The following is a 143,121-nucleotide window of genomic DNA, read 5'->3' as shown; positions in this document are numbered from 1 at the left end:
GCAAGAAAGAGGCAGCGAATGGTAACAAGACAGGAGTCACTTGGTCTTTCACAACCTAATCTTGGAAGTGACGTCCGATATCTATCGCCATAATTCTATTCATTACAAACAAGTCACTAAGTCTCGCCCACACTCAAGATAGGGGTATTACATGAGGGCATCAGTGCAGGAGGTGATCACTGGGGACCACCTCAAAAAACTGCCTATATACTTATCCTGTGAATTTCTCTATGAACAGTGTTTGCAACACTATCCTCACATTGGCCCAAACCAGAAATGCAAGACTTGCCCTTTACTCCTTTACCCCAGGGAATCCACCATGATGCCTTGCCAGTTCCATTCCGCCTCCTAAATCTCTCACAAGGTCGTACTATCAAGAGGCTCATTCTCTCCATTCCTATTGCCACCACCTTGGTTCAGGCTCTCATCACCTCTTGCCTGGATCTAGGATGGAGACAAAAACCTCAGTGTTTTGCCTGGCTCCAGTCTGGGTTCCTACAGCCATTCTGCATACAGGGCTGGTACCGTCCTTCTGAGGCACAAATCTGGGTAGGCCAGTCCAGCTTTAAGTCCTTCAGTGCTCCCACAGTCTCCAGAATAAAGGCAGCAGTCCCCAGCATGGGGAACAAGGCCCCTCATTTGGTCCTGCTGACTTCTCTGAGCTCTCCTCCCCCTGCACCCCAGCTTCTTGGAACAATTGGCAGCTACCAAACTGGCCGTGTATCCCCTGAGTCCTTGGGATGGCAGCTCCTTTCTCTTCCTCCGAATAATTCTCGCTCAGGGCACTGCTCAGAGAGGGTGTTCTCAGAGAAGCCCCCTCTGTCCTCCTGGAAGCAGGTGGAGGCCCCTCGCAGGGCTCCCATGGTCCCCAGGCTGACCTCTCATGACGTTCGCCACTCTGCACTGCGGCGACCTGCTCAGCCCTCTCCAGTCTCCAAGCTCATGGACATCCCCAACTTTATGTGTTCATCCCCAGGGTCTGTTAGGTGCTTGATAACTAGTAGTTGGAGGAAGAGTGATGAAAACGCTGAGAAATCCTGGGAAACTCTGCTTCTCGGTTCTCTCTGCTTTTTTTGTTCCAGTCATAGGGACAGCTGCATGATTTGTGGGCCTGATGCAAAATGAAAATAAGGGGCCCCTTGTTGAAAAACCATGAGAAAGCCATTTCCTTTCTTCTTCTCTCTCTCTTGATCCATTAAGGTATTTTTTATTTATTACTTAACGTTGCACACCCTCATGCATGGGGATAGTAGCAGGGAGAGTGCAGACCCTCAGGGCACCTGAGGGTGTCTATCCACCCCTCCCCCACCTGTGCCCATGCCCTCACTCCCTCCCTCTGGGCAGGGCAGCACTTTCTGGATGGAGGTAACAGGAAGGTGTCAAGAGCCTGTTGTGGGGAGGCAGTGGGAGGCAGGACAGCATTTGAACCAAGACTCCGAGCCCTTGGTGTCTTCTCCACTGTCCCATCTAACTTCACTTAACAAGACAGAAAGCCAAAGATAAAATTTTTGACAGTTTTAAGACTGTGCCCACAGAGCATTAAGCCCCAAGGACAGGATCCCCCTTCTGAGCACAGGCTCTGGGCACAGGGTGTTGTGTGACTGCATGGGTCGCCCACCCGTGAAACCAGCTGGGCCAGTTACCCATATGCTATTGAACACCTTTCCTATGGAATTTGGGTCGTTCCCACTGCTTTTGTTTCTGAATCCATCAGCTTTTGTGGGACCAGGCTTTGGAAACTTCCTAAGGGAAGTTTGGGAGGAAGTAGTAGTACCTTTTCAGGGAGTAACATAGAAAACCGGAAGCCTTCCTGAGCTGGTGCTCCCATCATATCCCTGAACACATCCAGGAGGCCCAGAGTTCTCCTCCACATTAATGAATTATTAGCATATATTATTCTCAAAGTATAATAAGATAAGATTAAGGCCGAATGGAATGGAAAACCTATTCCCTCTGAAAGTCACTTTCCATTAATTTCTTCTGCTTTCCTCCTCATGTCTAAGCCAATCCCCCCACCCTGGGCTCCGGACCCTGTCCCCTGCTCCCTTCTCAGTAACACTCCCCTGATGTTACCCTCCACCTTCAGTCTCAACCCTCTGTGGGCTCCTCTCAATGCTCAAGTCCCTTCCATCTTAAGCCTCCAACCCCGCCCCCCACCCGCCACCCAAAGTCTCCCTACAGCTATCCATATGTTTCCCTCTTCTTTCCTAACCAACATCTAAGAATTTCTGCTTTAGCATCTTCTGCAGTCTGCCTCTGCCCCCCAACCCCAGCAGCTCCAGGTCACCTTGGCTCCTCTCTTTCCTCTCCAGTGCCTCCCTCCCTCTTTGCCCACCCTGTAGGCCTCTTTACCTCTGCCAATATTTAAGAACATGGTTTCCCCAGGGTTCTTGCTGGGCCTAATCTCTTCTGGCTCACTCTCTGGGCCAACAGCCTATATCCTGGTTCCCATTTTGCCCTAATGTTCTTAGTGATCTTGTGAATTACTTCAATTCTCCAAGCCTTCATTTCTGTATCTTTAAAAGAGGATTTCCGAATCTTGGCAATATTGACATTTTGAGCAGGATAATTCTTCGCTGGGGGAGGCTGTTCTGTGCATCGCAGGATGTTTAACAACATTCCTAGCCTCTATCCCCTGGATGCCAGTAGCACCTGCTGGCTGTGACAACCAGAAGAAATGTCTTCAAACATTGCTAAGTGCTCCCCGTTAGGGGGCAAAATTCCCCCGTTGAAAGCTACTGTTCTAGAACGAAGGGTTGAACAAGGCCATCTACGTTTGTTTGCTACAGCTCCCGTAGCAAAGTGACACAAATTGGGGGGCCTTGATGACAGAAATTTATTGTCTCTCAGTTTTGGAGGCTAGAAGTCCAAGATCAAGGTGTCAGCAGGGCTGGTTCTTCAGGGCTCGAGGGAAAATCTCATCCATGTTTTTCTTCTACTTTCTGGAGGCTTGCTGGCTATCTTTGACATTCCTTGGCTGATCTCTGACTACCTGTTCGTGTGGTGTTCTCCTGTGGGCATGTCTATGTCCAAATTTCCCCTTTTTATCAAAACACGAGTCATATAGGATTAGAGGAGCACCCTATTTCACTGTGACCTCAGTTTAAGCAATTATATCTGCAATGACCCTATTTACAAATAAACTCACAATCTGAAATACTAGGGATATTTTTGGTGGCACACAATTCAGCCCAGAACATCATCCTGTATGCTCCTTGTGAGCTCTAATGTTCTATAATCTAATGAAAAGAAAGGAAATACTGGTCTTTGTGGACCTCAGTGGAAATTCTGATTCTTCTGCTGAGTTTCTTCTTGCACCAACTATATCTGGATCCTTCTCTTTGGGCAAACCATTCCTTTTGACTTCAGATAAACTTCAAAGGAAGCGATGAGGAAGTGGGAATTTCAACTGCAGCCAGTCTACACAGTCCTGGTAGGTGAGACCGACAAAGACCTCAAAGAATATGATGGGTCACCATTACAAGGTTCATCTCCTGTCCTCATGTTACTGTAAACACACATCACGGAACTCATAATACGAATTAGTCTGTATAGTTATAGAGACTATATTATTTTGGAATTACTCAATGACTTCCCTCCACCCCCCTAACCCGCATCCTCTCTCTCCATCACCAAAAGGATGCAGCTACGGGTCTACTCAATCTATCCAAACGGACACGGTTTCTAGAGTAGAATGATAAACAACTTGGTCGAAGCATCAACATTTAGGGGCTAGTTATGCTTATGTACTAATCTCCTCTCTGCTTAGTCTCATAGGGACTCACCCAGCAGGTCAGGACCTTCGGGGGTACCGACAGCCCTTAAGGCATCGTGAGCCTCAGAGAGACTGCAATTAGTTATTGTGGGAGGAAGCATAGCATCTCAAGCCAGGAGGCCTTTTCCAGGGCATCTTCACTGTGATAGGGTCCAGCAGTTCCTCCTCAGATGCAAAGGCATCAGCACGTCAGATCCGCAACCATGTCTCAGACACTCTTTGTGAACATAGGATTTCCCTGAAAGAACAGTAGCTCTTTCCCTCAACCCTAATCAGTTCAGCTTGCTACTCCTATTTGGCAAATAGCACGTATTTTGAAGGAGGACTTTGAGTCACTATGATCTCATAGCCATGTCTTGAAGGCCGTAAGACAAAATATTTCTGCTTTTATATTCTGAAGTAGGCAGTTGAGCAATTATTTGAGTAAAGTCAGAAATCTTCCTTCTCAATAATGGTGCTTTTGCCCTGAGTTGTCTGGAGAGTGCCCCCAGGCCTCAGGTCTCCTCCCTCTGCTGCCATCTGAAAAAACAGAACACAAGTAGCATTACAGGGGAGTGGAGAAGCAGGTGTCCAAAAGGGTGGCCCGGATATGAGGTGCTGGCACTGTTCATAAAAATAGCATCGACTGAGGTTCCAGCAGTTCCTGAGAACGTGAGGAAAGAAGTAGGGCTTGCAGAATCTTGCTGGAGGAGATAACCGAATAGGAAACGGTAAAAGGGCTCTTTCTAGGCTAGGTCAGAAGGAGGGAAGGAAATGAAGAAGATCATATAAGGGAAGCTGGGCACACTGGCAGTCTCCAGAGTCCACTGGTCCTCCCCCAAAGGACCCTACCCACTTTAGAGTTACAGGAACTGAGGTCTACACAAGGTCATTAGCCCAAGGTTTGACAGCTAGTTAGCAACAGAGCTCAGCCTAGAATCCTGCCTGTCTGGCCTGTATGCTTAGGCACATCTTCAAAAACAAGGAGGGCAAAGCCAAGAGAAAAAAGAGAATTACAGGCAGGCATGGAGTGGAGAGGGCCATTGACAAGGATTTCTGTTATTACCTCCCACTCTCGTCTACGACAGACTTTCTTGAGAACCTATGACACATGTTCCCAGCCCTGCGCTAGGCACCGTAGAGGACACTGAAGATGGTTTTGATTCCTCAGGTGCATACACTATAGTTGAGGAGGTAAAAAAAAGATTGAACCAGTTAGGGAATAACATAAAAAAAAAAACAATCAGTGCAGCAGTGAACCAGACAGTGCAGCTTTTAAAGTCCTCATATCCCAGAGCCACTCCAGGAACACATAAATAGTACACATCAACAAGATAACCCCACATACAGAGGAGCCCTATGAGGAAGACAAACAAGGGTAATGTAGTAGAACGTAACTGGGGCAGTGGGGCTGGGGGAGTGGATCTCTCGGTGAAGGTGACATCCAGTTGAGGCCTGAATGGTAAGAAGGAGGGAGCCATGTGAGGATCTGAGAAAAGAGCAATCAAAGCAGGAGGAAGAGCAGGTGCCAAGGCCCTGGGGTGTGTACAGGCATATCTGCGAGCAGTGAATGTCTAAAGATCGACAGTAAGTGGGTGAGCATAGGGACAGGGAGCATCAAGGGCCAAAGCATGTAGAATCTTGTAGAATGTTGGTATATGTGCTGTCGCAGTGAGCCCGAGATGTTTGGATTTATAGGAGTGGCATGAGAAGCTATGGGAGGGTGTGGGTTTTAAGATTTATTTGAAAGAGAAAGAGAGAGACACCTGTATCACTCAGAGAAGTAGAGCCACAGGAACACGTCTATTCTGGGGTAGGTACCCCGCAGAAGCTGGGGGCCCTTTGTCACGGAGCCAGACACCTGACTCAGGATCCAGAGACGCGCAAGGAAGGTCCAGAGCAAGGCGGAGCAGTTGCAGGCCTCAGTGCTGCCTCAGGCCAAAAAAGCGAGCCAGCAGATCAGCAACAACCCCTGGGAACTCCGAGGGGCTTGCTGCTTTCCTTCCGCTCTCTAAAATCTTCCACAAATCTCCTCCTAGCCCAGCCGACCTAGCGGCGCAGGAGAAAGGGGACCCTGGGAACCGTAGCTCAGTCTAGTCAACGCGACGCATCACAAAGCCACCACCATATCCGTGCAGAGCTGTTGAGTGAGTGGCTGGAAATATGAGTCTGGAACTCAGGGAAGAGGTCCAGTGGGAGGGAGACACTTGGCAGTCATCCTAAGGCCAGGGTTCATAAAGCCATGGAACTGGAGAAGGTTCTCTAGGGAGAAAAGGTGGACGGAGAATAACAAGAACAAAAGACAGAGCCCTGAGGCACTTCAACGTTCAGCGGTTAGGAAAGGAGGAAACATCAAAGGAGAATGAAAAGAAGCCAGTGAGGTGTAAGGCAAAACTGGGCAGGTAAGGTGGCACAGAGGTCTGGGCAAGAGAGGAGGAGGGTGAGCACATCACACACCTCCGGAAACAGAAGTCGGACGAAGACTGTGTCGACATGACTCTGCAAAGGTAACACCCAAGGGTGACTGAGGATGTCATCGGCTACGGTCTATATATTTATGTCTTCCCACCCCAAACCTATATGATGAAATCCTAACCCCCAAAGATGATGGTATTAGGACCTTTTGGAGGTGCTTAAGTCATGAGGTGGAGTTAACTCACGAATTAATAGCCTCTAAGTGAGGCCCCAGAACGATCTTTAGCCCTCTTCCCCACAAGGGGACAGCGAGGAGGCGCAAGCTATGAACCAGGAAGAGAGCCCGTGGCAGTGTGGGACCACGCTGGCACCTTGATCCCAGACTCCTCAGCCTCCAGAACTGGTAGGAGTAGATCTCTGTTGTTTATCCGCTACCCAGTCTGTGGTATTTTGTTATAGCAGCCCAATGGGCCAAGACACGATCCAAGTACAGTACTGACTAATGGGATCATGGGTGGTCAGCAGTGGGAAGGATCCATCCTCGCTGACCTCTGAGTTACTGGGGAAAACCTCAAAAACTAGTTCATGTTTAAGAAGGGCTCAGAAGGTCAGGTGAAATTGGAGCATCTGTGACGAATAGGATCTGCAGGGGCTTGTTCATCTCCAAACATTTTCAAGAGCCACTTAAAAGTCACAAATCCCTAACCATTTCCCAACAACCCACACAGAGACCTCTCAGCCTCCTATGCACATCTAAGAATAGCCTACTTGGCTGCAGTTGGCCTGAAATTCTTGCTTTTTGCGTCAAAACACTTGGCCACTATTTTCAGGCTGACGCTCCCGTCTACAAATGAGAAGAGGTGCCATTGCTCATTGGAAGTGTTCTCACTTATTTGTTGTTGGCAAAGGAATGTGTCAGAACCTGGACAGTAAGTCAAAGAGTTTGCTGAAAGGAATCACTTTGGTTCTCTGCCTATGGGAGAATCTTGATTTCAGTAGCTCAAGAACAAGCAGAAGCAGGATTTAGGGATTAAAAACAACAACAACAACAACAACAACAACAACAAAAACCCCTCTTAGTTTATTTAGCTTCCAAGTAATTCAGAAATCTCCAACACGGCCTTTCAAACAAAAGGAATCCTCACTCATAAACGTGGAGACACCACTAATTTTTCGGGAAGCCCATTTTTGCCCAATGAAAGACCGTATGAGGAAGGAGGAAGAATCAGCCTCCCTTATTATAAATAAATCACTTGGATGTGTTTTGGTGAATAGATTTAGCACATTTTTAAATTCTATTTAGAAATATTGCTTTCTGATGGATTTATAACAAGCAGTCGGAATGGCTGTTTCAAGACCGGTGGTCAAATAGATTGTTTAGTTGCCCTTCGGATTGAGCTCTCTTATTAGTCATAGAATTGCTAAAGGAGACAGGGGGTCCTCATAACCGGTGCTACTTGAATCAGGGTTGCTTGTGACTTTTGTGAGCCCCTGGCACTTTTGTCTTTGTCAACCCCTTCCCCCATTAAAAAAAAAAATCTATTTTATAACTGCATTGGTATACAGACGACTGTGTTAGGATTATATGTTAAAATATTTTCTTTAACCTAAAGAAATTCATTCTTTTTGTTCTCCTAAAAAGAAATTAGAACATTTTTTTGTGGACCCCGTGCTAGTTTCTTATTGCTGCTGTAACAAATTATCAAATTTAGCAACTGAAAACAATACAAGTTTATTATCTTACAATTCTGGTTGTCAGAAGTCCAAAATCCACTTCACTGGGCTGAAGTGAAGGTGTTAGCAGGTCTGGTTGCTCCTGGAGACAATCAGGGGAAAATGTGTGTCAGCCTGGTTGAGCGCCTGGAGGCCGTCCACATTCCTTTGCTTGTGGCCTCTTCCCCCGTCTTCAGAGCCAGCAGATTAACATCTTGAAACCTGGCTCTGAACTCTCTTTCCATCAGCACGTCCCCCTCTCAGACCCTTCCCCTCCTGCCTCCGGCTTATAAGGAGCTGTGCGATTATCTCGGGTCCGCCCAGATAATCCGGGGTAATTTCCCCACCTCAAAATCCTTAATGTAATCACATCCACGGGGTTTCTTTTGCTCTGTAATCTTCGCTGTGGAAATCGGGATGTGGACAGCTGGGTGGGAGGGCATTATTCGGGGCCTCCCGGGCCCTGACATCACTGTGGGGCCGAGGCCGTGTGCCTGCGGCGGCTAAGGGATGGACTGGTCCTGACCCAACGTGCCCACCCAGGAACTGTTTGCAGCAGAATGTAAAATGCCCTGCTTCCTTCACTGAGAAAGTCTTGCTATGAAAAAAAACCGCTTAGTGACACAGTCTATTTACAGTCTGGTGCCAGCAAGCTCCTCATCTCCTAGCAGACCAGTACCGAACAATCAGGAAGCTGGCAGACTGACGTAGGTGGATGAGGTCTGTGTTAAATAGCTACAGGAATCTTCCCGTTACTTTACTCCTCCTCTTTCTTTATGGCCGTGTGGGCTATCCTTGGGTGCACCTGTGGGCACCCTGGGTGTTCTCCCCCGCAGACTGCCCTGGTGACCACTCGGACTGTCCGGGGACCAGGCCTCTGTTAGGTGCTGGGCCCTGGCTGGGGGTTCCACGGAGGCTCGTTGTCCGAGGGATGCGTGAATGTATCCAGGTGAAGGGAATTCAGGTCTCCAGCCCCCCGGGGCCCCCCGCAGGTAGTGGGTGCCCCATGCTCTTGAGAGGCAGAGGGTAAAGGTCCGTGCAAACGCCCCAGAGGGCGAGCTTCTTGGTGGCCTGGATGGGAGGCTTGCGAGTGGCGGTGCCAGCAGGCCCCACGGCCTCGGGCTCCGCCTGGGGCTGGGCGCGTGCAAGGCGGTGGGGGCCCGAACCACGCTAATTTCCTTCTCACTTCACGCGTCCCTCTCCATCCGACGTGGCAGGTGCGCTGAGAAGGAACGGCGTGTGAATCGATTCCGAGAGGGTCAGGGACACGGCAGCGGCCCGGGCCGCGCCCCGGGCCATCGATCGCCTCCAAATCAATTTGCACACCGCTCCCACTTAGGTCACCTGCCATCTCAGACAGGGACGCAACCGTGAAGTGAGAAGGAAATTATGCCGGGGAGCCCGGGGACCCTCTCCCAAGGACGCGGGGGGTCAGCCTGCAGCTGCCCTGGCACCTGCAGCCTTGGAGGGGCCCAGGGCCCCGCCGCTCCGCCCCGCCCCGCCCTGGAGGGAGGGGAGGCTGGAAGGCTGCGGCGAAACGGGGCCACTCCGAAAATCCATCAGCCTTGAGCTCACCTCTGGGGTTTGGGCTGCCACAGTCATAATCCTAAGAGCTATTTCAGAAAACCCAAATTGCCAACAGTAATAATCTCTCCGCCACGGGACTGGTTTTCATTTGTGCCTCTCAATGCACTTTACAATTAATTCTCACCAACCTCTGCCTCCCACGAGCCAGGAGCCCAAGGGGAGCCCAAGGCAAGGCTGGGAAGCTTCATGACTCCCCCATGGAGAGGGCAAAGGGCTTCCCCACCGGGAAGACAGGCACCGAGGCCCAAGTCTTCCTCAAGGAGCCAAAGACAGCAAGCTTTTTTGCGAGCCGAGAAGGCAAGGCAGTATGGGAGGTGGATTAGGGGCGGGAGGCCGGGTCTGGCTCCTGGGGTGTCCAATCAGCCTCCAATCAGTTGAGGCAAGAGGCATCTGAGCCACTGACCGAGGCCAAAGGCTCGGCCCGTGAGCGATTTCCAAGGACGCTGTCTATCCAAAGCCTGACTGTGCCGTGGAAACGCTGTCTTCTCCAGAGCTCTGGAGACTGGGGTCCACTGCCACCCTGTCAGGTCACAGGAATCCCAAGAAGCAAAATGGAAGAGGATCCCCTGCCTGCAAGTGCTCAGCAGCGTGCAGGACACCGAGTGGGTCCTCAAGAAATGGACACTGACTCTCCATCTGCTTCGTGTCCACTTGGTCCCCTTTCCCAGGTGGATGGTTTCGATTATAAACACATTCCAGTCGCTGGGCAGATTTTCCCTGCGGTGGGCTCCTTCCCCTTACTAATTCCTTTTGTCCGCCCCACCAGGAGCGGGGCCAAGGCAGGTCCACGAGAGACCTTGCGGCAGGAGCAGAGGAAGTGGAAGGTCGCAGGCGCCTTGAATTCCAAGAAGCAAACGGAAAACCAAGGAACCTACCTGGGCCTCCTGCAGTGCTCAGGGTCCCCCGCGGTGCCTTCCCTCACCGTGAGGCGGACGCCCATCCGTTCTCGCCATCCTGCCAAGCCCCTCCTGCCCTTGCTTCGGCTTTGCCGGAGCTCCTGGAGAGGGACGGGGGTCAGGTGTTGCATTTTTGGAACTTGTATCCGGGAAATGGAAATAAAGCAGGAGAGACTGACTCAAGAACGGCTCACTCACCTGCTCCCCACATCAGGCCTGTTTGCTCCGGGCAGGTTGGGTTGATGAAGCAGAGTTCCTGGTGCTCACCGCCCAGACCCAGCCACACTGGCATGCTTTTATGCATGCGCATGCACACGCATGCACACGTGCACACAGGCACACACACACCCCTCTGCGGCAGGAGCAGAGGCCAAGGTCATGCTTTCCCAGCCCAGCTGGATTCCCTCCTGGGTGAGGCCTTCTTTTTTTTTTTTTTTTTTTAAGATTTTATTTATTTATGAGAGACACAGAGAGAAAGAGAGAGAAGCAGAGACACAGAGGGAGAAGCAGGCTCTATGCAGGGAGCCCAGAGGGAGAAGCAGGCTCCATGCAGGGAGCCCGACACGGATCCAGGATCTCCAGGATCACACCCTGGACTGAAGGCAGCACCAAGCCGCTGAGCCACCTGGGCTGCCCCGAGGCCTTCTGTCTGCAATCCCTGCTCCCAGGACTCTAGCTGTTTCCACTTTGCTGGGAGATTAAGTCCTCTTTACAATCCTGAGAGGCTCTTTCAGACCCTCAGGCCAGGCCCGCTGCCCAGCATACTCCCTCCAGCCCAAGTGCAGGGAAGCTGACCTTCCTGTCCCATCACTTTGACCTCACGGAGTAAGTACTTCAAAGGTAAATAAAGAACAAATTCAGAGTTTAGTTCATTGAAGTTAGACTGGGCCCTGGGATCACCAAGAAGTTGATGGTGCGTCCCCGCCTGGAAGAGCTCTACTGCTCTGGTGCATACACCTTGACTCATTAGCCAGATTTAGTGCCCTCGGGGGCCAGGCTTGTCTGTGTCCATGTCACAAGGCCTAAACTCAGCAAATATGTGACAGAGTCAAGGCTATGGGGATTGGTAGCTTAAGCAACCAATTCCAACTTGCTAAATGACCTCATGGATTAAATTTGTTCTAATCCATGCCAGAAGATGGAGATGGATGTCTAGGAGAGAAGATTGAGCTGGAAGGAGACAGAGCATCATTTCTAAGAGCTTCAACTCTCTTCCCACATTCTAAAGTCAGCTGGGGGTAAATACTCCTTTTCTGCTTATCTTCCCCAGGGAGCATTTTTCCCAGGCAAAAAAACCACGGTTGAGGGCAGCCCCAGTGGCGCAGCGGTTTATCGCGGCCTGCAGCCTAGGGTGTGATCCTGGAGACCCTAGATTGAGTTCCAACATCAGGCTCTCTGCATGGTGCCTGCTTCTCCCTCTGCCTGTGTCTCTGCCTCTCTCTCTCTCTCTCTCTCTTTCTCTCTCTCTGTCTCTATGAATAAATAAATAAATAAATAATCCTAAAAAAACAAAACACACAGACAAGGAGTTTGGTCAACAAAGTGAAGACAACAGGTACATTTTGCATCCTCACCAAAGAAGACTGCAGGAGCCTCTCCTGCTGAACACGGGTCATTCAACCCAGGAAAACCTCTACTTGACCAAGGGTCGTGGGAAACGTGGGTTGATTCCCTTTTTGTGACTGTTGGGTTGTCTGTGTAGACTCAGGGTCCTCAGAGGGCAGGAAGCGGGCAGGCTTACCTATTGACTTAGTCTTTGGCCCCAGCAACATTTGCACGTGGCACGTACCCCAGACACATTTAGTCAACATATCTTTATATTATTAAAGGCTTTAGTTTGGAACGGGAAGTATGTGCACTTGGCACTGAAGTGCAGAGACTCAGGAGCCCCCCACCCCACCCCATCACATTTGGGCAGCTCTCTTAGGTCACCGGGCAGGCCCTATAACCAGTTCTCCCGCCACGTTTCAGAAACATTGCCCACGTCTGCAAGCAACTGCATCAACAGGTCTTCTGGCCCTGGCGGGATTATCTATTCGTTGTGCGTAGACGGGTATGTCCAGCTCCTGCTGCTGCTTCTGTCGGGCGTGACCTCGGGTGCCGTTATCAGAAGTGCAATCTGGTGGCCAGGCGCACAGCCTACCTCACGGAACGGCAGCGGAGCCGGGGAAGCGGTCGCCGTCGCGACGACCCCGCGTCCCCGCGAGGACCCCCCCTGCTCCCCCTGCTCCCCCCCTGCTCCCCCCTGCTCCCCCGCCCCCCAGGCCGAGCTCGGCCGCCCAGGCCCCGCGGAGGTGGCGCCGCGCCTCCGGGGCTGCAGTGCCCGGCTCCGGCCGCACGATGGCGCGCGCTTCCTGCGGACCCGGTCCTCCGCGGCCGCGCAGACAAAGGCGGGCGCCGGGCCCCCCCCGCCGGGCCGCGGAGGCGGCGGGCGCTCCGGGTGGCCGCGGCCGCCCCTGCGCGCGGAGCCGGGCAGCTGCCGCCGGAGCCTTTGTCCTGCGCTGCCCGCCCTCGTGCTGAAGGACGGGCGAGGGGACCCCCCCAGCCCCGACCCGGCTCCCGCGCTCGGGTGCAGGGCACGCAGCCGGCAGCCCGGGAAGCTTCCCTGCCCTTGCACCCCGCGGCAAAGATCTGCCCCAGAGCCGCGCTGGGGAGCTGCGGGGGCGGGGGGAGGGTGCTCCCACGCAGGGAAGGCTCCTGCATTTAAAGGGGGACCCACCAAGCCCCCGGGCCTGGCTCCCAAGCTCTTGCCTTGCAGGGCCCAGGAAAACTGCGCTCCCCTCTTGTCCTCTTGTCCGCAAACCGCCCCCCCCCCCCCCAGAACTTTCTGGGATGATGGAAATGGGCTGCATCTTCATGGGCCAGTGTTTGGTAGCCACTAGCCCCGTGCGACTATTGGGTGCTTGAAGTGGGGCTAAAGGGGGACTGATTTTTTTAATTGTATTTCATTCTGATGAGCTTAGAGCAGCCTCATGCGCTTGCATGTGTGCAGGTACCGGGCTACCCCCACCCCGTCGTGCAGGGGGTCATGCAGCTTTCAGGACTCAAGTTCACCCAGAAGGCTGACCATGAAGTTATGCCGTTAACAGCAAATTTTATAAAGATTCACATAAAGGATGGAACCTGTGTCGGTTGCACCTGGAGGCCTGCAAGTAGCTGGCCTGGGAGAAAGAAAAAGTGGTGCCGATGGAGTTTATTTGAGCTGTTTGGGGAGATGAGGAGAGGGTGAGCTCTGTGCAGGGGTAAGGTGGCATGGGAAGGAAGGTGGAGAGGAAACGAATCTTTAAACTACCTTGCTCCTATTGCAAGTGGGACTGGTCCAACTGGGATCTGTATTTAGAGAAAATTTTGGGGGGAGCATAATCACCCTCCGGTGACTGAGCATACACCTCTTACTTGCTGGGCTTCCTGGGACTAGTTAATCAAACGCAAACAACTTTGACAGAACGTGGGTTCTTCATCAGTCCTGTGTGCTTGTAACCAGGCGCAGAGGAGGGCCTGTGCCTGCATCGCTGGCCAGCGGAGGTTGGGGTTACCTTGCTGTTGTTCTCCCTGGATATGTGATAAATACTGAACAAAGGCAGTAGGACAGTACCATTGTAGGTTAGGAGAGTGTGTATCTGTGGGATGGAAGACAATCCCCGATGGGGAAACCGGAGGATTAGATAAGTCGACTTCTTACTCATCATCATCCTCTTTATGTTCAAGGCGATAGTTTAAATGTAAAGTTCACAAGGTACCTGCAGCCCAAGACTGCCTAATCACCTGTCTCCTCCAAGGGTATAAATCAATTGTCAGCTTCTATTTGTTTTTACTGAAAATAAACATGTACATCTCTAGAGGTTCCCTGGTCTAGTTTTGTTTTTGTTTTTGTTTTGACATTTCCAGTAGCAATCCAATGATGTGGATTCTAAACTCTGAGGTGGATGCTCCTCTTTGATCTTTTAAATAACATTGGTGTGGGAATACTACTCAGCCATCAAAAAAATGAAATCTTGTCATTTGCAATGATGTGGATGGAACTAGAGGGTATTATGCTACGTGAAATAAATCAATCAGAGAAAGACAATTATCCTATGATCTTACTCATATGTGGAATTTGAGAAACAAAACAGAGGATCATAGGGGGAGGGAGGAAAAAATAAAACAAGATGAAATCAGAGAGGGCCAAGACAAGCCATAAGAGACTCTTAATCACAGGAAACAAACAGTGTCACTGGAGGGGAAAGGGGTGGAGTGACTGAATGATGGACATTACAGAGCATGTGATATAATGCGTACCGGATGGTATATAAGGCTGACGAATCACTGAACTCTACCTCTGAAATCAGTAATACATTACGTGTTTAAAAAAATAAGATTGTGTGTGTGTGTGTGTTGGAGGTAAATGGAGGGAAGGGGAAAAGATGGACCAAGAAATCTTGTATTATCTTTGCTGATTCAGCATGCCCTCCAACCTATTCTAAAGGATCCAGAAATCTACCTGTGCACACTGACATCTTGGTAGAGTGAAAGCAGGCGGAGCTGTCCTGGCAGGGCTCCTTGCCCATAGTAGGCATTCAATAAATATTTGGTGAATTTTTACGAGAAGGGAAAATGGGCTGTGATACCATATCCAAACCCTCTTTGTGGATTGTCCATCCCTTTTTGTTTTGTTTTGTTTTTCCCCTGGAGATGTTCCCGACCACAAATAAAGGACAAGGGGGGAAATAGTTAAGCACACCTAGAGCTGCGTCCAAACAAAAGAGGCAAGAGACTAAACAAACCCAAGGTTTTCTATTTCTCCCTGAGCCACGTAATCCCTTTGATTACATCTAATACCTGCCAAAACCCAGATGGTGTGCCCACCCATCTCCCGTGTGATAATGCCACATTGTGAAATCTACCCATTAATATTAATTGTCAGCTAGAGAATCTGTCTGAACTACTAAAGCTTGAGATTGCCTTGAGAAAGCAGGCCCTGCTTTAGCAGGGATTTTAAGATAATTCTCATTCTTTCATTCTGTATCTCACATATGTAGAATGTTAAATAATAGCCGGAGAATGCTTTTCTAATTTTGGCACATGTCTGCCTCTCACAATCCAGGTCTTAAACCACTGTTCATTTGGGGTCTACACCTGCTGACCAAAATATTACCTTAAACTGCTGTGGGCTTGCCAGCGACATGTAGGCACCCACTGTTCGCCATATAGAGAGAATTTTAACTCCCTGGGAGCTGTTTGAATTGAATGTGCCCTAGCATGCGATGCTCAACTAGTTCCCCTTTATTTTTCTCCCTCTCAGTAATTGACTTGGTAATCCTTGAAAAGTATTACAAAATCTCAGGTTTTTTTCAATTATTGCCGGGCCTTCCTGAGGAAGGAAGGCAGGGGCACGAGAGAAGACCTGGGAAGAGAAGTTAAGGTCCAGGTACCTTCGGGGTGCCGCTCCTGGCTGATAATCCCACCTGTGGTGCGGGATTTGGACTATGACCATGAACATGCCTGGGTAGGCTCCGTGACCCGATCTGGGCTTCCAGTTCACTAGGGTGAACTGTCTCAGCGTTGCAGTTTCTGCTGTGTTCACTGAACTCTTTTTTTTTTCAAGCCACAAAATTTTAGAATCCATTTATGCCTGAAATAGATATGAAAATTTAGTAGGTGTGAGATTGAGTTTTTCCTCTGGAGCCTCCCGCACCCCCTTTAATTCTCATGGGTTACGGTACAAACGCCTTTTGACAGTCGTTCTTATAGCCAACACCTTAAACTTTATGAGTAAATGCAGAATTCAGCCCACACACTGTCTTTGTTTTTGCCAGGAGCATACAGGGCTGGTAAAATGAATTAATTCAATATTCTGTGTCCCTTGTTCAAGGAGGCAGCTCCCCGTCATCTTGAGCTCGATGTCCAGCTCTGGCCAGAGCAGCAGCCCCGCTGATTGCTGACTCACTGGGGCAGAGGGACAGGGCACAGACGAAAACTGGTGATGTTCTGTTCTTCTGGGTACATAGATGAATGTTTACTTCAAAGCCCTGACAGTTCTTTTATTAGCAAATATTAATTTCAACTGAAAAAAACAGAAGACCTTCCTGGAGCAGCATGTCTAAATAGACATTGAGATAATTTTAAAAACACCTATTGGTATGTAAAGCAACTTTCCTCATGAAAAGAAGTAACGGCACAAGTGGCAGAAGCCAGTTAACACAGCTAAATATTTTGATTATTTAATTTATTGCTATTATTTTACAAAATGTAAAAAAGCAATTGAATTGCAATTTTGTTCCCATTCCTGGCCAACTTCGCAATTCTATTTTGTGTGAATGCACATTTTGGAAACGAGATGAGGGATGAGGGAGCAAATGGCTCTCTGTAGAGAGAGGTGAGTCCTCTTGGCCACTCAGTCTCCTGTTTCTATGGGACTGGTGAAGGCGAGTTAGAGTCCTCCCGGGAGGAGACACAGTCACTGGGTGTTCATCAGAAGACCTCGTGAAGTGGTGGGGTCCCTCCACTTTTGCCCTGCCTGTGGAGAGTTTGCAAATGGTTCTCTGCCTCCTTGGGGATAGTGTTAGATGGGAGGCACGTGTACAGGGTGAGGGGGATGGCTCTCTCTCTGTCTCCTCCCCTCTCACTGGAAAGTGGCTTTCTGATGCCAAAGATTGGGACAAGTTGTTCTAAAGGCACCCAGAAGGCAGAAATTAGCGCTTTTAAAACTGAAGGTGAATCAGAGGGCCTATTTCTGCCTCAAGTGCTTCTGTTCAGCCATTTAAAAGGACCAAAATTAACTTCTGAACACATCCATTCTTTGCACAAATAATAGTGGGAGGTGGACCAAATCGCTTTGTGAAATAGAAATCCTCTCCAAGGGTTTGTTTCCAGTGTATATGTTTTCAAATGATCAAAATTCAGGTTCTTAGGGTGTTTGCAAGAATTCACCCGCAGGAGCAGACCCTAACATTTCAAGCTTAGCTCTGAGCAAATTTTTATGGCTGGCTTAGAGACCTTTGAAAAATACACTTAATTATAACAAGGCAGCATTGTGCAAACATGCGAGGGTGATGTTTACACTACTCCATTCTTATCAGTTAGAAGAAACACAACAAAAATATTAAAGAGCAAACAAGCCAAAATCAATGTGAAAAGAGATGAAAGTATACTTAATTGAAAAAGGGAGTGCATGTGAAAAATACTGTAAAAACTGTAAAGTACCACCGCACATAAGGTAATATCCTATTATCATAATTATCTCTAAGCCTTAAGAGAGAGCACACGGTGCCAGTACAATGTGGTTCCTAACGTGCTGGGGCTGTCTGCTGCTTGGTGCATTTATATATATTTCAGTTGCTGGACATTGAGCCATTTTAAACCTCTTGGTAAACCGGTCTGTACCTTCGTTTTATGCTGTGCCTTCTCAAAGGAATTTCCTGAAACCTGCAAACATTTCCGATGCTCCTCACGAGAATTCTGGATGGCAAAGTCCAAACAGAAGCATCAGTGGTTCTAACCAAACATTCTTTTTTAGGGAATAGCATATCTTGAGATGAGAAGGTCAATCTGAAAAACAGTGTGAAGATGTATTAGACGTGCATTGTGGCTGAGTCTATGGATGTCATTTCACACAACCCTCCCCCACCCCCAGGCCAGTTTATTTGATTTCAACTGTAGAGGTCACCTACTGAGGTACAAGGCTAACCCCTACCTGTGCACACCCACCATCCTGAAGCCAAAGCTGAAGATGCAAAATTCAAATGTCCTGGAGGCCTTGGGTCTTTAAAATATTTGTTTGCAGTTCCTACTCTGGTTGGGGCAGAACCCAGACCCCTCTGAGCTGACACCCAAGGAGTTCTAGGGGCGCCCCACTCCTGCAACAGAACAGAGCAGCTGATAGGTTCTTATACACCCAAATGGAAAGAAATCTCTTCGGTGTCTAATCTGTAGTATCTGAATCCAGGTTTTCTTTCTCATGACTAAATCGAGGGGTCAAAACTTTGAAAAAAACCCTACTTCCTCCCAAATCAGAAAAACAAACAGACACGAAACAGACTTCTATACTTCATTGCCTAGGATCTTGACATTTTTAATTGGCTAGCAGAAAGTTATCTAATTATAATGGGCAGGGCAAAATAAATATGTAATTTGATAGTCTGTTAGCAACTCCTTTTACTTACCACATGCAGAACATTTTCTAATTTTCCCTCTGATTGTAAATAGAAATCTAGTTTATTAAGCAGAAACATAGATTATTAATAAATAAACCACTTGATGCCTGTAAAGCACTTTGAGGGTGAAAAGCCCCTACTAAATGGCAAATATTATTTTTATTGCAAGCTAACGGGAGGAAAGTAAGCTAATGAATGCTTACAGAGCCCAGAAGTAGTCATCACACTTAAATTGCCATATACTGTAAACTATTAAACTTGTTTCTTAGATAGAGAGGCGTTTAAACTTTAAGTTGATACCTTTTCATTTTTGCCAAGGATGAAAAGCAACACTATGGGTCTGTAAATTGAATAGGGATAACTCAAGGGATTAATCAGCTCTTACATTTAAACAGAAGTTGCCTAAAACATATACCACTTTTGAAAGTACAGCTAGCAAAAAAAAAAAAAAAAAGAAAGAAAGAAAAAGAAAAGACCAGGACTAATTTTCTGAGTTGGAGTATTACCAAGGGATATAGCTTTTTTTATAAGTATCACTTCTTTTGAATAATATCATATCCACACACCAATCTACATTAAAATAATACCCTAAACAGAGAAAGTGAAACCTGATGTTCTAGGGTTCAGGCTCAATGCTTTCTCAGGCTATCCTCTTTTGCATTTGGCCTTGACACTGTGGTATATATGATATGTAAGATGAATGAAATCTTCTACTATCTGATATTTGAAGTAGGGAACCATATAAAAATAATACCAAGTCACAATGGAATAGTCGAAAAATGGAATTATGGATGTAAGTCTGATTTTCCTCCTAGCATTTTTCAAAAGTCAGACCATAATTATTCACCTTTGATGTTAGTTAAAGTGGACACACTGTATATTTTAATGTATTATGTTAAATTTGCTAATACACATATGAATGTGTGTTTACATAACTGGAATCCACACTTTTTTTGCTCATTCTTATTGGCAGTAGATTTAATTTAAACCAAAACACATAATTTAACAGAGAAACCGATAATAATTGTAAATGTTACAATAGAAACGACTTTGTTTAAATCTCATATAAATATATATTTTGGCTAAATCCTGCATGAGAAATCCATATGGGTTACTTGAGATTTTCCTCACTGAAAATGTCAAAGCAAGTCTTCATTCTCAAGAGAACTAGGTTCTGATCTGGGATCACAGCGAAGGTGTGCTGAAAGGAAAGCATTTAAAGACAATTTTCTTGTCTCTCCCCCACCTCCACACACACACACACACACACACACACACACACACACACACACACATTCCAGGCATTTTAAAATGACACCATTATGCTCCATGTCCAGGACTGGAAAACAAAGTCTCCTCCTGTTTGACAAGATTCAGCCTGCAGTGATTTTAGCAGCCAAGATACAAGATTTCTAAATTAGGGCCTTCAGAATGGAATATTAGCAGACCCGTATTAAAACAATCCTGGCAGCCCTTATGATGAGACAGGGTAATTTGCTAATTAGCAGAAGGCTATTTGAAATGCGGCATGGTGTCCCATTTTTCATACTGGTATTTTCTGCTGGGTAGAACTAGAGAAGTAAAACAAAAGCCATGAAACCTCACAGTCAAAGTTCTATAAATTGGTCTCTCCAGCCCTGTAAAGACAGAATCTAATTTTAAAGGGTTTTTAATTTACAGAACTCAGCATTGCTGCACTAGGAATGTTGTGCTAACAACCAGAGCACTGGCCAACCAGTGAACAGATCACAATAGCTACTCTCCGGTTATTTGATTTTAGGGTTTTAAAAAAATGTGTAGTGGCCTGTATTCTTCATCCTTGTTTCCTTTTTTAAAGAGGGTTTACAGCAAAGGGCTGTGCCTGTAGTGGATGCTGAATAAATACGACTGGGTGGCTTGAAGGCTTAGATACCTTCCGCTCTTTATTCTTCTGAGGTAGAAAGGAGGGGTTTCCTTCGTGAGTTTGGGTCTTACTCTTTGGCAGATTGGGTCAGGGGAAGGAGTAAGGGTTGGAGGTAAAAACTTTTGGGACTCACACGGGGAAAGGCAAATTAGATTCTTGACATTAAGATTTCAAATATAGAAGCATTCAAAGAACAGATTTTTATATGTGAAGATTTCGAAAGTCAGTCATCCTGTGCATGTAAATAGAAATCACTGTCGAGAGCATCATCTTCAATTATGAAGGAGAAAGCCACGGTAATGTTCCATCCAAGTTGCGTCATTTGCATATGGACCTCTTCTTCTGCAGATTGGCGAACAGGAAAATAGGTTCAATGGCAGAGAACAACTTGCTTCAAGCCATCCTCCAAATTGCCTCCAGGTTTTATTTCTCCAAAGAGCAAGTCACCCCCACCCTTCTCAAAAGCCTCAAATGGTTTTCCACTGCTCATAGAATTTGGTCAAGCCTGTGAAGCCGGACACCCGAGGCTCCTCCCGAACCTACCACAACCTCTCTTTCCAGACATCTTCCTGCCACTCCGCTCTATGCTCCAGCTACACCAGGTGAACTGCAGCCCCCAACTCCCCACCTCTGTGTGCCTGGTCCAGCCTCAGGCCAGTCCTTTCCTCCCTGAGTGCTCTTCCCAGGTCTTTCCACCAAGCAAAGCCCTACTCACCCTTCCCCAGGAGCCAAGAAATCCTCTGCTTTGGGGTGTCTCCTTGGTCTCTTCTTTATTTCCTACCCTCAGTCTGACTTGCTTTGTAGCCAGATGTGTGTACATTTCGCCCCTGGACTGTGAAGCATTTGAGGACCTGGAGACATGACTCTTTTTTTTTTTTTTTTAATTTGTCTTCAGTCCCCTGCACATTTGGTACAGGAGCCTGGGTGTGGTAGAAAAAAGACCTGGTATCACATTGACTCTAAATATGAGGGGCCTGCCTACTTCACATCTTACACAGTATTCAATATTCTATAAATTAGAGAGATCAGTTGTTCATTAAAAGCAAAACAAAACAAAAGCAACAGCTGCCATGTTCCAGGAATCACATTTTAAGTAGAAAGAGAGAGAAAGCAGCTAATGTGTAGGGTTCTCTGGAGCCAGTTCTTCATTCCCTACCACCTCATTCCAGCGTGATGAAGGCAACCTCTACATCCTTCCCAGGGCCTGGGATTCACAGGATGACTTCGACCTGCACTGAAACTGGACAGATTTGGCCCACTCCTTCCTCTGCCTGACACAGCCTGACCAATGCAGACACAACTTCCGAAGTTTTCTGGCTTTTGGATCATGATGCACGTACATGTCTCTCGACAATAAAATGGGGCACTTCCCCTCCTCACCCCCTGCCCCAGAACAGTCAGGTCTTAAAAAGAAGAAAGAACAAAAAGGAAAGAAAAAAATACATCATATTATTCTACAATTAACTGAATAAAACTGGAATTCTTTATTCTTAGGATGATTAAAAATCAGCCAGCTTATCTGTCATATCTGAGCCTGGGACATGTTTTAAAGAGCAGTACGTTCAACTCTGTATTGGATCTCCTGTTCGACTCCTTGCCCTGATGATTCCTGCTTCTCCTCTTCCTTGCCTGAACTCCAACAACCTGGTCCATCCTAGACGATTTTTCACTGTTTCTGCCGGTGGAATAGTAAATTCCATTGGATCGTGTTTGCCAGGCCATCAACAACTGCTTTCAATAGTTATGGATGACAGGTCTACCTACCTGCTTTCTTTCCCAAAAGTCATAAGCTAAATTGTTTATGAAACTGTTTTTGTATCTATGTTCTATTTGATGGGTTACCCTTTTTCCTCCAGGTCTGGGTTCATGGAAATTTATTTTCTCCCCACCCTCAGAGGATACTGTGAGTATTGTCACAGGTCTCTGACATAGTTGACACGACGACCAAGTTGGGGTTACTGCACATTGCAGTCTACTTCACCGCGTCAACCCAGGGGCTTGCTTATAATCTAATAGATAGGGCTAAACAGATTTGTACGATATGCAGGAAAAGCACTAGAACCTGCATCTTCTGATAGAACATATGTAAGTAATTAAGAAAAAAAAATAATTGCACGTTTGAGAAGGTGGACTCACCAAGCAGTTGTTGAACTATAAAAATGCATTAAGTGTAGTCAGTTTCTTTTTTTAATTATTCAGGAATGTTGTTTATGTTATCATGAAAAAAAGAGGTGAGAAAATATATTCGGCAATTTTTGGTTTTCCCCCATTTGAGCAGATGGCGATTTGTAGTTCAAAATTTGTAACTCAAATTATTTCACATTTTTATTAATCAGTACAATATGTTTTTAAAACAACAAACTGCACTTAGAAATATCAGTGTAAGTTCCCCAATTTGCCTAGTTCCAACAGAGAGCAGTTTAAGAATTGGAGAATTTGTTAGCAATACTGGGAAGCAGGACATTCTAGTTCAGTATTTCAATTGTAATTATTTTTATTCCAGTGTTCAGAGTATCTCATATGGGGGAGGGGGCAGTTGAAAATAGTACAGAAAATTGCAATGGGGAGCTGTAAAAAGCTGGGAGAATCTGTTTCAAGATGTTTGCTTTTTTGGTAGAACAAAAAGTGCATTTTGTTAGAGACAAATATTTTTGTGATAAAAAAACATTTTATGTGAAGTGTAGATTGGACTTTTAATATAAAAAAGAAATGTTAAGCCATTCTATTTTAGGAAGGTTTGCCGTCTTAGAATGAAAGCTGTTAGAACTGCATATATTGGAATGTTCTCACAACTGTTGTCATCCTATGTTCCTCTGCAAACCTGTTAAATTACATGAGTGTAGGAATAAGGGATCTTTTTTATTATTATTAATTGACACTCATTTTTAGCTGGCATGTGCTGGCAGGTCTTTCCAGACAAACCTCAGACCGTATAAGGCAGAGCTTCAATCTGAAAGTTTGGGAGTATTCTAAAGCTCTGTAATATGGAAGCTAGGAAGTGTAATATTAAAGTGATAAACATCTTATATTCAGTGTAATTCACAGTTTCTTTCATTCTTTTTACTATCTATAGATCTAAATCAAAACAAATTCCATAAAAGAGGGGGTTATTTTCAAGCACATTTTCCTTCAGAGAGCTCTTGAATATTTTATCATATCTATTTCTATACATATGCTATACATTTCTAGATCCCTGTTGAACAAAATCCAAGGTGATGATTAAAAAAAAAAAACAACTATGACATTAGAATTCCCAGGAGACATAAAGTTAGCCTTTGTAAATGAAATAAACTTTGTTTGGGCAATTAAGGCATTCACAGGGATATTAAGTCAAAGAACAATATGTCTGAACTATTAAATTGTTTTTTTTTTTTCCAGGAGGTTATTAAAAATGTATTTCAAATTACCAGAGTGGCAGGGAAAAATAAAAACTTAAAACGGTTGCATTTTCCATTGCTCTTGAGAAGGCATATTGGATTTCATACGATTTGATTTCCAAGTCGAATATTTCCAAATATCCACTTTAGGTCGCGGTGAGAGGTTCAGCCTCCACATTCCCAATAGTGAGACCTTTTGAGCTGTCACTGCAGCAAACTGTGCATGGGTGGGCACTTCAACTGTCGTCTGGCAATGGGAATCCATGGATTCTCTGGGAGTCCCTGGAAGTGTGCAGAACCCCGGGTTTAGACAGGCTCTTCCCAAGGTCAAACAAAAAACCAGACCCGGATCACGGTGCCGCCCAGCATCAAATGGGGCAGGAAGGCTAAGCTGATGATGTGAGGAGGAAATCTCTGGTGTCTGAACAGCGTCTGCGTCCTCAAATGGTTAATTCCCCCAGGCTGTCATATTGCATAAACAGATCCTCCTTTAATAAAATTAATTAGGTTCTGAGCTTTATAGGGTGATGCCCACTGACCCTTTACATGCCTATTGTTCCCAGATCCAAGCGAAAGAAAAAAGAGAGGCTGCCCAGTCGACAAGAGACAGTCCCAAGTTGAAAGATTAGAAATCTCAAGTAGGAGCTGCGAGAGGGGGTGGAGGAAGCTAGGGAAGGGGTTGCTTCTGCACCGAACTTCAAAACAACACAGCACAACACAACACAACACAACACGACACAACACCCAGCGCGGTGATGGGGTTTTGCTAATTTCGCTTTGGCAAGTGCCACGAAATTCAGGCTGTGTTGAGCTCCTGAGAAACATCCAGAGTAATTGCAGATTGCAGGGATGCGCAGCTTTAGTTCAAAAAAAAAAAAAAAAAAAAGACCCGGGGCATAGGGGCAGGGTTAGGTGGAGGGCACCACAGGATCTGCAAAAAGAAAAGCAGTAACCTGCAAACCCACTTAGATTCCCACTACATCCCTCCCTTTTCTTCTGGCGACCCCCCAGCGCTCCCCCGGGCGCCTCATGGCACAAGTTGCTTCTGATATTCTTTTAAGTTTGCTAAGGGAACTCCTAGAGGGTGGGAGCGGGCGCTGGGACGGGGAAAGGTGAACCGAGGACCGTGTCTTTCTTTTTTCTCCATCACAAGGGGCTAGAGGTCCCGGTCCCCAGGACTGAGTGAGCGCATCCCAGGCGCCTGTGGTCGCAGAAAATCTGAGGCTCCTGCTGCAAACACTGCCCGATGTTGTTGGGGGGGGGGGGGGGGGGGGGGGGAGAGAAAAATTTAAAGGGAAAGAAAACAATCGTCGTCGACCGGATGTTTCCAATTACAGGGGAGCCAGAGAACAGAAAGTGGGGGGTGGGGGGGTGGCGTCTGGCCAGGATGGGCCAATATTTGGAGAGGGTGGGGGAGGGATGGAGGTGAGAAGAGACGCAGCGGGGTAAGATATAAGCAATGAGGCTTCTGCGAGAAGAAGAGGAAAATAGGAAAATGAAGCAGAACTAGAAAAATGACAAAGTGTTGAGGGCTGATTTATTGCAGAAGCCTCTGGTCATTTCCATATATTGAAATGCGCCCAAGCGGCCAGTCAGTCAATTTCTTTGGAGCTGCTGCAGCCGCTGCCCACGGGCTGCCCACGTGACGCCCCCCAGTCAGCCTCCCGCCACCCAGCCCCTGGAACGGACGGAGGAAGAGGGAAGAAAGGGAGTGAGAGGCAGGGGAGGCATCTGTGCACTGTAGTGGGTGATGTGAGGAGGAGCCACTGGGGTGGGTTTTGGGGAAAGGAGGAATGTGGCCTGGGGAGGGGAGAGGTGGGTCTGGAGCTCCATGCAAGTGTGACATCCAGTTACCTCTCTGTTTGGCATCTTTCCATCTCTCTCTTTACTCTCTCTTTCTCTTTTTCCCTGTCTCCTCTTTTCATCTTTATCTCTGCCCTCTTAAGCAGTTAAAGGGGACGGAATACACAGATAGAAAAAAAAAATCTATTTATCTACAAATACAGCATGGGGATGGGTGTGGAGACGTAGGATATTCCAGTCGGATTTGATTTTGGTGTCTTTGATACTGTGCGTTGCTTTGGTAGATTTTTCCTTAAGGAAAGGCGCATGCACGGGTGTGTGTGTGTGTGTGTGTGTGTGTGTATACACGCACACGCACACACACACACACAAATCCTAGATAAAAGCCAGTGAGTTGTTAAAAATGAATTTGCAGCATTAGAGCTGTTAGCATCATTCAGCAAGCAGCAAGCTTGATAATTTCCAGGTGTTGGGGAAAGCCGTTGTCCGGGAGCTCTTACAGAGCTTATAAATCCCTGTTGGGAGGGAGAAAAAAAATCTTTAGAGGTGAATGAAATATCAAATCACAAGACTCCTATGTAGATTTATGATTGCATAAGAAGCTTGATCATTTCCATATACTGAAATGTGCTGTCCTCCTGAGCCTGCCCAGCCCTTCCAGGAGACGAGGCGCTCCGTTCTGCCTTGATCAATGTTGACTATGAAGCAAGAAAGGAGGGGGGGGCGGTGGAAAGCAGGCTGGCACCAGATGGAGCGGGGTCTCGGGAAAGGTCAAGGTTAGCCCAGGCTGCTATTGAGTCGGTAGCAGCCTCACAGATAGATCTCTGCCTCGAAGGCACCCACTGGGGCTTCTCAAAATCAAATCTAATAGAAAAGGCAGTCACAGAATGAAATCGCTTCATCTGAATGCTAAAATTGTTATTAGGCTACATTAGAGAGATATCAGGCACGTGGTTACCAAAAAAGGGAGCATGCCTAGCAGTTTGTGTCTGAAAGAAAAGCTATGAATATGTTGATAACATCAGTAATGGGCAAGTAGAAGAGATGGATATCTTTTTTTTTTTTTTGTCTGAAGACCAGATTAACATATTAAATGAACATTTTTTTCTCTCTTTTCAGCAGAACTACTTTATATTTTGAGTTCTTTGGAATTCTTCTCTGGGAGGGCTGTGGTGAAAAAAAGCTGTTCAGTCCAGAAATAGGTGATCCTCACTGATCAAGAAGTTTGACTCACTTAAGGAATTTGGTTAGCATCTTTCGCCAGGTGTGGGTGCCTTTGGAAATTTACTCCTTAGGCATCATGTTAGGGGTTGACCCCACCTTGGAAATCAGTCTTTCTGGCTTCGGATCCCTGGAAATCTGTCAGAGGCCTTCCTCTTCTTCCCACTTCTTCCCCGCACTCTTTTTCCCTTTTGCATTCTTTTTAGAGACAGAACTGTTTCTGGAGCAAATCCCATCTCACAGGCAAACCCAGCCTTGGAGAGTGCTCGGGACCAGACATACATAGCCTGTTAGGGTAGCCGCACTAGCATTTTTCAGACAGTCTCTCCCCCCAATTATCATAATGAAACCCACATTAGCTGTTTTTAACCTACAGCACAGCCATATCTTAAAGAAGGATTTAGTCTTGTAAAATAAATGTGGGCTACACTAGATTAAACATGATGACTGCACTCCAAGGGTTAATAAATTTAGAATTAACAGATCATCCCAGCTTGATACAGCTACTATAGATGATTTAATATGCAGCCTAAGTAGGTTGACAGTCAGCTCACAGATGCAGATAAGATCAAACAGTCTCTCGATTCAATAGATTGAATGGTTGTACTGAGTGTCTAGAAGGTGAGTGACAGTGAACATATATGGCAGGGGTTCTGGTAAAGAGGAGCTTCGATTCCCAACTGCTGTTTTGTGCACTGGTTTTCTTTTTTTCACAGTTCACCTTCTGTAGCAATAAAGCCCAGAGCAGGGGCTTAAAAATTCTCCCCATCATATAGAATAATGGGAGCTTGTTTAAGTTTTGAGTAAGAAAAAGATGGATACCTTTAATATCAAGATCTATTTCTAATTAGTCCTGCCCGGTAACTAATATCCACCAGTTCCTCTCCCTCTCTCTCCTCACGGGCTCTCAGGTCAGGGCTCCACAGACAGGATACAAGATTCCTGGACGGTGCAGATAAAGGCAGTCTCATTGCTAAAATGATATAGGTAATTTCCTTAGCCCTCTACTGTGCTCTGGCTGCGAAGATCTGAATATGGAAATGAAGCGCGAAGCTAAGGTGAAATTCAAACACTAGTACATAGCCACAGTGTAAGATGTTTACACTAGGAGAGAGCTTCAGGTCTGGAACTGGTGGGAAAAAATAGCAAAGCTGGGGGCGGGGTGGTGGTGGTGGTGGTGGTGGTGGTGGTGGAGGAGGACTTTGGGGCACTGGGGAAGATTGGGGAAAATTGGGGGGTGTCCAACAGAAACAGTATCTGTGTCATCAAGGCTTGCCCTGGTGGCTCTATCTAGAGATTCTCATTCCTAACTGAGGTGGGTTTTTGGGTCTTTTTTTATGTTTAATTTCCTTTATGTTATACTGATTCTAGTATTTAAACAAGACAAAAACAGTTTTAGAAGAAGTGTGTGTGACCTGATGTGATAGACAAGTTTATAACAGTTTTTATGATTTGATCAAGAGCGAGGGCTCCTCCTAAACCCATTAGGTTCTGTCGTGTGAATATATATTCAGGCAATTTAAAAATGCATATTATGTATTCAATAGACCGGCACAGGTCTGAATTGTATCGTGTTATTCTGTTCTATCACCCACCCCCCCCCCAAAGTCTTAATATGAAAATCTGTAACAGAGTGACTGTAGAGCCACGGCAATCAGTTTTCCAATGTTCCTGACTTGGTTGTTTCATTTATTTATTTTATTTCATTTTATTTTTGAGCATCAAAATGTCCAGTCCACACTACGAGCTAATGGCCCACAAAATTTTCCTTCAATAAATAAAGCCATTTAAAACTGAATAATAGCTCTACACACTGTTAACACTTTAACTTTTCCCTTCCTACTCTAATGTCCTAGTGGGTAGCATGATATTCTTCTAATTCAGAATTTATTATCATTAGGTAACCTCTAGAAGATTCGTAAAATATCCCATTCTTTAAAAGAGGCGGTTTCAGATCGCAGCATGGTGGTGGTTTTTTTTTTTTTTTTTTAGAAATAAAACCCGTTTCTATGTCACCTGCATATTTAAAGGTTTTGAAATAAAAGCAAATCTTCCCAATTTTAGGCTGAGGAAAGTGTTTAAAGTATATTTGTGACTGGCAGGAGGAACTCTGAACGTGGGTATGGCTGTTTCTGGAGCAGGGGTGGTGGGCATTTATTTCACATATTAAGCAGATCTAAATGCTTCTGCATTTCATTCTCCCTTTCTTGGACAACCTGTGATTGCAGCAGGGGGCACTACCAACATACGAATTACTTGGAAGTAGGAAGCTCCAGCTCTCCTGTTTCCCCGACTACTTGGAGGCATAGCCACTGAAAACAGTTATCTCTCAGAAATTTGCATATTTATGGTGCCTCCTGCAGGTTCCTGTGATTGCTTTACAGTCAGGAAAGGTAACAGAAAAATATATATCCTCCTTTAAAACATGAAAAAGGATCATATAGGAACAGTGACTCTAATAGGAGACTAATCCTTGCAAAGCCTGTAGCATGAAATTTGTTTCTGGAACATTTTTGTTGTGGTTTTGTTTCAGGATTTGAAGGGAATATTTTGGAAGTTATTGGACTAAGTCCCTGATTCCTTGAAAATAGATATAGGAAAATACTTAACATCTTGAGAAAAAAAAATTAGCATAGACTTACTTATTCATTGAATGAATACCTCTAAAGAACAGAAAATTCCTTACAGACACAGAAAAGCCACCCAATAGATCATTTCAAAGCCTGGTTCCATGGCACATATATATATATTTTTTGTCCTAGTCATAAGCAATGAACAAATGTGCAGTGTAGCTTTGGATATAAAAGTTAATTAGGTCTCAGAAGAGAATAGTCTCATTTTTATTGGCTCGGAGTTCCAAGGATACCTTTGATACACCTTTTCTTTGCAGCCCTTTTTTGACCTTCGTTGTGGAAACTGTCCATGGGCCACTCAGGTGCGTTTGGTTCTGGATGCCAGATTTCTGTTGCTCTGTCCACCTCTGAAAAGCATTCCGCCAAAGGAAGCATCACAATTGAAATTGCACCCAGAAAGATCTAATGTTATCTCCACCTCAGGACCAAGATGCAGTTCGTGTGATATTTGATTAGGGGTTTTAGTTCAGTGAGAGATTTCATACAATCTTCGGTTGGCAAAGCCTGAACGCAGGAATATGGGGGCTGAGACTTTAATCCCAAGTCGTTCAGTTTCCATGTATCTTCATCAGGAAGTAATCCTGATTTTATCACAAGTCTATTGTACTTAATTTCCTTCCCTCTTAAAAGGCCAGTGAACAGGGCTGGAGAACTGTTATCCCAATCATCAGCAAAACTCCTTGGCCACGGTGGGACTCTAGGATACACAGCCTTCTCTCTGTAGCCAGGCCTTTCCTATGGAAATTGCTATCAAAATCTAGGGGATGAAAATAATTTTTCCTGCAATTAGACTTTACAAAATAAAGACACCATGTAGTAAAAATAATATGTGCTATCAATAATATGCGATGACATAAACGCTCAAAATGCGAGCGGAGGGATTCTCTTATCGCACATTAGTCACCACAGCAGTATCTGTAGTTAGGTACTACCTTTCAGTGCAACATTAGGCGATAGATCTGTTTGTTATTCTGGCTAGGGAAATTCTCATTAAAATAATTACTGCTATCATCTTATTATTTCAGTGCCAGTATATCTACAATGTTTAGGCATTTGGTATTATGTTGAAAAAAATATATAGACCTCAGAATTTTCATATTTATTTACTTGCTGCTGGTCAATCCTTTGTCTCTAAAAAGGGAAGAAAAGATGCTACCTGAAATCAGGGCTCTTTGGCCTCTATTGGCTCCCGTAGTGAAAAGTGTCTTCCTTCTAGAATATTTAAAAATTCGAAGTAATGAATCACAACTTCTTAGTGTTGTCAGAAGTATATTAACTTTGAACGTTTCTACAAATGAGATATCATATTAGTCTCACTGAGGGTAAATTAGTTAAAAACACAAGCCTGGACTCAGCTTAAATTTTTTCTCTTTGTTACATTAGCTTTAAAGAGATTGAAAGCCTTAACTGTGAAGACCAGTGGGAAAAAAAACCGATTCAGCTTGGAATTCTAAAGATGTTAGTGGAACTAAAGTTGTATCTTTTTTTTTTTTTTTAAAGAGTAGTTACTTTTTGGTTTGCAGCTTCTTTTCAGTGTGATTTACTTATGCTAAAATAAAAGAAAAAATAAAAAGTTGCAGGTTCCCATGAAGAAGAGTTGATTACCCTACCACCCAGCAACTGCACTACTGGGTATTTACCCCACAGATACAAGTGCAGTGATCTGAAGGGGCACCTGCACCCCAGTGTTTACAGCAGCAATGTCCACAATAGCCAAACTATGGGAAGAGCCCAGATGCCCATTGACAGATGAACGGATAAAGAAGTTGTGGTACACACACACACACACACACACACAGGAATACTACTCAGCCATCAGAAAAAGAAATCTTGCCATTTGCAATGACGTGGATGGAACTAGAGAGTATTATGCTAAGTGAAATAAGTCAATCAGAGAAAGACAATTATCATATGATCTCGTATGTGGAGTTTAAGAAACAAAACAGAGGATCATAAGGGAAGAGAGAAAAAATAAAACAAGATGAAATCAGAGAGAGAGAGAGAGAGAGAGAGAGAAACCATAAGAGACTCTTAATCATAGGAAACAAACTGAAGGTTGCTGAAGGGGAAGGGGGATGCAGGGTGGGGTAACTGGGTGATGGGCATTAAGGAGGGCACATGATATAATGAGCACTGGGTATTTTACAGGACTGATGGATCACTGACCTCTACTTTTGAAACCAATAATACACTCTATGTTAATTAATTGAACTTAAAAAAAGATAAAATGAGCAGATTTTAAATTTTCTAGAATATTTTTTTAGAATCTTTAAATCAACACATGCAAGAGATCTATAATCTTTAGCAAATCTCCTTTAAGTGCTTAATATTCAAATAATCAATATGTAGGTTCCCCGCCCCCTCATGTTTACAAGTCCCAGATGGAACTTGTGTTGAAAATCCACTTGTGTGTTTTTACCTACTAATTAAGCTTGAAGTTCAGGATACAAGATTTTGAGGAGAGGGTCATGATTCTTTTTCCATCTTATGTGAAGAGCACATGCTATTATTTCCCTTGCTTTCTGAGCAAGAGCATAGAAATCACAGGAGGGTGGGTGCCAACATAAGGCTCTAGGAGCCTTGCTTCCTTCAAATAAGAACCAGCTAGAACAGGCCTTGATATTTGAAAAAAGTAGTATCTGAAGACTCTGGCTCCAGAATTAATCTCTCAGAGCTACTCTGTGTTACAATGCACTTGGATTTGAGCTGTTTGACTATTTCATTGCGTTTCAAAATCTGAGAACTGAGAACAATAAAGAGGACATTTTAATCCATAGTAGATAGGATTTTGGAGTTCCTGAAAATCTAAGTGGTCTACTTCGTAAGTCTTTATTATGTATCAGACATTTCCCTAAGGTCCTACTCTGTGCTGAGTGTATGTGTGTGTGTGTGTGGGGGGGGGACATGATGAAAATGACAGAGGCTCTGCCCTATAAGCACTGACAACCCAGGACCTGAGTCAGGCAGTGGCAGCGGTTTTTATGACATAAGTTATTATATGAAATACACACAGAGAGACATGCAATTGTTTCCACCTGACGCAAATGGGCTTGCAGTTTATAATGTGTCAGTTAGTGCAAATGGCCTATCCTTCTTAACTATTTAAAAAGTGAAATAATATAATTTTCCACTGTATGCATATTTAATTTATTAGTGAGCAGACACAAATACTTATATCTTTCTCACCTGCAGCAGCACCTGAAAATGCATTTGTGCAATTCATTCCCTGATTCAAGAGATGTATTAAATGCTCACTCTGCGTTAGGGAAGTGAAACAGTGTCATTTAAAAAAAGGATACATTCACAAATGCATGCTAGAAATAGCCTATAATATTGCCTACAAAACAAATATAGTACTCATTTCTCAAAAGTAACTAGCTATCTTATAACAACATATAAGTGGAAAACAATAGATTATCACAGATATTCATGACCAAACCTTATTATTTACCATTCTCACTTCTGGGAAACCAAACTCTTTCTCTAAGAAGTAAAAATCTTGTATCAGAAGTGTACTGAGCGGTGTTCCCTCAAACAGGTCCTCGCTAAAGGTTTAGGACTATTCAAACCAGCAATGTGAAGCCAGGGCTGTACCAAGCAAGGATAATAGTGTGCATCAGTATGGCTCTGGCATGTGTGACTCATGAACTTTATGTGAGATGCTTGTGCCTGTGTAGGTGCATCCTAGTGCCTTAAAAATAAAAGCCATCCAAGAGCGGAAACCATGTCTCATGTCTCAGGGCGGTGCTCCATAAAGAAAGAAAGAATAACAATTCTTAGAACCAGATTCTTCAGTTTATAGGAACCTGGAGGCTTAGATAACCAACCTTGTGCTAAGATTTTTTTTTTTTTAAGAGAAAGAGAGAAAACAGGCAAATTGTATACAAGCAGAGATGGGAGACCAGAGAGATTTATCCTTTCCCAAGCTGCCAAAGAGAGATGAAATAAGAATAGGCATTTACTACAAGAAAGTTCCCTTTGCTGAATTTGGCAGGAAAAACAAATACTGATGATTAACTATCGGGAGAAAAAGATATCTTCATTTCTGGAAAAGGGACCAGAACAGTCCCTATTCAGTGATCTCTAGGAAGGGTTGGCACACCTCTGGAGTGGTCGCAGGGTGAGGCATTTGTGGGGTTTATGAGAAACTGGCAAAGAAGGAACTTGAGCCTGGTGACATGTCTTGATGACTACTTCCCTTTTGTCACCTAACTAATGCCAGAGGAGACCAACTAAAGCTATTGTGAAGTGAGAACTGTCGAGGCTGTAATGGTCCCTGATGGCCTGGTTTGGTGGTCTGATTTCCATAAGAGGGAACAGAGAAAATGAACTACTCTTCTTCTGAAAGCGAAAAGATTTCTAAATATAGACATGGTGGCCTCACAGCTCTTGGTGGGTCCTTCTGTATGAAGTCAGTGACCTTGGGGCCTGCCAGCAACACCCAGCCAGGGCCAAATCTTGCTGCGTATGTGGACGGCCACAGGGCAGCGAGCATTTGAAAACGTCATTTGACTCACCTACCACTTGCTCTTCGTGGAATGACAAAAACCAAAAGCATTGGAGGAGCAAGGGCTTGAGCTTTTCACCTTCACCTTTTGTCTCATTTTTGAGACTGCCCTCTCATGGACACACTAACTAGAGAAACCACCACCGTCTTTATCTCCCACCCCCATGATCTTCACTACCATTTCCACCACTGTCACTTCCTCTATGACCACCATCACCTCCATCACCACCGCTACCACCACCATCCTTGTTTTCCTTATGATGGAATCAGCCACATTGTCACTAACAAACATTAATTACATATTATATTGGTGGCGTACCGGGTTAATAGAACATATTGCAAAACTCTGGCCCATTAGATCCAAGGTACATCCTTCACCTATCTGTGAACAAAGTCAAGCAGAGAAGTATCTCGTGTTTGTGTACATGTTAGTCCTTGGGTAGTTCGAAGCTCACTGCTACTTTCTGACCAAACCAAGTGATGCCAGGAAGACTACAACCTCTGAAATAAGATGTTAATACCTCTTTTATTTTTGCCACATAGTTGATAGACTAGATAAAGAAGATCTGAGGTGCTTCATTTCTCTTTGGTAAATTTATACTTTTTGTCAGAATGTAACTCAGAAAATACACATCTGTGTATGTATATGAGGTTGCAACATTCCTTGACATACAGTCTGAATTTTTAGTTGTTTCTCTCCATTTCTCTCTCTTCCTCTCTCCCTCCCTCCTTCTCCCTCTGTATGTATGTATATTCTAGGATAATAAAATAATAAAAACTTGTAATAACAGCAAAGAATACTTGTCCAAGTAAAGGACTGCCTATAAAATTGCCTTTTAGACAGTGAAGTCATAACTAGAAGTTGGCAATAAGACCATCTGAAACCACTAAAAATCATTTCTGTGATGTTCCATGAGGAAGAGAAGGAGGATAAGAGGAAAGGAGTGGGGTGGGGGGGGAGGGAGGGAGAGAGAGAGAGTTCTCCAAAAGCTTTCTCGGCTGAGTTATTCCGTCTTTTATAAAACAGCTTCACATCTGGACTGATAACTTGAATTCCACCCAGTGCCATTTAAATAGCCCAAGTTATAAACCTCTTAAACTTGAGGTTTATAATAGAAACACTGACAGACCCTTAACTATAGTGCCTCTATAGTAATGAAAGCACAACTATTTCATTATAGCAGTGTCTGGCAGGGCTGCTATAATTAAGAGTCTGTCAGCGTTTCCATTATAAACCCAAATTTTAAGAGGTTTTTAACTCACATTGTTTTAAATCACATTGGGCTGAAACTTGCTGTACAAAATGTCAGACCAGATGTGTGTGTGTGTGCGTGCACGCGTGTGGTGTTGCTTTTCCTTTTATTTACCCCTCCTCCCGCCAAAAGAAGCGAATAGGTGAGGCCTGTTTTGTGATTGGGTGTGATTGGGTGTGAAAAACATGTCCTGAAAAAATGATTCCCTTGTTAAAAGAAAAAGATTCAAAGAGGGGGGCAGAGAATTAAGTTTGAGATACTTTTTATTTTTAACTACTCTGATTGTATTTTTTTCCTTTAGAAGTGCCCTCCTTTGGGAAATCAGATTTGTATAGATCCAAAACCCAATGTTTTTTTTTTTTTTTAAGTATCTTTTGATACCGGATTCTTGACACTGGCTTATTTGGAAGATATTTGATAATGTAGGTTGCTGGAGAAGATAGAAATGTTTTGCATTGTATTAATTGTTCAGTTGCTCTAACATTTGGGATAATCTTTTTGAATTCACCATCCTTAGTGGGAAATCACTTTTAGGTTAAAATTAGCTCTTAAAATAGGCTTGCCTGATCAAAGCCTTTTCGGTTGGTCTCTGGGGGAAACTAGTAGAATTTGAATGGTCATGCTGGTTTCATTCATATGTAATAGGATTTATTCCCTTATTCATGCCAAAACCATTTATTGAGCATCTACTGTGTGCTGAGTTTTGTACTAGTATGTTTGTAGTACATTGGATTGGCTTTATTGCCCAACACCTATGTGTCTTTGATGTCAATGTTAGAAACTGAATTGAGTATTTTATCTAGCAATGTCCTAACCAGAACTCCTTGTCTTCAAAGGGGCCTCTTACTTAAATGGTGAGACTGCTTCCCCCTACCCATACATTATTGACTCAGCACATAGCAGCCCAGCCTAGAGGCAAGTATAGACGGATTTACCATAGATTCAGCTTTTTCCTTCTTTCTTTTCCTCCCTTTCTCCCTTCCTTCCTCACTGCCATTCTTCTCTTTTCTTTTTTTGGACAGAACCATCCAGGTAGGTGAAGTAGCCTACCATCCAGCTAAAGGCCCAGAGAATCTCTGGAGAAATGCCAGAGTAACTGGCATTCCCCCAGGAGCCTCTTTTATGACATCTGCCCCTGCATAAGGTGTAGACAGTGCCCCCCAGGGGCCTCCTTAGGTCCTAGGTTCAGGATCACACTGGCAGTAGAGGGGAAAGAAATGTTATAGAGAGGTAGGGGTAGAGGGAGCCCAGCGAGGCAGGAGGGGCCGTGGCCCTTCTTTTCACCTTTCCATTTAGGGTGCCCACATAAAGCTCACCCCCTTTCTCACACACAACCCCCTTCCTTTTTTAAAATTAATTTTTCCTTTGTCTAAAGGACACCCTAGGGCTCCCACCCTCAAGAACCCCAAATGCAAAGCCTATGTCAAGTATAGAATCTAAATCCAAGTTTTATTTTTATGAAGATGACTGCCTGTTCTCTATTTTCTGAGCTGCTGTTAGGCCAAAAGAAAGAAAGGAAAGTAAAGGAAGGAAAGGAAAGGAAAGGAAAGGAAAGGAAAGGAAAGGAAAGGAAAGGAAAGGAAAGGAAAGGAAAGGAAAGAAAAGGAAAGGAAAGGAGGCAGGAAGAAAGGAAGGAAGGAAGGAAGGAAAGAAGGAAGGAAAGAAAGAAGGAAGGAAGGAAGGAAGGAAGGAAGGAAGGAAGGAAGAAAAGAAAAAAGGAAAAAAGGAATCAAGTCAAAAGTAAGATGGGACTGTTTGTAACCATTTTTTAACCATTCATTCAGTCATTCATTTATTTATCTTTAAGCCTATAAAGGTGTTTCCCCCTAAAGGCAGACAGTGAATATTTTATTTTAATCGTGTAGTTTCCATCGAGACAGACCTTTAACCCTTCATTCTCCAGCTCAGCCCGAGTCCCCCGTGCCAGGCGATCCTCCGCACGAGGGCTGGGACTGTATTAAGTCTCCCTCTTGGAGCTGTTTGTTGACCACATTCACGTTCAGAGCCCTGGAGCTAAAAGCACTTTACACCATAAAATAAAAGCACTGTCTTTTTTTCTAAAAGGTTACGTCTGGAGGCCACGCGGCTCATACTTCATACCGAAAACTACTGAAAGGACTATGAAATCCTCTATGATTTACACTCTCTCACTGCATTAGGGTATAGATCTACTCGACTCTAAAAATACGGTGGGTTTCTAACCGACGTGAATATATGTGCATTATTTCAGAAAGTCTGTTAGAAAACTTGTCAACACATTATAAAGCATAAACCAGGACTTGGCTATTAAGTACGGAGATCAGAGGGAGAATATATACTGCAGGAAGTCCTGGGGAGTCTCCTCCGCGGGCAGGATAAAAAGGGGGAGGAGGGGAGAGGAGGGGGTCGTCTGTTGGCCTGGAGTTTACATTCAGTGTCGTCACCAAAGATTTGGGAAAGAGCCCACGGAGCGTAATTAGCAAAGGTTCCACAGCTCCAGATGAAGGGGACTGAACGGCCAGAAAATAATTTTAACGTTGTCATAATTTATTACTTTGTAAAAGCCACTTTGGGAAAGGTAAATATACTTATTGTGTATCCAAGTGTTCGCGTTTAAGGTGACCTTTCACCCCTCTACAAAAGCACCTGCATCATTAATCAATACTTATGTAATATTTTTAAACCTCTTAAAACAACACGTTTTTCTTTCTTTAAACACACATACAAGCCCTCCTCCCCCTCCCTCCCTCTCCCCCCCCCCCCCCCCCCCACTTTTGAGCGCTTTAGCGAGTCTCCAGCAGCAATGAGAGAGGGGACGTCACTCTCAGGGGTGAGCACGAGGGACCGGCAGTGGGGGTCCGCGATGAGGAGGGATCAAGTGCCAATACACAGCCCAGGGTTTAAGGACTGGGTGAAATCAGGCTGGGGGAGGGGGAGGGGCAGGAGCGGAGGGCAGTTCCTATTTCACTCTGGGCATTTTATGGTGGTGAAATTAAATATATGTTAATGGTGGAAACGTCGCTGCTTACCTCTCCATTGGCACCCAGGGAAGGCAGCTGCAAAACTGGGTTTTTAATGTATGTTTTAAGATGTGGTTTCGGAAGGAACCCCCTGGAATCTGAAACAAGTGCAATAACGTAGCAGACCTACTTGTAACTAAGTGCTTAATTTCCTATGATTTTTTTTTAAAAAAGAAAATCAATAAAATGTTGCCAGTTATTTATTGGAAATAACCACAGATAGCGGCCCTGATAGGGTGCCGGTTTTAGAGAGCACACAATTGTGTAATGAATTGTAATTCAGAGGACTGTTAAATGTGAACCACAGAACCTTTCAGAGGTAATAAAGTCATTACTTTTTACACTACAGCCAACCCTGAAAAGCTTTATACACACCATTATATATAAATCATACATATATATTTCCACAACACACATTCGCCCATTTATATACCTTCTCTGTATATGGGCTTTTATGGATGGATGGGGGAAATACTTAAATTTGAAAAACTCGGTTCCGAAAGAATCTGACTCACTATTGTTACCTGAAGAGGCTTTTATTTAATTTATTTATTTTTCAAAGACCTCCCAGTTGCACTTTCTTCTTCCCTCTCCTCGCCTCCCCTCCACCCATTCTTCTGCACGCAGCCCCCCTCCCGCGCAATGACACTCTTTCTGGTCGCTCTAACGCTCGTTTAAAGAGACAAAAAAAGAAGAGGAGGTGGAGGAGGAGGAGGAAGAAGAGCAAGGAGAAGGAGGAGGAGGAAGAAGAGAAGACAGTCGTGGGAGATGCCGACCTGCTCTGAAGAACTCACGAAAAAAGGGGAAATGGTGCAACGCACACACTACATACAGGAGCTTTCTTTCCTGCAAGTGAATCTTCCTGCTTCTTAGGCAGGATTTGAGCGTCGTCCCCCACCCCCCACCCACCCCCGCAAAACTGGAGAGAAACAATAACAACCAAACACATTTACGCGAACCCAGTTCAGCACACATCTCTCCTAGTGTGGAGCATCACCACCTCTTGCTTCCTCCGTGGGGCCCGAAGCTTCGCCGAGCCAGGCAGGCCAGGCATTCCCTAATAGGTCTGAAACTTTGCTAAGACAACACGAGAATAAACAGCGGCTCGCGGGCGCGGCGGGGAGGTGGGTGCGCGCCGGCCAACCCGGGCGCGGGCGGGGGGCTTGGCTTCGAGCCCCGAGGTCCCCGGCCGGGTGGGTGCATCCCGGGGACGCCGCGCCTCCGACCGAGGAGGGGGAGAGCGGGGACGCGGGGGGCCGTGGAGCCGCTGGCAGGGGAGGTAGGGCCGGCAGGCTCCGCGGCGGGCAGGCACTCGCGCGCGTCCACCTGCAGCTCCGCGCCCCGCGCCCGCGCCCCGCGCCCCAGCCGAGCCCGTGCGCCTCCCTCCCCCTGCCCTTCCCGCCGGGGCATCGCGGCGCGCTCTCGGCGGCGGCGGCGGCGGCGGCGGCGGCTGCGGGGCGGCGCAGGCAGGCGGGGAGGCTGGGAGGCGGGAGACGCCGGGGGACTTTGCAGACACGTTTCAGAATAAACTTTCCAATCGCAGGGGGTGCTGTTGCTGTACATTTTACGTAAAACTGAAAGTATCCCACGCCAGAGTGAAGCCCGCTTCTTGACAGCGGCGGCACGCGCGCGCCCCCGAGCAAGCGCGCGCCCGGGTGTGTGTGTGTGTGTGTGTGTGTGTGTGTGTGTGTGCGCGCGAGCGCGCGTGTGCGTTAAAGCGACAGGGGTTTATTTCCAACAGGTCTTCCTTAATTTCCCGGGAAGGTGTGAGGGAGGGAGGCGGGAGGGGCCCGCGTGCTCCGGGGGGGGGGGGGCGCGCCTCGGCGGCGGGCGCCCGAGCAGCGCGGCCCTGACCCGGGGCGGTCACCCCGCGGCTCCCGCGAGCCGGTCGCGCTCGCACCGTATTCCCCATTTCCTCTCCCCGGTTACTGCACGGGAGTAGTTGCGCCCCGCCTGTAAGGAACATTTGGCTTCCCATTCCCCGGTGCTCCAGCAGTGGCTCCGGCGGGAGGGGGTGTGTCCGTCCCGGGGACCCGGCCCGAGGACCTCCCGCGGCGCCGGGAGCACGTTCCCAGGGACGGCGACTCCCTCCCGGGGCTGCGCGTGCTTTGTCCTCCGGCCCGCGGCCTCGGCGCCTTCGCCGCCCCGGGCCCCGGCGCTCCCCTCCGGGGGCTGCAACGCGCCCCGCGGCGGGCTCCTCGGTCTTTATTCCTTGGCCTCCCTCGCCGCGACCCTTGGGCGCCTCGGGTGCCTGCTTCCAGTTCCATTCGGACCCAATCGCTGGTCAGGGCGCTCAGATCCCAGCTGCCCGGCGCCCCCCCCGCGCCCCCGGCCTCCCCCTCCGCCCCCTGCTCGGCCTTGGGGGTGCCCTCCCGCCCCGCCCGCGCACCCTGCCTGGCCGGGCACCCAGAGGCCCCGGGGCCGCCTTTCGGGACCCGCGACCCTCTCAACTTGGGCTGCACTCGGTTTTGCCGCGCGCGTCCTCCCGCCTCCCCGCGCCCGCTGCGGAGCTGCAACTTGGAGGCTCAGCTCTCAACTTCGGGTGATTTTTCTTTGCCAGCCTCTCCGCATCCGCAGGCAAAGTTTCCCGAGCGCAGCCCCGGCTCGGGGCTCCCACCGCGGCCCCGGGCGTCCGCACGCGGGGAGCGAGCGCGGCGGCGGGGGAAGTGGGTGTGCGCCCGGCGGAGGGTGTCCGGGAGCGACTCTACCTGCCTTCCCTCCGCCCGCGCCTCCCGGGACCCGGGCTGCAGCCTCGCCGTACACTCTCGCCTTTTTTTTTTTTTTTTTTTTTTTTAAGTAATCTTTCATTTTAGGATCCGTGTCCGGGTGGGGGGGGGGTGAGCAGAGAGCACGTCCTGCCCCCCCCCCCACCCCCGCCGCCCCTTTCTTCTCTCCCGGCCACGCTGCCGCCACGGCGCTGGCTGCGGCCACTGGTGAGCCCGCGGCCCCGGCGCCCCCTCCCCTCCCCCGCCCCTCCCCCGGGGGCCGCGTCTGGCGTCTGCGGAGCCCCCCGCCCCGCACCTCCCCCGCCCCGCACTGGCCATTGGCTTGTCCTGGTCTCTTTTTCATGTCCAGCCCCTGATGTGTGTCCATTGGTGTGAGCTTCCCCTTCCCTCCTCCCCTTCTCTCCTGCTCGCCCTGCCCATGTTTTGTGTGTCTCTGTCCATCCAGACTCCTGACGTTCAAGTTCGCAGGGACGTCACGTCCGCACTTGAACTTGCAGCTCAGGGGGGCTTTTGCCATTTTTTTCATCTCTCTCTCTCTCTCTCTCTCTCTCTCCCTCTATCTCTCTCCTCTCTCTCTCTCTCTCTCTCTCTCTTTTTTTTTTTTGCTTAAAAAAAAAAAAAAAAGCCATGACGGCTCTCCCACAATTCATCTTCCCTGCGCCATCTTTGTATTATTTCTAATTTATTTTGGATGTCAAAAGGCACTGATGAAGATATTTTCTCTGGAGTCTCCTTCTTTCTAACCCGGCTCTCCCGATGTGAACCGAGCCGTCGTCCGCCCGCCGCCGCCGCCGCCGCCGCCGCCGCCCGCCCCGCAGCCCACCATGTCTCGCCGCAAGCAAGGCAAACCCCAGCACTTAAGCAAACGGGAATTCTCGCGTAAGTAACCCAATAATAGTAATAATAATTATTAATAATCACGAGAGCGCGCAGGACGAGAAGTAAGAGCGAGGGGGGAGAGAGGGGTGTGTGCATGCATTTTTTAATTTTTTTTCACGAGACGAACCTCCGAGAGTCGGGATAAAAGAGCTTAAAGGGAGGAAGAAAAAAAAAAAAAAAACAACAAAAAACAAAACCCCAAACAAACAAAAAACAAACCTCATCCTATCCCGAACCGCAGCCGTAGACACACTTTTGGGATAGCACGCACCTTTTAATTTTTATTTAATTTACAAAAATGTGACTCCTCCTCTTTCATGCTCTCCGCCGCTTTATTTCGCTTTTCGAAAAGGAATGCAATGATTTCCCCTCCAATTTTGCAAAATAATGAACAATGCTTTGGATGCGAACAACTCTCGGGCAAACCTAGAGGAGGGAGCTGGAGGGGTGGGGGGGGGGGTGGGGAAGGGGGTTGCTTCCACTCACCGAAGGAAGGAAAACGGGGCGGGAGGAGGGAGCCCAAGCCAAAAAAACAATTCCCTGGGAGAAAAGAGGTGAGACTGGCCCTCGGACAGCAGCGCGCTCACGGTCAAGTGTGCACCAGGAGCAAAGTAGTCATCTCCACAATAGTGAGAAAGTGGGACTGCGGGAGGGGGCCCCCCGGCGCTCGGGAGCCCGCCGAGTGCGGAGAGGGGCCGCGGCGGCCGGGAGAGCCTGGAGACCGGGAAGCACGGGAGGCTCGGCCGCCGCTGCCGCCTTTTGTTCCGGCCCGAGGTGGGTGTTTGTCCCGCTGCCTTTTGTGCCGGCTCCTCGCGCCTGCCCTTCCGCGCCGCCGCCGCCGCAGGGCAGGAGCAAGGGCCCCGGGCGAGCGGGAGACGGAGGGAGGGCGCTCGGGCCGCCGCCGCCTGGGTTCCCGCTGCCCGCCCCTCCCGGCCGAGCCTCCGCGGCGGCGAAGGGATGTGAAAAATAAAATAAAAATAAAAACCAAAAATAAAACGAGGCAAGAGGACGTGCCATTTCTTGCCCCCCAGCAGAAGCCCCAAACGCTCGGCCGGCCGTTTTCTGCAACGCTCTCCTCTTGGGCTCCCCCACCCCACCCCACCCCACCCCCCCCTGCAAAAATCTCCATCTCTGTTAGAGGGGGGAAAATACGATTACCCCCTTCCCCAAAACCCCTTTAGTTGCAAACTTAGAGCGCCGGCGGCGTGGAGAGGGAGCGAGGAACTCCCTCCTCTTACTATTTTTTGGAAGATTTTCAAAAAAAGTGGAAGTGGATTTTGATTGGGAAAAATCTCGTGTCTGAATGTTTACAAGCACCGCGTGTGCGGGAGCCTCCTGCCAACAAACAGACAGAGGACCGAGCGCGGCGCGGCAGCCCGGGAGCGGGCGGCGGCGGTGGCCGGGCCTCGCCCGGGCCTCGCCGGGCCTCGCCGCGCCCCCGCCCTGCTCGGGATCGCCCACCCCGCGCCGGCCGCCCGCCCGCCCGCCCGCACCGCGCAGGCCGTGCCGCGACTCCGCGCCAGCCGGGTCCACGGGCCACTCTCGCCCCCAGCACAATGCCCAGACCTCCTCCCAGCCCACCAGACCGGGAGCTCGGCGGGGGAGAAACTCGCCTTTGCGAAGCATTTTTATTTTTCAAAGCAGCTGAAAAAGCGCGTCTGCAGCCCCCTCCCCCGCCCCCCGAGGTTCTTGTCCTCCGCTCCGGACCGCGGGGAGGTCACCACGTGCTTTCTCTGCCCCCCTCCCACCAGGTCTGGCCAACCTGCCCCCCCCCCGCCTCCCGATCGCTGCCAGGCCAGGTGTGTGTGTGCAGGGAGGTGGGGGGGGGGCGGTGAGCCGGTTTTGGGGGGGGATTTGGGGAGGTGGGCACAGTAGTATGTGCAAGTGTGTGTTTTGGGAGTGCTGGATCCCCGGACGCCGTGCACCCCACTCCGAGTTCCTGCCCTCTAACCGGGGCCTGTCTCGGTCAGAGCTGGGGGGGGGGGGGGCGGTCCTTTTGAGTCTTTATGGGGTTGGTGGCCGGGTTACTGCGTCCTGGCTAACAGAGTGCGTCTGGGAAGGCGGGCGGTGGGCACTTGGGAAAGTTTGGCAGCGGGGCAGAGAAAGGCTTGAGAGGCCCCACATCCCTTCCCCTCCTCCTTCGTGCCCCTTGTTTTAATTTTCGATGCGATTTAAAAACACCCCCTATGCCCAGTGTTGTATTTATTAAAGGGTTGACGGGGCCGGGGGCGGGGGGGGGGGGCTGTTGCGCGCAGGGAGTTGGATTTTTCACTAGGCCCTGGAACTTGTCACACACTTCGGAAGCTCCCCCGCCCCGGCACGTTGCGGGGCCCTCCCTCTCCCCACCCCCGCGCATCCCTCCCTCGTCGCTCTCCCCCGCCCCCCACTCCCCCGGCCGCGCCGGATGCGGAGCAGACGCGGCGCGCGGCGGTGTGAAGTTACAGCCCGGCCAGGTACCGGCGGGAAGGAAGGGCCGCGTTCGCAGGACTCGGGAAAGCCGGGCCCTTCTGCGGAAGGATGCACTGGGGGCGCAAAGGACGAGCGCAGGCGTGCGGTCCGGGCTGCTCCCCTGCCCCCCCCCCCCCCGCCCCGGGTGCATCTCGGGACCCTCCAAGCTGGGTGGGCTCAGCCGCCCTCTAGCCCGGCCTCAGCGCGGCCTTTGGGTCAGGGACCAGGCCGGAGGGGGGCGCGGGGGCCGCTGCTTTCTCATTTTCTGGGTGCGCAGAGGGGGCGGGAGCCGTTCGGGCCTTCAGGACCCCCCCTCCCCCCCAGCCCTCCGCTTCCCGGGCTGAGTGAGCCGTTCGGTCGCTAGGAGGCAGAGCAAGATCAAGAAAGCTCAGCGAACTTGAACCTGTACCAGAGCCTCCCCCACTCCCAGCTCCGCGTTTCTCGGCCGGGGAGGGACGAGCTCTGCGAGGGTGGGGGTGGGGGAAACGGACGGTTAGACTGAATTCCCTTTTCTCCCCCCCCCCCCATCACCCCTTATGTCTTTGTTCTTCATTTTGACTTTAAAAATGCTTCTGGCCGGGGCTGCGGAGGAGCGCAGGGGAGCGCGGCCGGCACCCCGGTGCGCAGGGCGCGGAGTGCGGTGCAGTTTTCGCTTTCTCTCGGGGCGGGCATTCTTGGGGGTAGGGGGAAGAGGGGAGGACGCGCTCCCCGCCTTCCAGGCCAGGCCGAAGGGCGGGATCCAGCAAGTTTGCACCGAGTCTCCGGGCTCACTTCTTCTAACCCCCGCACCCCCCGCGCGAAGCACGGACAACGGCGGCTCCGGCGGGCTGGCTCGGCGGCTCCGCAGCCGGCTCCCGGCCCCCCGCCCCCCGCCCCCCGCGGCTCTCGCCTCGGAGCCCGAGATCGCAACAATAGTCATAGTTATCATCATAATGATGCGGGCCAGCAGCATCATTAATAATGAATAAACCGCAGCCGCCGCCGCCGCCGCCGCCGCCGCGCTGCGCACACTCGTGCCCGGAATTGCGGGAGAAATTGCGTTTGCAGAGATTCCCCCCCCCCACCCCCGCCCGCCCCACAAAAGTGAAAAAGTGTGAGCCTGGGGGCCCCAGGATGGATTTCAGGGTCCGCGCTTTGAGGCGTGTGCGGTGGTTCCGAGGCTGCACCGGGGCAGACCGGCCGAGGTTTGCGAGCCTCGCTCCCCCTTGCTCCAGCCCGCGGGGCCCGGGAACGGCGGCCGCCCCGAGGCCCAGCCCCGCGGCGGCGGCGGCGGAGGCGGCAGCGGGGGCCCCGGGCTGCCCGTCGCCTCCCGGCCTGGCCCGGGCCCCGCGGCCCGGCAGCCGCCGCTGCACGTGTTTGCAGCGAGCGCGGCCGCAGGCTGCAGCCAGCAAGCTGCTTGCTTTGTGCCTCCGAGTCCCGGCGCCCAACTTCACTTTCTGCAAAGCCCGCCCCCGCCGGGCCCCCTGCCCCGGGCCGTCGCCCCAGCCTCCGCTTTTGTTTCTTTGCTTTTCCTCAACGCGTTTCAGACTCGGTTTGCTTCCTTACCCTGTTAAGACAATCAAAAGGAAGGACTTGGAAAGCAAACTTGAAGGCATAGCTCCTTCCCCCTCCCCCTCCCCCAGCAGCCCTCGTTTCCCTCGCTTCTTCCCTACATTTCTTATAAAGCTTTTTTTTTTTTTTTCCCCCTTCTTTAAATTTATTCCTTTGCAACTGCAGAGAGGAAGGAGAGCTCAGTCAGCCGCTGGGGCATTGAGACGTTCCAGTCTGTGTTGCTGTTTCAACGCAGAAGCATTTTATTTTCTATTTCTTTCGATCCTTGTGGAGAATTCGCGGCTAATTATTATGATTATTTGCCCACTCCCTTCCACTTCAGTCCTGGACTCCCCGCTTTGTAGCGGGAGGTTTAGGCCGGAGCTTAGAAACGGTGGTATTGTGGGGGCGAAGGAGGATGGAGTTGAATTGAGGGAGGGGGTAAAATGGCTGAGGTTAGGAATGTTTTTAGGGAAAGAGGAATTTGCATTAAAATACAGAGAAATTATCAGATGCCCAGAAAGGAAATGTTGATTACCACTGAGAAAAGATGTCAATGCAAATCAGTAGACTACACCAAGAGAATTGTATTTTCATATTTTCTTTGTGCCCCACTTCGTCTCATTTTTAATAGTATAGCAGCAATAATAAGAACACGTTTTGGTATTTCTCTGAACATTACTGGCCAAATGTTTTGCAAGAAGCCCGATGTTAGACGTATTTCATACATTAGGATATAATTCTTGTTAATTAGCAATAATTTACGTTAAGAGCATAGAAAATGTTGAGGTTACAGGTTTTATATCTGTACATTTGATCATCTTGTTATTTTCAAGAACTTTGCCTCCTATAAAATTAATTAGGTGAAATGTGGAGGTGTAATCAGCAACCTCTGAATTACCACTTCATTTCCTGGTTTTGATTGTAAATCAGTTCAGTCACTACATTTAGAAGACTTTAACCAAGTCTGTTTGCACCGCATTACCTTTAACTATTTGATACCTAGGAGAATATTTCCTTTTGCTCCTAAATAATATTTCCACTTTCAGAAATATGTCAGGCCTTGGGGATAAAAAAAATAATAATAAAACAACAACAAAAAAACAAATCTTAACGGTGGAGTTTAAAAAATGGGGTTTTTTTTGCAAAGGTTCTCCGTAATACTAACTTCAATAAAACAAAATATTATCTCTGAGTCTTTCTTTAATCTGTATACCTCAGAACTTGTAGTTAATGCTGAACAGCAACCAAAAAAAAAAAAGCCATTATTTGTCAATGTGTACTTCAAAATCCTTAATTCAAATAGCAGGGATCTTGGAGATGACTTCCCTATTCGGTTCCTCACTTGGCCAAAATGAAAGCAAATGTAGAGAAAATTGACATAGAGGCATAATGCAAAAGCACTTCCGTTTATCTCCTTTTATTTGAAAAGCATGCATGTGTGTTCTGTATTTATCTTTTGGTGGGTATGTTGGGCAAAGAAACACAAGTGCTTACCTTGCTGTCTTTATTAGTGGGAATATAACCTTCATATTCCTGTGGTGACCTTATGTTAAATTAGGAGGAGTACCAGAGGCTAGAAATTATGACATGTCCTACTTGAGCACAGGTGCAGCTAGGCAGGGCTCTCTCAATATTATTTCACCCAGCACATCTGGGAGTTACTCCAGATCTTCCCCCTCAATATTCAGCCTGGGTAGGGTTGAAATAAATTTAACCTGAGTTCACTGGATTTTTGCACTTTATCAAAATCGGTTCCAATATTCTACACTCAAATTAAAATCTATTTTTTGATTCTCTGTGGCTTTAAGTTCATTAAATGTGAAATTGGCAGCTTGCTAAAGAAGGTCAGACTGATTAACTGTTTAAGACTTGTACATTTTCTGCTTCAGTTTTATTAACTGGCAGCATCCTGGATGTGTTTTGTATTTTGTGATTTTTTTTGGTGTGGGGGGAGATAGAATCAGACTTCGGTTTCAGGAGCAGAGACTTACCAACTCTCTTTTCCCTTTTGGAAGGTTAAAAAATGATAGAAGCTGTTCAAATGAGATGCTGGAGTATTTTGGTGCAAAGTTAAAAAAAAAAAAAAGGAAACAGGAATGAAAGACATATCTACCTTGTTATACCATCCGCTGGTGATTATGTGTGTAGAAATAGTCCCATAATGAAGCGTTTTGGAGCTCATTCAGAAAATTAGTCAACTTTGACAACATTAGGCGAAGTATTTCAAGTCTGAAGAAAGGACTTCTCAGCCTTGTTCTGAAATGTGGCGTTTGCTTGACCATTCTGATTTTTATGTGATGGAGGCCACCAAGTGCAAACATGTTTAGAATATTTTAGGCATTCCTTTCTTCAGAATGAAAAAATGACTAATTGGCTTATTTTCTTAAGTACTCGAAAGTATCCCATTTAGCTAATGTGTCTGAGAAGAATTGCCAGTGAATTTGGTATTTCTTTGATTTTGTGGCACTGCTGAGAGTGAGATCAGAAAGGTTTTTGGCAGTATGAATTATGCTGCGTTATGATTATTATTTAGATCCGTTTCACAGGTGAATGCAGTCGTTTTCTTATTATGGCGGTGTAAATGTGGCACATTTTCTGTGTGATATAGTAGCTTTCTAATTTATGAAGCCATGTCTCTGTATACTTAGGAGTATATACATTCACACACAAAGGATGTGTGTGTTTATTCACCTCTCTTTTTGTTCGTTGATACAATATACAACTTCGTCTAGAGGAAAAAAAAGAAATAAATTTGGTTTCAATCCATGTTTTTACCAGTTTGGGGGGGGGGTAGTTATTATTGAAGCTTTCTTTATGTTCCCTGCTTTAACTATTTATTTATTTAACAGTCAACATTGTTTCTAAACTCGCAAACCAGACACAGTTTACAGTGTGCCTGTGTGTGTGTGTGTGTGTGTGTGTGTGTGTGTGTTTTCTCAGGAGTTAGGCAAGTCAGATAGTTTTCTTTAAATATATGATGATTTGCCTCATTGATAAATTTGCTTTCTTGTTGATAACCTCCACATCCTTATGCGTTTTAGGTGCGCCTGTTTTCTGGATATTATATGAAGGAGACTAGAAACACTTTACATGTTATGGTGGGATGGGATGGGGTTGAGAGTGTATTTCCCCCTTTTCTCTCTCTTCTCTGGCGCTCTAATAATTGTGCTTTTGTTTCTCCAACCACAGCCGAACCTCTTGAAGCCATTCTTACAGATGATGAACCAGACCACGGCCCTTTGGGAGCTCCAGAAGGGGACCATGACCTCCTCACGTGTGGGCAGTGCCAGATGAACTTCCCATTGGGGGACATTCTTATTTTTATCGAGCACAAACGGAAACAATGCAATGGCAGCCTCTGCTTAGAAAAAGCTGTGGATAAGCCACCTTCCCCTTCACCAATCGAGATGAAAAAAGCATCCAATCCCGTGGAGGTTGGCATCCAGGTCACGCCAGAGGATGACGATTGTTTATCAACGTCATCTAGAGGAATTTGCCCCAAACAGGAACACATAGCAGGTAAATGAGAAGCAAGGAGAAAAGCTGTTTGCATGTTTTCTTTTCATTTTCAGAGGTGCTGTAGCCAAGCACTAAGGAGTGGTGAAGTGCTTTCTGTATTTCTCCATGTGACTGTCCACGACAGCCCTGTAATGTTAAAGTAATCATTCCTATTGCTTACGTCCAGAACACAAAAAAATAAATATTTTCCACTTCACTGAGTCAGATGTAGGTGGTACACACACCTGATACCCTCTCTCTGGATCTCCTGATGCTGAATCTCTTTCTCTTTTTTTCTCTCCCCTTCTCATTTTTAAGTGTTGAACCATACCAGACCTGGCCCAGTTTCCACTGTCCCTTTCCAGCCATGGTGACAAGTCAGAGGCAGAAGTGGCCATATAGCCATTTGCTAGTTTGGCCGATGACCTCTTTGTGTCAGAACACCTGGTCAGACCTCCCTAGGGGTACAGTTAGTTCTCAAGGCTTCCACGAAGTGGGGTGGGCTGGCAGGGCGTTGGGGAGTGGGTAGAAAGAGTTAACTGAGCTTCAGGGCTAGCCTTGGATCCATATTGGCTGTCAGCCCGTATGGGGCTGTAATTAAACACAGCCCCGTGGTGGGATGACACCGTGACCTTGACTTTAAGATGCCATTTTCGACTGGCCAGGCCAGAGTAGAGAGGGCAGTTGCTGAAGCGCACAGACATGCTTACTCGAAAAGTTTAAGGGCATGTTGGAAATTTCAAAAGGTTGGTTTGACAGGAACGGCTGCTCCCTGCAGCCTGCCTCCTCAGCTAAATGATAAATGCTTCTCTGTGCTCTCTCTTGTCTCTGATGTGGTTTTGACAGATGTATCTTGATTTTGTTTGTGGTTTACACAACCACATGTCACCCTTACAAATGTCCAGTCCAGACTTCCACTGTTTCTGCTATAACACAATGCAAAAATTCTCTTGGAAAAATACATACACATATTCAACAGCTCTCCTTCCTTTGGCTAATTTCAGCAGAGAGGTAGCTGGGTGTGTGGGTTTCTCACGGGGGAAAAGGAATTCACGGCTAATAGAGGGACTTAAATCCCTACTCTAAGTGGCAAACAGCAACCCTATATAGTGACCCCTAAAACATTTTTTTGGGGTGAAACAACAGTGATTGAACAGGCAAGCCAAAGTGAATGCAGAGTCAAAGATGCCAAGCCTGTTGATGGATCCCTTTCTTCTATTTCCCCCTGCCCCCTCCCCTAAAAGGCAGAAGGTTTGTTCAGTTTTAAGAAAGATAGTGCATATAATCAATTGATTCACTGAAACTTGTCTTTCTGACCTAGTTTGACCACAAAGTTGAACTGTAGTAGGTCAGTGGTCCAGAGGGGATTAAATGTCGTATTATTTCTCCTTTCCCCCTCTGGAATTTGATCATTAAAATCAAACGTGACATTTTCTTTCTTTCTTTTTCTTTCTTTCTTTCTTTCTTTCTTTCTTTCTTTCTTTCTTTCTTTCTTTCTTTCTTCTTTTGAATGCTTCCTGCATTAACAGATACTTTTCCTTTAGTCAAATGAGAAATATTTTTCTAGAATGCACCACATTTAGCTTATGTGACATGTAGGTTAAGATTTTATCCGCCCCCCCCCCCCACCGCCTCCCCCTACCCCCAGTAGGATATGGCAATGACCATTTCCATGTGCTGTCTTGTGACTGGAAGGAAAACGTAAGGCATGATTAATGAAGCAAGAGCAAGCGGAAGGGGATTTGTCGTCTTCGGAGATCCAAAGCCTTTCTAAATCACCAAATATGGAGTAACACTTGCGTGATGTAACATCGTATTTACATATCGAGCTGCTCGTTTAAAAGACAAAACACAGTGTCTGTCAAGCAGGAATTAAAACCACACTTCTTACTGAGGTCCCAAATAGGTTATTCACTCTCAGATTAACCAGCTCCAAAATTCTGTGCTTCTGTACTTAGAAGAGGAATCTAAAAGCTGGGGGTGGGGGGGGTGGGGGGGTGGGGGAGGCACTATAGTGAAAGCTTTTTACTGTGATGGTTGTGAATCTCCATAAGGAAAGAAAAGATATTTTCCTTAACTTCTGGTTGTCATAAAGGTGGTTTTTTTTTTCTCCTTAGGACCTTGTACAATAGCAGAGCCTAGGGAAGCACCCCGCCCTGCCCAAAACCAAAAACAAAGAAAGGAAAAAGAAAGGAAAGCAAATTTAAAATATGTTTTAGAGTGCTAGTACTAAATAATTTCTCTGAGATGAAAAACAATGTAGGATGCCTAAGATATTCAATGGGTGCAGTAGTGCTGCAACCCAGGTGAGGTAAACTTTTCATGCAGAAAAAATGACAAAGCCTTGATTCCTTTCATTGTATTTAGTCACCTGTTCCCACCCTGGAATTGGCTGGACATAAATAGCGTGGTCACATCTCAAAGCGAGATGTCAGTAACTGGAATCACGACTTCTCATAATTCACAGTAATGAATTAAGAGTTTCCTATGGTGAAATTAACATTCTAGCATTGCACATAAATTAAGATGCCCTGGCCTTCAGGTGCCTCTGAAGGGAAGTTCTAGAAGACGGCTGTGCACTACTAGCCCATTTCTCTCAGGCACGTCTTCACGATTCCAAGTCTGCTTTTCTTTTTATGGTGAGGAAGGAAACAATAAGGGTAATCATTCAGGAGATATTTGAATTGTGTCACAAAAAGAAAGGAGAAGCGATGCTCCATATTAGGAGAGAGATCTATTGATGAATCTCTAGAAGAATATGTTTGGCAACCACATAAAAGGTAGTCATTTAAGTGCGCTGTGTAGGAAAGGTTTTATTAAAGTGATGTAAGTTGGATTTGAGCTCACTGTGTGCTCTGTGCCATTTTATAGGCAGGAAGCAGGAATAAAACAGTGACAGATTTTCCTGAGATAAATAAAGCTTAGAATTTGGGGCTTTCAGATAGGAGAATAAGGTAGAGTTCTTTAAATCCTTAGTAAAGTGATAATGCATTTTGACGGCACATAGGCCTCTCCAAGAGGAGCGTTTGTTAGAAAGGATGATTTTTACCTGGCAAATAGAGGAGTCTGTGCTCCAGCCCTTCACCCATGTACGTGTGTTAACTGCACACATCTACATTAATCAGGTTGCTTTTTCATTTTATTCAAATACTCAAAATGTTGTGTGGCTGTGATCCATTGAGACGGTTGAAATAGTATTAATTTAACTGGAAACGAGCAGGTTATATTGTGTGGGGCCCAGTTCATGTATTTGTGTGTCAGATATTCACCAGGAGGTATTAGCAGCCTGTGACTGGCAGTCAGAGCTTTTAATAGGGGTGTTGTTTTATTTTCTAGTCTCATATTTTATGATGGGGGAAATATTCATCAAAGACTAGTGAATGTGAAACTGCTGTTCACTTATAGGAAAGGCCAAAAATACTATCCCACAGTGTCAGATTTGAGGTTTTGGCTTATTATACACAGAAAGCGTCAAATTAGGATTGGGCTGTCATGAAGTTCACTTTTTAAGAGAATGGGAAAAAAATATGACCAGTGCCATAAAATGTAGTAAAATCTGCTACTATTGATAAACGTTGGGATTTTTTTTCTCCTTAAAATCCTGAATAGAGGCCTTTATATCAGGATATTTAAAAATTGTTTGCTTAGGCAATAATATACCTTATCACTAGATAAAAATATGTGGGACAGTTACTCTAATGGAGGGAGAAATACTCATTCAAAACAGAAATACATCAGCATGTTACTTAAAGGTAAATCAAGTATGACATACTTATGCTTTTCAGAATTCAGAAAATCAACTTGCCTTTTTCTTTTGTACCCATACTAGTTCTTTTGCAAGCTCAGACTGAATTTGGGATGTGTTTGTCTACTTCATGGCGTAATTGTAAATGAGACTATAAATTATAGTATCCTAGTATGACTACTTATTTTTAATTTCTCTTTGTGTGATTCTGAATAAAAACCACTGACTTCTGAAGTGAATTTTTAGCATGGCAGCTAAAACAGAAAACAACAAACCAAAAACGCTCCAATATACTGGTGAACATTTTACTTACCTTCCGAGTCCAGAGAATAGAGAATATGGTTTCTTTATATATATCTAGGATTTTCATTGGGAGCCTGTGTTTGTGAGGCCACTACCCAAGGACTCATGTTCCTGAGTCTGGGAGTCCCATATACAAGCTGTATTTGTAAATACGACCGAGAAAGGTTGTGAACTGGCAGCTTGGATGTTTTGTCAAAGTACAATGTCAGAGAAACTCTCTCTAAGACAAATTGTAAATAGAACTGTCACAGTGATTGCATGATTGAGCCACAGAAGTGTCTTACAATTGTTGGCATTGTCAGAGGACTTTTGAAAGCTTAATTAAACACAGTGGCCCGCATGGCTGCTAAATTTACTTCGGAAGGCCAAAAAGGAAAAAAAAAAATCTAAAATGTGGAAGATCCCAAAGATCCCAAAGTTCTTCAGACGTGACACTTTCCGTGACACAGAAAAGAGGCATTGTGCATTTTCCTAGTTGTCTTTTATAAATAATAGTTTTGAGAATAGGGCCACGTGATATGAAGATCATCCTGTGTGTGATGTAGAGATTGTGTTAGTTTTTCTGTCTCCTGCTGTTACAGACAGTTAATGTAAAAATGGCCTTTTATTGGAAACACAAATATGTATTCACTTCAGGAACAGGAGCAGAGGGGGAAAGTTTCCCTCCCCATTCTCTGTGTTCATTCTGTGAAAGCTTAAAAAAACAGTGCTGTGATTTCTTAAATCACCCCATTCCCTGTGTTGCAAGTTGTGCCTTTTACTTTAAAGGGTCTGAAATCTGTTTTGCACACCTTTCTCCTAGTGAATGTGGCATTTAATTGTGGAGCTGCCCATGGGCTGGAAAATGCAACTGGGTGTAGAAACGTGCAGGCAATGTCAGGACAGCGAACCTTAAGCTCACGGAAGAGGAGAGTTGGATGCATATTAATGGCACATTTTCGAGTCCTGGAAAATCATTAATTTCACACCGCAGCCTCAATGTAGTTTGGCTAATGTGGGAGGACTAAATTGGAGTATATAACAAACGTGCGAGTCCTAGGGAAGCATTTTTCAGAATTTCGTGATTTCTTAAGTGAAAGTATTTAATAAAGGAGAATAGATGAATGGTGGCTGTGCACACCAGTCAGTAAGAAAGGAGGGAAAGTTTGGCTTTCCTTTGGGGGAAAACACGAAATTGAACCAAAGTAGCACAGCTAGGGAGATGCACCGAGACTGCAGCATTCAGTGTTAATTTAATGTACTTTGGTTGGTCTGTTCACACCCTTTACTGCACAAAGGAATCATTTGACAAAATTTACCCCAAGCCCAAGTCTGTTTTTACATACCGTAGTACCAGCTTTGTGCAGTAAAAAGCACTTAGCATCAAACTGGACCCAGCCTGGCACCTTGCCACTTTTTTAGCAACAGATTTAATCACCAAGGATCTTTAGTACCTTTCTGCTTGTTCAGATTTCATTTGGGTCATGGTTATGTCAGCAATGTTGTTATTACAAGGATTAAAAAAGAAAAAAGATTTTAACTTGGTGCCCATTTTTAACATTGTCTCAAATCAAGCAGGTTTTTGTTTTATGTGTCAATTTGGAGGACATTAATAAAGTTCATAAATATGTTCAGACTATATAATTTAATGGCTAATAACCAGTACTTTTTTATTTTGTAAGACGAATAGAAAACTGGCCATTGTATCCCTCCCTCCTCTGTTCTTTCCTCCTACCCAGGTAAATAAGCATCCTTAAACTGCTTCTCCCCTTTACTTCCAGGGTATAGAGGCTCTGGCCAATATCAGTAAATTTACCTTTGTAATTTGCCATGTAGTTTTTACAACAATGACCTAATTAATTTGAGCACGAACCATATTATTGCTACTAGAGTCATTTTCTGTCACAAACTTAATTTCCAGGAAATGTAACCTGACGAATAAGAATGCTTTAGCTCTCCACATGTGCTCCTAGAGACCAAAGGCAGATTTAAAATAATAATAATAATAATAATAATAATAATAATAATAATAAAATGCCAGCATTATTAAAGCCAGTATGCTTGATGCCAAACTCAATTTGAAGCCAGTAAACATCAGACTGTATTTCTAATCAGTTTTAGAATGTAACGTATTCCATATTGGGCTCACTGGAATCTGTCTCCCTGCTTTTTACTGGCCAGCTGCACTCCCTATGCATTTTTAAAACATTTCAGCAAAGGCTTTTGCTGTTCTTAGCAGGGTTAGTAACTTGGGGTCTATTTCTAAGCTCATTCGTCATTCTGCGATGGCATTGAGTTAGGTTGGCAAGGGAAGGATTTGAAGCATGGGGGGTGGTGAGGTCACTTCTGACCCCAGCAGGGAATAGGTGAGCTTCATTTGCCTTTACAATAGGCGCACAGTTACTGCACCTTGGAGGAGCTCTCAGGTACCGCTCAGATGGGCGCATGTAAATGCCCTGTCAGATGCGGAGCCGGAATATTAATGCCTCTTCCACCACCGCACCATAATAAAGCTGTACACAGCAAGCTTAATATGCAGCTAGTCTGGGGAATTGTGTAAACTTAGATAGCCCAGTGTGAAAGACAGCAATGTAAAAATGCTCGATATGCTACAGTTTCCATTCTCGTTCTCCTTTGATCTATTGCAAAATGAAAACATCATCCTTTCCTCCTCTTGGAGTTGTCTCCCCGACGCTGCCACCTCCCAATCCACCACCAGAATTTTTTGCATGTGTGGTATGGAGAAATGCGACATAATTTGTTTCATATGGTTAATTACAGGCGTTTGAATATTTAAAATTTTAAATAGCCGCAGTTCCAGCTTTTCCTGTTAAAAGTATGTGATTTGAACAAAGGGAATACAGTGTAAATATTTGTGGTGATTTGCAACACCCCTCTTTCCCCATTAAACACACACGCGCGCGCGCACACACACATATACGCGCGCACACACACAGACACTCGGTTTAGATCTAGTGCTGACTTAAAAGACTGCTGTACCTTCAATGTATACTTTTTTTTTTTTTAACCAACTCTCGACTGGAACTCCATTAAAAGCATTTTGCCATTATTTTTGAGTCCACCGTTGCTTGAGATTTTAAAGAGGATCTTCATAATGTGTTCATTTAACAGAATCAACAGCTGTCAGAACCAGTTGTGGTAAATCCACAAAACGTACAAAAGAAAATACGCACGTTTCCTGAAACAAAACACTTGGAAAAATAAGCTGCCAAGAACTGGCAAATGAGAAGTTTGCAGACAGGGAACCGGAGTGTTTCATCTCTTGGTTCACCCTGGAGACTGATGTGAGCGGATCTGATGCAATGCCCCTGGAAGGTTTACCTGGCCAGGTGGCTGCTCGGAGGCAACGCGCCCTGCACGCAGGCTGGACTGGGCTGCAACTTGCTCCTTCTTCTGCCTGCCGTTTTTCTTTTTGATCTCTCCAGACAGATAAAATACCAAGTTCGTAGAGTGCTAAACAACAAATTATATCCACTAAAGGTGAGATGATCAGATTTAAACTTCCTGTAAAAGAGGTGAGAAGGCGCCCAGCACACCCTTTTCCAGATAGGGCTGGCAGCGTGTTATGCAGAATTGAATTGGCCCCGCCAGGGAATTCCCAGGGGCACCCCAAAGCAGGCATGTTGATGAAGGGGATACCTGGGGACCTTTGGTCACTCACAATGAGTTTCTGTTTGTATCTTCACTCCTGTTAGCATTGGCGATGAACAATTACACCTACAATTTGATCTTAGGTTTAGATACAGGTGAGTCCCCTGATTAAAAACTCCCATTAAAATGAAGAATGGAATTATTGTGAAGCCTGCGAAGGTGCTTTCAAAAAGAACACAGGTGCTGTTGTGTCCCCCGCCCTCTGGTTTCGGTTTTCTTTTTGAATTTTCTAAAAAGCACAAGGAGGCCTCATGCTAAGCATCAAGACATTTAAATTCATATTCATCAGTTGTTCGTTTTCTTGATATGTAATGATGCATAAAAAAAGCTGCAAAAAAAACCCCACATCTGTTAATTTTTAGAGAAATAAGGTGTAGCTTGGATTCTTACCTTAGTTGGAGCACAAGGCCCTACATGCCATGTTTGATCTTTTACGTTTTAAATATGGAGTTTCTCTTTGGGCCAAAAAAAAAAAAAATCAAACCCCACCAAAACAAAACTCCGAAGCATTTCCCTTTACTGACTCAGGGGATACCATGATTTCATGATTTATTTACATTTAGGGGGCAGCTCACAACGAACCATTTACTGCTCCTTTTAGCCCCCTCCTCCTCCACAAGTCTTCGAGTTCACAGTTAAAACAATACATTAACCAATGTTAAATTTTAAATCTCATGAGTTTCTCTCTCCTACTCCATCCTATCCTAAGCTTAACACACACACACACACACACACACACACACACACACACACACACCAAAACACAACTATTCTTTTACATTTAAAAGTGAACATTGGCTACTGAAGAATGATTTAAAGGCTGCGAAAATTTTTAATAATAAATCGTAACCTTCTCATGTTATGTTTTTGTTATGTTAAGGGGAAAAAATCAATAAGGAAAAATTTAATTCTGATAAAGATACTCTTGGATCTTTGAAAACAACTGCTGTCCTTTTAACTAAAACATTTGAGCAGCTTCAAAGACTATGTATTTCTTCTGATCTTGGAGCTGTGTGACTGGTAGCAAGAAAGAAAAAAAAATCTTATTCTACATACAAGTGGATTGCTTAACAAGTCTGCACAGACACGTACTTGTTTGTACAATAGAGATAAAAATTCCTGTATAAAAATAATTCAGCTGCTGACAGCAGGCATTGTTGTTGGACCTGTCTTTTGTGCTTGTCCCAGCTCTGGGCCCCTTCTCCCCCCTATCTGCTTGGGACAGCTTGCTGCCTGCAGACTCCAGACCAGAAGTTAATTGCTATATATTAAATATATAGGTATTGTACGTAAAGAGGAACATCTCAAGCCTTCCTGTATGCCTTCCACCCTCCCTTCTGATGTGATTGCGGCACTGCCAGCAAGAGGGTGGCAGGCAAACGCTCTAATAGGGAAAATGACTTGAAGGCAGTTAGGGGAAATTTGGCCTTCAGGTCCCATTTGCTCTGCAGTGTAGCATCAGTTTCTAAACTTTTGTTTTTAATCTAATTCTGATTTACTCTGTCACATCCCATATCAACCCTCATTGAACTCTACTCATGTAGAGTAACATTAGTGTCAAACGGAATTGGTCAGGACTGTGGACCTGTGGCTCATACAGATGGTTGTGAATGGGAGTTACATGCAGCTCTGCATCCTATTCTTTCTGATAAATGTTAAAATGTGCCACATTTCTGAGCAGGGCCCACGGATAGGAGAGCGTAGGAACCAGGGATGGTACCTGGGGTCCCCACCCCGCATCTCTCTTCTCTTTCCCACTTCCTCGGTATACCTGCATTTCAGGTAGGAAGATCCATTCTAGGCAAACGCCTGAGGTTGGGGGGTGGCCGTGGGGCAGCAGCGGCAGAGAGAAGTTACTGGAATATTTTGGGTGGGGGTTCAACACAATCACCAAAGCAGAGAGTCTTTTGGGTCCAGAAGCTGAGCACCAAGCACAGGCACGTGGTCCTTTCAGAGCTGTGATTCTCAGTCCGCCTTGTAGGCTGGCTGAGAGAGGACGGAGCGTGTGCTTTCATCTGGGTTGGGTGTATCGGATGGGGGAAGAGGAGGCATTCACTGGGAATTCTATCACTAGAATTTCTTAAATATCATGAGGTTAGTAAGGTGTGAGTTAGCACTCAAGGTGTGAGATAGATACTTCTCCATACTTGTCATTGGGAAGCCTGAAAATTCAAATTCCCACAATGTAATGACTGGGGGTTGGGGGTGGGGGAGTGGTGGACACCACAACTTTCTGAATGTCAGCCAGTGTCTGCATGACCTGTTCCTCTTGAATTAAATGCTGCCACTGCAGAATGGGGGTGGGGGGGGGCTCAGGAAAATAAAAGCCCAACGACAGGGTTTTCACCCCTCAGAAGTAAACCAGATCTCGCTCCTCTGCCTTGTATCCTCTCCTTTCTTGTTCTTTTCCTTTTGGAAGCAGAAACTTCTAAAACGAATGCCACTCCAAGGCGATGAAAAAGCTGTTTTTATACCCCAGTGGATGTTTACACAGGAGACTCAACTTGAGGGGAAAAAGGCTTTTTGGGAGGGTGGTGGGACTCGTGTTAATCTGTTTTGTTGGAGGCCTGTGCAGTATATTGCCTATGAGCAACTCTGGGCTGTTTTTGATAAATTACCATGTTTAGAGATAGGTTTGGCTCTTAAGGGCTTAGTTTTATGAACAAAGTCCGTAACGATGTTTGCAGCCTCTGTTTGTGTCTTAGCCCCTTTGGCTTCACTAGAAGCTCAATGTTTAGTTTAAGCTCAGTCTGGAAGATATAACAATTTTGCATTAAAAAAATGAGGAAATCATAGGAAGAAAAACCCTTTGCTTTTTGGATGAATCTTACTGATAATTTGCTAAAGCTCATTTGAATTTTAAGCACTTCTTTAATCTTCAAAGGCTAAATTGCTTTATGAATATGCATGGTGTGGGCAGACTTCAGTTCATTACCTAGTTGTAAATTCTAATGACCATTAGGTCCTTCCAGTAATTGCGAATTGTTTTGCATTTTTGATTGGCCTATTAACATGTACATTCGGTGCACATCAGGCTGGCCTGTCAGCCTGCTGAAGGAGAAAAAAAAGGTGAAAATTGTTTATAGCACCAAGATTCTTAGATTTTCAATCTTGCAAAATTGATGATGTAAAAAAATTAAAGCAGTGTTTTTTCTTCTCAAGATTGAAAGTTCACCAAGAGATTTGACATATTTAATTTACATGATGACTTTGCACTCCTTCATTAATGCAATTTGCATATGAAGCTGTTGTTAATCACTTTTGATCATGTTTTGTGTATTAGCTGCCTCAGTGGCTCTCCTCCTCGGATGCCCCAGTAGAAAGGAGCAAAATGAGGCATCTTCTTGCCAAGTTTCCTTTAGTGAATTGAGGAATTAGAAGTCTAACCTTGAGTAATTACATATGTTTTATCCGTTTTCTTTTAACGTTAAGTACAGTTTGTGGAAGTGTTGGCTGGAAGTCGTTCTCATTTGGGGAGAAGACTGTAAAATTTAAGTGTATGATTGAGGCACATCCAGATCTGTGCAGAAATACGTACTGCCCGACCCTGTTCCCCCACGAAAGTTGTCGGGCAGTTTCATTGTTAAGCAGTTTGATGTCAGAGGGACTTGAATTTTCCAGCTTATTAAGACATCAGGCTTCTCCTCTGGAAGGGAGAAGGCTACAAAGTACAGACAGAGCTTTGCAACAATGCTTTGGGTTTCTTCCTTGAATATGTGGCTAGCACCTGCACGGCTTGGGCTTGGGCTTGGCTGACTTATTTACCTTGGAGTTCAAGTAAGTCTTCCGGTGGCCTAGTCCAGTTTCTGCTCTCAGCTGCTCTGTCTGTGTCCTCCCCTGGTCACGAAAGTAAATCATGGTCCCTGGGCTCTGGGTTGCCTCCTTCAAGGTACACAAGTGCCCTGGTTGTGAAAACAAGGTGCTAACTAACGGTTTCCAATTTTTGAGAGCCTGTGATTTTGGTATTTGCCCTTGCTTGTTGAATAGCCTGTGCTGTATTATTGATGCTCATCTTTGGTCTATGAGTTTATCACTGGTTCACAAGCAGAATCAGAACACGGAAACTGATATTCTGATTAAAAGGAATGTTTAATGAAAGAAAATAAATTGTGATGGAAAATGAACAGTGTGTAAGAGACAGAACTACAATTTTAACCTCCGAGGGACCCTAGCACTGCCCTACCGTGACTTCCATCCATACCATGCTAAAAGCATGCTTCAGTTCAAAGTTGTTAATATTCAGCTGGGAAACAGTATCCAGAACACAAATAAATTATTAAGTGCATGAACTTTTTAGGCAGTAAGATGAACTGATGGGGTCCATCTGTGAGATCCAGGGGCTTTTTATTTGTGTGTGTCGAGCGATTTTGCCCTCTCCGACTTCACAGCCTTTGGTCTCCGGCCAACTGCATGCATAATTGATTCCACACGCACTATCATTTTCTTGATGTAATTGCTTTACTAAGATATGATGAAATCTAATGGATAATTTGCTATTTGAAAATGGGCAAAAAAATGTTCATACTTTTTACTGGGGGGAGGGCAGGGGAGAAGGGGGGTGTTCAGATGACCTGCTACTTAAGAAAACACAACACAAATGAAACAGGCGAAAACTAACTCCATGCACTCTGCTTCAATCACGTTGCTTGTGGGTAAGAAGGTCTTTGTGACATATGGAAGCCAGTGTGTAAATCTCTCTCTTTCCATCCTCTCCCCCTCCTTCATTCCTCCTTTCTCTGTCTCTCCCCCAAACTTTACAAGAAAGGGATCCTAACAAGGTAAAAAGTAAACAATGTAGTCATCACAAGCCTTATTATTCAGTCTATCCAGGAGTTTTGCCATGTCGGTTTATTTAACTTCCAGAAATGTAAACACTGACACAGCCCTAGAAGCAGCCAGAAAGATTACAGTATTAGAGTTAAAAACCGCGAGCGCGGAGTAGCAGTGCTTTATACTCAGCTATAATAACACTTTACATTGAAACATAATGGTAAGTCAAAACCGACTGGAAACTTCTGCTTATATGGAGTACAAATTTCATTCTAATAGATTGGCATAATCTAGTGTACCCAGAGTGCATTGTTATATAATGGAGAAACTGTATAAATGTCAAGTACACAAATAATTCTACAGGAAGTAAATGAAAAGTATCAGAATTTCTTAAATCACCATTAAATTTTGTTGGTGGGACAATCTCATTAGGTCCCTCAAAATCATGTGTGGCTTTGCATAAGGCTTTTAAAAATGTATTTTGGGGGGGGGAATTTACGGACGTTGAAACATTGTTTTAATCCAAACCAGTTCATGCTTTAAATGTACCTTAAAAAAATTGTACTGTTTTTCAAAGTACTTAAAGGGAGTAGAGGGGTAGAAAACATATAAAGTGAATCCATCTCACTGTGGCAAACTGTTTTTCAAGTAAAGTCATAATAATGAACAACACATGATCTGAAATTTGATCAGCAAACATGTACTTATGCCAAGGAATTTCCTTTCTTTCTTTTTTTCTTTCCTCTTTCTTTCTTTCTTTCTTTCTTTCTTCTTTCTTTCTTTCTTTCTTTCTTTCTTTCTTTCTTTCTTTCTTCTTTCTTTTTTTCTCTTTCTCTCTCCCTCTTTCTCTCTTTCTCTTTCTTTTATTCTTTCTTAATTTCCTTCCTTCCTTCCTTCCTTCCTTCCTTCCTTCCTTCCTTCCTTCCTTCCTTCTTCCTCCATACACATACCAAGGTTCCGTAAATCAGTTAAGTAGGGGGAGATCAAATTATAATATACAGAATGGCACAGCCAAGTTATCTTTTGGAAGAAACCTTAAATTCACCACCACTAACAACAACAACAACCACAAAAAAAAAGAAACAAAAAAAAAATCCTTTTTACAAAACTGGAAATGACAGTTTTAAAAAGGAAAAAAAAAAAAAAAAACCCCACCCCACCTTCTGATGCTCAAAACTTCAAACTATTAATAGACCACCAGTGAGATAGACTGTCTTTGTGCCTTGAAATGCAAAATGAGGGAAATAATTAGCAGAGGAACAAAATTCTCAAAATTTGAAGAACTTCTGTGATTACTGGGGGTACAGTGAAAAGAAAATGCAAATTTCTTCCTGATCTTAATTAGATTCGATTGTGCGGTGGGTGTGTTGGATTTGGGGGGGAGAGGCGGGGGCAGGGAGTGGGGGAGCCGGGGGTGGGGGGTGCGGCAGGGGCTGTGTGATGTGGAGACAGGTTAACAGGGGCCTGGTGGTGTGGCGGGAGGAAAGGTGGCTCCTGGTGCTCGAGCAGTAAATGGTGCTGTTGGGGTGAGACTCCTGAGCCCTTCTTTTAGCTGGGCTCATTTCCCTCGGGTCTAGGAGATTCATTGGAGGGGAGGGGTGGGCACTGAAATAAGAGCCAGGCTGCCTTAGCAAGGGGAAGCTGCCTGTGGGTTACTTTCCCAGACCACATGGGAAAGCTGTGTGAGGCGTTATGGGCTCTGCCTTGTGCTCTGTGGCCATCTCTCAGCCTCCCAAGGGGGGGGGGGGTCTGCACAGAACCCCTAACACCAGAGCACTGCCTCCCTGCCCCCCTCCAAATGCACTCTCTGGAGTTCACTGGTGGTGGTTGGCCAGAGTCCCGCCAAAGTATGTGCAGCAAGTTTCACTGGCTGGATTTCCCCTTGCGTGAAATAATAAAAGCCTTGGCCAAGGCTTATGAATCTATTTTTGTTTCATTAATATTATTTATTATGTATTTTATTAATATTTTTAGGAGGGACTGTGCTCTCATTTGACCATTTGTAGTTATAATTAATACATTCCGTACTGGTTGTAAAAAGTGTATTTGCATTTAATTGCAAGTCAGGCTGAATTAATGGATATGATTTAAAACAAAACTCACTTAAAATAATCTTGCAGGGAGCAAAAGAAGGGACCGTCCTTGCATTCAATTTATTTTCTGGGTGTCTGTGTGGTGAGAGGGTTGAAAGGATTATGTGGGTCTAACGGGAACCGGGTATGCATCCGAGGGACTGTGGGGGGGGGCCACACAGGGGAAGGAGGAGAACCCAGGCAGGAGGAGGGGCCACCAGGAGCTCCCATCCTTTCTTTAATTTCTGAGGTTACCAGGAGGGGCTTAAGCAAAGTGGTCAAGTCCATCTGCTCCGGAGAAGGTGGTAAAGAAAAGAGGTTAGTGGCAAGAGGGAAGAAGCACAAAGGGAAAATTGTACATTGGGAGCGTTGCTCTCGCGGCCGCGGTGTAGCCAGACTGGTTTAGCAGACAGAATGATAGATTGTTTTGTCAAGGGTCCCAGGGTGTGCCCTGAACTTGAAGCACTTTGTTTATCTTGAATAGAAAGGGAAAAGCACAGACATAATCGATGTCTAGTTTTTAGGAGCTCGAAAGAGGTAGGAGAAGAGAGAGGAGTCGGAGGTGGGGGAGGTGCAGGCCTTGGTTGTGGCTGTCCATTAACAGATGAACTTGGCCGAGGGCCAAGCTTTAGATGAGAGCATGTCAGGGCCCCAGTGCAGCCAAGCCTTTTCAGTGTTTTTGTTTTTTTTCCTTTTCTTCCTCTTTCTTTCTTTCTTTTTCTTTCTTTCTTTCTTTCCTTCTTTCTCTCTTTCCTTCTTTCTCTCTTTCTTAAAAAAAAAAAAATACCTGCTGACTGTACATCAAATGCTCCCAGGTCTTTGGCTAAAGGCAAGAAAAAAAAAAAAAAAAGAGACACACACACACACACAGCTCAATTTTTTCCCCTCTGAACCAGTTGAGGCCAGTCTTTTGGCTACACACACAGGTTCTATCATCTTTCCTGGCTTGCCATTGGGGAAAAAAAAAAAAAAAGAGTTGTGATAACGCCAGTAACCCCAGGGCCCGGGATGGGAAGGGTTTGGGGGTGCTCGGGAGACCAGCGCGTGTGAGCGCGTGTGCAGCGGCGGCCACGTGTGCAGCCGGGGCGGGGCGTGTGGGTCTGCGTGCAGGTAGGAAATCGGTGAGCACGAATTTAATTTTTTTTTTTTTTTTTAATGGCCGAAGTTCAACTCCTTGTTGGGAAAGACCTGCGAACTAGGCTGCTGCTGCTGGCTGGGAAGGATGGGAGCAAGCGAGGCCCAGCAAAGGCCAGGGATGGGGAGAAAGCGCCCCCGTGGGAGGCTCAGCATTTCCCGTGCAGGGCTGATGGCAAACCCATGTGTCCGGGCTTGTTTGATTCTCAATTATCTTATCTTCTTTGGTCTGTTTCTGTGTTTTTTAGTTTATTATGACATTATGCATTCACTTATGAGTGTTGGCAAGCAAGAGTCATCAGCCCAATAACTTCCTGACATTTTTTAGCTCTTTTAATGTGCAGTCTTTGCCCTCCTGCCACAAGTGGCGAGGTAATTGAATTTCTCTGTTACTTACTGGCGGGAGGCATGTTCTGGTTCCCACCAGAGGAGCTGCTGGCGCTAAAGCTGGGTTCACAGCATTCTACCTAGGGGACACTGGGCCTCCACGTGGTTTGGGGGCCCGTCCGAAATGCAGTTCACACAATAAAGGATATTTTTTCCCCCCATCATAGACTTGAAAAGGCACCATTGTGAGCAGCCATAAAAAACAGGATAAAATCATGTTTACTTCCCCAGGCTGAAGTCAAGCCTCAGCGGGAAGGTGGACTTTTTCTCCTACTTATCTAGTAGCAAATGGAAACTGGGAAAATTTGGAGGCCCCTGGGCTCATCCCACAGATAACCCAAAACACTCGGCCAAGCCCTTAGATGCTGTTTTCACTCCCACCTGTGTGCCTTTGTAACCTGCCTCGTAACACGGGGAAGAGGGGCTGAAAGAGGGGAAAGGAAATAAGCCCTTCAAAATATGTTTATCTCCTTTCATTTCTTTTTCTCCCCCTTTTTTCAGCCTCTGAGATAAAATGGTGAGGAAGTGCTGCCATTTCTAGTTGTGTGAGCTTGGGGAGATTTCTTCATCTCTCTGAATTTCCATTTCTTCCTCTAACATGGGGGGAGTTGCAGGACCCCTCCCCATGGGGGGCATCATTAGCATTGCGTGAAAACCCCTGCTTGCCTGGTACATGGTAAGCACTAGAGAAAAGCCAGTTATTGTTATGATTCCGACTCATGGCTTAGCACTCTCCTCTCCTATCAGAACTGGGGTCTCAACATAGTTCCTCACGGTGTGGGAGTAGGAGGTGGGAATGAGAGGTGAGCAGGGTAGGGAGGCTTTTAATGGGCTCGGAGCCTCCTCCTGCCTCAGAGTGGGTTCCTGCTGGAGCCTGTGGGAAAGGGGCCATTGGGTGGGAACAGTTGAGGAGCCCTTGCAGATCTGGTGAGATGGGTGATTGGAGGGACTTCTCCCCATTAGCAGCTCCCTCAGTGGTTGGTGATGCAGCACAAGCCTGTAGGGAGAGAGGCCAGCAGAAGTTATGCCTGGGTGTGTGGCATGGTCACTGTGGGTTCAGATTCCTGCTTCACCACTGACTGGTCTGGAGAGTTTGGGCAAAGCGTTTAACCTCTGTGCGATGCCGACAACCCAAAGCACCTCCCTTATAGAGTGGACGCAAGGAGTAAGTGAGAGAAAGCACAGAAGTTACCTGCCACGCAGGACACACCCTGAGAGTTGCCTTTGCTATACTGTGTATCTGATGCATTGTCTCTCCATTCCACAGCAGCCTCAGAAAGGAGGTTCTATTAGCTCCATTTGGTAGAGGAGGAAATCGGGGTTCACCAAAGGTTAAAAGAGCTTCCCCGAGGGTTCACCATTATTAGGGGTTTAATCCTGTGGCTTCCAGCCACTATCCTCTGTCACCTCCTGAAAGTGTTTGCAGCTTTCTGCAGTGGCGTTGGGCACCCATTGGGTGGGAAGCTCTGGTGCTGGATGGCTGGCCCTCCTGTGGGTTCTGTGGTCAAGTTTTTTAGTCTTCTGGGAAAGAGAAGAATGTTCTCATCCAGGTCCTGGGCGGCTGTCCTGGGCATATTGGCGGAGCCTTGGAGCTGTTGGAAAGAGTTGCAATGTGAGGAATTCTGCTTTGCAAGTAGTCCCTTCTCCATCTGTCCAGAGTAAGGCAGGAATGGGGTGAGGGTCCTGGGAAGAGCAGGAAGGAGGTTTCACTATTTGTGTGTGACTTGGTTAGGAGATAGCAGTAGGCTGACCAAGAAACCAAGCTAGGGCTTTGAAGGGCTGGTGAGCCCTGGCTTTCAGCGTTCCTGTTCAGTTGTCTCTCTGGCACTCACTTCACTGACCACGCCTTTAAAGGGGGGGGGGGGAATCAGAATTATACTCTGAGCAGGAGAGAGTGTGTGTGTGCATGCATATGTGTGTATAGGGAATACTGGAGGGGTAATAATCTGCTTCTAGGAGGTTTTCATTATTGGCTGAACAAGTGCTGTGGTAAGGCAAGTCCAGAAAGCACGCTAAGAGACCTGAGAAAATTTTTGAATGGAAACTAGAGTCAACAACTCCATATGATCCACATGTGGCTTTCCCCGAGGCAAGTTTTCAAGTGCATGGTGGCCTCCTCTAGTCACTCTGCAGGCTGCTCTGACACCATTAATATTTGCTGAAGCAAGACCTGAGGTTCACTACAGAGGGATTACATAATGTATTCCAAAACCAAATGTCAGGGTTTTCCTTCTATTACCCATCCTTCTGAATTGGCTGGGCCACCGTTGGCCGCCATTTATGTCACTTCAGAGTCCACTGGGCAGTTAGGAGGTGCAGAGGTTCTGTGGGGGACCTGAAGAGTTGGCTTCAGCAGTGACAAGGGTTGCCTGGGAGTTCTCCTTACTCAGTACGCTCTTCTATTTGACCCAAGGGAGATTGTTCAGATCAGATCCACCACCAAGGGGTTGTCATGGGCATGGATCCGGGAGGTCTCCTGAGTTGGGGGTGGGGATGGAGGTGGCTGCTGAGAATACATGTGGGTAGAGAACTCCAAGCCTTACCCTTCACTTTTCACGCAGCCCTGGGACTGGATCCTTGGCTTCTTTTCCCCTTGCCTCTTCCTCCAGTTCGCCACGTTGTCTCTACCTGCCCCCAGTTCAGGACTGCAGCAGTATTTCCCCCCATCACCCCGGGAGAGAAGCTCTGAATTTTATTCCTAGACTGAAAAGCAGAAATGAGAAATGATAAAAGGAATACCATTGCTTCAGAGGCCCTCTTTTCCCCCTCTGGTCTTCTCCCCATTCTCTTGAAAATCAGGCCAGCTCTCCAATGGTGGCCTTTTGTTTCTTTTTCTTTTTTGGCTCTGCCTTCATTAAGGTAAGCACGAATTTAATGTCCCAAGAGGCAGGCCGGTGACCCTTCAGGCCAAGTGCCTGGATGTGGCCACGCTATAATAAATATTGAATGGTGAGAGCAATGGAAATTTAACAAAGCCATAACTGAGGAGACCGCAGAGGGGCAGCGGACTGGTTAAGAGGCTGTTGGATGAGCTGGGTAGTATTTCTACTTCAGCCTGATTGAAATGTCGACTAAAAATCAATGCTGTTGACTAGTGATAATTTACAACGTTCCCAGTGCTAAGTAGTTCCCCGCTTAAGAATGCGTTGGCTGGGCAGAGATTAGTGCAGGGAGTTGTGTGTGTCACAATGAATCAGACGCATTATAGGTCAGCCCTTTATTTGTTTCATCATGACTTTTACACAGTTGTCATGTAATTTATGGCTGCTTTCACGTTGTCAAACATTTTCATTGCATCTTCTTCTTTAACACACTCCTGACACAGACGCGCTGTCTTGGAAGGCTTGGTATTATTTCATAATCCGAGAGGAGGCCTATAAACCATCAAATTACACTATCTTCGGGCTAATCTAAATGCGCTGCAGATTAAAATCAGAGCTCATTTGTCCCTGATGCAAATTATTAAGTTCTAATTATAAATATCCATTTAATTACCCCATACATTTTTATTTTGCGGACCCTTTTGAGCACTGCTGTCTGCGACGGGGGGGGAGATGCATAGGAGACAATCTGCAGTAATTAATGTACACTTCCCAAATGTAAAGGATAAACATATGCTGCTTTGTTTGTCTTATTTATTGATTGATTAGATGTATAGAGACTTTGGCATCGGCACAATCCAAAGTTGAAATCTTTTTAAAAATGAAAACTATTTAAAAATCTTTTGGGGAACAAAAAGCAAAATAGAGCCAATCCAGAGCTTTCTGCTAGAATACATTATCCTAAAATACGGGCATTTCACCAGATTCTGAATTTGAGTCCATCTAGATCTTGCAGAAGTTAAGGGTGAGAGAAACTCTACCTGTTTTGTACCTAGAATATGAAATCATCAGTATAGAAAAAAACCTAATGTTTAAAAAAAAAAAAAAAAAAAACAAGTCCTCCTTATTTCCAGCCCTGTTGCCATTTTCGGCTAGGAGATAATGTTATCAGCCTGTAATAGGAAGACAATCCACTTGAGAGAATTATGATAAACTATTTTTGATTGCCAAACAATAAAGTAAAACAAAAAGAGAAAATAAAAAGTTGTAAAGGCCCGGGACGCCTGGGTGGCTCAGCGGTTGAGTGTCTGCTTTCAGCTCAGGTGGCGATCCCAGGGTTCTGGGATCGAGTCCCATGTCAGGCTCCCTGCGAGGAGCCTGCTTCTCCCTCTGCCTGTGTCTCTGCCTCTCTCTGTGTCTCTCGTCAATAAATAAATAAAATCTTAAAAAAAAAAAATCTGTGAAGGCCCAATAAAACTAGACGCTTCCTCCTCCACGAAGGCAGTGGAAAAATGATCAAAACGGGTTGGGGGCGGGGTAGGGATTGAGGTCTTTTGGGGTTTTCTAGAACCCCAAATTTTGAGTTTTAATGAGAGCAGGAAGACCCTGGTCTGGGAACGGGTATGCTGGGGTTCTAACTCTGAGCAGTGAGACTCTGGGTTCCCTTCACCCTTCACGGGGTTCCCTGCATTTTAGTTTCCTTGTCTGTAGAATGGGTAGTTGGGAGCTGGGGAGTCTCTAAGCCCCTGTCCTGTCCTAGCATACTCTGAACACCATAAGCAGATTCCCTGCCTCCTCTCCTTTCTGCTCTTTTTGGAATCTAGTTGCTGAATGGGGCTCGCCTGCAGAGAGAGCAGAATATTTTCTTTATTTGCCTGGAAGGTAGGAGCCATGGTGGAGATTAAGGCTTGGGCTCATGATCCCTCCACGGAAAGCTTACGAGCAACTTTCAAATTGCTGGAAGCAAAATTGAAGCATGGTATAATGGAATGGTGATAATTCACAGAAGTTTCCAGCCTTACAAGATTTCTCCGTCTTTTAATTGTTGCAAGCTGTTTTTTTTTTTGTTTTTTTTTTTTAATATAAACTCTAAAGAGTGTAATGTGTATTTTCTCCAAGCTTGCTTTTTTGGGCAACTGTAGCTATGTCAAAATAGAAATACGTTTGACAAAGAAATCAGTTGAATTTAAACAACCAGGTATTTTAAATTCAATTAACTGACTGAATTCAGTGATATTTTCCTTCTTCCTCCCCCAAAAGCTGGTTTCTCTGTATGGACATAGCCTACATATGCTGAGTTCTTGGAGTTACAAATTCTTGCTTGTTAAAGGCATCCGATGCAACATGTTTAGAAGAACTCTCCCTCTGTTAGTGTTGAAGACAGCATAAATTGAGGGAAAATGTTCTTTTTTTATTCATCATGTAGGTAAAAGCATATGGCCTGTTCTGGGACATGTGATCTTTGCAATCCATTTTCTAAACTTGGTGTTTACCATTGACTTTTAGCACGGATGTTTCTGTTTTCTACACTGTCCAGCAAATACCACTTATGCATGGCATGAAATTAGATATAAAATGATGTTTTCAGAAGCATGCCGATAAACAACACTCAAAGTTACCCTTTGGATAATGATTATTTAAAACTTTCTTTTATTATCCCATGTGCTAAGAGTAAGGGGGAAATGAACCAGTTGTGGGATACGTGTTCCTCATAGGGCACAGGCCCTCTTGAGCTCTATAGCTTCCATAAAGAAGCAATTTATTTAAATTACTGCCTCTTTAATTTATAATGTTTTGGGGATTTTTATTAGGAGTGCTCTATTAGGGCACTGATAATCAGCTCTTTCAAATTTTGCATACTCTTCTGTCTCTGGCAGGAAAACAGAACAAAACAAAATGCTAAAAAAACAAACAGGGAAAAGGAAAAAGTTGAGCCCTGACTCAACCCAAAGGAAGATAATGGGCCGACTGAATGAATGGCAGCCACCCAGAGGCACTACTTTCCCCTTCGGTTATTACTTGAGCAAAAAGCACGATAGCATTCATGCCAAAGAGATAGGCGACAAAATATGAATTCAGATATGAAGTTGAGGATTTCATAGCCCGATAGTCTCTCTTCTCCCCCCACCCTGCATTGTATTGTGCAAATGTATCAGCGTTGTATTGTTAATGTGTGATAGGATGCTACCGCTAGGACAGTCGTGGCTCACTAATGGGGTCAGCTGTGTCACAATGTGATATATGGATTATGTTTACCATGGCATATTTTGTTTGCGAGCTGGGCTGTGAGACGGGAGCAGATGATAAATGAAGATACCCTACAGGTTTTCACACTAGGTCCTGTGGTCCCGCGTCTCCAAAACAATCAAGCACTGCTGATAATGGAGAGGTAGTTGTGGGGATGTAATGACTTCAAAGTTTTAGATCCCCGGCTGAAGTTTAAGATGTGATAGTCCATTACGTTAATGTCTTTACTTAAAGCTCCTATTTGACTCAAATGAATTATTTAGGGTTTGTTGCTAATACCTTGGTAAATTCATGAATCTTCAGGCTAGTTAAATAACTTTCCGGTGGCTTTCTGTGCCTTCATGATTCATGTGCTTGGGCTCCTGTGTGTTTGTATGATTTCTAAATCTGTCTCTCCAGTTTCAATGGCAATGAATGATTTTTCTTACTGGAGTCTTGGGTGGTATACCTAAAAGACTTATCTCTTTTGGACAGAAAAAAACCCTCCAAATACACTAAAACTATCATCATAAGATGTAACACACAAGCTTATATGTATGTACTACACATAAACACATATATGCGGACACACATGTATAGTGTGTGTACATGTATCTAGTGTGTATATATTTAGCCTCTGTGTGTGTGTATATGTTTATACATGTGTGTATATGCATCTACACATAGGTAGAGAGAGATTGAGAGACAGTGGGAAGACCTTCAGATTTACCATTAAGCTAATATAAAAGTTTTAAAAAGTCATCCATATGAACACCTGTTTTCATCAAACTTCAACTTAGGCAAATCCTAAACTTATGCTGTTTGTTTTCATAATCCCAGATTCATGCTGTTTGTCTCTGAGGGTCTGTTGTTCACATAGCCCTGGATTGAGGGACACAGTTTCCGATGTAGGGACAAGAGTTTCAAGCTGAACTCCTGGATGGTAGCCTGTACCCTTTACCTTCACGGAGTTGAGGAGGCTGGTCTCTTCTCTTGGTGGCCGTAGCACTTGTTGCCACGAGGTCCCCTTCTGCAGATTTCTGCCATGAGAGTGTTTCCGGACCTGCCTCTGCATCTGGTTAAATGGACTTCAGTAATCTGTGCGCAGTTACTTCTTACTTATTTTATATCCTGAAAGATATTAAGTCCAACAAGCTTTTACCCACCGAGTCTACAGAGAAAACGGCCAGGCAATTTTTGTTTCAATCTCCGTGTCTCTCTGGAGCACTAGTTCCAGAGGCTGATCAATAGGTTTTATTGTAGACCTCACTGTCTCTAAAAGCATTGTGACCTTATCCTGTCTAAAAATAGTATTTGCTCTTGCCTGCAGAACCTTGACCTGTGAAAACCCATTTGGAACATAACTGACATATCTAGTCAGCTGTATATCCAAGACATGCTCTGTGAATGAATTCTGTGCAGAACTGTCCAGGAGAACACTTTCTTCAAAGACAAATAAATACCGATTCTGAACACTGGGAGTGTACCTGCTTGCCTAAAGCGGTGATGGGCCCAGAGTGGGGAATGAGGAAGACTCGGGCATTAGGGGGATGTGGAGAGGGGTGAGGACTCTCACGGAGGACTCCCAGAGGGTGCACTCGGCCCACATTGGGACGAGGGACTAGAAGGAGAAGGAGTTTGGGCTAAAGTGCCAGGTGGCTTTAAATAAGGTCCATGGCCCTTTTGGGAGAGTGTGATTCTCTGAATGCTTTTCTTGGCAGCTTTAGTCTTGAACCTTGGTAGAAGGAATCCCCCAAAGCAGAAGCTAGGCAAAAAGAAGTATTTCGGAGTCTAAAGTAACTCCCCTATTTAATGATGAGGAATTATTGTCACTTTAATTTTTTTTAGGTGTGATAATGGTTTAAAAAAGTGATTTCAAAAAAGGCTTTATCTTTTAAAAATACATACTGAAGTATTTGGTGATGAAATGATAGGATGTCTGGAATTAATGTAAATAATCCAGTGGGCAGGGTTGGCGATAGGGTTATAGATAAAACAAGTTTGGCTGTGAGCTGCTAGTGGTTGAAGTTGGACGATGCATACTTGGGAGTTGATTTATGCCATTCTCTGAACGGCTGCATGTGTGCGAGATGTTCCCCCAAATAAAGGTGCTGCCTGACTGCTCAAGAGCAAAGTGGCCTTGTGCAGGGGATGTTGTTTCTTCGCCAGGGAATCAGCTCAGAGGTAGTGAGGGGGGCAGGTATCCTGTGAGGAAGAAAGTACTTGTGAACTCAAGTCTCATATCTGGAAAGTTCACTCTTAAGGGGGAGGGGGGTCCTCTTAGAGTCTTCACTGTGCACTGTGCTTCATTCTCCTGGAAGAAAAGAGCTGCCAAAATTTGTTGCAGCATGTGAAGAGGAGTTGGAGGCGGAGTTCAACTGAGTTCCAGCACCGGTGCCTGTTTTCTTTGTGGTGGGTGTTGGCAAGAGCAGCTGGGAAGCGCCCATTCACCTGCTGGGACTGAGGAAGAGAGAAGGCTCTGGGGCCTTCCGGGGGCCATGAGTTCTGGCTCTTGGAGGACGATGGTTTCCCTGAGGCGAAGCTGACCATTCCTTAAGGAAGAAGGGGACCACAGCGCAGTGGAGGGAGGTCTGGGGCACAGCCTCTGGAGCCTGGAAGGGAGCAGAGCATCGATGGCAGAGCTGTGAAGGGGCATCTGTTCTGTTTCGCAAAAGCCAGGGCTGTGGCTGCTCAGCTTGAGAGCGAGGTCACTGGTGGGCCTGGTGCAGCTGGTCTCCTTAGAGGCGCGACGGGCCTGGTCTCTGGTGCATCTGCTGCCTGGGCTGCCCCAGCTGGACCAGCTTCGCAGAGTCGCTCCCAGCCAGAGGTCCCTCTGGTTTCACAAAATGTCCGCTCCCGCTCACTTCACGGAGAGGCTATTATTAGCAAGTGTCACTCAGTTATCTGAGAGTGGCGCTTTGAGCTGCCATCGAAGTGCCTGACACTTGGGTTTAGAGCAGATTAAATTAAATTTTAGGCTGGTTTGGCTTCGCCGGCAGTAGACAATAGGACCAGCTGTTGTAGAAGGGTGACCTGGCACCCTCGAGGAACTATGTGCGCAGGCGCTCACCCCCGCACCTATGGGGGTGCTGGGCGTGCAGGTGACTCCGGGGCAGTTCAGGCCACTGTTGCAGGAATGGGGGGGTGCCGTTGTCTGGGGCTGACCACTGGGTACACCTCCATTTTTCCCTTCTCCGCATTCCATCCCTTCCCAAAACGTGCTTGTTCAGACAAATTGCCCCTCCAACTTGGTCTTATTGTGCTTTATTGTTGACAGAAGGGAGTGTCCAAAGCTGGAATGATCTTCCCGCTGTTTGCACACCCACGTCACTGTTTTTCTGCAGAGGGGCTAAACTTGCTTGCATGAACACCACACACCAATGGAAACCAACAGAAGGGTGTAGACGATGCGGGTTCGTTACAACATGGTGACCAAGCTGATGTGATGGGTGGTAGAGGCGGAACGTCTGGCTGCTTCCCTGTCCTGCCTGAGATCTCTGACTCCTCTAGGTCCGGCCGGCAGGCCAACGTGGGGGCTGCGGGAAAGGTCTTCTCTTTAGAGGCAAAGGTCTTTGCTTTCCTTGGTGCTTGGTGTGGTTGTGCCTGCGAATTTAGGGACCTTTGTGCCTCTACTGTTGAGTGAGAGCAAAGCAGTGTTCATCAACGTCACTTATTTAAAATTCTTCAGAAAAGTCTATGTGGATAACTTCTCCTTATAAACAGAATGCAAATGTGAACATCATTCCACCGAAGGGCGATGCTCTTTGCTTTTATAATCTGGATTTAAAAAAAAAAATCTGTGGCACTTGATTTCAGTTCCTCAGACTCCAGAATTTATACTCACTGATTAGAAATACATTATGCAAATAATTCAGTTTACATATCCAAATACTGTTTTGCATCATTCACACCTCATGTCTTGAAAAAAAAAGTGAAATGTTTCCTCAAAATAAACAAAACCTGCAGAAGAGTTTATTGTAAGGGTGAAAATTAAAGAGGCACCCATTTGCCTGGGAACTTTTGAGGAAAATTTTAATACTCGTGCATAAATAATTTTGCATGTTTTTTTTTTTTTTTTGGCTTCTAGCCATAGGACGTGCCGTTCAAGGTATACTATGTTATCTTTGGCTTTCTGAATTTTTTCAGTGTTTGGGAAAAAGAAGCAGTACGCCATGTCAGATACACATTTGTACGTACAGCCATAAATGAAAAGTTAAGCGTGGGACATTGAAGGAGGTACAAACATTGCTTACCAGTGACATGATTTTGCTGCTAGAGAAAGGGCAGTGTAGGGACGTGCAAACTTTTGACAATCCCTGTCGCCTGAGAGTTAACTGAAGCATTGCCACGAATACGTAAGTTAGAGATTGGCAAATGGGAAGGCCCTGCAAAAGTATCTCTGCTTTCAGTGGGTTTTTGTTGTCACTGGAGTAATGCAGGGGCATACAGGATGTGACCTGGCGGCCTTGCCTTTATAAGCACGTTCCCATGCCCACGTGAATGTCTAAACCAGTGGCTTTGACCTCGTGTGTGTCGGAACAGAATTGGCGTCAGAAATCTGCCCAGGATTCCAGTGGTTCTAGCCTCACTCTCTGGGGCGGTTAACCTACTGCTGTTGCAAAGCATGTCAGATTTCAGGAGGAATTTCCCTCAGAAGGAAGGAAGGATGGCAGGAAGGGACGCGAGCAGGCGGGCGGGGACCTTGCCTTTGCTCTGCGGCGTGAATGCCGTCATCCTTCTGGTAGGAGAGATGCTCCACACCCATCTCCCCTAACAGGTTACAGGCACATTTTTGGCACCGCATAAAGTAAGCGTTCCAACATGTTTTTAATCTTTAACTTTCACGTCGTTAAAAGTCTGATGTACTGACTTTCAGCTGCCTGCAGATCGTTCAGGGCACAGCACCTGACAGGTGTAATGTTTTGTGTTTTATGTCTTCAGAATGGAGGTTATAGAATCAAAAAGGCTGCAAAATGCTTTAAAGATGTTGATGCCCATATACCAAACTCCCATGGTCCTTAGGCTCTTTCTTGCCCCACTTTCACACCTACATTTTTTTTTTTTGAGCCTGTATTCGAAAGTGGCCCTTGGTATGCTTGGGAGACAAGAAACCTCTTGGCCTGGTATTACCTACCTGACTGTCAGGACGGAGAAGTCCCACTTCTGTCCATTTTTCCCTCCAGGGGTGAGAGATGTGTACCATAGCTCTTCCAAAGAATGGACCCTCCTTCTGTGGTGGGTCGTGGGGAGACGGATTTGGTGGTACCGTGGCTGCAGGTCGCAGGCCGGATGGCGGAAGGCCAGTGATAGGCAGCCCGTGGACCACCGCATCTTCATTCTGGCCCACGGAGCGGTGGCATGTCGATGGTCTGTCCCCCGTGGCTGGAGCCTGAATAGTCCTTGCTGGGGCCTCAGGAGGCCCCGTGGTGCTTCCTTCTGCATTCTGCTTCTGGATGGACTTTCAGAGGAACTCGGTGATGATAAGTGGGCTCTTAAATCTTCCTCAGCGTTCTCTGATGGGTTTATGTGTCGTCTCTCACCCACCCCTGGTGGGTGGTGATTCTCAGATTGAGTGCGATGCTTCTCGCCTTGTCCCCTCATGTCTATGTGTGTGAGAAACTGACATTCTCATGTGCGATGCCCTCCCATGTGCGGTTTCTGGCTGGCCCCACCTCCTAGTCTCCACTCGAGTAAGCGTATTGAAATTCAGGTGAATCCAAATGTCATTTTGCAGGCATGATCGTCAGCCCACTCTGACACAGACATTTACAAAGTAAATAAATTCTATCCGTGCTAAGTAGTAACAGAATCATTTGGACTCACTTCATGATGGGCTGCAACACTCCCATGTGGATCTAGAGGTCTGATCCTGTGTGTCTTCCTCTCAGTGCCTTCTGCAATGGGGGAGCTCAGCAGATGTTGATGGAGGGACCCAGGCAAGAGGAGTTGAGGCCCAGCCTTGCGGGAGGGACTCTGGATAGAGAAAACCTGGGCCTGATTTTGTCTTTTTAAGTTAAGATAGCGAATTTTAAAAAGTGTTTGTTTTTTTAAAGATTTTATTTAGTCATGGGGGACACAGAGAGAGACACAGAGACACAGGCAGAGGGAGACGCAGGCTCTGTGTCGGGAGCCCGATGCGGGACTCGATCCCAGGACCCCAGGATTATGACCTGAGCCAAAGGCAGACAGACGCTCAACCACTGAGCCACCCAGGTGTCCCTTAAAAAGTGTTTTAAGGAAATGCCTCCCTTTCCCTAAAATTGACTCGAGGGCGAGGCTCTTGTTCCTTTTTGACCAGAGTATCTGAGCAATCAGAGAAGAAAGTACAGGCCTTTGAGCCTGATGTGCTTCATAAAAGGGGGAAGTCAGTATTCATGGGGCATCTTCTTTGAGGCCAGAGGGTCATGGAGTCCTATCCTCTCCCCGAGACGAGGAACGTGGAGGCTGAGGAGGGGCGATGATGGGCCCGAAGCCACTCACTAGGCCGCGATAGAACTGGCCCAGAGCCCGGGCCTCACGCCTCGGCCTGGCTCCTCCACCAGCTCGGACAGCCTCTCCTCGCCCAGCAGGGCCCGGGATGACCCTCGGAGCTTCTGCTCGAGAGGCTCGTGCTACTCCCCAGGGCTTTTACGTGTGAGGTGAGGGCTGGGATACTTTCCAGAAATGGCGCTTTGCTGAGGAGGACCCCGAGGCTGGTCGTGTGCTGTGCGCTTTCCTCCCTCCTTTCCCTGCCCTGCGTTGGGCAGGCCTGTGCCCATGTTGCCCGACGGGCGCACGCAGGGCGGCGGTTCTGGGGTTTGCGCCATGTGCACACGGCACAGCTTGGCATTTGCATTCGGATCATTGAACATACGGGGTGGGCTGGAGCTGGGGTGGTGGCGGACCTGTACCCTCTCGGTGGCAGACGGGTCTTGAGAATTGGCTAGCTCAACCTCTTCCTCCTCCACACGTGTTCTGTCTTTAAAGACATCTCTCAGAAGCAGGAAATCCTTCCTTTGGCCTACCTTAAACCCCTTGTGCTTCCGGTTAAACCCATTTCCTCTTCACCCCAGAGAAGACAGAGTTTCTCACCACCGGCTTTGGGCTGAAACCCCTCCTGGTTTAGAATCCTTTGCTCTGCCACTCCCTGCCACCTCTCCTTCCTGAATGATCTCTGTTCCCTGAACGAGTTCATAGATCTATTATCTTCCAACCCATTGATTATTTTTGTACCTCTTTAGGACCTCCTGGTTCTAGCCTTCCCAGATCTTGCCCTCAAGCCCCGGTCTGATTCCTGTAGTGTTGCACACTGGCGAGCTACCTTAGAGTTTTCCACATCCCTTACTCCGAGATCTGTACCCAGGTATCTTGCTGATTTTATTATTTTTTTTAAAAGCAGGCATTCAAGCTCAGCTCGATGTCCACGAGGAGTTCTGGATCCTCTTCAGCTATCTTTTCTTTTTTTTTTTTTTTTTTTTTAACAACAAAGCAAAGTTTATTGAGCGATAGCAAAGGGATAGTACAAAGCTCCCGAAGAGGAAGGGGACCCAAGAGGGCCGCCCTCTTCAGCCATCCTTGAGTGTAGTTAAACTTCCACTCCCAACGGTATCGGAGCCACACCTCTCCCTTCCTAGACTCTCTCCTCCTGTCCTTGTCCTTACTGCACCTAGTTCCCCACTCCTGTCCCAAGCCCCCCTGGCCACCTCTCCAGGTGGCCCGGGTTTATGATCCTGTCTCCGACGGTGCCTCCTCCCTCTGGGCTCCTCTCCCAGTGACTCTTCGTGGAGGCTGAGAAATACCGTGAGTGGCCTTTCTTGCCTCACTCACTGCGGGTGAGAGAGCTGTTCATAACTTTCCGCTGACATCTGGAGAACGTAGGCTTTGGAGGAGCAGTGCCCAGATTCCCTGGGAGCCAGCAAAGCCAAGTCTTTTTCAAGTTTCCAGCGCAGCCTATGTTATAGTAATAGGAGTTGGTCATTGTGTTTAATAGTAAAACAAAACCCAAGTGCACATGAAAAGCACATCTTTTCTGCGTGCTGGGGTGAGGAGAGGTGACGGTGAGTGTGTAGGATGATAGGAAAAGCATTACGGACATGGGAAAGCATCTCGGAGCGCACAGGCATGGCATGAGTAATGGCAGGCTTACAGCCACAAGGCTACACTTTCAGCCCTGCCTCCCTCTGTTGTACCCCCATTTCAGTCACTTAAGGTATGTATGAAGCGGTGAGAAGAGGGGCCGCCTGCCCTTCAGTCCGCAGGCCCGGGACCCCTGCATGGGTGTTGGCCCATCAGAGCCCAGAAGAGCGTCCCCTGACTGGATCTTTCTCAGACTGGTTTGCTCACTTCCCTTCCTGCCCAGCCCAGAGGTGACTCGGTAATCCCCACCGAGTGACCTCACGGCAGGCTAAGTGGCTTGGGAACTTCAGCCTCTGGTCTCCAGTCAGGAGCACAAAGAGGGGAGCTGGGAAGCGGAGGGATCAAGGGGTGATCAGCAAGCCCTGCACCCATTTCAGACCCTGCTTGCACTTGCCCCTCTGATCCCGGCCACATTGTCCCGGCCTGAAAGCACCGGGCTGTGTTCAGAGGAGTCAAGAGGTAGCCTGGTCCCATACCCACGCACACTGCTCGTCCGGCTTGCCTTTCCCCAAGCCTGGGGGTGGGGGGGCTCCAAGGCCATGCCCCCAGGTGACTAAGAACAGATGAGTGGGGACCCAGCAAAGGCCTGACTCCCTGCAGGAAGCCTGGCTCTGGGATTAGTGAGAGGGCGTCAGTAGTATCCACACCGCCTTCTGGGTGCTAGTATTTTCTGCTGCCAAAACTATAACCTTTTTGAAGGCAGGGATCACGTTTTATTTTTCACACTTTCACGCCTCACATCATGCTGCTTCATAGCTGGTGTTTAGTTTATTCTTTGTTCTGGCTGATTGATTGAAAATCGAAAGGCCAGGCTGTGCATTGGATTTTATGGCTCCCCGTGGGGGCAAGGTGCCGAGGCTAGGTGAGTTTATTTTCCTCTTTCTCCCTGTGGACAAGATAGGGAGGGGTTGGGATGGGTGTGATGTCTTCGTGGCCTCCGCTTGCAGACACCCTTTCTCTTGACCAAGTAGCTAGGTTTTTGCTTCTGGCTCTGCTCCTTCTGGCCTGGAAGTCGGTGTCGGGGAGGCTCTTCAGGGCTGGGCAACCCTAGGGAGGGCAGCTAGGGATACCCGGGGAGTGTGGGAAGTTGGGAGCAGAACACAGAGGGAGCACAGCCTGCGCTCAGAAGGGAGTAAGTACTGCTTTCCTCCTGCCGGCGCTGGCTGCTACTGGGTTGGGTTTAAATGGTGATTCTCTCTCTCTTTTTGGTGTATGTATATGCAAGACCTTTGATATTTGAGTAGGGAAATCCTCTCTTATCCATAGAATTCACTAACTTGAGGTGCCTTACCCTCAGAGTGTTGGGAAGAGGGTTATCCAGACCAACTAGATTTATTTGTACACCTTTGATTTCTTTCATAAGAAAAAGAAATTCCAACTTAAGTTTATTGTTTAGATGGCCTGCTCTCCGAGTCCCCGGACTGTCCAGAAGTCGGTTGCTCATCAGGACTGGGCTCCGCACTGCCGTCCCACCACTGGCTGGGGCAGCTGTGACCTATCTCATGGTGCCGAGGTGGTCCAGCACGAAAGCGTCCCCCTGGAGAACCTTGGGGAGCACTGCTGGCTGGAAGTGCTCTTGGGAAATCGGGACGAAATGGCTGATGTGGCCCGGGGTTCCTATGCCTTGGCCCCAGCCCAGGTCAGCCCGCCCACCTGCCTGCCTGCCTTCCTCAGGCCAGGCTGCCTTCCTAACTCTCTCCCCTCCACCTCCTCCGCCACCCCTTCTTGGGAGATTTTAGACTGTGGACTTAGGGAATTCGAGATAGGAAAACTAGAATCCAGGTCTTCACCAAAGGCCAGGAAGGTTCTCTTCCATGGACGTGCCTGTCTGTGGAAGGCAGTGAGTTGCTGGCCTATTGAGAAAATGGGTCTCGTGCCCATCGGACTCCAAGGTGTTTGTAACACAAGACCCTTCATTAGTGTTGGCGCAGCTGTGCTCTGTTCTAGAGCTGGGTCTTACTTCTAACTTCCCAGGTATAGGTGTGATGGGAGTAATTAGTTGTGGCAGGAGACAGTTTTTTTTTCCCATCCTAGCCAAGGGATGAGTTGGTTCTGTTACGGATGGGAGCAGGCCGGCAGCCCTTTGGAGGGGGGGTAAGATATAGAAGGGAGAAGACAGGACAGGGAAGGTCCTGGTAGGACTTGAAGATAAGCTGCAACGAGAAGGAAGCAGGAGTTCTTAGCAGAGACAGAGCCAGCACCCACCCCAGGTGAAGGTGCCCCTACGGGTGCTTGGCCTTAGGGCACCTGGACAGTGGCTTCTGCAGAGTAGCCTCAGTGAGGGCAGGGAAGTAGCATCTTTCTCCCTCAACGCCTGGCCTTGAGTGCCCCTGAGGATCGGGTCCTGAGGGCAGGAGCTCCATTTAGTGCCACTCCTAGCACAAAATTCCTGTTCCCATATTCTGACATCTTGTCTGTGGTGTCGACTGCACAGAATGGGGACTGGGCTGTCGTAGAGGGTGCTGCAAACCTAATTAGTCCTTTGCTCTGGTCCTCCTTCAAGGGGAGAGCATTTCAAAGAGTTGTGTTGGATAAAAAATGACAAATTCAGCACCCTTCAAAGGCTTTGTGGCCTGTGGATTTTGGTGCTGGTGGGGGTAGATCCTCACTATCCCCAGAACTTCTTAAAAGGTGACTGTTTGGTGGGTTGTCCATAGGCTGCCTCTCTCAGGGGTAATCAGAGGCAGTGGTGTGGTCAGATGTGACTTGTGGGCTGTGCCCTGGGTGTCTGTTTTTGGGTGAAATTCATCTCTGAGCTGGCTAAGTGGTAAAACGCCTTTCTCCTGTGTCATCCAAAAGGATATCATGTGGGTGGGCAATGTGGTCAAGTGTACTCCTTAACTTTGGATGTGTGTTGCAGTAAAACCTGCCTGTCCTCCTACCCCTCCTTCGAAGTCACTCATAGTTGAGAAACTGAAAGAAAATAAACCGTCTTCACCAGACTGTGAACGTCTCCAGGCACTGAACCAATCTCAAGCAGTGGGGGCGCCCTGATGCCTGCATTGTCAAAGCCTCTTGAATTAGATAAACAACATGGAGTTATTCGGGGCTTTTGTTTTCATAGGACCAAGGACGTAGAGCTGAGAGGAGAGGCAGATGCCATCTCCTCTCATTTTTATTCAACACGTGTTTATTGAACACTTACTCTATGCCCAGACCATGTTGGGTGCTAGACGTGCAGAAGTGAGCAAGACCGGGCAAATTTCCTCTCATGGAGTGTTCTCATTTGGGAGACGGCTGTGTGTGTGGGCGTGGGGGGCAAATCCCTTATACCTGACGGCCAGACGTGCAGCCAGGCGAAGAGAGGGCAAGTGACTTGGCCCGGCCACCCCGCTACTTAGCACAGCTCAGTCACAAACCCAAATAGGTTTTTCTGAGTCCCAAACCCATGTTTTTTCGAACATGTCAAGGAGCTGCCCTTAGCAACTCAGCATTTATAGGTGGGGATCCAGGTGCCTCTCAGTTGCCCCCTTTAGAGCATCCTAGGTAAGCAGGCTTCCTCTTCGGACAGCTCCCCAGGGAAGGTGAGCACAAAATTTCGTTTGCAGTGCCCACTTCCAAGTGTTTCTTAGCCTTCTAGGTTGTTTGGATAAAGTTGTGGCCTCCAGGCTGCCGCACACATATTCACTTTGGAGTCAACTGACACACTTGTATGTCCTAGCAAGACTTACTGAATCTTTGGCCCAGTTAGTACTAAACACTGAGCCGTATCATTTCTTTGGCATTTGAATACCTGTCCCAGTTACTGGAAGGCCAGCTTGGTGAGTTGGGGGCAGCGAGTAAAGCACCTCATATTCTTATTTATTTGTTTGTTTGTTCTGAAAAAAAAGAATTCTCGCTCGCTTTACTGGTCCCCCTGTTCTTGCCTCCATGGAAACAAAGTGCACAAAGCTTGGAAAAGAATTAGTGACACTCCTCCCCACCAATGTCTTACATTATGAGCTGCTTCTCTGCCTCCTGCATTTTCAACGTATTACAGCTTTTCTGTGGCTTGGAAAAATCCGTTGACTGAGTGATGATTGTTTTCATGAAACGGTGCAACATGTAAAGCAATGGTTGTCATTAATAGTGCAGTTATGTAGAGAGTAGCTCTTTAAGCCTTCAGTTTCAAATCAGATTAGCGCTCTGTTAACTTAAAATAGCCCCAAAAAGAAGAAAGAAGAAAAAAAGAACTGTCGGAAATCAGAGGGAAATATTAGCATTATGAAACATGTTAACAAGTGGCCATTAGCACTTTATGTCTGCATGAATAGCATCTTTAAGTGTTTTATTGGTAACAGAATAGAGTGGAGTCACATAGAATGGCATTACTTTTCAAATTGGCAAGTTCTTTTAATTCAGACTTCTCCTTGTTATTGCCTACTGGGGAGCATTTATTCACCTGTCAAAATGTACACCAGGGTAGGAAAAGGTACTTTAGCTGTCCTGGCTGATCCCGGGCTCTCAGGTGTAGGAGTTTTGTCCCTCTCCCATGCCCCCCCTGCCCAACACCACTGCCCACCAGGAGGAGGGCGAGGCTGAAAGCACACATAGGGGGTGAGTGATGCTATGGAGGAAGCTGGCGCGGCGTCAGGTGTGAGGATGTGCATCTCAGTGTGCCTGACACGTGGCTGGTTGTGGCGAAATGTGTGTGCGTGCGCGCGGATCACTGAGCTGGAGGAGCTCTGAAGAGCTGTTGGTGGTGGGCACCTCCCCAGCCTCTTAGCTTCTCCTTCTGGAGGCTTCTCCTACGCCTTAGGGAAAAGACTCCAATTTGGTCTTGACTGGCCTCTCTCTCGAGCACCCCCCCCATTCTTTTTCCTTTCCTAAACCAGTTGGACCCCTCTATGTTATAATGCAAAATGCGGTTCCCTCTGGGCCCCAGGGCCTGTGGGGAAAATGGAATTTGGCAGAAACTCAAACTCCAAAGCCCAAGTGACCCCAGGTCTGGCTGCCTGATGGTTTTACAGATATGGCGTTGAGTGGCCTCCTGGCAGTTTGGGATTCTAGAGGTCCCCTCATTCATTTTTCAACACATTTTTTGAACACTTGCCATGTGCCAGGAACTGTTCTTGGTGTTGAGCACATAGCGATGATCAAAGCATTCAAAAATCCCTGACCTTGTGGCACTCCCATTCTAGCTGGGGAGACAGATAGTAAATGAATAAACATGTGAATTATATAGTGTGTCAGAATATGATCAGACTGCTTTGGAGAAAAATAGGGCGGGGACGAGGGATACGGAATGTGTGGTGGGCACACTTTAAATAGGATGGTTTAGGGATAGCCCCACTGAGAAGAAAAGATTCCAAGGAATGAGACAATCGGCCATGTGGATTCCTGGAAGAGGGTTTGGAGCCAAACGAATAGCAAATGCAGAGACTTTGTGCATAATCTGCTTGGTTGTTGGAGGAGGAGCAAGGGGCCCTGCAGTCCGAGTGGAAGGAGTAAGGGAGTTGGGTGGGAGCTGAAGCCCGAGGGACAGGAGACCAGTGCCTTGTCCGCCACTGCGAGGATTTGGCTTCAATTTGACTCCAAGGGAGATGGAAGCCACCGGAGGAGTGGCGTCATGTCACTTAGGTTTCCAGAAAGTCACTTTGGCTGCTTTTTTTGAGACTTGCGTGTGGGGAGGTGAGGCAGAAGTATTCAGGAGGCTGGGGTTGCCAAAATCCAGGCCATATGATGGCAGCTTGGGCCAGGGGGATGGGCGTGTGAGAGGAGGCTGGATTCTGGAAATGTTTTGAAGGTACAACGAACAGGATTCACCGACAGATTGGACGTGGGGTGTGAGAGTTAGAGGAGTCAGGGTGGACCTTAAGTGTTTGGCTTGGTGACTGGAAGGATGAAGTTGCTGTTTACTGGGATGAGGAAGGCACTGGGAGGTGTTTGAGAGGATGGAGGTGCTTGTTCCAAACTGTGAGGTTCCTCTTCCTCTTCTGCTTGGGGCCACAGGTGGCCATTCGACTGCTCTGCTCGGGGAGGGTCGGGCGGGAAGGGAGTGCGACCCTCATGGGGGCAGCTGGGAGACCGACCTCTAGTAGACTGCTGGTGGCTGCAGTGGCTTAGGTCAAGCTCTGACTTGTAGTGGTTTAGAAAAGGTGCTTTTTTTGAGCTGTTTTATTCAGTTTCTTTCTCTTTTGTTCGTTAGCTACCAAAGACAACTTGATCTTTTGACTCAGAAATATGTGCTTTATGTCTTGCATTTCTTTTCCTCAGCTTGTTTTCTCAGAGCTCAAGTAAATCATCAGGCGCTGCTGGTGAACGGTGGGATTTGGGAATGGGTAGAGAAGCCGCATCTTTCCCTGGGCTTCACCCTCTCCAGGTGCTGGAGGATTACCAGGAATCCACTGCCACTGTGTCTTACACCTCTAAAGAGTCCTTTTCTGAAGATGTCTCTGTGGCTTTGCTGTACCCAGATCTGCCATTCAGCCTGAGCTTTGGAATTTCTTATGGAAATCTGTTGTCCTCCTTTCCATGGGTCCTCCTCCTCCCTTTCCCCATTCCTGGAAAGAAGTTGGCTGGCAGATAGAGTGTTTTTCCTTGAAAGGAGAGAGGAGAGCCCTCTAATGGAAAAGTAAAATAATTCTTGGAATTCTTATTACACCCAAGCCAGCCAAAGCTGAGACCAAGTGAATTATTTGGGGGTAATTTGCAAGGGCCTGAATCAAACAAATTGCTTTCTTGCACTGACCTCAGCTCGAATCTTCAGAACAAAAGCTGGCAATGTTAGGAGTTTGATAAAAGCGAGCATTTTTATCCGAGCCATCTTTGCTTGGGGTGGGGGTGGGGAGGCTTCTAGGCTTTCGGGCCCACAGGTGAGCATCTTGCTAGCACCAGGCTCCTTATCGTAGGAGGCACATCTCTGCCCTCGAGTCTCAAAAGACTTCAGTAGCAGTGTTTAGAGCATGAGTTTAACATCCATCGAGGTAGGCCTTATTTTTCTCTTCATCTCTTCCGTGGTGCTGGCTTCGCCACATGTAGAACAAATTATTCTGGAATCTGCGGTGGCCCAAGGGAGAGCCCACAGAAAAGTCTAGGCTGCCAGCTTAAAGGTCCAGCCTGTTGTGAAAGAGGCCCTAGGGGAAATCCAAAGATCTCCAGCCTTCCCCGTGGTCCCAGATAGGTAAGCACCAGCCTTTCCCAGTCCAAGCCAGGATGGGTTCCTGACATTCTCCTTCTCCTAGCTACGCCCCTTGACCAGCCCTTGACCAGTTTGCTGAGGTGCCTGAGATCCTTTGTCCGCCAGGCATATCCTTCCCATCCAGAGGAAAACAATGTCTCCTTCAGAAAGGGAAGGGTCCAGCACGGCTGCACATTAGCTGTTCCATAAACTTACGACTGCATTCCTTTAAAAATGTGTCTTGGGGATGTTTGTCTCGCAGCAGCTGGCAACCTCCTTGTTTTTGAAAACGTCAGACTCCGTGGCTGGGCTGCCCTGTTGGCCCCTCTCACTACCACAGGGAGAATGGCCTGGGGCATAATTCTGTGTCCCCAAGAAGCTTTTCTCTGGCACCTCTTTCACATCATGCCTTGTCTGCCACATTCTAAAACAAGTATGGCTGAGTTTGAGTTTCCTCCTATTTTTTATTTATGTAATTTTTGGTAGTTGTTGTTTGGATTGTGGGGAGGCGGGTAGACAACCCTAGGGCAGTCAGCATGTTGGGTTGGCTCTTTGAGATGAATAAGTACTTAGCTGTTGCTCAACTACTTTTGTTTGTGAAATAAAGGACAGTAAGCACCATGACAGGAGAGAATTTCAGGTTTATTGTGATTTCTTTTTTGTGTTTGCATCTGCCCTGCTTAGTGAGGGCATTACCCGTAACCCCATAGGAACTAACACCGAAGACCATATGATTTTAAAGCTTTAGAAATCTGCGTGTGTAATATGTCTTTTGTGAATTTTTTTTTTGTTCTTTTGCTTTAGAAACAGTAATAATAATCCATAGTAATTATCCCATAGTATGCTGTCCTTTGTTACAGGAGCACTGGATTAGTGTGAAAACGTGTCCTGTATACAGTTTCAACAGCTTGATTCTGCTTCTTCCTTCCCCCTTCCACCCCCCTTTTCTGTCTCGTGCTATTTGGAAGACAATTTCCACATTTCTGCCATATGTCTTAGAAAAGCCCAGGACTTAGAGGCAGTAGCAGACTTAGGACAGCAAGCTTAGTTCAGGTGGGGAGGCCGCCCCGTACAGCAGAGACTGTTATGCAGACCTAGAGCTGTTGAAACAGCTGCGTTTGGAAACCCTGCTTCCCCTTGCTTGCCCTCTTTTCTTGAGAGACTCCCAAACATCTGAAAATGCAAAAGCACTTCACCAGGTTTTAACTTTTCTGGCTCAAACAGAAGCAGCTTCAAATCAACAAGAGAACAGCAGTCTTTGTATGTTTTGTAGGCATTTTTTGAGCTTTTCAAGCAAGACAGGCCCCTTCCTTCCTTCCTTCCTTCCTTCCTTCCTCCCTCCCTCCCTCCTTCCGTTCCGCCTTCCTTGCTTCCTTCTTTCCTTCCTTCCTTCTCCTTCCTTCCTTCCTTCCTTCCTTCCTTCCTTCCTTCCTTCCTTCCTTCCTTCTTCTTGGTGCCTTGTTTTGCATTCTGCTCAACTAGAAGAGCATTTAATCCTTGGCCTCCTGTCTGTTGAGATATTATGTTTTTTTAATAGTGCTTGTTTATGACTAAGGTCAAAGACAGTATTTCAGAACAAAAATTAGAGTTAGTTCATAATTGAGTACATATGTATGTAACTGTTTATTTTTATAGTTTGCTAATTTATTTTTGAACCGCTCGGTTATGCCAACATGTTTATAGCTCTGTTCATCACGTGTCTTACCAGTCAGGGTGCGAAAAGGCACATGCTTTTCAATAGTTTGGATCCCAAGTTAAATTAGATAATGCTATCGGGTAGCAATTTAATTACATTAATTGAATGTTTAGGTGGAAAGGTAGTTTTGCAGAGGCCATAATGAGATAACATTTGTAAGCGCACGTGTATAAATCTCAGCATTATAGGCATTATTTGAGGTTGCTGACAGAAAAATGGATATATATCAGGCTTTTAGAAGGAAATGTGAGGGGCTCTATCCTCGCTGGTAAATGCTGCCCTCGCAGTTTTGGAGGCTGCTGGGCATGGCCATTTCCTTCGTGGGCTGCCTGTAGCATTAGGCCTCCGAGCAGAGATGACAAAGGCACTTGGGTGTGTTTGTACAGCCAGGGCTTTCCTGGTGGCCGCTCGCCAGCTCGGGCTGGCTCGCTGAGCCTGAGAAGACAAGGCACAGTCTAGTGAGGCCTTTGTCACCCTGGAGGGTCGAGGCTTGGCACACCTGGGCTTATCTCCGTGGTGCTCCACACCTGCTCTGCCCGGAATCCGAGGAAGGCTGTGTCAGGGATCCAGGCGGTTTTACAGGCCAGGGGGTGGGGTGGGGGGAGCAGCTGGCAGGAGAGCCCAGGCCGCGAGGTGGGGCACGGCAGCCCACGGCCCGTGCCTGGGAAGGGGTTTCCTCCCACTCAGGGGGAGCTAAATGAGGGGGCCAGAGCCCCAGGCCCCGGTCCGCCACCTTCCCTCCGTGCCCTTGGACAAAATAGGAAAGTGGGCATTTGGGTAATATGACAAGTTCTTTGGGGCCGGGTGTCCCTTCCCACCTCTCTGTGATTTAGCGTGGTGGGTGTCAAGTGACGGCTCGCAAAAAGGGATTTTTAGGTGTGCTAACAGCAGATTCTGTGCCTATGAGTAATGCATTGTCTTCTGACGCCATCTGGTTCCACCGGGCTGCGGAGCCTGGCGTGGTGGCCCGAACCCTGCAGCACCCGACGCGGGTTATTTAGCAAATGCCACCGTGCCTCCCTCGCAGCGTCTGGGAGACAAACCAGGTGGGTCTGCCGTGGCTCCTGGGTGTTCTCTCGATGTGGATTTTCCTGCCTACTGTGGTTTTTAGGGGTACTCCCCCCCCCGCCCTTCAGGTGGATTTGTTCCTGGCTGTATCTATAGTTGGCCCTTCCCCTTGGGAGCCAGCCATGAGTGACTTCATCTAAAATTAAAGACCCAGGTGGAGGATTGCCCTCCTAGTCACAGGGTGGCCGCTTTGGTTCCCTTGCCTCTGGGTGGTGGAGGTGGGTGGGAGGGCTCATGATTTCAAAATACTCTTGCTTTGGTGGCCGGAAGGTCCACTGAAAGAGGGGTGGGGAAGCTGGAAGGAAGGGTGGGCAGCTGTGCCTTGGAGGGGAAGGAGGCCTGCTGGTTGGGACAAGAAGGTAAACGAAAGCGGGTCTGGCCCCCACGGGCAGGACAGGTGAGCTCTCATCCCCGGCTGCAGATGCCGTGGTTGTCCAACTGAAAGCAGCCCCACTTGGTTGACTACCTGATGAGTGATTTTCCCCAAGTTGACAGCTGCTCCGACACATTTCACGTACAAGTCCTGACAAAGTGGTGTGTTCTTTTGGGGCTGTTATTATCGCAGTAGGCATTTGGAAGAATCTGGAAGAATGGGGTTCCAAGGGATGACCTTGAAGGGATTTCTCAGTATCTGTTCCTTCCTTTCTTGCCAGCCCTCTAGCTTTTTCGGTTTATGAAAAATTAGACCCATCCCTTTCAAACATCCACTGTGCTCTTAAGAATGAGAATAGAAATAAAATCACAGTATGTTTACGTGGTTCTCGAAGAAGCCCTCTGATGAGCATTGTCAGATGTGAGCCTTACCTCATGGGTAAACTTGTGAAGAGGCAAGAGAGGTGGTGTGTGAAGCCCAGAGAGGGTAAAGGGCATGTCTGGTCTTACACAGCTACGCGATAGACTTAGGGCCAGGACTCCTCCCTCCTGGCCTCCATCCGTTCCACAGCCCGCCCACGGGGCAGACAGTCGGGGCTTGCAGAAGGCGGCTTTTTGGTGGCAGGTCTGTTTGAACAGTTGGGAGCAGGGACGTCGGTGGGAGTGCTCACTGTTAGGGGAGGCAGGTGATGGGAATTAGTATGATCTTTGAGGGTTTTCAGGGGCAGAAGTGTGCCTGACATTCAGCCTTTCTGTATATTTCCAGAATTTATTGCCATAGCCCCTAAGCACCAGGGAAAATGTTAACTTGGAGAAGCTTCTCAGTAAATACCCCAGGTGCAGTTCCTGGTGAGCAGCAGTACCTGTTTCTTCTGCTTACGCCTGACTCCCTGCAATGCCGAGGGAAGGCTCTGGAGAGGAGGGTTTAGGGGAGACAGACACGGAGCCGGTTGTTTTAGCACACTTGGTCTTCCGTTTGCATTTGGTTTCACTTGACTTTTCCTGGGTTCCAGGATGCTGAGCTCCCAGCGCAAAGGAGAACATTAGGGTAGATGTAAAAGCCGCAGGTAGTTAGAGGTTGACTTACACCTTCCTGTTTGGGAAAGCAGGCGGGCAGGGAGGAAGGTTCAAATGTGGGTAATATTCCAGTATTCAGACTGGTGGCCTCCTCTGTCTTCAAGCTGGGTGAAGCCCTGAGGTAATTTAGAAAGGGAAGGGTGGTCCAGACACAGCTCTGGAACGCTTCATCCTCATCCTGCACGAGGGCCAGCAGGCAGCAGCTGTGTGGGACGCCGGGGAAGCCGCAGTGCGGTGGGAGCCCCAGGCCCTGTTTCACTGGTGTGAAGGCTCCGTGGGCATCTCTGTTTTATGTGAAGATTTCTGCCTGGCAAGTGTGGTGGAAGAGGAGACCAGAGCCCTGTGGCCCAGGGGCGGTGCAGGCAGAATGATGCTTTTCAGAGTTCTTAGAATGCGCCACCCTAAGTCATGAATGCATCCGGTCGGCAGTGGCAAGTGTGGGGTTTTGCTCTTCTTGGGCCTTTCACTCACTGTCTTTCATTTCTTTTCTTTCTTTTTTTTTTTTTTTTTGAATCAATAAACATTTGAGAAAGAGATTTCAATAAATACAAATTACTGTTAATTTTAAGAACTTTGCAAAAAGAATAAACTCTCATGAAAGATCCAAAATCCCTCTCAATGGGTGCTGGGTTTGTATTTCGTTTCCCAGATCTTCTGGACAGGATAACTGAGTCCTTAGAAAATGTCAGATTTCTCTGGCAGAGCCACTGGGTGTTTGATGAAGTCTTTCAGAGCTGGGTGGGAACTGCTGGGTGTGGAAGATAGCCGTAAACCCTGAAACAGCCACTGGTGTGGGAGCTAGGACAGGCCTCTGCAGCCTTGGGCAGTGCATGGGACGTCTACGCAGTAGGTGGGAGGCTTCTGCTCTGTCCTGGGAACAGATGGGGGAGAAGGTGCAGGGGAAGTTGTTATGGCGGCTCAGAGGAAGCTCAGAGGCAGTTTTCTCCCAGGAGATGTCTGGGTCCTCAAATGGCCACCCAGGCCGGAGTGCGTGGTGGGAGTAAGGGTTTTAATAAGAGGTCAGAATCCTGGGAGGATTGGGGTTCCTTTGCAACTTCCCCCTTTTCTCTCTTGGTTCTTCTGGCTGGATCTGGGTCTGTCCTTCCAGCTGCTTGGAGACTGCCAAGGCTTTTGAATGGGCTCAACATGCTCAGGGCGATGTGGCCTCTCCCTCCTGGGCCTGGGGATGACCCAGTTTGGAGGAGGTGGCCCCCACCCCTGCTCCCACCCCTGAGGCAAATGTAGTGAGTGGATCTGGGTCTGCTCCCTTCCCCACAGATACCTTCGTGACTAGCTTTGATCCTTATTTCAACACATTCCATGCATATTAACATGACAGACACATTGGTTTTGCTCCAAGCAAGTAGCAGTCTACCCTAGATGGGCTCTGGGCCCTTAAAGACAGGTGGGTGTTGGAAGAGAGTAAGCAACAAGCCTCACTGTTCTGGAGTGGACCAATGTTCTTTCTGTTTCTTGCTCACCCCGTCCCCGCCACCACCACCCCCATCTCATTTGACCCATGAGAAACTTGACTCTTGTAGAGATTATGTGCCTCCAACTGGTCACGTAGCTTCTTAGTGACAGGACTAGAATTTATGTCTTCTGGTGACCAGTTGAGTGCTTCTTCTGCTCTACTCTATTACCATGATCAGAGCTAAATTTTTAAAAATTGTTATTTCTTAAACGCATATTTTAATATAAGAAACCATGGGATTGGATGTGAATAATGCTTTTTGATGTAGGAGGAAGATAAGGGGAGGAAGCCACCTGGGGAGTTCCGGAGCAATACCTGAGATCTGGGAGTTGTGGGTGCAGAGTGTGTGAGGGCAGAGTGCAAATATGTGCTCGCAGGAACCCACTGTGCTACCCTTTTGAATTCCACGAAGAAGTTACTCTGTCTGTAATTTTATTAGGCTGAGACTTTTTCCGATGGTTTATTTTTCCGATTGCTCACAGCCCATAGAAGAGAGCCAGGGAGGGAAGCCAGCGCGTTTGCACTATTTACCTACTCCCTGACTTTGGAACGCAGCAGATCTGCTGTGTGGTGCTTTGTTACACCAACTTTCGCAGATTGGGACAATAAACCGTAAGCACGTCAGCTCACTTGGAGGGACCTGATATCTGATTGTTGCTCTCATAAGTATCTGTACCAATATTTATATGATTCTGATAGTCTTGAGTTGTGTTGTTACAACACGCAAAGCTGTCAGTTTTCTAGGACTTCTGGTGGTAAAGCTTCTCCGAGGAGTGAGGCTTATTTTTGATCTGGCCTTTCCTCCCTGAAACCCTGTTAGTCTGGGATTTCACCTAGTGCAACACAAGTTTTGTAGGAAGAACCGTGCCATTACCCCATTCCATCATTCACTGGTCGAATAACCAGCAGAGGCCATTCTGGAATGCAGGGAGGCTGGCGTAACTTCTCAGAGTGTGTCTCTCTGCTCCCCTTGCTTAAATTTTCATGTGAGGTGAGCCCATTGCTGTAATTACGAAGGCGATATAGTATTCTGGAAGGCCTTCATCTCTTCAGGTGAGCGCCTGGAAAGAGCACTTCTAAACCACTTGCAAGTGGCTAATCCTATAAAAGCGTCGTTTCCCCAAAGTATCCATGGCTCCGTGGGACACTTACATGTCGGTTTACAGATGACTCAGGATTCGAGGCGCTAGACTGTGAGCTCCTTGAGGGCAAGGAATGAGGCTAGATTCATTTTGCTCTCCCTGCCACTCACAATACACGTGTGGAACGAATGAATGAACTTGGCTGCCATTGAATTTCAGGCAGAAAGAAGGAAGAATTTCCAGAACAGTAATGTAAGTCAGTGCAAGACTGGATGGTCACCTGACATTTTTCCAGAAACAGGTCTTGTTTTGGAAGATGCGCCAAGGGCATCTTGTTGGGGAGGGACTCACGTGGTGGTTGGAGACCACTGGTGTTGATTCGGTCAACCGTGACTGGGCCGAGGAGCACAGGTTCTCCCCGTGGCTCACACGAGGACGTGGAGCCCCGGAAGTGCTTGTGAGCCCACTCTGCTAGGTTACCAAGCTCCAGCAGCTGGAGCCCCAGACGCTATATTTTTTCGTAGGTAATTTCACCATAAACATCTTCGCCATAGATATATGCATTTTTGCTGCATAACTAATTGGCCCTAAGGCAGTTTTGCCATAAAAGGTAAAAAAAAAAATAACTGGTTGACAGTTTGGTTTCATTTCTTCATTGAGGCAGTCCTCCCATTTTTATATGATGTAAATCTTAGCTCTCATAATGGTCTATATGGTGGCGTAGAGTTTTGAACCCATATTTCCCATAGGACTTTGGAATAACTATCAACCAACAAGCGACGCTATGCCAAGAACACACAGCAGTGTAGAAGGCTTTCCCAATTCAGTACAAAGCCAGTTACAGATAAACATCCTAGTATTTGGAAACGGATGCCTCTCTTAATGAAGGAAGAAAATTTAGCAAGAAAAGAAGAAGTGGGTTGGTGAACAAGATGAATCAACAAGCAAAAATATGTATGATACGTATGAATGAAAGACTTTGAAGACCAATGTTTAGGTGCAATCCACAAAATAAAATCAGTTATTTGCACCGTATTGCCATGAATCGACACTATCCCTTTTGAATGTATGCGAATATTTTGTATTTTGCAATAAAGTCTTTGTAATTTTGTTATTCATTTTTCATGTTTCATTATGTCCTTCTAAATGAATGTCGCTTTTTAATTTTTTTGTGATTTTATCTTTTAAATGGCAAGAATTGCCTTACGGCCAATTAGTTATGGGGAGAAAATGTTTGCTAGCCCAGTGTTTATGGTGAAAATATGCAGCACACTCTGCACCCCTGCCTTCCCCTCCCCTCCCCCCCCCCCGCCCCCAGCCTCGGAGGCTGATAATGCAGCCTAAAATAGTCAGACCCATTTTACTGATGGACAGACTGAGGCTCAGGACCTTAAAAGGACTGCTCTAGGTTGCACAGCCAGGAAGGGATGGGAGATGAAGGTTCTGGAGTCTTCATCTCCCTAGGCCTGGGATCCCGAGTGCTCCCCCTCTGACCCACCAGAGCTTGAACCCCCGTGCCCACTCTGAGCTCAGGGCTGACATTCCAGGCCCCCAGCCTTAGGCCTGGACTGCCTCTCAAGGTGGACTTGGTCCCGAGGGGTGGGGAGGAGCGGGCTGCCCTGAATCCTTGCCCCTCTTCCCCCATCGTTCACAGGGCCTCCCCCTCCGTGTTGCCCTCCCACAGAGCCTGCCTGCCTGGCCCTCGGGAGGCTGCCCACCCGGTGTCCTCCCTGCCAGGGATTACTGCCCTGGCCAGGCCGCGGCTGCCCCACCCCCCCACCCTGCTCGGAAGACCTGTCAGCCCGCAGGGGTGCGGTTCAGAGGCGCCCTGCCCGAAGGAGCTGGTCCCGGGGAGCCCCACCTGCCCCCCCGCCCCCGCTGGACTTGGGGAGCTCTAGTCCCCAGGCCGCCTCTCCAGCACCAGCCCTCTGCCACTTCAGGTGTACCTCCAGACCCTGCCGGGCCTCTGGGTTTCCCGCCCTGGGCCTAGAAGCAAGACTGTGGGAGCCCCCCCATCCCCAGCGCCCTGGGCATGGCCCCAACATGCAGTTGCCCTGGCAAGCGGCCCCAGGCAGGCCCAGGCAGAGGACCGAAGGAGGAGAAGGAGCAAGGGAAGCCGCAGCAGACCGGAGAGGAGACACAGGCAGCTCCCCAGCAAGCGGCCTGGCAATGGGGTGGGTGCCCTGGCGGGGGGCTGGCCCAGGCTGGCTGCCGGGGAGGAGTCGGGTTGGCGGCCAGCCCGCCTGGAGCGTGTGTGGGCGGCCAGTGGGGTCTGGGAGTCTTGGGGTGCGGGCTTGGGAAGAGGAGGGAGAGCTGGGGTGCCTCCTTCCCCAGGGCTGCCAGGGAGCCGGGTCACAGGAGCTACCCTGTTGACCCCGTTGACCCCTTTGGAGGTACAGAACCTCCCTTGCCATGTGCTCACATCTGACGCGTACTTTCCCAGATCGCCCTGCTTCTCATGTCTCCTTTCATTCTTGATCTACTTTTGAACCTACCTTGGCAACCAACAGTAATACCCTCTGCTTAAAAAAAAAAATCCTAATGACTTTCTGCTCTTCCTCACTGTAGTCCGCGCTTCGGTCTGGGGGACCTGGCCGTCCCTGTGGCTCAGGGACACCCGTACCTGGGGCTGGTGAGTAGGTCAGGGTGGTTGGCAAGTATTGTCTTCAGAAGGCCGCGTTTTGCAGGAGTTTGGGCCTGACAGCCAGGTGTATCGGAGTTGGTTCACCCGCTGGCTGGGGGCCCAGAAACCAGTTGATGGACTCTGTTGAGCCTCGGGCTCCTTATCTGTAAAATGGGGATAATTAACTTTCCTGTCCACTGGGAAGAAATGTTCCGCTTGGCTCTCTCTCCGAGGCCTTAAAGGAATGTGTGTCTTCCCCAGTGGGGATTGATCTGGAAGGCCTCAGCCCTGGAGGGCACCGTCCGCTGGCCTTGTGCGGCGTCTGGCCCCCGCTTCCCCCACTCCCACACCCTCTGTGGCCACACACTGTTCTCCAGCTCATGGGCTTGGGGCCACAGGTGGGAGAGGACTATGGCAGCCCTGGGAAACTGAGTCCCAGGGGACAGGCCGCAGGATCCTCTCCCAGAAGAGGTGAAGGTAAATGGGTTTGTCGCGGTAGTGTTCTTCCCTTTATTGCCCATTTTCAGAGAGAGTCAGAGGAAGGGAAAAATGGGGAACACAGGCTGCCCCTGCCTCCCATCCCTCACCCTACCTGCTTCCTGTTCCGTTAAAGAAATGTAGTTTCTGCATGTGTTGGCCAACCATCTGAGTTTGATCGGGGTTTATTGGTGACTCAAATCTATGTGGAAGGTACATACGTGTTGGGACATAAATTCGAGAGGCTTCCCTTAGTGACAAAATCTCTAGGCTCTTCTGAGAATCAGCAGCCTGGCCAACAATAGGGCAGGGCCAGGTCAACCCTGAGCCTAAAGATGACCTCTGCGGCCCCACTGGCTTCTGGCCTCCTTGTCTCCCGTTGGCCTTTTCCCTCTCTCGCCTTCCTGGTCATACACACAGGTGGCAGATGGGGGGGCCAGATCACCCCTGCTCCTTCCTCTTCAGCACAGTATGCCTGTGGGCTACTGAAATTTGAAGCGCCGTGCGGGTGCCAGAGGCATCTGTGTTATGCATGTGCCAGGCCACTTCTAGGCAAAGGGGGCGTCGGAGAGCCTGGGGCTTCGTGGCGCCTTCCTGGTATCAGGACGGTGCAAGGCTTGGAGGCTGTCCCTCCCCGTGTCCTCCATGTGCAGCCTGCACCCTTGGAGGGACCCCCGTGTCCAGCCCAGCCCGGGTGCGCATCTTGTGTGCTTGGTCGGCACTGATAGGGGTCACCGTGGGGAGGGGAGCTCCTCGGAGCACCCTGCCACATGCCCTGAGGCTGTGCCCAGCCCGTAGTGTCCAGGGTCTCATCTGCCAGGGCCCTGCTGGTTATCACTGTGGGCATTATCTCCACTCCCCACCTCTGCACGCAGGGCTGTGGTGTCCCCTTGAAGAACCACACACCCATCTCCCCAGGGGCCCTTCTTGTGCAGAGTCTGACCCAATGCCCCCTCCTTCAGGGACTTCTGACTCACCCCGCCTTTCTCAGGACAGTGTCCTTTCCCAAAGACCAGCCAGACCCAGGTCTCCAGGGGCTGCCCTGGGGGTCCCAGTCCCTCACCTCCTTGGGCCTGTCAGCTTTGGCGTCCAGCAGTCTGCAACATGCACACCTTTGTGGGTTCTCACGATGGCCCTCCGCTGTTGAAGTGGTTTCGTTTAGGATGGAGAACAGGACCCTTGTGAGCAATTCTCTTGTCATTGGCAAAGGGAGAGAGGGGACAAAAGAGGCCACGGAGTCCTCTGGGGGAAATGTGTGTTGAGGATAGGGTGGTAGTGCGTGGAAAGGGGAAAGACCAGCAGAAGACTGGTCTGGAAGGCCTTCAAAGGAAGTAAAGTTCGTTCAATTGCTCCATAAGCTGCAAAGCGCCATTCAGTGGAAGCCGTCGTCATCTCATCATCATCACTGTCATGGCCATTATCATTACCCTGCCCAGGAGGTAGGTGGTAACTGACCAAGTTTCTACCTGATTCCTGATTTTAGAGGCCATGAATTTGTTTATTGGGAACATTCCAGTTCAACTCAAGAGCTGGTGTTTGAGTCTAGATGTCAAAACTTGCTGATACTCCCCTGGCTTACTAAATTGAGGGCTAGTTTCTAGGATGTGACTTGAGGAGAGCTTCTGGAGCCTTGAATGCTAGTTATCTACACTGTGAAAAATCTGAATTTGTCAGATGGAGCAGGAAAAGGTGACACTTCTTACAGAAGATTTCTTTTTCTCACTTTACAAAAGGATCCACCGTGGTATTCTTTGCAGTGGGATGTTTCTGCAGCGAGTGAGTGTTTACAGGCCATTAACTACTCCAGGGAAGGACTTCGGTAGAGAAAAAAGGAAGGCTGCAAGGAAATGGACTCCTCGCCCTAGCTTAGGGATGCTAATTAAAGAGAATTAGAATCTGCTGGCCGACTGGTATCTCCTAAGCACTCCGTGCCCTCAGTGTTGGGAGAGAAGTAGGGAGCATGCTTCCTTCCCTCCGAGAACTTACAGTCGCTCTGGAAGCAGACACCTCTGGTGCAGTAGCTGGGAAGACACTGTCATGAAGGCAGAAATCAAGTGCCAAGTTGTGTTTATTCATCTCTCATCGTTGTTGTTGTTGGAAAAATGGGCCCTGCTTTACAAGAATTTAGTTTACGTGCTGCTTTTTAGGACTCCTGCTATTGCACTATGGTGAGGGAGGTTGGAGGAAGGAGTGGGCCTAAGACTCCTCCAGGGAGCATGGAGAGAGCTCACTTGGAGTTGGAGTGCACAGGGTTGGCTGTCCGGGAATTCCATTCAGAGCTGGCGCTCCACAAAGGCCCGGGTGCCTGCCGGACGGTGGGAGTGAGAAGATGGTGAGGAGACAGGGTTGTGCAAGAGAGGAGAGATGGACTCAGCAGGCTCTTCCAGAAGAGGTAGCTGGCCCAAATCTGTGTCTTGAACCAGCGGCCAAGCGGCAGGTGGCCGTCTTCTTTCTCTCTTGCTGCTCTCCTGCCTGCTGCTACTCTGCTACTCTGAGCTCACTCTGGCCGTGTGTGCGGGGCCGACCGGAGGACAACGGCAGGCCTGTCGTCAGATGGCCAGCACCAACTCGGTCTCTGCCTGGGAAGTGGTTGTGGCCGGGACACCTGCGTCACAGACTAGCCACATGCCCCTTTAGTAACACCTCTGGGATGGTCAGCTCTTGCCCTTTCCCCCGTGTGTGGTGGCCTGCACCACCTTGCCGGGCAAGGCATTCTCTGAGTGGGTTTATTGGACTTGCACCGTAGAGGTCATAATCTGTTTTCCCGGCTTCCAGGGACCCGCCATGGTCCTAGTATTCGGGGATGTCATGATGTCATGTCCTAAAAGCCTTCATCTTCAATGATGCTTTCACAGATGAGGGTGGCCCTGGCCCCCTTCTGTAGTTCGTTCCTCCCTTTTCTGGCAATCTTTCCCAGATCCGTAGTATGTTTCTTAGGTGTTTAAGAAAATACTATAAAAGGAAAGAAAATGTCCTTGTGATGAGACTCTCAGAGCAATGGTAGTACCATTTAGAGCCTGGAGCGTGCAGTGTGCGACCTCTGCCCCGGGCTCCCATAGTGGCAGGGATTTGGGCTGGAGGGAGAGTAGTGAATCGCCTATTCTGGGCGGGAAGGGAATTGGGGCTCGCCAAGCATCTTTTATGGATATGTGCCGGTTGCAGGTCCCTTTGGAACATTCTGACTTTGAGGTAAGTCCCACAGTCTCAAACCGTATCAGACACATAATGTCCTACCCCAACCTGGGAGACAACTTGACTGCTTCCACTGGCCCAACCAGACTCATGTCTCACGGGTTCTCCTCTGAGGTACTGATGGAGGAGCCACTGCTGTGAGAAGAAAGGAAGCTACGCAGGGCTTGGAAGTTATCAGAGTGATATGGCTGGAAAGAGATACAGAGCTGGCGAGCTCCAGGTGCATGAGTAAGTGCAGGTAGCTGATGCCAGGGCAGGGTAGTCCCAACATTGGCCAGAAAAGCAATACAGCATCCACTCTTCGAGCGCACCAGGGTCAACACAACTGTAAGAATTGGTCTGGTGCAAGCTAACAGTTGCTTTTATCAAAGGCCCCAAAGGAAGGGTTTGGCCTCCGACTGGGGTGGGGGGAGGTGGGTAAGGGTGGGGTGGAAGAGGCGTGGTAGGTCTCCTGGTCTGTGGCTGTTTGCTCAGGTGGCCTCTTTCAGAAGACTCTCTTGATGCAAAGTTAGGTCATATTTCTTGACAGGAGTAAAATTGTTTGTACACATTGCCACATGGACTGGATCATCTCTCCTAAAATTGTAAAGGAGGTTAAGCCCCCCCCCATCTACATTCTCCCACCTAGTCACCATCCATTCATTTTTCACGTCTGTCTGTCCATCCGTGTATAAGCACCTATGAGGTTCCAGCTACTCTGTGTTCCCAAATGACTCCCTCCCAAGCCCCACATCGTTTCCTCTGTTCTCTCCCTCTTCCCTTTCTATTACTCTTGGGAAAGGGGCTGATGACCTCATTTCTGCTGAGCTGTAACCAATAAATATCAGGAGGATGTGTCTTATTTCACAGAGCACTTACTCTAAGTACTTTAACTTACTCATCAAGTTTACTCATTTTATTAACTTATGTTCATGGAAACTCTATGAAACAGATACTATTATTATTCCCATTTTTCAGATGAGTTAATTTTTTGTTCTAGATGAAGAAATGAAGTATGGTGGTGCGACACCATTAGCCAGGAATTATTTGCCATCACAGAACCAGCATCTGTCTTCCCAAGTCTGACTTTGCCAGTCAGTGGAGGTTAGGTAGCTGCAATGGACACTTTCTCCTCCCTTTCGATATTTCTTCTCAATGAGCACCACTTTCACTCTCCTCTTCCCATACTCCCATCTTTGCAAATATGGCATGAGATTGATAAGTCGTTAAGGAATTAGTGATCATTTATTCCAACTTCCTTGTTTACAGTGGGGTGACTGAATTTCCAGAGAGGTGACGAGGCCAGGCATGGTCACCTGGCCAAGTAGTGACAATGCACAGATCAGGAGCCAGGACTCCCAGTCCTGGCCCCATGTCTTCCACTATCCCATGCCATTCTGTTAGCACCACCATCTCCCCACCTCACACTTTCTCGGTGTATTTAGCTAACAGATCTATTGCCCCAGGAATAAGGATTTGCACAGGTGTCGAGTAATGTAGGCATGCATCACTCCTACGGGGCTTCATTTTCTCTTTCTCAGTTTATTGCCAGCAGCAGCCTCTGTTGTTCTCTTCAGCTGTTTCTTCTTGAGTTGTTGTCTAAGTGGCTGCCCCCTCTTGTCCACTCCCCACCCCATTTTCCATGTCTTCCCTTAATCTGCTCCAGCCACTACCTGGAGCCATTGTGGCTCCTGTTGTGAGGCTTTATTAGCACCTTCGTGGATCCTTCTGCTTCCTGTTCACCCATTATCCCCCAGCCCTACCCTGTTGCAGCTGAGGACAGTAGAGGAGGGGCAAAGAGGGTGAATCTTCATTTCCTCCCCTGGCTCTCTGCTGTCCACAGCACTGGGCAGCAGCTGTTTCCCTCTGGGCTGTTGTCTGAGAGAGGCCTTGATGATGTCTTTCTTCCCAAGGCCTTTCGGCAAGGTAGAAGTTACTCTAGAACCCTTGGCTGCTGTTCAACTGTACAGGTATTGGAGGAGGTCAGCCACCTCCCTCTCTGACCTCATAGGGGGCTCTTAGGCCACTCAACACCACATTTAATATGTACCCCTGACTCAGAAGGGACCTCTGAATGCCCACTCTAAAGAAGTTTTGAAGTCTCTATCCCTTCCTTAGAGTGGTGGAGAGGTTTCTGCTTGGCGTAAGGTGAAATTTGGTAATTGAGCCAAACAGATGGCCGGGATACAGGCTTCGGAGCTGAACTCTCAGGGGAATGGGGTGAAGGTGGGGCTAGCTGAAGGGTGATGAAATGGGGGCTCCCTGGACTCTTAAAACCTTTTCTGTGTTCTCAAAACTTGAGTTGCCCTAGATATTTGCCTAAGAGAAATGAAGACATGCATTCATACAAACACATACATAAATGTTCCCTATAGCATTGTTTTTAGTAGTCAGAAAGTGGTAACAATGCAAATGTCCATCAGTAGGTGAATGGATAAATTGTAGTACAGCCATACAATGGAATACTCAATATAAGAATGAAATAGTAATACATTTTAAAGATATGGGATCTCCGCATCATTCTGCTCAGTGAAAGAAATGGAACACAAAAGGTGACATGTTAGGGTGCCTGGCTGGCTCAGTCAGTAGAGCATGAGACTTTTGATCTCAGGACCCAAGGTCCTGAGTTTAAGCCCCACATTGGGCATGGAGCCTACTTAAAAAAGAGAGGCAGAGAGAGAGAGAGAGAGAGAGAGAGAGAGCTGACATATGGTTTGATTCCACTTATATGAAATTCTAGAAAAATCAAAACTATAGTGAGAAAAAGTAGGTCAGAGAATTAGGGGAGAAGACGGACTGCAAAGAGGGGCATGAGGAAAGTTTTCAGAGTGATGGAAATGTTCTCTATCTTGACTTTGGTGGAGGTGATACAACTGTATACAATGGGCAAAAATTCATTAAACTTAGAATGAGTGACTTCCATTGTATGTAAATTATGCCTCAATGAAGATAAAAAACAAAAGCCAACCACTTGAGTGGGACCAGCATGGAAGGCTGTCTATTTCTAGCCTTTAGCTGTTTGCATCTTCTCGAGACCCCAGCCGTCTCTGAGTGGGGTACCAAAGTACATTTTATAGAACTCAGAATGTTCTTTGGATTCTGAGGAGGTTTCACTGAAGTTGGTAATGACTGGGAGAGAAACAGAGGCAGGCTGAGATGGTGTTACCCATCATGAGCAGAACATGGGTGAGAAAAGCGTGAGCACTCTAAGTATGTCAGGGGAGGAGTAAGTGAAAGGAGGGTGTTCGTTGCGTAGAATTCCCTTGGGCTTTATTCAATAAAAAGGGAAGAGGGCACCTGAGTCAGTCTTATTCATTGATAGTATCTTCTCCTGGGGTGGAGATCCCAACTGTATAATTGTCTGGAGAATTCCTGTAAAGTGAGAGTTTTTATTTGTTTTGAATATTCATCTTTCTTTCCAAATTTGTCTCTCATAAAGAGTTTCCAAGGTGGTCAGCATAAATGTGGTATCTGAATTTTACCTATTTATTGGCAGGCTTGTATGGAGTGTGTCTTCTGAATCTTTACTTATTTATTGGCAGGCTTGTATGGTGTGTCTTCTGAATCCAGCTCAGTGCTGAGACTGTGTAGATTTGGGTCCTTCACACACAATACCTCTGTGCATACACAGTGTTGGGTCCCACCCGGCCACGTGGCCCTGACCCTGGGTCTTGGCTGCCAGGGTGGAGAAAGGATGCCCAGGGTGCTTTGATATGAACAGTCTGCCCAACCTGGGGAATTATGGACAACTTTTCAGATAATAGTTATATTAGCTGCTACCCTAGCTTTTGCTAGGACCCCCCTCCCCCCTTTTACCACACCCAGTAGCTAAAGGGGGTGAAGAATGTCCATGTTTGCTGCTCTCTGGTCTCAAAATGAAGTCCTTTTTAGTGATGCTGGATTTAAAATAATATTAAAAATATGTTTGTGGAACTTAGCTTTTTGCATGCAGGACGTGCTCCTGCTGAACCTTACTTCTTTGCAGATGACCGTGCTTGAAACACAGCTAGAGAGTGGGGTGGCTGGCTGGCTCAGTCTGTAGAGCATGTAACTCTTGATCTCAGGGGTCATAAGTTTGAGCCTCACATTGGGGATAGAGTTTACTTTATATATATAAAAAAACACAGCTAGAGAGTTGTACAACCTTAAAGAAGTTATTTTTTGGCAGCCAGACTCAACTGACCTGGCCGGTGCTCTGGTCGGCGCACATACTTCATTTCTGCTCATCTCCAGGGTGTGGGGTGGCTGTTTAGAGGGTGGATAGTAATGCTAATCTTTGTGTAGCATAACGTGTTACTGCCACTTGCCTTTTTTTATCTGGAAGTTCAAGCAGATATCAGAAGGGAACTGTTTGTGGGTACAGAGATGGCTAAAGTTACCATTATAACTCCCCTTTTAGAAGGTAAATCAGTTATTTAACCATTACTTGTTGAATTCCTAGGATATACGTTTATCATATATCATATGCTATGCAGGGTACTTTGAAATAAAATTAAAATAAGTAGAGGACAGAGTCCCTGCACTTAAGAAGTGCTTTGGGAAGACACGGAATTAAGTAGAATCAAGAAGAGGTAACCAGCGATGTAAGGACTGGATAGGAGTCCAATGTGGTACAGGCGGTGAGGCTAGAGATGGAAGAAGAGATTGATTCTTATGCTAAGGTGACTAGTAGACCTTTGACTGGGCCTTGAAACATGAGCAGGATTCGAGGAAATCAGAGAGGAAGAAGAAAAGCCAGAAAGGAAATGAGAATGAAAGGGATTTATTTTTTTTTTTAAACTTGTGCAGAGTATTTTCACCAGTGCAGAGAGGAAGCTAAGGCTAGAATAGAAGCGCGAGGCTGGATTATGGAGCTCTGAATGGTGGTTTAAGGAGCTGGACCATATCCTGTTGACCATGGGAGGCTGTCAAATTGTTCTGAGCAGAGGATGAAGGCAGCATTCTAGGTGACGTGCGTGGAGGGGTGGGGTGGGCAGGTTGTTGGAAATCTCTCTGTAATGTCCTTCATGCTGAGTTCTCCTTTGTCAACTTGTATGTTCTCGAGGATGGAGCTGGTTGACTGTAGGGTTTCCTTTCATGAGGAGGGTGGAACCAAACATTGTAGGATACTACCAAATGGATCTGTTCTCAATGTGGAGAAACTTCTAGGTCTTGGAAAGTTTTCATCTCGCCCACATTATGGATGGAGAGTTGACAGGGATGGAGTTTGGAAGCAAAAGCCTGTCATGTCCACATTGTTCTCTTGTCCCTCTCCTCCAGATCATCCATGTTGAGGAACTGTTCAGGGCATGGAAGTTTTCCATGATGGCATTTATCATTTAGATGTGGGGAAACAAGGCAGGCACCCAAATCCATATCCTTATAAACTCTCTTTAATAGCATCTTCCTACTGTGGGCATTAGCAAGCTAGCCTGAATTTAGAGAACTTTTTTGGATAGGGTAAGAGGAAAGTTGAGGAAAGGAGTGATTGATAGGCATTTGGAAAGGAAAGAAGATCTGTGGGCTCAGGAGATTAGCCAGGGAAGCGCAGAAAGTCAAACAAGGAAAGCAGAGACCTTAGTGAGCCCAGAATATTCTGGAGGAGAACCCACCTCTGTTGGGATTTGAAATGATCAGAACGTCTCTTCAGCCTCCATCATGGTACTTCTTGCTATAGGCAGAATTTTCTTTCAAGACAAATGTTAGTCAAACCAGCATTTTTTGTTTGTGGTTGGTCACTTGGCATGCAGCATGGCTCCTTGTCCTGGACGATGAGGAGGCCATTTTAATGGCAGCCAGGGTAGCTGTGTGTTCACTGCAATGGAATAAGAGCTTCCAGGAGAATTGGTGGCTTTGGGGGAAAACTCACAGTGGCAGAAATTAATTGGAAAGTAGAGTAGAACTGACTTCCAAAGGCTGGTATTATGCGGATTTGGATGTGCTGTAGGCAAACGACATAAAGGAAATGGAATGAGAAATCGTGTAAGTGACTGGCAAGGATCCTATTGGCTGGTAGACTAGTGTTGACCGCTCCCCCAATGTGAATTTAGTGAGGTGTTTCCACTTTATCTTCCCCAAACTCTCAACAGTGTTATTGGGGTCTGAGACATCCTTCAGAAACGTCTTGGCCACCTATTGTTTTATAACCAACAGCAATTTATTCCTCTTTCTTTGAAGATAAATTCATTTTGGGTGGTAGTAACTTCAGGCTGTTTTGGAATCTTTGGCTATTGGTTTGAATTTTTTTTTTTTTGTAATTATTTTCACGTCAGCCAAAGGTAGAAAGTTTTACTGAATCCCCCTGCAGTATAATCAGTGTTTCCTTTCATCGGGTGGAGCAAACTATTTACAGCCCTAATAGGGTTTACAGTGAATTCTATAAGTGATACTGACTTCTGTGTCAGCAAAAAATGAAACAAAAACTGATCATAGATGACATTACCTAAATGACAGTACCTACGTGTGTCCTTTCTTTCACATTTGCTGTAATCCTGTTATGGCATTGTCCTATTACCCCAAGTACTGTCATCTTTAAATGCTGTCAAATCATAACTGGATTGCCAAGGACAGAGGAGAGGAATCAGAGAGAGCACAATGGCATTTTCCAACACTACGCCAGAGACGGCTCTTTCCCATCCCATAGGCTGAATGGAGAAATTGGAGAAATTGTTCAGTTAAAATGATGACTCAGGTGTCTTTTACAAGCTTTGACGAAATAGCCAGATTCCCTCGTCATGTTCCTAGAAGGAAAGAAAGAAACGTTCTCTTTTAACAGCTAATGAGACACACTCTTCCAGGATAATGTTAATGTTTCTGGATAATGAGAACTCTTTATAAGTATTATTATTGTGTTTTCAAAACCAGGTCAAAAGTAAGAGCAAAGAGAGGGCTCTAAGAATTTAAAAACCAATGGTTTCTCATAATGTCTTCCCAGCCTGGGTTAGGAGACTCCACTTGAGAGATGGGAAACGGAGTCCTAAGGCATTTAGAGGCAGATGTTATGGGACAGCTGGAGTTGGGAGCATTCATATTTTGGGTTTGTTCCACATGAGCATGTTCTTCCTTGTATATTTAGACTAGATTAGTATCCAGATTTTGCAAAAAACGTTCATAAATTCCTGTCTTCACCTTTCTGCAGCTTCTGTAGGTACACTGGTTGATGGGGAGATGGCTGCATTAAAATTAAGCCTCTTGCTTTTTGCACTCCATCGCTCATAAATAAGGGAGTGAGAAATGGTTACCCAAGCACCCTCATTCAGGCTAGCTTGGCTGCCAGAGAATAGGGCTAAATTTAAGGGGACCAGCTAACACTTCTTTCTCACGCCTCTTTGTTTTTTCGCTTTTTATTTATTTATTTATTTTTTTATTTTTTGCTTTGGATTTTATAACAGTATAACTGAGTTTTTCCTTAATCTGATTCTGTATTCATTTTTTAATAGGTAATGTTGGTTAGTGTGTTCTATTATTTATAGCTCTCCAGAAGGATCCCAAGGGAAGATAATCTCCATTTGAGGAGATGATTTCCCAGTCTCCACACAGATGACGAAACAGTAACTGCCCACTACCCGGCCTCCCTCCTGAGTTTTTTTTCTTCCACTCTCGGTGTGTGGCATGTGGGCCGCAGACACCCGAAAGCCTGGCTGGAGGTGCAACATGGGATGTGCTGACATTAACGTGAAAGGACTGGCTAATTGACTTGCAAAATATAGGTTAGGGAGTTTTATGGGATATCAAATTATCTTCTTCTTTCTCTGATTAAAGACAAAATATTATATTAAGTAGATCATTACATGGGTAAAAGGTTAGACCTTTACACACTTAGAGGTGTAGCGCTGGCGTTCCCCTTGCTGCCGGGCAGCAGAGGCCTGTGGCAAGTAGCGGACGCAAGGCCAGAGGACTCACTGTTCACAGAAATGTGACACGTCTGGATAGAGAAGTAGATTTATCGGAGGGGTGTTTGCCCTGGCTTTGAGTGGTCCTGAGTCTTTTTGATTCTCATAGAATAGAATCTCAAAATTAAATATTAATTTGTTCTGATTCCATTTCTGCTAGCAGGGACCAGGGCAAATACATGAAAGGGGGAGTGAGCTGTGGGCAGAGACGGGATCACCCCCAGGCTGCCTGCGAGTGGCATTCACAGGGCACAGAGTGCAAACGTTCTTTCGAGGGATGGGGTTGTTCTAGGACTAGGAACTGCTTGTCTGTCGCACCGTGATGCCTTGGTCAACCGTCTAATGTTACCAAGTTCTTCCTGAAAGAGATTTAGTCCTAATCCTGATGTTGAGGCGGAGCTTCCATGTGTCTGATAATAACCTGCCAGCTAATCCATCATGCTGCCCACTTCGGTGCATTATTTATTTCAAAGCCTGAGGACCTCAGGCCACCACAGGGCTTGTGATTTGTAGAAAGAGACAATTTCACGGCTCTTCCAGACCAGATGTACTGTAGACTGGTAGGTCTTTAGAAGTTATCTCTTAAAATATGTGTATGTACATACAGTAAGTATAGGTTTCCTGAATTTCTCACATCAGTACTGAACTACACATGTGTGCATAAAGTGGACCATCAGCACTTGCTACCCTATCTCTTTCATCATGTGAGATGGAGCCATGGTTGCCAAAGGGGCGGTGGGCAGCCTGGGCCAGTAGAGCTGTGGTTGGTGTCTTGATTTGATGTGTGGGGGAGAGAACAAATCATAAGTCATTCTCTGGAAATGAGCCAAGGTCCACCTGCAGAGCAATGACCCTGAAAGCCCTGGTACCAGCCTCCCTGGGATGTCTTGACCTTCAGCAGCGTTTTTTTCAAATCCACTTCAGAATGGAGAACAGCTTGCCTGTGTCCTGTACTGTTGACCTGCTGACAGACAGGAGCATTAGAAACTTTGGATAGATATGGAAATAGAGGCCTAAAAAAAAATACTAAACAGACCTTGCATGTTGCTGGAGGTGGGGGGTAGGGGTGGGGAGGAGAGAGCCAGAGCAGAAAGTTGGAGAAAGTAGAGGAAACACTAAAATGTGCAGCCTCATTCCCTAGCCTTCCTGTTGAAGATGGGGGTCAGATGTGGCAATATCTATTTCCAAGAGAAGACAAAGCCATCTGTTGGGTGAGGGAATTTGTCTGGAAGACCTGGAATTGCTGTGTGACCTTAGGGAAACACTTGCCTTCTCTGGGTTGAGCTCAGCCCGCGGCTCACAAGGGGCGGTGCTGGTATTTATAGACCATGTTTGACAGTCCCGAGTGGAAGGCAACTTCACTTCTCAGCTCAGAATAGCAAGCGTTGTTTCTTATTTCTAGGTTGCTGGGGCAGCTTCCTAGTTGCCTAATAGTCGGCAGCTTGGTGACGTTGGATGAAGGGTTTGTCTCCTGACATGAGTTGACATGGTTCTTCCACTTTCCACGTTATTTTCTGGGTCTAGGTTTTTTCTTATTTTTTTCCTCACAGGTGGTATCTCCCTGAATAGGGAGTCTGCCCTGGCTCACACAATCCTGTTTGGTCAGTTAGCTTTGAAGGCACTGAGGGTTTTCCTGGGACTGGAAAGCCGATGGCCAAAGTGACAGCAGCAGGATGTGGGTGGAGGCATGGGCCCCTCTGGGGCTAGCGGCCCACTGCTGCTGTTGAGGATGCTGTCCTTGGGAATCTTGCTGGGGTCGCCTCGCTCCACCCCGCCGGGTCGCTGTGACTTTAGCTAATTCTGGGTTTGTGTGAATTCATCAGGCTTGCCAATGGCGACCCACTCCATCCTGTCCCATTGCACTTCAGAAGCCAGCAACTTGCAAGGCCAGGCTCCCTATACCCTCAGCTGCCTGTGTTTGTTTGCAAGACCTCAAGGAAGAATTGGGCCTTCTTAGGGAACTGGGCCCAGTATCAAACTGGGGGTCAGTGTGGGAGCTATGGAGGCAAAGGATAGCTTTTTCTTCCAGAGCTGTCCCTTGTACCTGGTGGGGTGTGTGAATAGTTTATATATTTCCTATTTGACTTAAATACTGGTCTCTTTCTTGGCCAAGGCTTAGATAAGTGCCTCAGAGCATTTCCTTTTGGCCTAAACTTGATGAAATTTAGATGAATTCGATGAAATAAACACAAGTCTACATATGCACGGTCATGAACACATCACCCATCCCCTTGTCCACCCCAGCACACATCCCATAATGAGCTATTCCTAAGTGAGAATTCCTATAATTTTGAGGTCTTTCACTGGGGGTGGTGACAAGGGCAGAAAGCCTCAGCCCCATATGCATTTTTGCTTGAGTTGTTAACCTTTCCTTCCTTCCTCCTCTTTTTCCTCCCCTGTCCAAAGGCCCCCTTCCCTTAAGAAAAAACACGTGAGCCATGCTGGAAGTATAGACTTGACCTCCACCTCACCAGGTGCAGCTGCTGACCAGCACAAAAAAAAAAAAAGAAAAAGAAAAAAGAAGGAAATATTTTTTTTTTAAAGAAGGTTGGAGGAGAGGGGAGTTTCTGTTCCACAATCACTGCTGTTTCAATAAAAAGCAACCTGGTTTATCTGTAAAACCTACTTCCCTTTCTGTGAATGTGACCATGTTCAATAGCAGTGTGAGTGAGTGAGCGATGTGTGAGTGTGAGTGTGTGTGTGTGTTGGGGGTAACGAGAGGAAAGGTGACAGAAGGGAGATGCTAGAGAGAGGATGGAAGGAAGAGAGACAAGAGGTGGAAAGGAGAAGGAAAAGCGGAAGAGAGAAGGCAAAGAGGCAGGTGGGAAAGAAGATTGAAATTTGAGCTATTTTTAGCTGAATGTGAATGCAGATTTCATCAGGCTTGTTGGCTGTGGGGAAACACTGTGTGGGGACAGTCACCTTGCATGTAACTTCCTGCAAAGCGGCCACGGTGACTAAATTTTCTGACACTGTCAGAGTTTGGACAACCCTGCCAGCTCCTGGAAGGGCAGCCCAACAACTGTCACAGGCAAAGCATCAAAAGTGTGAGCTGTCGATAGTGACCTGCATTTGCAGAAAATCTGAGGGCTTTCTAATTAACAGGGGAGCTCTAAATTAGAGTAAAGCTGTTTGACAAGCCCCCTCAGATGCAGTAAGTGTCACGGCGCAGATAATCATTACGTCTAACAAGCTTCTGATTTTTAACAGAAGCTATGAGGTGAACTCGCTTATAATGGTTCAGTTTCAAGGGGGGGAAAAAGCCACCCCCTCCCTAAAAAGGAAGAAAGAAAGAAAAAAAGAAAGGAAGGAAGGGAAGAAAGAACAAGAAGGAAAGGGGGGGGGGAATGAAAAGAAATTCTCACGTGAGTGCTTTGGGCAAATGCTCAGATCCCATCCCCGAATTCTTGCCCTTGTTGCTAGCCGAGGCATTCGGATACATCTTCTGGTTTAGATTTTCCTTACTGTAATCTGTGTCTGCTAATATGCCAGCCTGTTCATTTGATATTTCCCGGAGACAAGCATCTCTTGTGAGCTATTTCTGACTGTTGCGTATTCCGTGGGGCCTGGATTGTTGAAAGCAGTGCCCCAAACTGTAACAACCTAACACTGCAATCCAGACACGCGATAGAGGCAACAGTTGATTAGGGTTCTACCCTGGACGGAGAAGCAGGCGAGGGAGGGGCTGCAGGAGAGCGCCGCTGGACCTGGGGACTTGCCTGAGACCACTTGGGGCTCATCTGCGTGCAGGCCTCCTGACCCTGGCCCGGCCTCCTTTGTACAGGGCGGAGGGATGTGAATCCCAGTTTGAGGCATTGATCTAAAGCAGTTTTCAGAGGCCTGAGAGGAGCTGATGGTTTGTGTGTGTTTGTGGGTGTTTCCCTCTCTAGACCATCTCTGTACCCCAGGATATCCGTTAGAGGAGGAGAGGGCCGTAAACCGTGAGGGTTGGCCCCAGTTGTTGAGGAAGTGCAGCATTAGGGGCAGCACTTCTTTCCCTTGTGTGGATTCCCCCCAAACTACCCACACCATCCTTGCAATTATTCATGAGAAGTAAAATAATATAAATCACACTGCCTGATTCTTCTCAAACAGCTTGCGAAGTAATCACAGGCTGAAGTGCAGGTTTTCTTGCAGTGTCTCTATCAGTAAATCAGATTTTGAGCATTTATCAGCAAAAGTTAGGTTTAAACATCATTCCTGTGATGTTTGAAAGAAAGATTTGTTTCAGTGGGGACTCTGCCAATCAGTGATCTTCCAGCTTGACTCTGCTATCAATTATTGCTGCAATTATTTGTCTAGTTGGATATTTAAAATGTCATCAGAAAGAGATGATTACATATTCCAGAAAGCAAGGCACTGTATAATCAGATGAACTGAATCCAGTTAAATGTAGTGTGGTACCAACCTGTCCTTCAAAGTACGATTGTTGAGCTACCACCCAAAGCAGCAGCCTCCTGCCCGGTTTTCAGGAAGCCGATCTTAACCTTGGGATGCAGTGCGCTGCCGGGGTCGGGTGATACTCAATTATGGGAACCTTTCCAAGTCTGAAAATGGAATTGTTCCTTCAGATACACGAGAAGTACATTTTGGTTATCTCATTCAATTCATCTGCAGATCTATAAATAAGAAGTCCCTCTATTCTTCTTGCTTCCTGTGGATTTAAATGCCAAATCCTGATTTGTGGCAAAGTTGTCACATGCCCCTTTTCCCACTCTCTATGCCTGGTGCCCAGGATCTAAGCAGTGGCAGTAGAAATTACAACTGTTTGGAAGCCAAGAAAAAGCTCCATTTCTCACTTTTCTCCAATTCCGGATATTCTCGGCCCTGCTCCATCTATCAGCCTTCTCCCCACACACCTCCTCCACTGCACACCCTCCTTCTGTCCGCTCCACGAACAGGAAACAAATACTGCTTCTTTTTTTTTTTTTCCTCTTTTTTATGGAGGAAAAGAGACCACAACCTGAACAAACAACCAAAAAACAAAAACAAAAACAAAAAAACTCCGACCAAACTAAACTCTGTAGATAGAAGATAGAAGGATCCCAAATTGTCCAATATATAGAAATTCCCCCTTAATGATCTGACCCCACTCCTGGTATTCTATCAGAAAGTGACAGCCAAGCCCTCAGCTGGGCAATGTTAGTCCATCCCCATTCTTGGAACTGACTAGAGGTTGCAGAGATGGTCTCTGTATCTAGGTGGGTTTCATGAGTTAGAGAACAGGGTGGGCTGGCCAGCAGGATTTTTCCCAGTTCACTTCCTACAGAGCATGCTGAGGTCTTATGACACCACAACGCCTTGGTGGCCAAAAGGCTCTCCCACCCTCACATAAGATGTACTGGGGGCGGAGGGGTCTGTTAAAAACTTAATCTCAGGGCCCCTGGGGTCTCAGTCAGTTGAGCGTCTGACTCTTAATCTTGGTTCAGGTCTTGATCTCACAGTTGTGAGTTGGAGCCCCACGTTGGGCTCTGTGCTGGACACAGAGCCCGTTTAAGGAAGGAAAGAAATCTCACCTGTGAAAATAAAAAAGCACCTTTTAAAACATTGGAGCCCTGGGTTGTGTGCACTTGTGGGAGAGAGAAAGATACAGGGAGTGGAACATCCAAAAAAGAAAAGAGAGAGGAACTTTAGAAAAGTCACAACCCATTGAAACGGAGAAGAAACACGGTCCCTGCTGTGATCAGCGTTGGCCAGGAGCTGCCACCTTTGTCCCCTCTCCTCCCTCACTGGCTGTGCTCTAGGACCCTCATCTTGCCTGGGTTTCCCAGCCAGGCCCTGCCACATGTGGCCAGGGTGGCCCCAGCCCCAGCCCAAGGTGACCCAGGTCAGCTGACCACACTGCCCTTTTGGAGGGGCCACAGATACCTCTTTGACCCTTGAAAGTGGGTTATCTGCTTGTGGCGGGTGAGGTGTAGTGTATTAAAACCATAAAACAAAGGTGCAAAGGGCCTGGTTTGGCCCTGGAGTGATGGAGAGGAGGCCCTGGCTTCTGAATGTTTGCCCTATTCTTGGGACCCCTGCTCTATTTTTGTTTTAAGGGTGTACGTTTCTTTCTTCGTGCCCCCTAGCATGTCCCAAGCAGAGGTGGGGGCCCAGGGAGGGAAGGGTGGGAAGGGAGGGAGTCTGTGGGGTTGTCTCCAAAGCCCACAACCACAGTTTCACACCGTGCGGCCCTTGCCAGGCCTTGGGCTGGGGAGCCGGGGCCCCACAGAACACGGCGGGGCTTTGCATCCGTTCTTTCTCGGGCCTCCACCGGGCCATGCCAGGATACGGTGCAACTTTTGGGTCATGAGGTGTGGGTGGCTGCAGGTGTTCTCCTGCCTCTGAGGCAGGGAGGCAGCTGAGACCAACCCGCCAGCCTTTTCTGCACCTTCCATGGCCAGCTTCCTAGCCTGATTTTTAAGCCCTTTTAGTGGAGCAAAACCATGGGTTCTAAATAGAATTATCTGAACTGAAGAACTTCACACTGTTCTTTCTCTTGGGGCAGAAAGATAGGGGTGTAGGTGGGGGATGAGAATAGAGGAAAGTGTGGGAGATTACTAAAAAAAAAAAAAATCGAGAGAGGGAAAGGAAAGGGACCCAGATTAGGTAATTGGGGCCAGTTCATCAGAAGCCTTAAGAAGATTGGACATCTATTGTAACTCTTCTAACTGTGTGATTACACGGCGTTTGGAAGGTGAATTATTAACCCGATTGTCCATAACAACCATTGAGTAAATGTACGATTGCAGATTGCCAAAACTGTACAGTGAACCCATGGGCCGGCAGCCACTTTCAAGGGGCTCGAATCGTGTCCTGGGCCAGGGCTGACCCGGAGGCTCCTTGGTTAGTGAATCATTTACTGGAGATTCCTGCGGTGACCTGGGGGGGGGGGGGGGGCGCGGGCCCGGGGCAGCCCGTCAGGCCAGGCCGTGGAGCACGAGGGTTCTCAGTCGGACCTGAAGAAACGTCCACTCACGCTCCCAGTGTCTACTGAGAGGCTTCTCTTCGGCCAGAGGGCGTGGGGCCTCGGGGTGCCCCCCACGCCGCCTTGGTTCTCGGCAGCCCGGGCCTGTAGTCGAGGAACCGATGCCCACGTGGAGCCCCGGACCCAAGAGAAACGTGGTGTAGGGCCGGGGAGAGGACTGGTGCCCTCCGGCGTCTTCCCAGGGGCCTTTGTGCCCGGGGGGGGGGGGGGGGGGGGGGGGGCCGGGAATCTCAGGGGGGCCTCCTCCCCGGGAAGGCCACGGCCCTCTGCAGCCTCTCAGGCCAGGAGCGAGGAGCGTCAGCCCGGAGCCGCAGGCCATAAATGCAAAGTCTGGGTGAACAAAAGCAGCTTTTGAGTGAGAAAGCTGAGTGGAGTTGTCCCAACCTGTCAACTTCAGATTTCCTCCCTCCTCCCCATAAATCAAAAAACGGTTGGTGGAAGGGAGGGACAGGAGCGTTTCATTTTCAGATTTTGTAAGAAAATAAAATCAAATCAAAAGAACCTGTCCCACGCTGATACCTTACATGCCAGGTTTGAGCCTGAGGCAAATTTTTGTGGCCATGTAATAAGCCTCTTTAGAATGGTGACAGACCCTTGACTCTTTGCCTTGAATTACACTGATAAAAGACATTTTATTGCGTTAGAGCTGGGGCAGGAGTGCAGGACGGTTCTTGCCTGGTCGGCCTCTTTGAAACCGCGTCAGCCCTGCTGTCCACGCTCCGCTCCGCCGGACGGGGTTCTGTGGGCCCGGGACGGAGGGGGCTTTCTACCCAGCAGTCGAAAGTTGAGGCTCTGGAAGTAAAAGGATTTCAGCCTGAGGGGCTTGTTAGGCAGAGTGGAGTGTCTCCGGTCCTGGTAGACAGAAGAGGCCTTGGCATTGGTGGCCCCAGGTCAGTCTCGCGGTTGGGACCCCACGGAAACGGAGCGTGGCTGGGAAAGCTCACCCTCTCAGACCTCATTTCCCAGGCAGTCTTAGAGAGATTCCAAAAACAAAACGATTCCGGGGTCTCCCGTGTGGTTGTAGGGTCCCTGTATCCGCCCTTGACCCCTATGGGATAGGGGCAGGGGCGTTGTGGCCCCTTTGCCCGGCGAGGCCAGGTCTCCAGGAGCTGAGCTCCCAAGTGAACCCGTCCACTGGGTAGAAAGGAGTTGGTGCATTCTTGGCTTGAAGAGCTTGGAGGTGTCTGATAACTCTGGGTGTTACCCTTGCTGAATCAACAGAATTAGTAAACCCCAGAACAGCTAGCAACACCCACCCTGTGGCTGGATTGGGAACTCCTGAATGAGTGCACACGATACATGTGGGCACCTCTTTTTTATTCAGGAAATTCTTTCCAGGTTGGTTAGTGGCATAAATGAAGGATTAGAAATTGGGTAAAAAGCCAGAAAAACAACCAGGAAGCCGAGAAAATAGGCCTCAGATAAATAGGCTATGTCCACCTCTCCCTTGCTCTGTGGGACTCTGGCAGAGAGGTTGGGGCTGAGGCCAGAGCTTGGCTGCTCTGCGCCCAGGAGGAGGAGGGAAGGTGCTGAGGGACACAGGAGTCGGTAGCAGAAGTTGGAGGAGCTTGTGGGCGGGCAGAGGCCTGTTTCCGAAAGAAGGACTAGTTGCCTTGGGATGAGGCCTGGCCTCCCAGGACCAGAACCCTCCTTGATTCAATCTCACCTCAGGCGAGAGGGCAGCCTAGTTTTGTTCCCGAAGAAATGTCAGAGCCTGACCTGCTAGACCATTTTTTTTTCTTTTGAGTTTGTAGAGCTTTGAGGCCTTAAATTAGTTCTCATAATTTCCGAGCACTTCTGTATTAACCATAAGACGTAATAGGTTTTGATTCTGGAGAATGGCCAAATCTGGTTCTAAGAATCTCTTGGCCCGGACTGTCACAGAGCATTTGGCCTGTAGGATATGCCTTCCCCGCTGCCTCACACACGCGCACCACTTTATAGTCCCAGGAAGGCGAGTGGTTGCCTGTAAATGGCATGAAGGCTTGTGTCTAGACCACACACTCTGCCTTGGCTCACCTTGAGGGCTCCTGAGAGGAGCGGGGATGAGGGGCAAAGCTTGGTCCCCAGGAAGGTGGACGGGTCCTGCCTTTCCTCCAGTCCTGTCTTCGTGACCTGCCACAGGATGCTTTTGACACGTTCTGTTTCCTCGCTGGGGAGGTGAGATAACACCTTCCCTCATCCCACAGGATTACTGTTGGGGCCAGAATGTGAGGAGGATGCTTTGGGAAGAAGAGAAGCCTCTCCACAGGGGCCAGGACATCTTCCCTTAAGAAGAGCCAGGCTGGGAGGCCTGACGCAGCCTTCCTGGGGCTATCTCTTCTTTGGAGTGCCTTTCCATTGAATGGTTGCACAGATCAGTCCTAGAGGATAAGACCAGAAAATTCTCCAGCTCCGTGGCTGCTCAGCTGTGCCTCTGCCCTTCCTTGTCCCTCCAGCAGCCCCACCGCCCCATCCTGCAGACTTCCTCCTCCACAGCACCCAAGAACACCTGGAAACACCAAGGATCTCCTTATAAGCTTGGCTTTCTTAAGCTTGTTCTGGTATTTTCTTGAGACTGATGAAAATGGTGGTCTGGAGGCATAAATTACCTTTGCTGTGAATCGACACAGATAAAAAGGCTCGGGGTGGCCTCTTCAGAGTAATTTGGGAGTTGCGTGTTCTGCTGGCTTTGATAGACAAGGCCTCCGCTCTGGCTGGTGTTATCAGAATTTAACGTTTGCTAAGCAAATGGTCAGCGTCACTGGATCCATCTTTCGGGCCCAAATGCCTTTTCCTCCCTTCAGTGGGAAAATGTTGATTCCACCCTCCTCAGGTGTCTAATACTCGAGTCAGGAGAAACTCAAGTGTGGTTTTCAAGGCTTCCCAGGTCCCTGGGACTATGATTTTCCATTCTTTCCTTCATTTCACCTGTGCCAGGTGTGTGTGGGGCGGGGGGTGGTGAGTGGTATCTGTGAATGTGTTTGTGTGCAGCTGGACAGTCTGGGTGACAGGAAGGGATTCAGGGCAGCGTCTTGGGTCACTGCCCGCCCCCAACCACAAAGGTATTGCATTTGAGCCCCACCTTAAGGGAGCCCAATACCCACAAAACCTCATCAATGGCAACTGATAAATTAGAGGGTGATTTTTCACATTACAGAAAGATTGTTAACTTTTCAAAAGGTTTCGCCACAGGGTTCCTTTAAATAGTGAGCTCCCCCACTGAATTTAAAGTGTTTGTTTACAGATCATTAACTACTTGACAGAGAGGTTGGGGAGGGGGTGGAGGAAGAAGCACTTAAAAGGTAAAATGTTAGAAGCCCTGCCAATTTTCGATGGGCCTGGAAGGGTGATGAAACATCTCTGAAATTATGTCGGTTAGCAAATGTGATTCAGTTTACAGAAACTCACTTGACACATGGCTTTCCAGGAACCCTTCAAGCTGGTTGAGGGCAGGGACCACAGGACACTGGGGCCTTGCCGCCCAGGGTTTGAGGGTGCTGGGTGAGGACTCTGGCTTTCCTTAGAGTCCTGCATGTGCCCTCTCCTGAGCAGTGGGTGCCAGGCCCTGGCAGGAGGCCGAGAGCTTTGCCACTGGCCGTCTGGCACGGACAGCCGAGACCTTTACTCTTGACATTTAGCCTGAGTTTGTGGAAAGTTTTTTCCTGGTTCTCTGTGACCTTCAGTCTCTTTGGCTCTGGACCCACCTAGGTTTCCTCCTTGAAGCTCAGACAGGTGATCTTTGCAAGATCGTGCCCCTGGAAGCCGAAATCCACCATCAGGCCTAATTTCTGTGTCTAAGAATTAGCCCACATTAGCAGCTGCACCCAGCCCACACTGGCCAGTAGGCTCCCCTAGTCCCTGCAGGGGCGCTCACTCACAGGCCCACCCCGCCCGGCTCTTACCTGTATCCCAATCCCCAGCGCTAGATCTGGTCTCAAAGAGACTCCGACTGGCAGGGGAAACAGAGGGAGAAGTCCTTTACCTGATCCGGTCTTGTCTTTTCAAGGACTAGAAAACTTAGGGTCATAGAGAGGAAGGGATTTACTCAAGGTCATGCACAGCTGGTGAGTGGCAGGGCTGGGCCTGAAGAATCTGGATTCCTGACTTTGTGCCAGCAGCCTCTCCAGAGGAGCGAGCCCCTGACGACCTAAAGGAAGAAAAGAATCTGGAGAGTGAGGGTCAGTGCGGTTCATGGGCCAGGGCATCATTAAAAGTAGTTCTCATATTCTCCCAAATGACCTGCAAAAGACCCCAGGTTGAAGCAAGCCCACACTTACACGTGCATGCTCACACACACACACACACACACACATATGCATACACTCACGCACACCCCACCACACACACACAAACAAAATCCTCAAATAAGGATGGGGGTGGGGGGTGGGAGTGAGGGTACCCCCGCCTTCCCTGTGGCTTTGAAGAGAAGAAAAAGGGGAATTTTGGAGAGAAGGTCAAGTTGATGATTGAAGAGACAAAGCGGTGGAGGAAAATCTGCACGTTTCTTGCACAGTCATTTGTTGAAAATGTGTCAGCAAGTACAAGCCCATCTTAAACGGGCAATGATACATCTGAAATAGATTATTTAAGCCAGGGAGGCAATATTGCAGAGATGAACGCGGCTATCAACACTTGTTTGTCTGACTCAGAGGAATAAAACAGTGAATTCTCAGCAGACCACCCACCATACATCAGGGGAGGAAAGTGGAGGTGGGGGCGGGGAGGACAAAACAGGATAGATGATCTTCCAGGAAGAGTCTCACAAGCATCCCACATGGCCGTGGGACATTTTAAGAAAACGTGACACTTGCAAGGATGAACCTATAAAGGCCGAAGGCTTCGCAGAAGTCCTCACAGGTTTATTTAGACGAGCAGATAATCCGTTGTCAACCGAACGTATCAGCGTACAACATCGTGATCTAAATGTAACTACCTGTTGGGCCCCATTTGCTCCGCGCACACCTTGGCCTTTGCTCCTCTGGGCACCTGTACCTGCTTTTGCTTTTGTCTAGAAAGTCCTTCCTCTTGGCCCTCCAGGTGCAGTTCATAAGTTACCACTTCCTGAAAGCTGCTCTCCTCCCTTTCAAGTGGAAGTAATTTCTCTTCCTTTGAATTTTCATAGCTGGGCCTCTCTCATGACACACGTTCCGAATTGGAGTAGAGCGATTTCTGTCCTGGCCTTATCTTCTCTACCACTTGAAGGCTGCTGTGGGGAAGTCTGTGTCTGGGTTTTCTTTGTGTTAGCCCCAGACGCTGGCCCCTTGCTTTGGACCTTTCAGGCCCTCGGTAAATAGTTGTTGGATGAATGCACGAAAGAGTGAATGAATGGAATTAACCTGGGTAGCACGGTTTGCAGAGTGAGGTATACAGTTAAACAGAGGGAAAAAACTGTCCTAAGACAATTTGTCTTTATATAGCTGCCCTTCCAGTCTCCTTGATAAGTTCCACCATTCTAAGGCAAAAGCTTAAAGTGTAATAAAAATTTATCTAATTCACAATCAAGTGAAAATACTTTGGGCCCAGAGCCAAAGAATATTATTGGAGTGCACTTTTTTCAACACCCTAAATTTAACCAGCTGGAATTCTTTTTTTAAGTACCATCCTATTCAACCTTTTGAAATGAAGGATTTGCCTTTTAGTGGGAAATCTGCATTTCAACACAAAGATGGAGCACAATGTCTTTGGTTTAGTTATTCTTCTGAAAAGCAAGCTTTTTTTTTTTTTTTTTTTTTTTGAATTATACGCTTTGCTTATGTTAAAGACACAGATTGCAGAAAATTTTGTTTAGGCCCGACAGATTGGTAGCTTGCATTTTTTGCATTTTTATAGATAAAGGGGCATGAAAGGTGTCATGTCTCCCTCTCCCCTCATTGAGTGAATTCCTAGGATGAGAACTCAAAAGGTGAAGTGAGTTTTTAGACAGTCAAGGCTGTGAGAGGATAGAATTGGTCAAAAAAGAAGGGTTTTTAAATGACTAATTGGTGAAATGAAAGTCACCGATGAAGTCTCAAGGAATATAGAGATCATGAGCAAGTTTCAGCAAAGAAATTCTGTTAAGTGTGATATCTCTAGAATTCTCGCTTGCTTTCATTTGTACAGGATACACTTTTTTAAAAGACCATCACAATTTGGTAAAACCTTAGCTGGTTAAAAAAGCAATGATGGAAAAAATGCTCATGTAAATGCTCATTTCCAGAACAAAAGGGAATGCAATTTTGACAATATCAGAAGGTTAATTAAGAAGTCTGTTAGCCCTGATACAGCTGGCACATTTTCAGTTTCGATTGACAGGACTCAAGACATAGGCCTAGCTAATGTTTGCTCTATAATGCTGTGCTAAGTCACAGGATCTGAAAGAGAGGAGCTGGTATCTATGGTAAACGGAGGGTCAAGAGCTAGAAGGACGTTTAGTGGATTTGCTTTCTAGTTAAGGAAGCCTCTGTCCCAGACTAGCTGCACTGTTGTTATTTTTGTGATTTGGATCCACTGATATTGATTAGAACTGAAGTTGGTTCATTCGGGAAACTGTACAAACTTTGAGGATGTATTTTTTTTTTTTTTTTTTGAGGATGTATTTTTAAGTGTAGTCTGTAAGCTCACTACTGGCTGGGGGAAGAGGAGATTTGGAAATTTTGGAGCTGAAAGAGAGGATTGGGGGTCCTTTATTTTGGCCTATCACCTAAGATGGAGATGCCTCCTCATCGTGGTGGGTTGCCGCTCCTTCTTTTCTGGTGGACCCAGAGTGAACAGGAGGTTATGACTTCTCTGGGTAACCCATTCCACTTGGGGACAGCCCTACTCCTTTTGTGCTCTACCTTGTTGGAAAAGCAAGGAAGTTCTCTAAAAACATATGCTCAAGAAAGGAAACATATATGCACTGTATACACATGCGTATACATTTTAGTAAACATCAAAACATCTGTATGTCTATGTACTCCTCTAGAGAGGCCTGGGGATTTGATACCTGATAAAAGTCGGGCCTGCAGAGCAGTCACTAAGTGTGTTGGAAATGATGCTTTGTGCTTAGCTGTTTGGGACATTTGTAGGTCAGCAGTAGACTATAATGCGACTGCATTACATACCCAGTGATTAATTTCAGAAACAAGCGGCATGTCAATAATAAAGGAGTCTTTGAGAAACCGATTTAAGGACCTTAAATTCCAGGGATATCCCACAGGGCTTCTAGAGCTCTGCATCAAAAGTTGGTACCCATTGTATACAGAAATGTAAAGTGATCAATGTAAAACATGAAATCAAAACCATTCCCAGTTTATTGCCAATTTTTAATGAGACCTCAAATATAAGATTCATTATTTTTTATTCAGCCGTAAGGAAACGTTGCCACTTAATAATGCATAAGGCATTTCCAAGGCCCCAAGTGGAGATGCTGGGTCTAGAGAGACCCTTACGAATGAGAACAGGTTAAAACACCTTTCACCAGAAGAGTACAGGCATTTGAAAAGACTGATCCAGAAGAGGGCAACACATCACATACGTGAGTCCAGACAAGGACAGAGAGCCCAGTTCCTATTGCATCCATGCGGCGTGCCACAGCTGCATTCTCAAACATTTCAGCCTTCTTGGAAGTGGTGAGGACACCGTCTGTCTAGCGTAAACCGGTTTGGATGTAGTCTTGTGCAAAGAGCATTCCCTATTTGATGGAAAGCTTGGTTCTGTTCTCTGTCCTATCAGTGAAGGAGGGTGGAACCTGGGATTCCACACAAAAGGATTCTTAGGTATGTCCCAAGCTTGCTTGTTTTTGACTGTTGTAGTCCTAAAAGAGGTGAGTCCCAGACAGAAGGGACAACGGTTGCACAGCTGCTCTGGCTCTCTGCCAGAGGAACATGCTTCCAGCTTCCATGCCTCCCCTGACCCTAAGACAGCGTTATTAAACTGGAACTGTACGTATGCATCACCTGGAGGGTCTGTTAGACATAGAGTCCTGTATGGCCCCTGACCCCAGGTTTTTATTCAGTAAGTCTGAGGTGGGCCTGAGAATTTGCATTTCCAACCGGCTCCCAGGTGATGCTGGTACTACAGCCTACGTCTGCAATTGGAGAACCACTGCCCTAAGAGTACCACCAAGGAAACAAAAGAGAGCAGAGCTAGACTGCCCACATTCCAGCCCACCACTCTCTGGGGGAAGTGAAAAGAAAAGGTCCTCAACCAGGGCTGGCTCAGGCCGGTGGAGCTGCTTGTTGAGAGTGATGCTTAGAAGCATTAATTGTGAGACTCTGCCTAAAACATGATGAAATAATCGAAAGCATCATGGCAAGAAGTGAAACCCTTGGGAGGCTATCGACAATTTAGCATTTCCAGTTTCAGTGAGAACGCCAACTACTTATCCAAGGAGGATGTGTTCAGTGGGAGAGGCTACAGAATCAGCTGGGGTTCCCCATTGCCTATACTTTGACCCTCTTCCTGGGGGAACAGAAATGCAAGTATGGGTCTCTTGGAAAGACAATATCAATAGGTTGTTAAGCCGGTAGGAACAGTTTGTCTCTCTTCAGCTGGCTAATCCTGCAGGAGAAGCAGAGGTAGAGGGTAAAAACAGTGAGGTGGGGTGAGGTCAGATGCAGAGAGAGGCTAAGGAAGTAGATCAGGTGTTGTTTTCCAGTTTTGAAGCCAGGTCAGTTTATTTGGACCCTCCCACAAGGCCCACTCAACACCTCTGGGTTGGACTCTGTCCCAAGAGGTTGTTAGGAGATGTGTTTCTCCTAATGGGTTAGGAGAAAGAGAACCCTCCTCACTGGCACTTCCTGGGCAGGAACCTGGGGAAGAGATAGATGGCTATCCCAGAAAAGAACACTGGACAAGGGGTCAGGAGACTAATTCTGATCTTTGCTCTAAACATCAGCATAGCTGTGGGTCAGGCACTTAATTGCTCAAGGCCTCCGTTTTCCCATCAGTCAGATGCAGGCATAGACTTGAGGATCTCGAAGGTCTTTTTATCATTCAAAAGCCAAAAGCAGGTCATGATGCCAAATACCCAGATCCTCTCCTGATGAGCCCTTGCTCTGCCATGTGGCCTTGTCCTGTGGAAAACTGGACCAGGCCGCTGCCCCCCGGACAGCTTGTCTGTAGACAGGATTGCCAACCGAAGATAAATGTGAGTGGTCAGGCCTGGATTAGGCTAACAGTCCTCCGATTTCTTGCTGGAGGCCGATCAGGGCACCCCAGGGCTCTTCTCAGAGGGAGCTGCAGGGAGTTTGAAATCAGACTGTCCCCACGCAGGGGTCCAGGTACCTTGCTGCACCTCTGCTAGGATCCCAGAGCTACCTCCGTTGTGTGGGTCTCCTAAAAGGATTTCCGTCTTGGTCACAGGCGAACTTAGGAAGTGGCTAAGGCAAGAGCGAGTACAAAAACGGGTTCTCTGACTTCTTGTTGAGAAACACAGTGACCAAATCTGTAGTTAATTTTACCCTCCTCTCTCAATACCCTGTTTATAATACAAACAGTCAAATGAAGACATACATGTTGTTGTTGTTGTGAAGTCCAGTCTCTGAGCCTTTTGCCTGTTCATTTTGTGGTATTTATTTTGTTTGGGCTTGGGGCGGAGGATATGCCTCTCTAGATGGTCTCCGGCTAGGTGGGGTCTCCGTAGCAGACCCCCTTTGCAGGCCTGGTAACAACGGAGCATAAAAGCTTCCACGAGCCCCACACCATTGTTACCCACCGGGCTCCCCATGAAAGGGGAACTTGTGCTGACTGCCCCGGCTGTTCTTGGCAGCTAGAATCTCTATAAGGAGAACAGGATGTATTTTACACTTGAGACCTGCTATCCTCGAGTATAACAACAACACTTTTAAGTGCTCTTAATATTAAGCTAATGGAAAACATACTCTGTTTACTCACCATCAAAGTCTGTTTTTCTTCTCTCCCTCCTCCCCCAATCATCACAAACTCCCAGCCTCTAGAACACGCTGAGTATCTCCTGCTCCATCGACCCTACACTCTGTCTCAAGGTTGACCTCTGCATGCTTGATTGGCTCAAGGTGGACTTGGAAAAACTAGGAACTTACCACAGAAACCATATAATCCCCAGGTTGCACAAACCAAATATTTCCTTTCTCACAAAAGTCTCGGTGCTAGAAATGCTTGATTTACTGCTAGATTTATGTTTATTAGTGTGAGAAGTTGTTTCTCCTCACCAGAGAGCAACCAAGTGCAGTAGAATGGAGAAGGTGGGCCACTTTCTCTGGGTGCTGCTGTTATTGGAATGCTGCTGGTTCTCTCCTTGTCACATAAGAGAGTAGGATTCCTCACCCTCAAGATGTGGCCTTGGCCAAAGTTATTTGAACCCCAGAAATCCCAGTCTGTATTCTCCACTGCTTTGTGTTGTAAGAAGCCGTGTCTAGGGATGCCCGGCTGGCTCAGCGGTTGAGCGTCTGACTGGCTCAGGTGCTGATCCTGCGGTCCCGGGATCAAGTCCCACATCGGGCTCCCTGCATGGAGCCTGCTTCTCCCTCTGCCTATGTCTCTGCCTCTCTCTTTCTCTCTGTCTCTCATGAATGAATAAATAAATAAAATATTGAAAAAAAAAAGGAAAAAAAAAAGGAAGCCATGTCTATAAGGGGTATTCATTCCATTGATACAGTTCTAGAGTGTGGCCCAACCAAGTCCAGAATGCCTCAGATTTCCCTGCCTTTGAAGTTGCTGTGATAAGTACAGCTTGGGAAGAAGTTGTGGGGCAGGGAAGGTGGAGTGGGACGCTCTATTCCAGAAGAAATGATTCACAGATCCACTCATTTCTTACTTGCATATTGTTTTTTGCTTGGGCTTGTCTTGGAAAGTAAATGTATGCATGTTAACCAGCCTTGCAGATACATCCCTCCACTCTACCAGTCAACCCCGTAATATTACCAATTTCCCCCTTACTGTTTACGTATCACGTATTATAAGACAATAAGCAAACAATAACAAACAAGCAAATGAACCAAAGGCCACCGCCCCCGCCCCCACAACTAAAACAGACTCCTTCTATTTTGTCAAAAAAGACTAAAATCAGAAACAAAACAAAATTGTGGCATAACTCCATCGCTGTTTTTTTTCGATACAGGCCTTGGGCCGGTTAACTATCTGCAAGGCTGCTGTAATGATGTTAATCTATTTTAATGGAATTGAAATGTGATATCCTGTGGTTTACGATGCACGTTGTTTATAGCTTTAGTGCTTGATTTTGGGTTTCTTTCACAGATAAACTTCTGCACTGGAGGGGCCTGTCCTCCCCTCGTTCTGCACACGGAGCTCTAATCCCCACGCCCGGGATGAGTGCAGAATATGCCCCGCAGGGTATTTGTAAGTTGAGCATTATTTCTTCTACAAATGTCCATGTGTATAGAGATGAGAGTTTCTGGAAATTACCTTACTTTTTATGCACTGAAAGGAGTTACTTCCAAAATAGATTGGCATCCTCATATGCATTATTCCATTACTCACTTGGCACCCTCTCCCCCACTCCACTCAGTCCCCTCCCCTTCCTCCCTCCCCTTTTTTGTTTCTTCCCTCCCTAAAGACATGGAGCCACAGCAGCTCAGCCCTGGGGGTGGTCTCCTCCCAGGGTCTTATCTGGCTCTACGGCTGGTGACCATCTACATCTGTGTGTTAAGGGCTCATTTCATTGCTGGACATTCACTTCCATGGCCTCATTTAGGACTTGGAGTTTGTCCTACGGTGTACATGTTAGCAGAGGCCAGAACCGAAAGAAGTCAGTGTAGAGTTACTCTAGAGTGATTCTCGTATATGTTATCTACGCATTTACATGTGTACTGAAACATGGTATATTTGTATGTATACATGGTGCATTATATACGTGCAAACATAGACAATTTCTACTTATTTTTCTCCTAGTTTTAGAGAAAAATGCACAGCGTTGTTGCTTAAAGTCAAAGTTCCCACTGCCACCACCATCACAACCATTAACACCATCCAAGTACTTGTGCAAACCAACTTTTATGGTGGGGAAATTTTTTATGAAATGTAGATCTGTATGTTTTGTAAAAAAAAAAAAAAAAGTGTTTGAAAAGATGCTGTTTTAGAAGGTAATACAGTCTGCTTTTCTCTATGTAGTAACAAATGAACAAATGATATGAGTCATGCATGGCTGCAAAGTCGGATGGGGGTGGGGGTTGATTCTACCCCAAACACGAAAAAGCAGCTTTCAGAGAAAAAGAAGCGTGGCATCTATGTTTGATTTCAGGAATGTGTTTTTATTTTGAAAGTTTGTGCAAACTAACCCGTTGTGGAAAGAAGAAAAGAAAGGGATACAGTGTCACGGAAAGGAAAGAACAAGATGCTGTAGGAGTTCAGCTAGAGAGGGGACTGGCTTTTAGGTGGGAGAGGTAAAGTCGACCTAACCATCTTGGGAATGGTGTCTGCAGGGCAGGGCATGCGCCCTGAGACCAAATTTGAAGCCAGCTGTTTGTTTTGTTAAGTCCTAGGTAATCCTAGGTAACAAAGAGTTATTGTATGAATTTCACAAGTCCTCGAGTCCTGAGGGCTGGGCGGTGCAGGGGTTAGAAGCACCTCTTGTACCACCCCCTCCCCAACACCAAGCTGGGCCTAAGCCTGGGTTAGGTCACAGATGGTAGAGAGTTTAGGGGGTTGGACTCAGGGTTTCGAGTCCCTACATGCTGACTGGGTGGGGAGAGCGCTCCTCATTCTGCTGGGGGTGCCTGGGGCCCACACCAGGGCGTGGGAACAGAGCCACCCCTGAAGGGAAGGGGAAAGAAGGGAGCGGGACAGTAGAGAGGAGGACCGAGGTGAGTGGCCAAGGCCTGCTGGCCTGGGAAAGAGTTCGGTTCTCTCTCTTCCGCTGACCCTCGCGAGGGCAGGGAGTTGGATTTGAGGGGGTGGGAAACTAGGAGCCCGGGGCCTTCTCCCCTTCTTCCTGCCAAGGGAGGGTGTCTAGTTTGCTGGTGCCCATGCTGGCAGGACCAGTTTAGGAGTGACCAGACAAGGTATGTGGAAATGGGTTGTGGAGTTCCAGAAAGCTCTCTAGCAGAGCTGACCCCCAGGCTACTCCAGGTGCCTTAACCAGCCGCCCTTGGCTTTCAGAGCACTTAGCACTTACCTTGTGGCTTCCCTGCCGGTAGACCACAGGTAGACCACAGTCGAAGGCCTTGAAGGGGCCCGCTCCTGCTGCCCTCTAGCCAGGGCCTCCCCTTGGCCTGGGGTGAAGCCTGGATTCTGGGTTCCAGCCTTCTTTCTGGAAGCCCTTCTGGATGTAGAGCGTGGTCAGCTATCATGCTAGGTAGCTCATCGAGCCTGGGAGTAATGAAAACTCGCAGTGCTGTCGGACCTGGTAGTTTACATATGGCTTTTATATACGTCTGTCATCAGAGCCTCACAATTCTTTAAGGTACCGTTTGTTATGCTCATTTTACAGATAGGGAACCTAAGGCTCAAAGAAATGGAATGATTGGCTCAGAGCCGGAAGCGGGTAAATAGTAGAGCCAGGGGCCTGGTGTCAGACCTCGTTCTTCTAAATCCTGAGGCTTAGATCACAAGACTCTTTAGCATTGGTGACAATGGGGTTATTCCTTCCCATACCATAAAATGAAATAAAATAAGAGCCAGTAGGTGAGCTAATAGCCTATTTTAACTGTTTGATGCCTGGAGTTCCTATGCTTGGGGCCAGGTCTCAGTTTATTGCTCTAAATCAAAACAATCCCCCTGAATGCCCAATGAGGCTCTCAAATTGAGAAGTTGATTTTCGTCAGAGTAAATGAAGAATATTATTATATTTTACACGTCAATAAATCAATGTAGCCCTAATTTTGCCACGCAGGAAATCAATTCTGGTCTTTCTAAACCATCAAAGATGTTATGAACAAAGTAATTTCACAAATTATGGCAAGTAACACATTTATTGATGACTGCAGTTTAGGAATGGAGACTCTGTGAGCACCGTAATATAATATGGTGCACTGGCGTGAGCCGAGTGAAACACAGATTATATGGTGAAACTGTAATGCATCATTTGCTATTAGTGGACTGGTAATAATTACCGGTTTCAAAGCAGCTCTTTCGATGTAATCTTTCGTCTCAATCGTAACAGCCCTTCTCATTGACATTATGATTACACTAGCTGCCCTCATGATCTAGAATATCTAGTTGATAGGAATACTAAAATGCGATAGTGAAAACGGTATGTTGTATGCTCATTATAAGATAAAATGCCATCTTCTCTGACCCGGTGTGCGAGAGGAGAGGATAACGGCAGAGTGTGAACGTGTTGTAGCACGAGCACATCACTGGCTCTGGAAACAACATTTTAGGAAGTCCAGAGCAGCAAAATAAAGCAGACTTTTCTCGTTTAAGCCTTTTGGAAAGGATGCAGGTGAGATCCGTGATGCGGTGCCGTCCACCTTTCCGCGCTCACCAGGGCCCGGCCTGCCCCCGGGGGGGCCCGCGGAACCCACGTTGCTAACTACGGGCCCAGGCCGGGGAGGAGTCAGTAGGCTATTAGGAGCTGAAATATGATTTTATGGCATCTGGAGTGATGAAAGCGTTAAGGACTTGTTGTAGCTGACAAATCTCCTTTTTTACTTATCCAATTGGGATTGTCAGGCTAAATGTATGATAATAACACAGAGTCCTAGAGAGGCAAAGGAGAGAGCCACGGAGGGTCACGTTAGTTGGAACCAGATAGTTTTTTCCCTGCCTATTTAGGACCCAAGTCATTGTTCAACAACAACAAAAAATTTATGAAAATACTCTCAATGATGCTTTTTATTTCCCTTGGAAGAGAGGAGGCAAACAAAAATAGGCAGATAATGTGATCCTAATGTCAGCGTTTTCTTTCAAAATCTTTCTGCCTTTTTTTTTTTTTTTCCCTCCCTCCACATTAGGCAAATGTTGGAAACCTAATTTTGGTATCTTATCATCTAATCTTGTTAAAGAGATTTACCCAGGAGTGGGATATATTGAGTGAGATTATAAATGCATTGTAAAGTAAATTACAAGGTCAGGGCAGGGAGTCCATTATTCAGACAAGTGCTTGAGCAAGGCTGGCTTGTTTTGGAATGCAAGTGTTTGGGGCTCCTGAGAAGACCCTGCCAGCTTTTCTTTCTGACTTGCTAAATGGAGGAATCATAATTGATTAATTCCTCATTCCCACCCTTTAGCTCCGCAGTGGATTTATTTATTTATTTATTTATTTATTTATTTATTTTTTGCTTTTAAAAAAGTTGCTGACAAACACTAGCTGGGGCCTTAAGCAACTGGTCTAGTCCCCCTTTGAAAAGGCGGGCTAAAGTTTATTTCTCATTTGTGTTTTACGCACTGTCTTTTTTGGCATCCCTGGAAAGTTATCTATTTTTTCTCATCGTTGGCCCCTTGGCCACCAACATTTGTGCCCCCTTTTAATGCCGTGGTTGACTGGTAAACTGTTAGTTACTCCCTTGGTGTATATATATTTTTTAAATGTAGCTATCTCCAAAAATGAATGATTGTGAAGTCAAGCTGGCCCCTCTTTGCCAAAGTGGCATTTACCACTCTCGGGTTCTTTTCAGCGAGAGAGAAATAATGTGACTTAAGCAGGGCCCCTCTCCAGACGGCTTGGCTACTGGCCAAAGAGTTGACTAGCTGAACTGTATCTTTCTGTTTCTTTCTCAACTGGAGCTGAGGCTCAGCCGAGGGCGCAGGATGTTGTATAATTTGGTTCACGTTGTTAGCCTCTCAAAATAATGAGGAGGAGGATAGTGTAGCATTTCTCAGCCTGCTGCCCGTCATGGTGCTGGCTGCTTTAACTGTTCTTAAACTAGGATGCTGTGTCTGCTTAAGTTGGCACCAGCCACTCCTCCTAACTTCTCCAGACTTGCATTTGTTTGACTGGGGGGACGACTCCGAAAGATTTGATACGGCCTGTTGGTTAAATCCGAATTAAATTTCTCTTCTGAGATATATATATATATTTTTTTTTTTTGCACCGTCCCCTGAGATAAAAATGGGAGTCCCTGTACAGTGTCGTGGAACCAGAACTGGGACTCCCCGATCCCCGCACAGGCTGGGGATGTGATGGGAATGTTGCTAGTGTCTCTTCCACGGGATTATTTTATGAGTATTTTCTCATTTTGAACAATGTCAACAACTAGTGTGTTTCGGGCTAAGACTAAAAGCATCTCTAGGGCCACAGAGAACTGTGATGAGTTGACCTTCTCTTTTCCGATATGCCTATGAAATGATTGCCTATTCAGAAAGTTCACCTGCCACCCAGGGGAGAATAGAAGGATGGGATTTAGGAAGCGGGGAAGTTTCCCTTCGGGTCACCTTATCCAAGTCCCTCCTCACTTAACAAATGAGGAAACGGAGGCAACAGAGGTGACACGTAGCTTGCCCCAAACAAACCGCAGCTGGCAAAAAGACCGGAAAAGTTCAGATGGTCGCCCGAGGCTCTGCAGAATGCAGGGATCCTCATTCCCGAGCTTGAGCTGGTCCAGATTTTTCCGCTTTTGGAGACTGGATTTAAAATCCTCAGAACCGAACTGCAATGGCAGAAAGCCCGACGGGGCCAAATATTCGTTGGGCACCGGACCAGCAGGTGTGCCAGGCACCCGTCGAAGGCCCCTGGGAACACTAGGTCAGTGCGGGCTGAGGCCCTTTGGGGTCGAGTCAGGCTGGTGGGGGGGGGGGGGGGGGCGGGGTGCAGGGCAGGCTGGAGGTGAAACGTGAATAAGCGATTGCTGACGCCCTCGTCTGTGATTAAACATTGATGTCGGTGTTGTATTATTTTGCAGGTAAAGATGAGCCCAGCAGCTACACATGTACAACTTGCAAACAGCCATTCACCAGTGCATGGTTTCTCTTGCAACACGCACAGAACACTCATGGATTAAGAATCTACTTAGAAAGCGAACACGGAAGTCCCCTGACCCCGCGGGTTGGTATCCCTTCAGGACTAGGTGCAGAATGTCCTTCCCAGCCACCTCTCCATGGGATTCATATTGCAGACAATAACCCCTTTAACCTGCTAAGAATACCAGGATCAGTATCGAGAGAGGCTTCCGGCCTGGCCGAAGGGCGCTTTCCACCCACTCCCCCCCTGTTTAGCCCACCACCGAGACATCACTTGGACCCCCACCGCATAGAGCGCCTGGGGGCGGAAGAGATGGCCCTGGCCACCCATCACCCGAGTGCCTTTGACAGGGTGCTGCGGTTGAATCCAATGGCTATGGAGCCCCCCGCCATGGATTTCTCTAGGAGACTTAGAGAGCTGGCAGGGAACACGTCTAGCCCACCGCTGTCCCCAGGCCGGCCCAGCCCTATGCAAAGGTTACTGCAGCCCTTCCAGCCAGGTAGCAAGCCGCCCTTCCTGGCGACGCCCCCCCTCCCTCCTCTGCAGTCCGCCCCTCCTCCCTCCCAGCCCCCGGTCAAGTCCAAGTCGTGCGAGTTCTGCGGCAAGACGTTCAAATTTCAGAGCAACCTCGTGGTGCACCGGCGCAGCCACACGGGCGAGAAGCCCTACAAGTGCAACCTGTGCGACCACGCGTGCACGCAGGCCAGCAAGCTGAAGCGCCACATGAAGACGCACATGCACAAGTCGTCCCCCATGACGGTCAAGTCCGACGACGGCCTCTCCACCGCCAGCTCCCCGGAACCCGGCACCAGCGACCTGGTGGGCAGCGCCAGCAGCGCGCTCAAGTCCGTGGTGGCCAAGTTCAAGAGCGAGAACGACCCGGGCCTGATCCCGGAGAACGGGGACGAGGAGGAAGAGGAGGACGACGAGGAAGAGGAGGAAGAGGAGGAAGAGGAGGAGGAGGAGCTGACGGAGAGCGAGAGGGTGGACTACGGCTTCGGGCTGAGCCTGGAGGCTGCGCGCCACCACGAGAACAGCTCGCGGGGCGCGGTGGTGGGCGTGGGCGACGAGGGCCGCGCGCTGCCCGAGGTCATGCAGGGCATGGTGCTCAGCTCCATGCAGCACTTCAGCGAGGCCTTCCACCAGGTCCTGGGCGAGAAGCATAAGCGCGGCCACCTGGCCGAGGCCGAGGCCCACAGGGACACTTGCGACGAAGACTCGGTGGCCGGCGAGTCGGACCGCATAGACGATGGCACTGTAAACGGCCGCGGCTGCTCCCCGGGCGAGTCGGCCTCGGGGGGCCTGTCCAAAAAGCTGCTGCTGGGCAGCCCCAGCTCGCTGAGCCCCTTCTCCAAGCGCATCAAGCTCGAGAAGGAGTTCGACCTGCCCCCGGCCGCGATGCCCAACACGGAGAACGTGTACTCGCAGTGGCTCGCCGGCTACGCGGCCTCCAGGCAGCTCAAGGATCCCTTCCTGAGCTTCGGAGACTCCAGACAATCGCCTTTCGCCTCCTCGTCGGAGCACTCCTCGGAGAACGGGAGCTTGCGCTTCTCCACGCCGCCCGGGGAGCTGGACGGAGGGATCTCGGGGCGCAGCGGCACGGGAAGTGGAGGGAGCACGCCCCATATTAGTGGTCCGGGCCCGGGCAGGCCCAGCTCAAAAGAGGGCAGACGCAGCGACACTTGTGAGTACTGTGGGAAAGTCTTCAAGAACTGTAGCAATCTCACTGTCCACAGGAGAAGCCACACGGGCGAAAGGCCTTATAAATGCGAGCTGTGCAACTATGCCTGTGCCCAGAGTAGCAAGCTCACCAGGCACATGAAAACGCATGGCCAGGTGGGGAAGGACGTTTACAAATGTGAAATTTGTAAGATGCCTTTTAGCGTGTACAGTACCCTGGAGAAACACATGAAAAAATGGCACAGTGATCGAGTGTTGAATAATGATATAAAAACTGAATAGAGGTATATTAACACCCCTCCCTCACTCCCACCTGACACCTCCTTTCTGCACCCCCTTCCCCCCATGGCCCTCCAGCCCCACTCCCCCACCCCCTCCCTCCCCCCTTCCCTCCCTCCCTCCCTCCCTCCCTCCCTCCCTTCCCTCCCCCTGTAGGATTTTTTTCTAGTCCCCTGTGATTAAACAAACAATTACAAACAGAAGTAACGGAAGCTAAGAATATGAGAGTGCTTGTCACCAGCACACCTGTTTTTTTTTTTTTCTTTTTCTTTTTTCTTTTTCTTTTTCTTTTTTTTTTTCTTTTTTTTTTTTTTCCTTTATGTTCTCACCGTTTGAATGCATGATCTGTATGGGGCAATACTATTGCATTTTACGCAAACTTTGAGCCTTTCTCTTGTGCAATAATTTACATGTTGTGTATGTTTTTTTTTTTTTAAACTTAGACAGCATGTATGGTATGTTATGGCTATTTTAAATTGTCCCCGATTCGTTGCTGAGCAAACATGTTGCTGTTTCCAGTTCCGTTCTGAGAGAAAAAGAGAGAGAGAGAGAAAAAGACCATGCTGCATACATTCTGTAATACATATCATGTACAGTTTTATTTTATAACGTGAGGAGGAAAAACAGTCTTTGGGTTAACCCTCTATAGACAGAATCGACGGCACTGAAAGAAAATCTCTATGAGCTAAATGTCTGTCTCTAAAGGGTTAAATGTATCAATTGGAGAGGAAAAAAAAAAAGGCCTTGAATTGACAAATTAATAGAAAGACAAAACAAGTTTATTCTGTCATTTGGTTTTAAAAATATGAGTGCCTTGGATCTATTAAAACCACGTTGATGGTTCTTTCTACTTGTTATAAACTTGTAGCTTAATTCAGCATTGGGTGAGGTAAGGAAACTTAGGACCTAGCATATAATTCTATATTGTATTTCTCACAACAATGGCTACCTAAAAAATATGACCCATTATGTCCTAGTTAATCATCATTCTCCCTTTAGTTTAATCTTATAAGCAAAACTGATTGTACCAGTATAAACGCTATTTTGCTCCTGGTGAGAGCTTAAAAGAAATGGGCTGTTTTGCCCAAAGTTTTATTTTTTTTAAAATGATGATTAAATTGAATGTGCAACGTGCAAAAGCCCTGGAATACAACTAAATACATTATTAGTAAGGAATTCATTGTATGAAGATGACTTGTTTTAAATAACGTCTGTTTAAAAAACGTTCTGGCACCAAAAGAAATAGATCCAGATCTACTTGGTTGTCAAAGGGACAATCAAATGATAAACTTTAAGACCTCGTAGACCATTTTTTTAAAAAGTGGAGACTGACAATAAGGTTTGGCAGAGGGTAACAGGAGAAAAATATGTGATCTTTTAGCACAACGTGGTACTATTTGCCATTTTAAACTAGAACAGGTGTATAAGCTAATATTGATACAATGATGATTAACTATGAATTCTTAATACTTGTGTTTAAATGTGACATTCTTAAAAAAAGAAGAGAAAGAATTTTTAAGAGTAGCAGTATATATGTCTGTGCTCCCTAAAAGTTGTACTTCATTTCTTTTCCATACACTGTGTGCTATTTGTGTTAACATGGAAGAGGATTCATTGTTTTTATTTTATTTTTTTAATTTTTTCTTTTTTATTAAGCTAGCATCTGCCCCAGTTGGTGTTCAAATAGCACTTGACTCTGCCTGTAATATCTGTATCTTTTCTCTAATCAGAGATACAGAGGTTGAGTATAAAATAAACCTGCTCAGATAGGACAATTAAGTGCACTGTACAATTTTCCCAGTTTACAGGTCTATACTTAAGGGAAAAGTTGCAAGAATGCTGAAAAAAAAAAAAAAAATTGAACACAATCTCATTGATGAGCATTTTTAAAAAAAAAACTAAAAAAAAAAACTTTGCCAGCCATTTACTTGACTAATGAGCTTACTTACTCGGACTCAACATTGCAAGCGCTGTGAATGGAAAACAGAATACACTTAACATAGAAATGAATGATTGCTTTCGCTTCTACAGTGCAAGGATTTTTTTGTACAAAACTTTTTTAAATATAAATGTTAAGAAAAAAAATTTTTTTAAAAAAACACTTCATTATGTTTAGGGGGGAACTGCATTTTAGGGTTCCATTGTCTTGGTGGTGTTACAAGACTTGTTATCCATTTAAAAATGGTAGTGGAAATTCTATGCCTTGGATACACACCGCTCTTCAGGTTGTAAAAAAAACATACATTGGGGAAAGGTTTAAGATTATATAGTACTTAAATATAGGAAAATGCACACTCATGTTGATTCCTATGCTAAAACACATTTATGGTCTTTTTTCTGTATTTCTAGAATGGTATTTGAATTAAATGTTCATCTAGTGTTAGGCACTATAGTATTTATATTGAAGCTTGTATTTTTAACTGTTGCTTGTTCTCTTAAAAGGTATCAATGTACCTTTTTTGGTAGTGGAAAAAAAAAAGACAGGCTGCCACAGTATATTTTTTTAATTTGGCAGGATAATATAGTGCAAATTATTTGTATGCTTCAAAAAAAAAAAAAAAGAGACAAACAAAAAAGTGTGACATTGTACAGATGAGAAGCCATATAATGGCGGTTTGGGGGAGCCTGCTAGAATGTCACACGGATGGCTGTCATAGGGGTTGTACATATCCTTTTTTGTTCCTTTTTCCTGCTGCCATACTGTATGCAGTACTGCAAGCTAATAACGTTGGTTTGTTATGTAGTGTGCTTTTTGTCCCTTTCCTTCTATCACCCTACATTCCAGCATCTTACCTTCATATGCAGTAAAAGAAAGAAAGAAAAAAAAAAGGAAAAAAAAAAACAAAAACAATGTTTTGCAGTTTTTTTCATTGCCAAAAACTAAATGGTGCTTTATATTTAGATTGGAAAGAATTTCATATGCAAAGCATATTAAAGAGAAAGCCCGCTTTAGTCAATACTTTTTTGTAAATGGCAATGCAGAATATTTTGTTATTGGCCTTTTCTATTCCTGTAATGAAAGCTGTTTGTCGTAACTTGAAATTTTATCTTTTACTATGGGAGTCACTATTTATTATTGCTTACGTGCCCTGTTCAAAACAGAGGCACTTAATTTGATCTTTTATTTTTCTTTGTTTTTATTTTTTTTTATTTGGATGACCAAAGGTCATTACAACCTGGCTTTTTATTGTATTTGTTTCTGGTCTTTGTTAAGTTCTATTGGAAAAACCACTGTCTGTGTTTTTTTGGCAGTTGTCTGCATTAACCTGTTCATACACCCATTTTGTCCCTTTATTGAAAAAAATAAAAAAAATTAAAGTACACAATGTAAGCTTCTTGTGTCCTCATTTGACACACTCTGTAAATTACTTTCAAGAAAATAACAGGTTTTAAGAGAAGGCCAGTCAGTCTTTTTCAGGATTATTTCTATGGGCATTTTGATGCGTGTATCATACCCTAAAGGAACATAAAGTGCTTACTATATTAAAATAGACATATCTCAAAACATGGAAATAGTTTTTAGATTTTATAGTTCTAGAATAATTTTCGAGAAATGGAAAGTGTTTTCAGTCTGATGTAAAAAACTTTCCCTTCATCTCTTAGCAGTAATCCATTCAGATATAAATGAAAAATTTACTGGTAATAGCATCTTGAACTTTTATTTCCTTTGGATTTTTTGCTGTTCTTGTTGTCTGAAAGTTCTTTTCTATTCTCCCTTCCCTGCCTTATACTAGAACATAATGTAAAAGAGGTTTTTTTTAAAAAAAAATCAGCTTTCGTTTCCATATGAGTCTTTCTTCATCCCCCAAATAACCTCCCCCCCCATAAAAATCCTGAAACGAGGCATCAGGTTAACGGAGGGAGAGAGAGAGAGAGAGAGAGAAAAGTAACCAGTAGTTTAGCCAGATGTGGCAAATCTGTGGAATCAGCCACTGATTTCCTGAGATGCATGGTGGTTTGCCTTGTGATTCTGAGGTCCTAGGGGACCAGAGATGGGACAGATCTTTTAGGTGTTTTTATAGTTTGTTCCTGGCTGTTAGCAAATGAGGGGGGGTGGGGTGGGGAATACCCTTCAGTGATCTTTTGCCCAACCAATAGATTTAAGAAATGAAACATCTTTGAAAAGCAAGTTAGGTCCCTTATAAAAACCCCTCCTTAGAAATCTGTGTTGTCAGTTTTACAAATACTGCATGTTGCAGCATCTATTTGCTTTATTAAAACACATACTTCTGTGATACTGTCTCCCTGTTCCCAGTGTAGATGAATGGATACAACGTTGTTCTTCTTTTTGTAAAAACCCAAACAAAAGCTGTTCTGTTGTCTTCTTGTGGTAGCATTTTCGTTGCTCAGTCCTTATGCCCTGGTGCTGTGAGGTGGCCTTTTCATGTAATGCCTTTTATCTGAGGCAAGAATAGTTTTATCCTTCTAAAATACACAGCAAGTAGGTGTATTTTTTTTAAAGCCGGCTGGGTGGGAAGCGGGGAGTGGAGGCAGAGAGGAATCCCGTAAGAGAGGGTTTGGGGCTGGGTACTAGGGCTGGGACGAGATGGACGTATCTGGCAGGACTTGGTAACTGGCAGTGAACTGAGAGGCGATATTTGTGTTTTGAATTAGGTTACTTCACAACTGAATCCAGCATACTGTTAAAGATAGAGGTAGTCCCCAGTGCCATGCTGGTTTTAGATGTGGCGACTTCTGCTCCACCATATTAAATGTCCATAAAACCACTGTATGTCCCTATTACTCTTTTATTAGGAGCTATGAGTGCAGCTGTGCAGGTTTTATATACAGTGTTCATTTTAATTTTTCAGTATATGATGCTCTTAGCATAATTAGGTTTTGCATCCTGACAGACAGAATTAATGGTGGATACTGTATACTTACTCGTATGTTCAAATTTCTTAAATCAAATGGGGACTGGGGGGGGGTGCAAACATCTGGTGATAAATCAAAGATCATGTTTGATTTACATGGTCCCAAAGTTAAATAAATTTATTGGGAGACACGTTCTTCAGGGTACTTAGTCTCCTGACTTACTGAAGCCCTCTTATAAAATATTATTTCTCAAGCCGAGTGAACAATGGGAGCATGAAAACCTAGGCAACAAGAATATCACTTATAAATGGCATGTGTATCTGGAACCCCAAAATTAAAAATCTTAATGCGAAATAACAAGAAACGTGGCCGACAGGGGATAAATTCATGATTTTTTTTTAAATGAGGAAATACTAAGGACGTTAACATTTTTCCGAATTCTCCAGTTTATGTGATACTGCAATGTTCTCTACATACCTGAACTCTTAATGCTTAAATGTTTCTTTATATCTTCATTTTGAGAACAATTCAATAAACAGGAGCACAGCAAATAACTATATCTCACCGATTTTAACTTAGAAACCCTCCCAGTGCATGGACTGCCTCTGTCCTGAGACCGGTTCCTACCTTCTCTTTGTCTAGGACCTACAAAAGGACCGAAGCCAATACATTTTAAAGGGGGCTAAGAAGTGGGGTGAACACTTGATTCTTCATTTGTACCAGCCGTGGCAGGAAGTGTGAAATAGTTGAGTTTTTTTTCCAGGGCATTCTGTGACAGAACTGTTTATTTAAATACCATTGTTGTATATGTAATAAGTACGTACTGTATATGTTCATAATGCTGGAAGCGAGAATTTGAAAGGAAGTGGCAGTGGGGGGTTAGATATCATTTCATTTGGAGAAATAAGGAAATGGGGTGGTTTATTCACAGACACTAAGTTTGTTAAAAGGTACTGGGATATTTCAGGCTTTCCTGAAAAGTTGTGGAGGAGCCTCAGGCCCCATCCTGTCCTGCTTTGAACACTTGACTCTCAGAGCTTGAGGGAGGAAATACTGCGTTTTCTTTCTTTCTTTTTTCCTTTTTTTTTCTTTTCTTTTTTTTTTTTTTTTTTTTGTTTAAACCTCTCTCGCCCTCTGTGCGCACACACAAACATGATTTCTTATGACTGTGCTGTAGTCGTGTGTTCTTCATTACGATTCTGTTACTCCATCGTTCCCGGGCCTGGTGTGTTCAAGAATGTACCCATCCCATTCTCTTTTCTTTTTCAGACAACTTCCCATTATAAAAAAAAAAAAAAAAGAAAAGAAAAAGAAAAAAAAAAGTGGGAATTTTGCCAGTGTGAGGATGGGATTGGCAGTGTTCTTTAAACCTGCTTGGAAAAAAAAAAAAAATGTTCCTTAAAAGACTGTTAACTTTTAAAAGGCATGAGGCACTTAGCAAATTTTCTAAGTGTCTCCTAAGGCCCTGCCGCTTTCCCAATTAAGAATAAATGAACCCACCTTTAGAGAAGCGGACATCAGAACACGTAGCCAGAATTGGGATTATGTACATTTATTCCAGGGCTGCTAGAGCCACGAATGGTAGACATGGGTCGTTGGGTGTGCACTTTTGCTTGCTGTCATCTTGTTATCCCATTAGCCCTCTGTTTCATTCAGTAGAACACATGGCCAGTGAATCAGCCTTTAGGGGGATGGGTCTGTTTCTCTCTCTCTCTCTATTTCCCAGTGTCATCTATGGTCGTGGGATGCGATTAATTCCTCCCTTTCACACGGGGAAAGGAGACCAATTCAGGTCACCAGGGTCATTGTGCCTGAGAACCTAAGCTTGCCTGAACACAACTCCAACGGTTGATCCAAATACTGTTTTTCCTTTCTGTAAAGTGGCAAAGACTACTCAGAGGGAGGCGGATCTCGGGTCCTGGTGATTCAGCAGAAGAGGCAAATTAAGCGATTTCCCCAAAGTCTACCCGGGGCCGCAGGACCCGCCCCGCCCCGCCCCGCCCCCGGCGCCCCCAACCCCACCGGGGGGCTGCGCTCCTCGACCCGGGGTGAGCCGGTGGCACAGGCCCAGGCCGGATTCTATCTGTCAGGGCTTTGGATGTCGCTAGCAGGTCGGACAAAGGGGTGCGGTGGGGGTGTCAGCTAGACGGGCCGCAACGACAGTGCCAGGGCCGGACTGGGAACGGGGTTCCCCAGAGCCCACCTGGAACACAGGCGGCCCCTCAGCCCGGGTCTCCACTGCGCAGGGGAATCCGGGAGAGCAGCTGAGCTCCAGCCCCTGGGCCTCCTGCGGCGCCAAGTCGGGGGAGAGGAGGCCCCAGGCCCGGCTTCGGGTCGCCATGGCAACGAGCCCTGGAATGCCACCGTGGTGGCCCTCTTCCTCGGCACATCCGGACTCCCAGTTCTGCTGCTTCAAGTCACTGTGCACAGCAAGGGAGGACCCCGGAGGACATAAGCACTCCCTTCTTCCCTTCACCATTGCCTTGCCCCCTTACCAAAAAAGAAAAAAAAAAAAAAAAAAAAAAGGAAAGAAAAAGAAAACTGCATGTTTGAAAGAAAACTACAGGCAGTTTTTGGTGCCATTTGGGAGCAACTATTTTGGGTTCTGGTTTCCTCTTCAGAGATTTGTTCGCCTCTTGTAAATCGTTGGCTGCTTTGACGTTGAACTTGATGACATTTCATGTTTTCGTTGTGCTGCTTTCACATCAATTTTGAGTTTCTGTTTCTTTATAATTTTATTATTATTTTAAGGAAATGTCCCCCTTCCCTCCTCCCCCGACCCCCCCTGTTCTCCTCAACCAAAGGACTGTTTCCTACTCAGTTTTCTCAGTCGTAAGGGCAAGTGTTTCCTCCCAGGTGTGTCCCCAGTTTATTAGGACAATCATACGAGATCGAGAGATGTGGTAGCGGGTCTGGGGCCGTGGTGGGGGAAGGCAGGGAGGGGGTGGCCGGAGATCTGGGGGTGGGGGGGATTGGGTTTGAAATGGTGTTTAAGATGCCAGTGGCTCAACCTGTGGTGGATTTAAGTCGTAAATTTAAAAAGCTAGTTAGAGAACAGAAAATCACTGGGCCAAGTCACACCTGTACTTTTTTTTTTTCCCCTCCTCTGTCTCCATCCTCTTTCTAGGTTCTTCACACACCCCCATTCGGCGTAGTACCCAGAGAGCTCAAGATGTGTGGCAGTTTTCGGATGGAAGCTCGAGAGCCCTTAAGTTCTGAGAAAATTTGAAGCCCCCAGGGGCGGGGTGGACGCGAGCCGCCCAGCCGACATCTGCGTGGTCTGTCATCCTGCTAGTTTGTGATGTTTTCTGACAGTAGCCTCCAAGAAGCCGTTGTGCGAAGACAGAGTCCTGCAGAGTCCTTCCTGCCCGGGCCTGCAGTGCCATTTTATTTATATTTTTTAATAAAAAGTAAAAACAAAAAAACAGACCCACATTGGAACAGTGAAATCAGTCCCGTATAGAGGGCGCATGGACCATCGCTGTCCTGAGTGACGTCCTGGCCCTTTGGAAACCAGCCAACCTAATTACCTGTATTGTGGAAATGAGCATGAGTCCCCCAACCCCTTGTTTCTATACATTCTATGTTGTCTTTTAAAAAGTGTGCTTAACATTGAACACAATAAATGTTGGAGCTTTAGGTGGTGTTTGCTTGTTCTTTAATTATTAATGCTTATAAGACAGTGCAGCTGCTTATGACTTTGTATCTCTGTACCCGTCTCCTGCAGACATCCATTGGGTGGGCCGGAGGAGCAGATTTGAGGAATGGGTAGGAGGTGTAGGAGGGGAAAGAGGTTACTGCTTATCAGATGGCATAAATTTTCAAGGAGAATCAAAATGCAAAACCTGGGAATAAATCATAGCAATATCATAATTAATGTAGTAGTAGTGTTGCTGTTTATTAATGCTGAAGTGTGGTTTTCCTAACTGTCTGACTTATAATTTGCATACCATTAAATAATGCATAATATGGCACGCTGAATTCTGTTTTTCAAATATATGCTTTTGGTGGCTACCATGCAGGATTTGAATTTGTCTTTTAATTTAGCTCAAGAAAGATAACGTCACTGGGTTAGTGGTAAATCCCAAAGAAGGTGATAAATGTCAGCAGTGGCTTATTAAATATTCTAATTTTAAGTTCCCAAACCTTTAGCAAATATATCATAATACAGACAAACAAACACACATAAAACTTCTTTATTACTTACATTACTTATATCAGGAAATTTGGGGCAGATTTTATACGGGGGAAGACTGTAGGAGGAAAGAGGTTCACATCAGAACACACAGTTATAATTGTGACGTCCATTCCTCAGAAATTAGTGGCACAAGTAAGTTAGGTCTACAAACAGGTGCTAAAAATCCCTTCTGGTCCAGTTAATTTGCAAAGAACTTTTCTCGATTTGGTGTTTTCTATTGCCTGGAGAACCAGAAGAGAACTAGAAACAATATAGCATATTAAAATAGGTTTATAAATAATAGAACTCAGACACCTGTGTATTATAGATTTACATATTGGCTGTGAACCTAAGTGGGGAAAATCTTACCCACTCACCACCCTCTGGCTAGATTACCTAGCCTAGTGAGAAGATAGCAAAAATAATTGGCATCTGGATTCTTTCCTGCTTATTCATCATAAATAATGACTTCTTACAGTTAGACTTTACACAGTGCTTTCATGGACCTTATTTCATCTGATCCTCGACGGGACAGGTCTCACAACTTCCACTTTGTGGGTGAGGAGACTGAGGCTCACCAGGGTTAAGGGCTTGCCAGAGGCCACGACAATTGCTGGGGGTGGGGGGGTGGGGGGTGAAGCCAGGCGTTCTGGTGTCTAGTCCAGAGCTGATTTCACTGAACTCTGTAGCTGATCAAAGAAAGCGTCTGTACCAGCACATAAATCGTAAATGTTCATAAACGCACACACGTACGGCTCACGCACACATACACAGATTGTGGATATCCATAGGTAAAAGCACACGAAATTGTCCCTTCCTATCAACAGCCCTGTGCACTGCGGGGTGGGGGGAGGGGGTGCTTGGAGCAAGGGCCCCTTTTGCCATCTTTCTCCGGGGAAAATGTTT

At 46.8% G+C, this 143,121-nt stretch overlaps 1 protein-coding gene across 5 annotated transcripts; it reads left to right on the top strand.

Annotated features, from left to right (window-relative positions):
- The first annotated feature begins 41,330 nt into the window (after window positions 1-41,330).
- On the top strand, window positions 41,331-141,677 carry BCL11A (BAF chromatin remodeling complex subunit BCL11A). 5 transcript variants are annotated; one of them, XM_041756719.1, is made up of 5 exons: window positions 41,336-41,801; window positions 48,972-49,301; window positions 125,663-125,764; window positions 131,206-132,948; window positions 141,166-141,677. In XM_041756719.1, exons 1-5 carry the CDS (start codon window positions 41,747-41,749, stop codon window positions 141,255-141,257), a joined length of 2,322 nt encoding a protein of 773 aa, XP_041612653.1. In that variant the 5' UTR covers window positions 41,336-41,746; the 3' UTR covers window positions 141,258-141,677. The 5 variants fall into 5 exon arrangements, with proteins under 5 accessions (XP_041612651.1, XP_041612652.1, XP_041612650.1 ...); XM_041756721.1 differs by having other exon boundaries at window positions 41,349-41,801; window positions 131,206-131,348; XM_041756718.1 differs by lacking the exon at window positions 125,663-125,764 and having other exon boundaries at window positions 41,332-41,801; window positions 131,206-133,100.
- The last annotated feature ends 1,444 nt before the right edge of the window (window positions 141,678-143,121 follow it).

The sequence above is a fragment of the Vulpes lagopus genome, chromosome 5, assembly GCF_018345385.1.
Source record: "Vulpes lagopus strain Blue_001 chromosome 5, ASM1834538v1, whole genome shotgun sequence".
NCBI lineage: Eukaryota > Metazoa > Chordata > Mammalia > Carnivora > Canidae > Vulpes > Vulpes lagopus.
This window is presented reverse-complemented; position numbering and strand designations above follow the sequence as displayed.

What these genes read in the sequence shown, in the direction of transcription:
- BCL11A (XM_041756716.1), top strand. Translation starts at nt 41,747, where the DNA reads ATGTCTCGCCGCAAGCAAGGCAAACCCCAGCACTTAAGCAAACGGGAA. An exon ending in AAGCAAACGGGAATTCTCGC is followed by an intron (nt 41,802 to 48,971) that starts GTAAGTAACCCA and finishes CTCCAACCACAG; the next exon opens with CCGAACCTCTTGAAGCCATT. An exon ending in ATATGCCCCGCAGGGTATTT is followed by an intron (nt 125,765 to 131,205) that starts GTAAGTTGAGCA and finishes ATTATTTTGCAG; the next exon opens with GTAAAGATGAGCCCAGCAGC.